General features: G+C 42.1%; 1 protein-coding gene across 2 annotated transcripts; it reads left to right on the top strand.

The window, feature by feature from the left end:
- The first annotated feature begins 63,671 nt into the window (after positions 1-63,671).
- ST3GAL1 (ST3 beta-galactoside alpha-2,3-sialyltransferase 1) lies at positions 63,672-134,385 on the top strand. 2 transcript variants are annotated; one of them, XM_052703600.1, is made up of 7 exons: positions 63,672-63,818; positions 110,254-110,983; positions 120,226-120,422; positions 123,379-123,558; positions 129,286-129,331; positions 131,414-131,533; positions 133,270-134,385. In XM_052703600.1, the coding sequence occupies exons 2-7, from the start codon at positions 110,672-110,674 to the stop codon at positions 133,441-133,443; spliced, it is 1,029 nt and encodes a 342-aa protein (XP_052559560.1). In that variant the 5' UTR covers positions 63,672-63,818; positions 110,254-110,671; the 3' UTR covers positions 133,444-134,385. The 2 variants fall into 2 exon arrangements, with proteins under 2 accessions (XP_052559560.1, XP_052559561.1); XM_052703601.1 differs by lacking the exon at positions 63,672-63,818 and adding an exon at positions 108,963-109,085.
- Positions 134,386-144,179: the final 9,794 nt, after the last annotated feature.

Below are 144,179 nucleotides of genomic sequence, written 5' to 3'. Positions count from 1 at the left end.
CATCTGACATGTGAGTGAGAGTGAGAAAATACCTGGAGGTTTCGGAAGGCAGCAATATTTATCAGGAGTCTGAAGTTATCAGTTCTGAGCAAAGCACTGGGAAAAGCAGAATTGCGTATAACACGTAAGCAGGAAGAAAGGCATACTTCAAACCAAGAGGGTTAATGCTCTCCTAATCCTGGCACTCATTATGGCATTTTGAAATATTGGCAACTTCAGGTGGTTGCATTTTCCCAAGAAGCAAAAAACCCTGACTACTTTCAGACAACATTAAGTAGGCCAGGAAGAATTGAAAAAATCAAATTAAGCCTTGGAATAAGTTATCTGACGCTAGCAGGACTGCCTGGAATTGAATGCAACTGCTGAAATCTCTCTGGTTCACACAGCCATAAAATGGTACATTGTTTTCTTTCTTAGTATGTTCCACCAACTTTAAGTCGTACGTTTTCTAGCAGCAAATGGAAGGTCTCAAAACTGTCAGAATACCCTTTAATTTAATTCCAGCAATGAAAGCAAACGAGAGACAATGAAAAAAGAAAGTGAAGAAACTGAAAAGAAATAAAGAGCAAAGGTACATAAAAAATGGAAATTAAGAGAAGAGAGAGAGAATATTTCCAAGATTAAAAGAAGCGGAAAAGCAGTTAATGGAATAGACTTAGGCAAGATGCAAAGACCATGACCCATCATTTCACAAATGAAAAGGTACTTGAAGCTGCAGTTTTTGCTGGTTGTAGGAAAAGACACTGTGCAATTATGAATGCAATTTGATTTTTAAATTAAAAACCTGATAAACAAATATGGAGGAAAACATTCCTATTTTAAATATTCACATTGAAGAGATCTATTTCACAAAAAGCAAGTGTTCACATATGGAGTGAATGAAGTATAGAGGTTTGGGCTGGCAAAAAAAGATCAGTAGAACCAGAAAAATGAAGCTGAGATGGAAAGCAAAGCAGAACTACATGGTTAGCTTTACCATCCACATATTATCAATGATGGTACATGGACAACACAGTAATGTGGTTTTCACTTTGTGTGGTCCCAAAGGAAACCAGATTCCCTGGGTGCAGATGCATGCTGTAGCGCACTCAGCTGGGCTCCACCTGTGCAGCCCTAGAGGTTCAATGGCTGCATTTAGTGGTGTTCTGATCATTAGATTGGAAGAGCAGCTACAATTTTTTTTTTTTTAAGTATTGCCAGATCTCAGATTGGGTAATTTCGGTGAATATGTTTTAATAATGGAATATTTTCATTTTGAAAACTTCCGATAAGCTCTTAATATGTAGTCATGGGACACTGGCAGTAAAGACAATTTCATACGAATACACTTTAAATTTGATTGAAAATCAGTATTTTTAAACCATGTAATCATTTTATTAACATCCTCAAAATGATAAGAATGTATCAATCCAGTAAGTGATATATACAATAGGTACCAAGATGATAACACATAAAACTGTTTCAATTACTAGCTCTAATGGGCTTTCCATCTCGCACCAGCTATTCTTAAAGACAGAAAGAATAGAAATTGATATGAAACATTGCAATGAAGGATAGGAGGGCCTGGATAGAGAGATACATAGAATGCATCTATGAGATGAAAGAATTCTGACTGCTTGGAGTTTGATGATTATCATAGAATGGCTCTTGTGAATACTCTCATATTCACCTAGACTGAAAAAAACAGTTTTACTAAGGAAACTAAACAAGATATGGAGCTACCCTGCACTCCTTCTTTAGACAAAGGAAAGAATAATGTGTTTCTTAAAGACAGTTCAGCAAACTGAAGTTCACAGTTGCCCTCTGGGTGTACCTATTCCTTTCTCACTGGGGAGACAGCTTGGAACAAAAGGACCGAAAAATACTGAATAAATCTGAACTTTGAGCGGGAAGAGACAAGCTCCTTTTCTACTGTTTCTTCAAATTCTGTGTGTTTCCTCAATGTTGGGTCATGTCAAGTGAGAAGTCTGACATATCGAATGAGTTGGCAATCAAGGTTTGCGTGGATAACTTTTTATCGTATATATGCTGTTATCATGTAACAGCAGGAATTCTCAAGATAAATAAGGACATATTTGTGGGCGGAAGAGCCCTGGAAAGGTATAGATTGACCCTTGGGCAACTTCTAATTGGGATGAACCTATTCCTCTTTTGTCTTGAAATAATTACTTTGTTTTTCTTCTCGAAGATCCCACACTTCTATGTTCTGTAATTAAACAATAATCCTTACTTTTGGGGGTTTTGCTATGTCATTATTTGGCCATGGCATAACTGGAATGCATAATCCACTACAGTCAATTATTTCTTCGTACAGCCCCAAAACAAAGGATGCTTTGTGGTCATGATAAAAAGGACAGACCTGGATACTTTCTGAGATCTGAGTCACTCAGCTCCCATATAAACTGACAGGATGTGCATGCTTAATGTTTTGAAAAGCTGGGGTAAGAGGTAGGAGTGAAAGCTGACCTATTCTCTATTCCATTTTGTCATTCCTATCTCTGTTTCTTCCTGTTTTGTTTGTAATTCCTCATGTTTTGCTCTAAGAGAATATGGTGAAACAAGTATTTTTCTTAGTCACTTAAAAAGGAATTTGTTTCCTTGACCAAAAAAAAATTCCACAAAACCTCAAAACCAACTCCAGCTGGAAAAATTCCAGGAAATTCTAATTATTGTTGGATTTCCAATTAACATTTTCAGATGTAGAGAAAGGATTAGAATAAACATGTGCTCTTCATTGCATATGATGAAAAAGATCGTTCCAACAGCTAGGATCATAGGAGGATTAACAAAATCTGTTTTTCAGACTACTGTTAGCTCTAACTAGTTAGATTTATATTCAGTGCAGTCTTGTGAGATACAGAAACATTATCATCCCTGCTTCACAGTTCAAGAAATGAGTTACAGCAGAGACTAAGTGAAGGATGGGGAAACTGTATTCAAAGATTAATTATCAATGGTGGCAAATTAAAATAAAGAATTGAATGAGTTTCTGCAAGAATCCATCCAGTCCTGTTAAAATACTGTATTTCATTACTTGGAAAAAGGAGAATAGAATTATCTTATTGAATTAATTGATTACATAAAACTGGGAAATGTTTTCCAGCATTTTGGAGATTAGAATAAGGATTCAAAAGATCTCAGAAAGTTGATAGGGAATGTGAAAGAATGGAACACAACACTGCAAAGACAAGAGCAAAGTTCCAAAGACAAGCACTCACATTCTGGATTTTCCATACTTCTGGAGCACAACAGTCCTTAGCCTGAAAAGAAATCTCTCCTTTATGTATTAAGAAATCTCCAAGGATCCCATAAGTTCTTATTCTACATTAAAGATGATTTTTTCAGATCTACCTGTCAGTACCTACCATGTACCTGTGTACCTATGTATTTACAAAGAGTGTATGGCCCCTAGATTTCTCCCTTAAGGAAGAGAGGCTGCACCTCATCACAGGGAGAGATGTGTTACAAACCTCTTCATGTCCATGTGGAAGCAGTAGCAATAGGGAAGCAGGACACTGAAATGCACAGTACAGACCTTTCTCTATGCTACTGGAATCTTCTGCTTCTTACCAAATGCTTTAAGAAAAGTTTCTAGCTACTGTGTTTTTCTTCAAAAGTCTCAGAAATGTAAGATGAGACAACAAGATGTGATAGTGGTGTCTAGAACAGCTGGTCTACTCAGCCCCAGTGACCTCCATGAAGAACTACCTTAGATGGCTTTTAACTGTCATAGAAATTACTAGCTTCAGTGTTGTTCTAGTTACCATTTAAAGACTAAATACATGAGGAAAACATGTTTTTTCTGTATTTATGTGATGGTATCCTTTTTTGAAATACTCCCTGCATTATATCCTATATTCAAAATGTTGCAAGTCCTCAGGCAGGGAAAGTCCGGTTCAGTGAATCCAAAGTCTCTCAGTAACTGTTCACAATTAAACTTTTCCACTGTACTAATGAAGAAGGTTTGGATGTGAATAGAAATGGGTGAGATACTACTTGTTAGAAGCAGGATACTGGCTGCAGAATGGAATACAATCCTCCATTCAAAGCAGACCTCATTTTGACAAAGTTGTTTTTCACTTTGTCATAATCATTTCTGTCTTTCAGCCTCCTTCACACCCCTGTTATTATGATGCATCTATTTAGACTATTGATGTCTTGGTGATATTGGCATACATTAAATTCTATGTGACTTTGTGTGGATGTGCAAGACAGAACTGCAGATCTAGCTGTCCCAAGCTCCCGTTATGGTTTATAGAAAATAAGTAAATCATAGGTATTATTTACCTCAGTTTCAGTTGGATGCATAGTGCAGATTTGCTAAATTATACCCTGGCAAGACCTCCTTCTCCACATCAACTAAGAATGATCCTAAAGAGCTGTGACGGTTGTATTTATATGTGTACCCACAATGTCTCGAAAACATCTAAGCTTTACTGCTGTTTCAAAAGTAAAATAATAGAATGGCTCAGGTTGGAAAAGACCTTCAAGATAATGTAGCTCCAACCCCCTGTTATAGGCAGAGATGCCTCGCTCTAGACCAGGTTGCTCAAAGCCTGGCCCTGAATCAGCTTCCAGAAAGGGGGCATTTACAACCTCGCTGGACAACATTTTCAAGGGTCTCACCACCCTCAGAGTAAAGAATTTCTTCCTAATATCTAGTCTAATTCTACCTTCCTCCAGTTTAAAGCCATTTCCCATTTTTCTTCCTCCCACGGGTCAATTAGAGAATAAAATTAGGGCCTGTTTACAATAGTTAGGCCTTTTAAATGTTTTGCAAATTGGGAACCCACAAGAGGTTCCTTAGTTGCTCTATTTCCTTTTTCTGACATGTGAACATTAAGAAAAGTCTTCCCAAGACCTTACCATGAGGTAGAGCAAGTTGTCCAGCAGTGTTACATTATCACAGAGTGCTGGGCAGTTGTCAGCACTTTGGAAGCTCTTCAGCAGTGTGTGTTTGGGGACGCCATTGACCACAAGTATTCCCCTTTGTGTACACTCCTGCCATTTGGTACATTGTAGAGCATCAAAAGACATGAAAAAGCTCCTCCAAAAATGCTGCTGTTCACTTTACTTCATCTTTTATATTGAATCCCAGTAGGGAAACTTGAAGAGGAAATATGAGGGTGGCGGGTTATTAAACTATATCATCTTTTAAAGCGTTTTTCCTCTTTTACAATTTGAGAATCCTGTCATAAAGCAGGTATTAAAATAATCAATCTGATTTCCCACAGGGTGCTATATTAATTATTCAGATTTAGCTCCTTGCAGAATAGACAAGGTCTGACAGCAGCAGGTAGAAGAGGAAAAGAAGCTAAACCTGCTCAGGTAATCTTTGGAAAGAAAATTTTACAGTGTTTCCAAAGGCAAAGAATGCAAATGGTGATGTCTGTGATAATAGAAGCAGGATATTATCCCCAAATCACATCTCTGCCATAGGCAAAGGCTATTTGATGGGCTTTCTCACTTGGCATCTTACTGTCCCTTGGCAGGTGACTTATAATACACCTTGGATTCCTGCTTTAGAGAGCAGTCCTATTAAATGTATGTGATACATGTCATTGACTCCAATAGGCAGAGGAAGCCAGGGCTCATTGTGTCCTATAAGTGCTCTTTACCTTTTCTACTTTTCCTTATGATGTTTCCTTCTAAAGTACATCAAATAGTCTATGAATTAAGCAAACTCATCTTATTAGAAGAGCCTCCAGGGTGTCTTCTGTACTATGACTTCTAACTTCTGACTTTGGACACAATCAATGAATGAATCAATAGTAATCAATGCACAGAGCATTTTAGCAGGATTAATGACGGTCTGGGAGGTGCTGATGGGCCGAAATTAAGTCAAGGACCGTTAATCCCAGCTGGCCATTTGTCTCTAGGCAGTGCTTTGTGCCGAGGTCATTACTGCTATTCTAAGAAAAAATAAAATGTAGCAGGCATTGGCACATGGATATTTTTAACCTGGCAGTTGCAGTCGATTTTTTCGTATGACTCTTTCTATCAGACGTTACCCATTTGCTCTTAGGTTTTTCTACTGCATAAAATGTCCCATCACTGTTTTCTCCATTTAGTGTATCAACAGATATTTTTCATCATCTAAGGCTACAGAGAGGTGTCCTGGGATCCATGGAGCTTACAGCCTCCCCCCACAGGCATTCCGTTGTGGGCAAAGGAGACAGACTTTCCTGCCAAGGTATTAGGAGCAGTAGCAGTCACACGTGTCTACCAAGTCCAAAAGAAATCCTATAAGCTCAAAGCACAGAGGAACCACAAAATAAGTACTTCCAATGATTTTTAGTACCACTTCTTGGAGAGTCCCCACTGTATATCTAGCACACCATTACAAACAGCTGGGGTGGTAGTAGAACTATAGATTTTCCCAAAGTATCCCAAAGAATTATTCATTAACTGTAATATAACATGACCAAACAAAACAATGTCTTTCACATCAGGATCCAGATATATTCTAATCCAAGACATGTAAAGTATACAACACTATGCAGACAACACTGTGCTTGGTAATTCAGTTTGAAGAAGGAGCTAGGCAGTACTAATCATGCTTGGTAGTTTGGTATAAGGAAGGAGCCAGAAGTCCTAATCATGTTAGGGAAGCTATAATGTACCAGGCACCTGAGAGCTGTCTTGTGCTACTTTTCACAGAGCACGCTTAAGTGCACCTCTAAACATCATTTGAAATTTATCCTAGTTTCCAATGAACTTCAGGTTTTCATGTAATGCAGACAAGAGACAGATGAAACTGCAGTGCTCCTCTGTTATATGAAGTAATTTTCTTACCTAAATAGAAACACGAGAGCCCTGAAAATGTTGCAAAGGGAGATGAATATTTTAAGGGGAAGATAACAGATGAAATACAAGATTCTTCTGAGAGAGAAGGTAAAAAAAACCTCCATTTTTACTTTTTTGCTTATTGGGTAAAAGTTTAACAGATGTGTTACTTATTGGGAGTTTTGGAAGACTTGTCTCCCAGGGTGTGCAACCAAGGCTTGTAACAAAAGGAAGAACAGACAGTTTAGATCAAAATAGGACAATGTGCAAATTCTCATGGAGGGAAGGAATTTTGCTTTGTCATATTTGGGCAGAAGAAAAAAGCATATGAAGCTCACATTCAATGCAAACATAATGCCATTAACAAGACAGATTTTTTCGCATACAAACACGCAGTGGCCTTGGCTGTAAGGGAAACCATCAGTTACAATATTCGGCTACAGAATGGAGTTCTTCAATGTAGATACACTTTGTGTTAAGTAATATTTATTTAGGCATGGCTTTACCCTGCATTTCCATAGTTTCATTTTTCCATATTGTTACTTTTTCAAAAAGAAGCAACAATGAACAAACTGATTCCTATTCTCTTACTGCAGGTCTTTCATGTTTTATACAGATGTTGCCTTACGCTTTATGCCTTAGGATTGGTGAGAGAAAGACCTATACACTTGGGTTTTTTTTAGAAAAATTCTAAAACAAAGTCAACATTGACAAGACAAACTAACTGTATGTTGCAAGAGAAGTCAACCAAGTGCTACCATAGTGCCTGAAAGAATTAGTGGTTAGCAAATGAAGCATTTCCTGTGTATGGTTTCTGTCATATTGCACAACTGTTAAACGAAACTAAGAGAAAGAATGAATGTTTCAATGACTTGAAATCCTGGAGAAGTCATGCATAACTAGATGGAAATCTCCTAAAGACAGCTGGGAACTGTAGCTCCTGTAGTACAGAAAAAGAGAAAATCTCTAGCAAAGTAATGTTGTGATTTTCTGATTATCCTCATCAATAACAGGATCATTCTGAGCCTATGGCCACAGCCATGCTAAAGACTGCTTCTGGTGTGATTTCAGAGTTGGTGTTGACATCATTTAATTAGGAAATTACTGCCTCACCTTGTATGACCCAGTTAAGTTACGAAAGTATACATTCTCAGAGTGCCCCTGAGTATTCTCACCATTTCACCAATGGTGCTTAAGCCCAACACAGACAGGCATATTCAATTAGAATGATGTACTTTCTGAGGGCTTTCTGAAGCGTAAGCTACACAAAGAATGACTGTAGTTTCCCCTCCTGTTGGTCCCATCAGCACACACAAACCCAGCAGTTATTGCACCCAGTATCCCATTTCTGAGAATATGAAGACAGAGAGTGAGAAAGAAGTCCCCAGGAACAAGGCTTGGGTAACATGACAGCTGCCATTCAGAAAGTCTCAATGGAGAAGGCTGTGACAAAGCTGTTACTAAATCCAGGATGTGCACACATGCCAAGCTACGGGCTGACATTTCTCTCATACCAATTACAAACTGCTTAGCTGTCTCTCATTGTCATTGTACTTTAACCTAGTACTCAGAAATCCTTTGGCACAAGATAGCAGCACTGCCATGCCCAAGCTCCCTCACCTCTGCTATGTTCAATCCTTGGGAACGGCTGCTATCACCAAGCTGCAGAGAGTGGAAGAAGTGGTGGCAAAGGGTCAAGCAGGACTTACTATTAAGGAAGAGAATGATGAAATAATGAGTCTGGAAGTGGACTCCAGTAGGCCTAGAACAATTTAAAAGATTAAAAAAAATAATTTCTCACTTGAAAAATGTTTGAGATTTTTTTCCTGGATCTGAAACATTTTATGTCGTTTCAGATGACAGAGAAATCTGTTCCTGGTTGAATAAACCGTATTTGCTAAGGGAGAGAGGAGACTTCTACATCCAAAGTAGTAATTAAATGAGCAGCTGTTCTAAGAGTATTCACATGGGTAAATATTATTGACATTTATTTTCTGCTTTTTCCAGGGGAAACGTCAGTCAAATTATTAATAACACATTGTTGCAATAATGACCTCTTGATAGACATGAAACTTATTTTTCCCCCTGATGGTTTGGTCCTGAGTCAGTTTTCACCAGTAACAAATGGAGCTCATTTTGCTTTAGTGCTACTGACAGCAGCAGAAAAAGAACACAACACAGGAACATCACAAAATGCACTGCAAGGCACTTCTAAAGTCAACAAATTCAGGGCATCGACGCGCTGGTTTGCCACCTACTGCCTCAGTCACTGGAAAGTGCTGATCTAGGTAAACTGCAGAAGCAGCAATCGAAATCCCAGACCCAAACCACTAATTAGACAGAGAGAAGCTTTCCAATTCCTTCAACTTCTCCATGTTCTTGGGAACATGCTAAAATGAATCTCCTGGTCCTACTGTTTGTACAAGGTTATTCTACAAGTATCAATTATATTTCTCATGAGTAATTACAGGCTTGCTTAATCCTTTACTTTAGAGTATTAGTTTGCATTGTTTTGTTGGGGTTTTTTAGGAATTTTCCAGGAACAGATCCTTCAGAATAAAACACTCTGGAACTCTACTAAAATATATAAGTTTTTATTGTTTTTTTGTTTGTTTGTTTGTTTGTTTTTTGTGCTATAAAATGACTCATTGCCAATCCAGGAAGTGGAAGAAATGGTGTGATAGTAAACTAAAATATTTCAAATAGAAAATAAGTAATTCAATATTTCGGTCTTAGTAGAACAAAGCATACTAAGGTTGAAATAGCTTTTCATTTGTTTATGTTGAAATGTATTTCATTTAATAGTGAAGAGAGATTTGTAGGAAGAAGTAGTATATTTTATTAAATGAGATGGTGCCTATGGAAAAAAAAAGAGAGAATTTCATAGGCATGCACTCATTCTTCTCTTAAAAACATTAATGTAAACTGAAAGAAATGTTATGTTCAAATCTGAACTTGCTCTATTTTTTAAAACATTTTAAATTGCCTGAGTTCCACTTTCTGATCCTAAATATTATTTTGTTGTAGTTTTGAAGTAGAAATAAGCTTTACGTGGAAAAACTGTTTTCAATGTGGCTATCACAGCATACTAAGAATTGGAAAAAAAAATACTCTTTTTCCAACAGACGTCAAATTCAGAACTAAATGGAACCCAAACAATGATTTATCTGTCAGCAGAGGAACTTCCTTGTGCTTTCAGTCCATGCATTTGGATAAAGGGAACTGAGGTTGTTCACTCTGGAGAAAAGAAGGCTGAGAAGAAGGAAACTTCATTATCCTCCTACTGCAAACACCTGAACAAGCTGTAGTGAAGTTGGATATTAGGCTGGATTTATTCTCAGAAATAATGGAAATGCATTGGACAGACTGCTCAGGGAGGTGGTAGAATCACCATCCCAGGAAGTATTCAAGAAAAAGGAACTGAGGGACATGGCTTAGTAGGCATGGTGGGGTGGGTTGTTATTTGTACTAGATGATCATATTGGCCACTTTCAACATTTATGATTCTATGAGGAGGCTGACAGCATCTTTTCTCAGTTGAGAACAGATAAAATATGAAGACAATGTCTCAGGTAGCACTTTGCTAGGTTCATATTGGATATAAGAAAGAATTTCTTCACAGAAACTGTGATCTGGCATTGGAATGGGCTACCCAGGGAACTGGTGGATTCTCTATCCCTGAAGGTAATCTGAATCACAGAATGGCCAGAGTTGGAAGGGACCTCATGGATCATGAATCTCCAACCCCCTGCTACATGCAGGGCCACCAACCTCCACATTTAATACTAGACCAGGCTGCCCAGGGCCCCATCCAACCTGGCCTTGAACACCTCCAGGGATGGGCCATCCACAACCTCTGTGGGCAGCCTGTTCCAGCACCTCAGCACTCTCTCTGTAAAGAACTTCCCCCTGACATCCAACCTAAATCTCTCCTCCCTCAACTTAAAACCATTTCCCCTCGTCCTGCTGTTATCTATCCTTTCAAAGAGTTGATTCCCCTCCTGTTTGTAGGCTCATTTTAGGTACTGAAAGGCTGCAATGAGGTCACCCCACAGCCTCCTTTTCTCCAGGCTGAACAAGCCCATCCCTCAGCCTGTCTTTATAAAGGAGGTGCTCCAGCCCCCTGATCATCTTTGTGGCTCTCCTCTCAACCTTCTCCAACAGCTCTCTATTTTTCTTGTACTGGGGGCTCCAGAACTGGACGCAGTACTCCAGATGGGGCCTCACAAGAGCAGAGTAGAGAGGGACAATCACCTCCCTGTCTTGTATTTAAGAGAAATGTGGATATGATCCTTAGGACATGGTTTAGTGGTGGATTTGGTAGTGTTAGGTGATGACTGGACTTGACAAACATAGGGGTTTTTCCAAAATGAATGATTCTGTGGTTCTGTGACTCAGTGATTTAGATGTTGGTAATAGTCAAATTATCTGACTTAAATGCAGAAGTACAGTCCAAGAACACCATTAATGAAGGTGCTGTGCAAATCCAGAGGTAGATGCACACAACAGTACTCTGTTCTTGTCACAGTCTAACAAAATAATCACAGAATCACAGAATCACAGAATCGTAGGGAATGGAAGGGACCTCCAGGGATCATCGAGTCCAACCCCCCTGCCAAAGCCAAACCCCCCCCCCCTACAGCAGGTCACACAGGTAGGCGTCCAGGCGGGTCTTGAACATCTCCAGAGAAGGAGACTCCACCACCTCCCTGGGCAGCCTGTTCCAGTGCTCCGTCACCTCACTGTAAAGAAGTTCTTGTGCACATTTGTGCGGAACTTCCTATGCTGCAGTTTCCATCTGTTTCCCCTTGTCCTGTCTCCACTCACCACTGAAAAGAGTCCGGCCTCGCCATTCTGCCCCCCACACCTTAGATATTTATAGACCTGGATCAGGTCCCCTCTCAGTCTTCTTAAGGCTAAACAGACCCAGTTCACTCAGCCTTTCTTCATAGGGGAGATGCTCCAGGCCCTTCATCAACTTTGTGGCCTTCCACTGGACTCTTTCCAAGAGATCTCTGTCCTTTTTGTGCTGGGAAGCCCAGAACTGGACGCAGTACTCCAGATGAGGCCTTACCAGAGCAGAGTAGAGGGGGAGGATCACCTCCCTCAACCTGTTGGCCACACTCCTTTTAATGCACCCCAGAATGCCATTGGCCTTTTAGGCCATGAGGGCACCCTGGTGGCTCATGGCAGTACCAGTGCATGCAATTATTCCTCCCCAGATGCAAGACTCTATACTTGCTTTTGTTAAACCTCATCTGGTTTCTTACTGCCCAGCTCTCTAGCCTGTCCAGGTCTCACTGAATGGCAGCACAGCCTTCAGGCGTGTCAGCCAATCCTCCCAACTTCGTATCATCAGCAAACTTGCTGAGGGTGGTCACTATTCCCTCATCAAGATCATTGATGAAGATATTGAACAAGACCGGACCCAGCACTGACCCCTGAGGAACACCGCTAGTTACAGGTCTCCAACCAGACACTGCACCGCCAACGATGACCCTCTGCGCTCTGCCAGTCAGCCACTTCTCAACCCACCTCACTGTCCACTCGTCTATCCCACACTTCTTCAGCTTTGTTCTGGAGACAGTATCAAAAGCCTTGCTGAAATCAAGGTAGACTACATCCACTGCTCTCCCCCCATCCACCCAGCCAGTGACAACATCATAGAAGGCTACCAGGTTGGTCAAGCACGACCTCCCCCTGGTGAACCCATGCTGACTACTCCTGATAACCTCCTTTTCTTCCAGTTGTCTGGAGATGGCATCCAGCACAAGCTGTTCCATCACCTTTCCAGGGACAGAGGTGAGTCTGACTGGGCTGTAATTACCTGGATCTTCCTTCTTGCCCTTTTTGAAGACCAGACTGGCTATCCTCCAGTCTTCAGGCACCTCTCCCATTCTCCAAGACCTCTCAAAGATTATAGAGTTCAGCAATCACCTCTGTCAGCTCCTGTGGATGCATCCCATCGGGTCCCATGGATTTATGAACATTGGTGTTGCCTAGACGTTCTCAGACCACCTCCTCCCTAACTAAAGGGAAGTCTTCCATTCCCCAAACCCTCTCACTAACCTCCAGGGTCTGGGATTCCTGAGGGAGAGCTTTTTCACTGAAGACAGAAGCAAAGAAGGCATTCTGTATCTCTGCCTTCTCAGCACCTCCTGTCACCGGAACACCCCCCTCACTTAGTATGGGAACCACATTCTCCCTAGTCTTCCTTTTACTGTTAACATACTTTTAAAAGGCCCTTTTTATTATCCTTTATCACCTTTGCCAGATTCAATTCCAGGCAGGCTTTATCCTTCCTCGTTGAATCCCTGCAGACCCTGACAACATTTCTATATTCTTCCCAAGTGGTCAGACCCTTTTTCCACATTTCATGGACCTTCTTCTTCCCTTTGATGGTGAAGGGCCTGGAGCATCTCTCCTATGAGGAAAGGCTGAGTGATCTGGGTCTGTTCAGCCTTGAGAAAAGGAGACTGAGAGGGGACCTGATCCAGGTCTATAAATATCTAAGGTGTGGAGGGCAGAATGGCGAGGCCAGGCTCTTTTCAGTGGTGAGTGGAGACAGGACAAGGGGAAACAGATGGAAACTGCAGTATAGGAAGTTCCGCGCAAACATGCGCAAGAACTTTACAGTGAGGTGACGGAGCACTGGAACAGGCTGCCCAGGGAGGTGGTGGAGTCTCCTTCTCTGGAGATGTTCAAGACCTGCCTGGATGCCTACCTGTGTGACCTGGTGTAGGGAACCTGCTTTGGCAGGGGGGTTGGACTCGATGATCTCTGGAGGTCCCTTCCAACCCCTACAATTCTGTGATTCTGTGATTCTGTGATTCTTTGAGTTTGTGCGCGAGCTCCTTGCTCATCCACACAGGTCTTCTGCCACCCGTTCCTGATTTTTTGCTCACAGGGTCGCGCTGATCCTGAGCTTGGAAGAAGAGCTGTTTAAATGCTGAGCAGCTCTCACAGGCCCCCTTATCTTCTAACACCCGAGCCCACAGGATAGCTCCAAGTAGGTCCCAGAAGAGATCAAAGGACTCTGACACCTGATCAGGTTGGCCACATTGCTATCTCCTTCATTCTGCCCTGGGGCACTGTGCCCTGCTTCATCTACTCTACAGTATTTACATCGCCCTTTGGACATCATAGTCTCTCAATATTGACCTACACAAACAGGAAAGAAGAAAAGCAAACAAAGCAAAAACATGTGAAGTCTTCTGTTCCTCTCTGCCTGATGGCTGCTGAGCATCTGCATGCAGCACAACTGAGAGCTGCTACTCCTGGCTGAGAACAGCAGCCCACAAAGCAAGGCCATCGAGCTATTTTAGGAGGAGTCACCCATATCACAGAACTACAAAGCTCTTCTGTGCATAATCTGTCACTGTAGCTGGCCCAGAAGAGCAGTGGGATGTGGATTTTGCTTGCACAGGACAATGTAGTGGTTTCTTTGATAACTGTCTGCATTGCATGCATTTTTTTTTGGTACATAAAAATCCCAAGGAGAAACCTATTGTTCATTTACACTACCTCTAAATAAAAGCCTCTTCAGAGAAAAAAAAAAAGCCTGGAAATATTTTTTTTCTGTGTGTTTGAGATCTGCTGGATGCACACAGGAACTGCTTCTCTCTTACTTCAAAGCTGTAGTTATTGACTTTCTTTAGTGCACCCTGGGATCAGCCAGGGCACCAGAACGTCTCTCAAGAGCTACACTTGATGAAAGAGGCTTGCTAGCCATACATTCTCCATAGTCACCCTTTACAGTGGAGATTTCTTTAGTCTTTTGGATAGTTTCACCTTTCTTTTCTGATGCCATAGGAACCAAAAGAAACATTAAAAAAAAAAAAAAAAAAAAATTGCATTAGCATGAGACTCTGGGATTGAAGGCAAATTGAAATAATCTTTGCTCTATAATTTCTTCCCTCTTCATCTCATACTTTCCTCGTTACCTTATATGTGCTTTAGAAGTTTTCCCAAGATATTCTGGCATTGAGAATATTTCGGGAACAGCTAGCTTTAAAGCACACTTTTTTTTTTACAATAAAAGGAGTGAGGCACTAGAACAGGTTGCCCAGGGAGGTGGTGGATGCCCCATCCTTAGAGACATTCAAGTTCAGTCTGGACTGGGCTCTGAGTGACCTGATGGAGCTGCAGGTGTCCCTGTTCATCACAGGGGATTTGGACTAGATGACCTTTAAGGATCCCTTCCAACACAAATGATTCTATTTAGGGACATGGTTTAGCAGGCAATATTGATAGTAGGTGGATAGCTGACTAGCTGATCTTAGAAGTCCTTTCCATCTTTAATGATTCTATGATTCTATGATTTTGGACATCAACGAGACAATATTGATTCTCTGTGTGCAGGCTTTGGGTAACACTTGTCATCCCATAACTTTTCTCCCAGAAGATGACAAAACATTGTGTGGAAAACCCGTCCTGCTCCCATGGGTCTGGTAAACCTTTCTATTATCAAAGAAAATCACTGAGAACAAAACTGAAAACAAAGCTGAATATGTTGTAGCTCTAGTTCAAATATCTGTAAACAACTGTGTAGAATGTCCTGTCATTCAGATGCCATTACATTTTAATGCAATCTGAGATGTTATTACCATGCAAAAATCTAACTGTGATTTTTTTAAGGCTATACTCTCTGATTCAGGGGATCCATGCATATCCTGCTTAAAGAGGCAGTGGATGCCCTGTCCCTGGAGGTGTTCAAGACCAGGTTGGATGGGGCCCTGGGCAGCTAGTCTAGTATTAAATGTGGAGGCTTGTGGCCCTGCCTGTAGCAGGGGGATTGGATCTTGATGATCCTTTAGGTCCTTTCCAACCCAAGCCATTCTACGATCTTATGATTCTATGATTACCTGTCCACTTGTTATTGAAGCAAGATAGGTAGATGCACTGAAAAAGTGTTTAACCTCACACAGATTTGATCAATTTTCCTCTCAGAAGAGGTAATGGGGAAGGAAATGACACTGATGGGGAGAAGAGAGGAGAGAAGACATGGGGGCAACATGGGTGGACTGTTTACACAGAGGAGAGATAGGAACTGTACTTGATGAAGAAGAAGGTACACAGAAGGAGAGGAAACTAGAATAATTTTGATAAATTAGAGGCATAATGGCCCTATTTACTGATTTATACTTAAGATTCTACTCTTAAACTAGCAATATGGTATAGTATGAAGGAGGATGCTACAGATCTGTTTGTACTGGTTTGTGGAGATGTATGTGTGGCTTCATGTTCTTTGGGAAAAAATGATGAGGGTTGTAGCCAGTAATCTCTTCTGCAAATCCAGCACAGCAGAAAGGGCACAGTCAGAAAACATCTCTATTTCCCTCTTAAGCTTCTATTCAGGAAACACCAGGGACCGTACGGGTGCAAGACGGCCTGTCATTTTAATAGATAACCTAAGGTGATGGAGAAAAATACTGGAAATATGCTTTACTGAAAACAAAGCAAAACTTAGCCTACTCCCCCCCCACACCCCATCCCCAAGACACTTTTAATATGTTGGTTTTGTTTCTGTTTGCCTAAAAGAATTAAAAAAAAACAACAGTGGTAATGGGAACTGCATGTCTGTGCAGATTATTTTGTGCGTAATTAATTTTATGGATGGACAAGAGCTGCTTTATCTACTAGATTAAGTATCAATTCCAAAGTAGTGTTTCTTGCTTGTAGTATGGGGCACAGGGCCCTATTTTATTAGCCATTTTATATTGCTTGTTGGATTTTTATACTTCAATAAAACATCTGGCACAGTTGTTATTTCCCCTTCTTAGAGATGAACAGAGAAGAATGTACAGTTTTAAAGTAAATCCCTGGGTGATTCATTGAGTTCCCAAAGACAAGTACAATCAGACCTGTCAGCAGCCATTCCATTTCTCCACCGTCTTGAATCTCTGCTGTACAGCAAAATCACATGTAGGATCTTCAGCAGCAAGGTGCTCGAAAGAAACATTGCTAAGCCACTGATGTGGCTTTGACTCATACCCATATACTGACTCCATCTCCTGCAAGGAGGCTTGGAACAAGAAATGAATAGTTTACTTTGTCCCTGAATGACTGATGATCATAAAGATCATAAAGGACAATATCAGCCAAAAACTTTTCCTTCTTCTGTGCCCATACCCTGGTGAGGATAGACCAAACCCTGCCACTTACTGCAAGAACTGAATAACTTGATTAGAGCTTTCTCAAACTGCAGTCCATGGGAATATATGCATGAGGGAAATCTAAAGGCCAACAACATGGAGCAGGAGGAGAAGAAACCTGGAGGGTTGAGAATGGTGGAAGGCAAGAGGAAGGTCTGCTCTTGTTCAAACTCAGTAATAACAACTTCAGAATCACACTGAAACTGCTTCATAAACTGATCAAGAAAGAAGCTTTGACATCAGTAGAACTCAAGGGCTTGGGCTGAAACAGTACTTCAAATACTCATGTGGAGCTGCTAGAATATCATGAGGAGCAACGTGAGCTTGAATATGCATTACCTCATAGCACAGACATAACCCAAGAAAACTAGCAGATCAACAGAACTCCCACTGTGTGCAAATTATCAGCTCTGTATGCTGAAGTATGATCTCCAGCTAGGATATAATAACCAGCTTTCATGAACAGCACTCATTATATTGTGTCCATTATAAAAGAGCAGCTACATGACAGTGCTGTAGGCTATAATGTTCTTACTCAGAAGAGTTTCAATTTTCTTCCAGGAGACAATATCTCCCTTTGGCAAACTCATTTCGTGCATCCTGTGGTCACTTCTACTTGATAGGATGGGTGGAGCTTTTTCTTGTTCTGTTCATCTGCTTTGTTTGATTGGCTTGATTTGATTGTTTGCTTTCCTCCTAAAACAAGAAAATAACAACAAAAAAGATTTCTGTACTGATCTGGGAGACAGAGCAGGGTAGATAATCAGCTAGCGTAAATCAGGATGACACACAACAGCTGAGGGCTTTTACAAGACCACTATAAACTTGCTGGATCAGAATGTTTGTTGATGACCAAAACGTCTACCAGAAATGGCTAAGGTGTCTCTCTGCTGATGCAACAGAAAGTATTGACAAGTCAGCAGAAAACTTGGTTTTATTATGTGATGATTCAACATTCAAACAGAAGAGCTGAGTGAGAAAACTTTAACAGTGAGAAAACACGGAGCAGAAGCAGATGAAACACCTACAGTTTTATGGAGAAACACCTGAATGGCACAGGCAGATCCAGCTAGAGTTCACTGTCTCTGACTGGTCCAAACTGTCAAGTTACCAACACAGGTTTCCAGGCCTGTCTTAAGAAATCTCTGTCATATAGAAAGTTATATCGGAGCAAGTCATCCCCAGCACCCTTTGTAAGACAAAGAGCTGCAGGATGCAACTCATCCAATCCTGCCTCAAAACACTGCAAAAAAAGTAAACCTCAAGTGCCCTTTCCATTCATATTAGTCATAAAGGAACTAGAAACAAATTCCCATGGTTTCAGTGGTTCAGCAAAAATCTGAGATGGCAGTCGCTTTCCCTAGAGAGAGACCAACCTGAGTGAATTTACAACTTATATTTTCACAGAGGTACAGGGAAACATACAGGAATGTCACACAGGAGTCAGCTTCTAAGAAAAACAAGACAAACAGGTTTCCATTCCAGGCGCAGTAGCTGTTATCTCTGTGATCACGGATATGTAAGTGTTTTGTGATATGCCAAATCACTATCTAAACACTTAACCCAAAGAGCACTTCTGAGAGCTCTCTCCAGGATACTGTTTTCCATTCAGCCAGGAAAGTTTATCTGAAGCAATCTTGCAAAATCCAAGGAACTGTTCTGATGGAGTTGTCTTTAATTTGATAGTAAGGACCTGGTGATTCTCACTGCCTTGATAGAAATGATATCTGGTTTCAGTCTGAGAAAATAATTTTCTTGTAGTAGTTAGATATGATGTAATCTGCAGCCTCCACTCAACCTCTGTGTTGGCATGGCCAACACAGGAAATTGTCCCAGTCACTGGTGCCAACATTACATGTGAACAAGAGCTGTTAAACCCAAGATGAGATGTCCAGTGGTAAATGAACCATATTCCAGCAAGGAACCAACACAGAAAGAAGAAGGAAGACCTAGAGAAAGTGTCACCTTCTCTATCTCATCATTAGTAAGAGCTATAAATGTAGACTTTGGGATCTTGATGGTTGGACTGGATGGTCTACGAGATCTTTTCCAAACTTTATGATTCTATGATCTTCTGGATCATTCCTGGTTGTATTGCTGCAGACATGCTTGTGGAGATGTCACATTATTGTCTTATCGTCACTGGGATGGGAGGTAGGTGGTCTTGCTGGCCTCTTCATGCTTGCCTTACAGGAGTTAGTCCCACATCAGATTTCTCCCTTCATCTTACTCTTGTAGTCTTTGTCAAAGGACCACAGCAACATCTGTACAGACTGTGAAGATGATGAAAAGATAACAGAAATTATCTCAGGTTCACTGACTAAGATTTGTTCTCTCTTTCAGTCCTAGTTTCCAGATAAACCCTTTTTTTACCCACCTCCCTCTTTATTTAAAGTCTAGTTTCACCAATGAAATTGGGTTTGTCCGACTAAGCTTTGTGTGCACCTATCCATACTAACAACCTCTGAACCTTCTGGCCAAAGGTATTGACAGATGTCAGAACTGTGAAGTTCTACCACTTTATGAAAACAAATAAATGCTGCCAGTTTTTCCACGTAGAAGAAAAAAAAGAAAAACAAAACAAAACAAAAAACTGACACGTGGATAAATTCTAGTGAGTAAATGCTTCACTATGGGACTGCAGGGTTCTTATTCCCTGGACGCCCTGTCTGTGTCTGTAGGGTGGCTCATGTTTTTGGTTTGCTTTGATTTAGTTATTTATTTTTTGTTTGTTTATTTTGATATGATTTTTCTTTCAGTCAGCTAATTCCCTGCTTGACCAAATAACCCTCTGCACACATTTAAGTTAGTCTCCTTGGCGGTGCTTTCCAGGACTGAGGATATCCCACAGATAGCTCACAACCTATAGAAGTGACCTTCTAAAGGCTGTTGAAGATGAAAGAGTCAGAGGCTTATGTTATCATTTTTACTCAGCATACCCACCTTGCTTCATGTAGGATCACTGTATTCACAGACTAGGTGGGATCACAGCCCTTTAGCATATGCCATCAGGATTCATGGTTGGAAGACAGTGGATTACGTTACAAAATATTGACAGAAATCCTGAGTTCCACTTACCCTGTATTTCCCATCTTGGTTTCTGCAGCACTACCCGCCCCAGTAAAAGAGCTTCAGTAGGGGATTTGCTAATAAGTTCTAGTGCCCAGGAGAAGTGTGGGAGGATGTGCCTGCTACAGTTATCTCCTGTCTCCCAGGGAAAACATACCAAGTGTATTTTAGAAAAGGTCTTTCCATGCATTAATGAGAGCAACACTGAGTCACCCATCTCATTACACTGCTGATAGAGCTCAGCAAATACTTCCTCCACGAGCTTTTGACATCTTTCAGGGGCTGCAAGTAACAGCACAAAGAGATAAACTACTTTATTTAGTGGAAAACCTGAGTGAACTGTTCTCTGATGGATTGAAATATTTACTAGCAGCTTGTGAAGAGATTAATAGTCTGAATCCTCTTCCCTATGCACAGAACAAAGCTTTTGGAGGTGGGAGCTAGATACATTCCCATCTAGCTTTATGGCAGAACTATCTCAGCACTGGTCATGATGATGCTTAATATCTGTTTCAAGCCCACGTGGCATAGTCAAGGACTCTCATTCTTCTCTCTGGCCTTCTTCTCCTTGTGTTTTTTCTTCCATGTCCCATACAGCATCAAGCAGTAGGGGAAGGCTGAAAGTGGCATTTCTGACAGGTAGAAAATGCTTTGGGCAGGGAAAGCGCACGGTCTCCTTACCTGAAATGCTCATATCAGGTTGGCTGTTCTCCTGTGCCAGCTGTGAGACTGTAAAACTGCTATTCTCAGTGGAATATCCATGACTTGGAAAAAGTGTTGTTTTTCAAAGGAAATGTTTTAATTTGATCATTTCCATCAGAACTTTGTTAAACAGTTCTACCAAACAAGAAGCCGGGGGCAGTGATTTCAATTAAAACACTACTAATATTTTTAAAGCAAGTTTTCATTCCTCTTAACTTAAAAAATGCATGAGGTCCCACTATGCAAAAACTGAGGATCGTGTTCAAAATTGACTTAGGATATGAATTACAATGTTAAAGATCCTGAAACAGGCAATAGAAGATTATTTGCATGGTGGGCAATACTTTGGAATGGAGTCTCATACACTACAGTTGCACCCCTCACATACGTATGTATTTTATTTTTTATAAGTCAAAGTGCAAGCCTACAACATATTTCAGAACATCACAAAACTGCCTTTGGTAGACAACTAAATCATCCTGAAAAAGAAACACTTTGCCAGGCTCAAAAATTAATTAAAAATACTTGGTGCAATTCTTGAAATCACCCACTGAATCTCTCTGATACATTTTTAATGAAAAAACCTCCTGAAATTCATTAAATTTTACAGATTTCTATCTTCCAAATAATTCAAAGCAGCATCTCCAGAACTAGGAGTGATCAAATTCCCCAAATTGATAATTATGTGGAATTACATAAATTAGACATTTAACATGCAGTAAATACTCCCAGATATTCTGTTTCACACACACACAAACTATTAAAACAAAGAAAAAATAAAGAAAAGAAAAACCAAGAAATTAGGAAAGGAAGTGTGTCATTTGATATAAATGAAAAACGACAGTTCACAAATGTGAACAGCGCTTTCATTATTAAACTTTATAGGTTCTGTAAGGCTTACAGTGTTGCTTCTTACTAAACAGTTCTACTCAAAAGGCAATTTGGGGTTATAACAGCTATGAAACTTCTATACCTATTTGGTGCAAGATGACAGCTGCTATACAGAAGCAGTAAAAGATCTGCAGAATGACTTGGGTTCCAAATTGAGCGCGTTTTTGATGAGTGTCTTGAGAGACCTTTGAGGGACCTGCTTTTTAAGAATTCAGTGTGCTCAGTCCTCTCTCAAGTGCTTCTCATACAAAAAGTTGTGTACCTGGAATTACTAATGATGCTTTGAAGATCTAGCATAGAAATGTGCATATTAATGCTAAAAAGCTCTCCTTTTTGAAGTCAGTCTTTGTTGGCTCCTTCTAGAGTAACATTCATTTCTTATCCTAAATCACAGCAGCTAGAAAACAGATCACTCGTGATCTTTGCAAAAGTACATTTAAAACCCAGTGTCACTGAGATGATGTAGCTGCATTCTAAGATGTTAATTCTTTAAAAAATTGGATCTTGGATAAGTCTTTACAGCCATGGAAGAAATGAGCATCTACAGGAATGAATAGCTCCACTGAGCTCCATGGGGATTTCTCCTATGAAACTCTGCTCTCCAGCACAAGGAAGAGATACAAAACCAAGACCTTACCACAGGAGAAGACTAATATTTTTAAAACCTGGACAAGATGCCAAGTCTAAAGAGTTATGTGCTGGCTATGAGTTACTTACTGGCATCACACTCAATATAGAAATGGTCTATTCTTGTCAAACAGAGTTTTGAAGCATCTAGTAGGTTTGCACCTACACATTCCTGAGCAAAGGAGAACAAAAAGGGACTTGAACATTTTATTTCCTCTGGCTGGCTTACTATAACCAGCTGTCTCATTTTTGCTGCCCACACAGTTTTATCCATGAGTCTTACACTCTGTCTAAAAAAAAAAAATTGGCAATTCAAGTGGAGAATGCAGAATTCTTGGGAATAGTTATATGATGCTTCTATTTCATGTGTCTTCTTCTCATTAACATGCTAATATCTAATTGACACCATATCTTATAGATACCTTGGTGCTTTTTGTGGTGCTATTAAAAAGAAATTTTTTTTCAGGTCCTGTAACAATTTTAAATACTTATGTGTAGAAGATGAACCACTAGATTTATTATATAGATCAAAATTGTTACGAATTTTGAAGCTGAGAGAAAGGGAGACAGATGCACATACACACTGTCTTGTAGCAAATGACTATGTTTGATGTTAGTCTGGAGAAGAGGAGGCTCAGGGGAGACCTTATCACCCTCTACAACTACCTGAAAGGAGGTTGCAGTGAAGTGGAGTTCGGCCTCTTTTCCCAGCTAACCAGTGAGAGGACAAGAGGGAAGGGTCTCAAGTTGCACCAGGGGAGGTTTAGGTTGAGTATTAGGAAAAATTTCTTATCAGAGATAGTGGTGAGGCAATGGAACAGGCTGCCTAAGGAGGTGGTAGAATCACTTTCCCTGGAGGTGTTTAAGAAAGTGTAGATGTGGCACTGAGGAACATTCTTTAGTGGGCATGGTGGTGACAGGTCGGCGGTTAGACCAGATGGTGGTCTTTGCCAACCTTAATGATTCTATGACTCTATGATTCCATGACATCCTGACCTTGCTGGTGTCAGTATAATTGACTTTGTCTGGTTCTGCTTGCCAGCTGCTCTCTCACTGTCCCTCCTCATCAGAACACATCCTCATCCCGCATCATCAGAAAGCGCAGAAAGTAAGGTGAAAGAGCTCTTGGGTTGAGATAAGGACAGGAGGATAATTTCCCAGTTACCATAGGGGAAAATTAATTTAATTTATTGCCAATTAAAAACAGTAGGATAGTGAAAGACAAAAGTGAAACTATAAACACCTTCCCCTCATCCCCATGTCTTCCAAAGCTCAGCTTCACTCTTTTGTTCCCCACCGAATACCTATAGAGCACTCCTGTAGCCTCAGTGCAATCAGAATCTTGACACAAAAATCCTATACATTTACTAAGAGGAGAGGGACAGGAAGCTTTTGGTGAAATTCCACCTTCCCCTGTAGAAAATACAGCAGATGTTGAAGAGAGTGTGATGATACACAGTGTGAATTAAGAGCTAATTTTTCCATTAAGATGGTGCAGTGAAAATCAAGTCATACAGGAGGGTGACAGAGGAGATGAGAGTCAAGAACATAAAAATAATATTCCCTTCCTTCTTCAAGTGATAAAGTCTGACCTTTCTTTAGAATTAAGAACAAAATCACCCTAATCTTTCCAAAATGGGGCAGAAGGACAACACTTAGCTTGATGTGCAGGGAGGCTGGAAAATGATCTCCAAGAAGCGATGAAAGTTTTTAGCCTCCCCAGGGATCGGAAGCAGCTGCAACCATCCAACCAGCCTCAGAATAAATCCAGGCAGAGTCCAACCTTCCCCCACAGCAACAACTGTTCATGTTAGCGATCCAGAAATACTGGAGTGTATAACTGCTTGAGATCCCCTCCCTAGCTGAAATATAGAGATTTTTTTAATGTCTCCTTTATTTGTATGCCTGTGGGTTTTCAAAACATGTCACCTGTTTAAAATATTTCTTTTTATGGTCAGTATTTTTTACTGAAACAAAAGTCAATTTTCATAATAGCAAAAACTGTGGTCACTCAGGTTTGCTAATACTTTCCACAAGCATTTTAGATAGTGGCTAAAGGAATGGAATTTGCTCTAAGTGCCAGCACCTGAGGAGAGCTGCTGGGATTTTTTTCACATTTTTTTTCATGAAACCCTTGAAAATAAGAAGTGAATTTGAAGAAAGATATTCTTTTTAGTATATTTTTTAAAATCTCTCTGCCTACAAATGAATAATATCAGTGTAAAACTCAAGGCAAACTGACAGATAGAACATAATTAGCCCAAAAGGTCACAATCTGTAATACGTTAATACTGTTTATTGTAATCTAACACAGACAGTGAAGGAAGGCTTGTTGCTGTGTCAATAAACAAATGTTGTTTCTAGAAAGCAATCTTTCTATTAAAAAACAAATAGATCTCAAGTGTAGATAGAGTGAGGCTGTGCATTGAGGAATATGAACACAGCTTAGGTCAGAGCAGAGGCAAGTGGCCAAGGTGACTCCCATGAAGGGTTCACCCATGGTATTTCCAGTATACTGAAGGTGTCAGGCAGTCAGGGTGGTGAGGCTTGATCTGACCTTGTAGCAACAGGGTTGTGTTGAGAGGGTATTTATGGGCAATGATAAGATGCCTCTCGAGCCTCCTGTTCTGCAGACAGTCCTGTCTTCCCACAGGAGGAAAAAAGAGACAAAGTGAACTGCCCAAGTGTAGGAATAAATGGGGCAATATCCAAGCAGTATCCATCTCCCTACTAAGGAACTGCTAAATACAAGAGTGTGGAGTGTAGAGGAAAAGATGTTGTTTCCCTGTCTTCCTGGCTCTTCGTCCACTCTGTTGGGATGTGCTGGGATGGCTTCAGCCAGCTTGCACACTCATTAGAAGAGGTTTGTCCTGTGACAAAAGGCTCCCTTTGGAGCTGATCTTAAGAAAATTATGACAATACAGCTCTCCTGACATGAAAATGCATTGATTTTTCCAATTAATATATTTCACAGTCAGTAGTTAAAAAGAAAAAAGAAAGAAAAATAGCAATTTTGAAGCTACTTTTAGGAGGAGAAAAAAATGAAATATTTAATCATTCTAGTTTTTATTCATTTTATGTTGACAGACTAGGTGAGTTCACATTGTATTTTCTTGTGCTTTGTACATTACAGCGATATTAATCTGGGCTACCAATCCTTTCCTCTATCTTACTCAACATCTTATGACTTCTGGGATTAGAGCTGTCGTTTCAGCCCAGTCCAGAACATTTCCAATATACCTCCATATATCCTGTGGGAATGTTAAATGGGGTCAGGTGAGAGGGAGAGGAAAGAACACAGAGCCAGGTATGAATGTAGAACATTCCGTTTTCTTTAACTGAGCTTTTACACAATGAATGATATCCTCTGAGCCTAGTTTGTTTTATACCAGGCTTGTATATTTCCACAGAGAATTTCTTTGCTTTTATTAAGACTAAAAGAAATTCATTTACAACTATGTTTAATTGGCTGCTGTCTTGACATAACCTTTGAGAAAAGTAGGGGTTGCTCTCACTATCCAACAGCAGCACATCCCCAGAGATCCTGCTACCACACATCCACTTTTCCCAGCCTTAGGGAAGCACTAAAAAATGAGAGTAAGCTTTACAGTTTTAACCTGTGCTGTGAACAAGGTGAAAGCTGAAGACAGATGAAGCTTTGAGAGAACATCACGTGTCTTTATCCTTAGGTCTGAAGGGCTAAAAAGATGTGTTTTGCTGAGTAGGCAGATGTGGCTCAATTGGAAAAGCCCAGGAATGTTCTGAGAAAGCTGAAATAATGGCAGTTTCATCAGTCACCTCTCAGTGTATCTCTTCTTTGACCTTCTGTGCATGTTGCACCTCCCAGTCTCCTTCAGAACTACCAAAAAGCTCCTTGCCTTCTGGGCAGCTTCTCCTCCAGGAAAAGCCTTGCTCAGGAAATACGTTTCCTAGGATGTTCACCACCTAGAGAAGCTCTCTGCCTTGCTCAATGTTCAAACCCTCTGCAATATGCTCCTTCCAGGTGAACATCTCCCCTGAGAACCAGGCTGATGGAAACTCCCTTCAGATATCTCCCTTGGCTCCTGGTGATGCTAGGTGAAAGGAAATGAGCTGCTTCCACCTGTAGTTCACAGGGGACTGATCCGAGAGGCATCAGGCTAAGAAACACCAAAGCCATAAATCAGAAAAAGAGAAGTGCTGTAGTTAAATTGACACCTCTGGTGGCAGATGAAATGACCCAGGAAGTCTCTAGAGGCAATTGAAGTTTCTGCTGTCACGAGTGAAAATATCTGAGTATTAAGATGTCTTTTACATCAAACTTTGATCCCTGGTTCCTGAACAGAGAGGTCAGCTGTGTTTCAAACTACCGGAGAAGCTGCAGCTGCAGAAAGTGCTCTGCACCAGGGGAGGCTGGGAACAGTGAAGCACGAGAAAAGAAGACATGGAGATTGTTCACAAGGCAAAGCTGATAAAGAATGGTGGAAAATCAAAGACGGAATCAGGATAGGGAGAAAGGAGGACTAAGAAGAGTGAGACAACAGGCAGACTAAGAGACAATGAGAGGAGGGTAAGGAGAGAGATTATGGGGCAGGAGAAAGGGGCAGGGAAATGGGATGGGAAAAAATTGAAGGAAGCAGTATGAAAAAAGTGATCTTTGAAAGCTTTTCTCCATTCTGAGGCTTTTCCTTCACCACAAGACTGCAGCAGTAGCACTTGAGCTGATCACACATAACATCATTTTCCTTCTTCAAGCAAAAGTACCAACTGCTTGACAGTTCATCCACTTATATCATCCAACCGAGTATAATTTATAGGAGAAAAATGGCAGACTGTCAGCCTAATTGAGGAAGAAATTAGATGTTGGATGATGGTTATAAATAGCAAGGATCACTTCCCAAAACATCCCCAGCAAACAAGGCAGAGCAGGACCTATGCCCTGGGAGGCCTAGGGTTTCTCTAAGGCCTAACACAGGAAATGCAGGATCTATAAATATATTGCAAGATATAATTTGGTAATAAATATTGCTATCTAGAAAAATGACCACATAGTGCAGGTACAAAAAAAAAGAGGTAATTTAAGGAAGAAGAATGGCCAACAGGGAACTGCTGTTTTCTGAGTCACTGTGTATGTTTGCTTAAAATAACAAAGCAGAGATACCTGCTTCCGTAAACACTCTGGACATCAAATTTCAGTTCTTTACTCTTTTTTTTTTTTTTCTTTTTCTTTTTTCCTAAGTTTAGTGGCAGACATTGTCAGTTTTTCAGCCTGTTTTTTGTTTTTCACCATCTACTATGATTATTCATGTTGTTACATTTAGACTACATATACCTTGTCTTGTACTTACTAAAATAATTAAACATACTTTCTTCTTTCTTACTCCCATCTTTTTATTCTTCTATGAAGGAACTGACATATAGAACCTTTTTGAGATTTAAACTTGCAACTAGTTTAGATTCAGAGGCTTCAAGATGAAAAATCTTTCAGAACTGGAAAAATATGTCTGACTTTCATTGCAGTTTCTGTCCTGCCATCTCTCTGGAAGGAGAGTTATGAGAAGTGTTTATGTATGGAGTGGAATCTGTAGCATCCTAGCCATAAAATGGCAATGGAAATCAAATTAAACTGTATCTCAATACATGTAAATCAGGAACTAGACATTATATATTTGGAAAAAATAAGTAAACAGACAAATAAATAAATAGTCATTTTTATTAAAACAGATGCAGATTCTAAATAAAATTCTTTGTCTGGATGCCAGGTCAGACCTTTTGAGTCCTGCTTGCTGAGCCATTTTCTATATGAGGAACATGTCAGATTTACAGTGCTTTGGGAACACATGCAGTAGACTTTTCATTACCCAGGCCTCAAAGGAGATATAATTGGTTTCAGAAATTATGTGCAATAAATCCTTCTGCTTGGTTATTAGTTAAACAACACTTCTGTTTATAGCACTTTTCAGTGCCTCCTGCCAGTGTTTTTGTAGTAGAAATCCATGTTTTGATGCATTCAATTCAGGGAAGGGAAGGGAAAGGGAAGGGGAAGGGAAGGGGAAGGGGAAGGGAAGGGGAAGGGAAAGGGGAAGGGGAAGGGGAAGGGGAAGGGGAAGGGGAAGGGGAAGGGGAAGGGGAAGGGGAAGGGGAAGGGGAAGGGGAAGGGGAAGGGGAAGGGGAAGGGAAAGGGGAAGGGGAAGGGGAATGAGAGGGGAGTTGCTAGTCAATAAATACCTTAGTGTCTTATATGTCAAAGTCCTCTTGGCAAGACCCAAGTGTACTCTAAGACCTGAAAGTACTCCTGGAGCATCTCACTCCAGGACAAACTGATCCGCAGGTGAACATACAGCAATGTTTACTTGCCCCTAGGGTTCCCACAGGGCCTGAACGGGGAGAACAGCTGAAAGAGTTAACTGTCTGCTCAGTAACGACTAGATGTAGCCACTATAACTCCCCCAAGCTCCCCCAAGGGTCTGTCTTGGCCCCCAAGGGTCTGTCTTGGGACCGGTGCTCTTTAACATCTTTATTAATGACATCGATGAAGGAATTGAGTGCACCCTCAGCAAGTTTGCTGACGACACCAAGCTGAGTGGTGCGGTTGATACGGTGGAAGGAAGGGATGCCATTCAGAGGGACCTCGACAGGCTTGAGGGCTGGGCTCGGGTGAACCTAATGAGGTTCAACACGGCAAAGTGCAAGGTTTTGCATTTGGGCCGGAAGAACCCCAGGCACCCGTACAGGCTGGGAGGAGTGGTCCTTGAGAGCAGCTCGGCAGAGAAGGACCTGGGGGTCCTGATGGACGAGAGACTGAACATGAGCCAGCAGTGCGCTCTGGCAGCTCGAAAGGCAAATGGGATCCTGGGCTCCAACAGGAGAGAAGTGGGCAGCAGGGACAGGGAGGTGATTGTCCCTCTCTACTCGGCTCTTGTGAGGCCCCATCTGGAGTACTGTGTCCAGGTGTGGAGCCCTCAGTACAAGAAAGACATAGAGATTTTGGAAAGGGTCCAGAGGAGGGCGACTAAGATGATCAGGGGGCTGGAGCACTTCCCCTATGAGGACAGGCTGAGGGAGTTGGGCTTGTTCAGCCTGGAGAAGAGAAGGCTGTGGGGTGACCTCATTGCAGCCTATCAATACCTGAAGGGAACCTACACCCAGGAGGGGAGTAAACTCTTCAGAAGGGCTGACAACAGCAGGACTAGGGGAAATGGATCCAAGTTGAGGGAGGGAAGATTTAGGTTGGATGTTAGGGGGAAGTTCTTTACAAGGAGAGTGGTTAGGCCCTGGAACGGGCTGCCCAGGGAGGTTGTGGATGCCCCGTCCTTGGATGTGTTCAAGTCCAGGTTGGACGGGGTCCTGGGCAACCTGATCTGAATGTGTATGTTTGGTGGCCCTGCTAGGCAGAGGGGTTGGAACTACATGATCCTTGAGGTCCCTTCCAACCCGAGTGATTTTGATTCTGTGATTCTGTGATAACAGAACAAAACCACAGCAGTCCCAGGTTGTCTTCAGGTAAAGAAAGTATGGTTTTGCTAGGGACATAGCCTTTTCCCCCATGACAAATAGTTTTCACCATCATCATTACGTCAGTAAAGAATTCCATCAGTGATTAGTCACAAGCAGTTCTTCACAATAGTTGACAAGGAAATGCCTTACCCAAACAGGTTTGGATTTAAAAAATTCAATGAAATGTAAAAGTCAGGCTCAAGAGTGTTTCTTCAAGAGCTGATTCCTCAAAGGGTTTGAGTAACCTGTGTTAATAAATCACTTTTTATTTGCAACTTTCTGTTGCACCTATTGGACACAATTCCTGAATTTAGACTAAGGGGGGGGGGGGGGTATATATTTTGGTATGGTATATATTTTATAAGAAGTTATGACAGGGCAGGCAACAATTGAATTTTGGAACTTGCAGTGAATTACACCCTAGGATGGTTTAAAAAACACCATAAGATAAATGGATGACACATGCCTACCATTGCACATCGATCACCATGACCCAGCTTTGGAAAAGGGTCTTGCTGCCCTTACGTCATTCTCTGCAGCTTTTTTTTCAAATGCTGCTTCTATGTGCAATAAGAACCATCCTTGATGATAAGACAAAAGGATTTGACTTTTATAAATCTAATTTATGGCTGCCTGTGCTGCTCTTTCACTAGTGACTCTTTTGTTTAACTTATGCTGGAAAAGAAAGAAATTGGTAGATTCCAATGGTACTAAGCATGTCTCTGAAAGACAGAAAAGAGGAGGGGAAGGGAAGAGAAGGGAAGGGGAAGGGGAAGGGGAAGGGGAAGGGGAAGGGGAAGGGGAAGGGAAGGGGAAGGGGAAGGGGAAGGGGAAGGGGAAGGGGAAGGGGAAGGGGAAGGGGAAGGGGAAGGGGAAGGGGAAGGGGAAGGGGAAGGGGAAGGGGAAGGGGAAAGGGAAGGGGAAGGGGCAAGGGAAGGGGAAGGGGAAGGGGAAGGGAAAGGGGAAGGGGAAGGGGCAAGGGAAGGGGAAGGGGAAGGGGAAGGGGAAGGGGAAGGGGAAGGGGAAGGGGAAGGGGAAGGGGAAGGGGAAGGGGAAGGGGAAGGGGAAGGGGAAGGGGAAGGGAAAGGGAAAGGGGAATGAGAGAGGGAAGGGGAAGGGATATTAAAGGAAACTTTGACTTCAGAGATGCTGTGATCCTGCAAAAGAAGGAGAGGGAAGAAGTTAAAATGGATCAGTTTTTGGTAAAGGAGTTGAGTGTTAAAAAAGAGGGGTTTTCTATGGATGATTGTCAAGTCCTGGCCCTTTATTTTCATCTACAGCATCAAAGGCACTGCCAAGTGGTATCAGATGCACCTGGAATCGCATCGACAGGCATCGCTCACCTCATGTGTCTGCAGCACCTGAAGCAAGCAGAGCTGTGGGAAGGTGACGTATAAGCCTCTGTCTAACGAGCCATAATCCAATTTCCACATTGAGAATAATCCACTTTGGCTTCAGATGGGTACTTTATGCATCAAGCTGAAGAGAGAGAAGCAGATTATTGTCTTAATGAATGAAGCAACACATTGCTCCTTGTAAAGGCCCTTTTACATGTACTGCTTTAACTCATGGCTATATGCAGGGAATGACTTTTTATCACTGCCACTCTCCTTTAATATATATGTATATTCGTCCTCTACCACAATGATATTGCTACCTATTTCCTAGCTACCCTTTTCATCATCTTGTTGGGAAAGAGACTTGACCACAAAACGGAATTTGTCTTCTTAATCAGGGGAAGTCAGGAAGTCACTTCATCAAGTTTTGCCCAAGACGAACAGCAGAACTTTATATATTAGCTAAGAGTCTCTGAAACACCCCAGATTTGTGAGGTTAAAGATGAAGTGAATCAGTGCTTACAATCTGAGATTATTTTGTTTTCTTGGGATGTGTTGTGTATCTGCTGTTCTTTGGTGCAGCCAGTGACAACACTGGATTGCTTTGTATCATGGAGTGTATCTGTGGCTGTTATATTCAATCTGTAGTGGCCACCAGTCAATTATTTATCATATAACACACACTGTTATTTATATACCCTCCCTGTGCATCGCAAGATGAATCACTATAATGTGGAGAGTGATCCAGGATATTCTTCACAGTTTCACAACAGTTTACAACTGCCAGGAATTATCCCGGAGAGGTTTTGCCATAATTGCTATAGCAATTAAGACAAGGGACTGTACTGCAGACAATTCCCGTTTTAGCAACAAACATGAACACAATTCTGGAATCTATTTTAAGTTGTCCAAGGGTAACTACACCTAGGCTACATTCAGTTTTGTTCCTAGTGATCTGGACATACAAAACGGCTTTGAGACCTATCATATTCTTTCCCCTTTGTATATAAAAGAAATTTAGGCAAGGTTTATAAATCAAAGGGAAAATAATCCGGATTAAATTTGCTCTTGGGTGTCTCAGTATAAGAGTACACCATATATTGTAGTTCAGGTTCAGGTTCTTACTCCAAGCCTCATCTATCTCCCCGGAAAGTGAAGTCTGTTGTTTTAGTTTCCATTAATTAAGATCTATCTTTTGAAAGAGGAGACACATAAATAAACACATTTTTGGACCTCTGAGTATTTAGTATGAAAAGTAGTAATATTGAAATAAACACAAATGTTACAGGAGATATATTGAATTATGAAGATATAAGATCTACACATGTATATACTACATGTTTTTATATATATCCACATTTATTGTCAATAATTCTCATTACTTTAGTATCAAAACATAAACTTAACAGTCATCAATTGTGTTATTGTGCAGGCTGAGAAAAAAGGGGAAGGAAGTGAGGAAGAAGAGGACGGATTTAAGTGAGTTGTTGGAGGACACTGGCAGCCCTCTGCTTCTTGCCCCTTCATAATGGGATGATCACCTTTCTCACAGAAGTAATACACACTGCAGTTTATATTAGTGAAATTACTTCGTTTGGTGTATCTTAATCCCACCCTCTCCTGGTTCAATGCTGGTAAGAGCAGTGAAACCCAACAAATTAAATAACAAGGAAGAATGTTCTTCCTCAATCCAAGTGGTCCATGCAGAATCAGATGGGCCCAGAGAAGCCATGGAGGCAGCCCTGGCAAGAGTTGTAAGTGGAAGATTAGATTAAGTTTAACAACATTCTGCCTTGTAAAGATTGCACAGATGGAGAGAGGCCTGTTTTTAAGGAAACCTGAAGGCCACGCATTGCTTAGGCAGAATTAAAATTTTTGTCCATTCTGCTAACTTAAAAAAAAAAAACCTGTTAAGAATGTAATAAAACTGGGCTTAGAAATGGAAGCATTTTAATTATTTTGAAATACTCATGCATGAGACATGTACAGGACCGTAGAAACAGGGAATTTATATAGTAATTAAAAACATGAACAAGAAGACTGTGAACTCTGCAAGGCAAACTGCACTGCTGTCCCAAAATTGTCTAGGACAATGATTCATTTTCCCCAAATTTAGGACTGGCACCTCCAAGCACCACGATAACAGCACAGTGGGTGTATGTGACAAAATTACTGAAATTGGTAAGGATTATAGCACATTATCCACTGACTTCAGGGACTCTGGAAAAACACTAGTTAGCCTATAAGTGATACTGTACCTTTTTTTGTTTGTTTGTTTTTCTGTTTAAGCTTTCTGGTAGATAAGATTTTGAATAAAGAAAGAAAGCACTTCTGTTCCCAAAGGAAAATTTACAACCTCATATCCACATCAGTTTCAATTAGTCTTTAAAGGAAAGGTGGGCCCTTTTGAAAAACTGACTCTGTAATGGATAACTGCCATGAAAGAAGTCAGAACTCACAAAATTGAAGCAGCTTTCTTTTTTTTTTTTTTTTTACAGAGAAGCATTTACAAAGACGCTGCAACTTGTTTTAGTAATTCATGCAAGGACTGATCTGATGGATGTCTCTGTTAAATGCGCCCACTCATCACGTATGCCTCCCTCTGAGCCTCAGGCCCCTCAGTTACCATAGGTGCAAATGGCACAGAATTTGTAGGAAGATCTACCTCAACTACTGGTACAGGTGTCATATAAGTGCCACCTGCCTATTTGCAAGATCTATAGGGGATGAAAGTGTAGGAGATATTGAAACAGCTATCACTGTCATAAAATACCAAGCAATCACCATGTGATGCATGATGCTTCCTTGAAGGTTATCAATTTAATACGATATTTTGACAAGACCACCTGCTACAGAAAGGCATACTAGATATATTATATTATCAGAACAAACTTCTACCCTAAGAGAGGCATACTGTTCTGAGCTGTTTGAGGAAAGGGTAGCCTGATTCCAAAATAAGAACTTAAAGGCTTATGTGAAATGGTGATTTCGATTTGGGCAACAGAAAGGAGGCCATCCCAAAGTACTTGTAAGTGCTAACAAAGATTCCAGAGAAGGAACTATACAGGGTCAGACTTTTCCCACAAGATGTGGCATGAAGTGGCTGAGAAAATGGATGGTGAGAACACTTCAGGCTTTTCCATCCTTTATCTTTGCTATATATAGCAGCAGAACTTATTGGAAGTCTTCCAGAGCAGAACTTCAATCCAGTTCTGCATAGGAACAAAGATCTCAGATCCCAGAGAGCTTTGTTGAAAATGTCTTGTGTTTGAGGAGAAACTTGCAGTAGTCAAAGAACATTTGCTCTGCATCCCTGCCACTCCCCACCACAAAGCTCCCTTTCTCTGCAGCTGATGTCTGCTGTGCATCTGTCAACAACATCAGCATGATATAAAACAAAAGTTTGCAGAGCTTCCAGATTCAGAAATAATGGTTTGAATCCAAGGTGCAACCAAACACAGTAAAAGAAAAACAAAGACAGCCAACAAGATTTCTGCTTTATTTATCAGCTCCTCCAGTTTGTAACCTAAATTTTTCCTCAGAATATAACGCTATTAATCATCTACCAAAAAAATTTGCAAAACAGGACAAAGGTATTTTATATATATATATTCTGCTTTATGGGTGTTACGTTTATTGATAAGGATTTGGTCCTTCTGGGAGACCTCAGAGTTCTAAACTTGTACAATGATTTTGACTGGGATAGAGTTAATTTTCCAACATAATGGCTTGTGTGGTGCTGTATTTTTAATGATGAAAACAGTATTGATAGCACAGTGATATTAAATTGCTGCTGAGCAGTGTTTAGAGTACCAAGTGGAAACGCTTCTCATACTGTCCTGCCAGTGAGGGGTTGAGGGTGCATGAGGGACAGAAGCAGGACAGCTAGCCCAGACTGACCGGAGGGATGTCCCATATGATGTGACAGTGTGCAACATCTGGATGAGAAATTTACCAGGTTTGCCATTGCTCCAGGAACGGCTGTGGATTCATCAGCTGGTGGTATGCAATTGCTTTTTACATCTATCCTTTTTCTTTGTGTGCTTTGTTTATTTGTTCATCTGTTTACTTTTTAAATTGTTTTTACCTCAGCCCATGAGCTTTATGACTTTCGCCTTTCCATTTTTCTCCCCCTCACCCTGCTAGAGGGGAGTAAACAAGAAATGAGCAAGTACCTCCCAACCAAGGTAAACCAGGACTATAAAATTCAGAGCTAAATTTGAGTTTATTCAAGGCTGAAGGTTTCTTATATAGTGTAATTGTATTAGGATCTGCATCTGTCTAGTTTAATACAATTCCCTTTGTTTTACAGCCCTCAGTGATGCTTTTTGCCCCACAAACACAGTAGTCTGTAAGGAAATCAGCTTCAGAAAGTGAATTCTTCAATCTGTTGGGAAGATGACAGTGCCTTTACTGATATACAGAAGAAGCCTAGAACAAAGAGACATTCCTGTCTGCACAACTCATTAGTGCCTCTTTGGTTGTACTAAAGTGTGAGATGAAGCAGTTCACTGTGAGAAGAAAGGAGTTCTTGAAACACTGAGCCATGTCCTTGCTGAGGATCCCCACATCTCTCTTCTTCTAGGGTTGTTGCTCAGGAGTGTGTTCTGCATACAGACATACTGACTAGCAATCTGTTTACACCCAGCTGGCCACTTTATCCCCAACTAGTTCTTCCCCAAACCAGATACACCCATCCCCTAAACATCACACGACCTTCCAAAACATTTTGCATCAGTTAAAGGGAAATCTCAGGAACAAAGCACTGGATGTGTCCCACTCCCTTCTGTGCCCTGCAAGTTATGAGTTATAGTCTCACTGCAGTTCTGAGAAAGTGTGTGCCATGTGAGAGCATGGATGGAGAAGGATGACTGCTCAACTTAGCTGAATTAATAAAGTGCATTTTGTTAAGGTTGATGTTATTGCTAAAGACTTGATTGAGAAAAGAAGGGAATTTTGAGTTAATATTAATGAACAAATGAAATGCGAGGGGTAAGAGTTCCTGACAGGATACTTTCTGAGACATTTCTTGGGACATTTAGATTCAGATCACTTGGAAAGGATCCATGGTTCCTGCATCATTGAATAAGCTTTCAGGACTATGAAAGAGCATAAGTCCAGAATCCTGAACTTGCTCCACCATGTATTATCACACACACTTTATCCCACAATTCACAATTTTCCATACCAGCCTGAGGGGAACATAGTCTGTCTTCCTCAGTTTGGGCAGTAAACCCAGGTATTGATCCTTCTTTCATCTTCTCCCTTGAGTCCAGGTGAAAGTACTATTGTACCTTCTGAATTCATCACAGTGTGCAAACAATATTTATATGACAGCAAATCCATATAACTTACAGCTAGCAAAAAAAGAGGAAGCCCATCAGGTCCTTGCTAGAGGGCAAAGTAGTTCACTCCTTTTCATATTTCAGAGCAGATTCTTTGCATTACATGAAACCACTCACCACAGAATTTTCCTTGTTTTTTCTTGGGGGACGAGTTGCTTGGTTGCTTGTTTCTTTCTTCTTAAGATGAAAAAAACCCAACACCCTGGATTCTAATGAGTTATTTATTTTTTTTCTTAACAGTAGTTCAGTTTTAAGTTGTTTGATTTACAGTTAGTCTGGTCCTACAGTATATTGCATACCTGCCATTATCCAAACGCATATACATAAACTAATCAAATCAAAAGAATGGAAATGAAATACAAATCCTAAGCACCGCTACTGATAAGGGAAGGAGGGAGGATCTTGGTCTGTCAATCATAAAATGATGGAATACACTACTGTGAAGTCTTTGAGCAATTCATTGGAAAGTTTGTATGGGGCTGGAAATAAGAATTGTCCCAGAACAGCAATCTAAGATAATCTGATAGCTCCAGATTGAAGATAAGACTAGTAGATCTCAGATTAGACACTGAAAGTGCTTTTATTTTTGGGAGACTCATAAATTCCTAGAAGACTTCTCTGTTATCTTTGCTCTTGGTCACCTTGGTCTCCGCATACCATAGTGCGGACTTCAGAGGTCTTACTGCTGTAACTTGAGAGCAGTTGGGAAACAAGGAAGTTTTTGATAATGTCAATTTGAAGTATTCATGGAAATGGGTCAAATGTAGTAATATTTCAGTAAACTGCAAACTTGGTCGGCTGCAATTGAACCCTGAGTCATCTTGGTGGGATGAGACTTTGGAAACCATAGGTTGTCTCAGGTCTCTTTTCTATACAAGTGGGTGCTAAAGATTTAAATCAGACATCAGTTTCCAAGTATTCCCAATTGCTTAAATAGTATGTTATAATTCTGGCATGTATCTCAAGTTCGTTATAAAAGTTTTGGAGATTTGAGACCTCTGGGTTAACATAGGATGTTCTTATCTTCTAAGGATAGAAGGATGGAGGAATATGGAGATTAAGAGACAGGCTTCCAATATTAGGGACCATGTAATTAACCCTAAGATATCAACAGATATCTTTGTATAAGAGGTATTAGTTTTTATGGTGTTTTCTAGCTTCAGACTGAGCCCTTTTGGGAACACAGAAGCCTAATGTCCCCCACAGCCTGGTGGGATTAACTACCCAAGGGTCACAGATGAACACGATGAACTAATATGATGGTCAGATCAGAGTGGGTGATCACAGAACAGCCTTTTTTCAAAACATCATCTGGTAGAGCTTTTGAAAATAAAAACTGAAAACACCAAACCAATCGCAAATTCAATTTCAGCCAGCAATATTTTTGATCTCTCTTGCATCCATTTTACAGATATTGAGAGAGTCATTCCTGACATGGGGACTGGAGAGTGATCAGCAAGGAAATTCAATTAGACTGGAGTTGATTAACCTGTGCATTACTCTGAAAATCACATTTATTATGTATCATGGATTTGCTGAACCCTTAGACTGAATTGCCAAATCCATCCTGTATACGTATTGGAGGAATCCGAAACAATCTATTTTCCCACAAGTTCAGTAACCATATCTGTACAATTTTTCTAGAATCACATCATGGAAGAAGAAGCTGGCAGGACAAGGTCTGGTTGTGCAGACGAAAACAACAGATTTAGTCTCTCTGGCCACTGATCCTTTTTCTGCCCCCTGTTCTCTTCCTCATATCTCACAGCTCAGCAAAGAAAACTCACACTGATGGGATGAAGTACAAGTCTGCTGATGGCCAGATCTCTTCCTATCCAATAATGCATTTTAGCATGAGTTTAGTATCTAAATATTAAAAAAAATCTGCCCTAAGTATTATTCAAATTATTGTGTCAAATCAGATTCAATGAATTCAAGCATCAATGTCGGTTCATGTCAGAAAAATGACATTCTCTATGAGCAACTGGAATGGGGCTGTGGCCTTGGTGGCTAGTGCAACCAGAGAGTAGAACTGGGGAAACTGGTATCCAGGGTCAGCTACTAGGCAGACTGAGTACCTGAGCCCAGATGAATCACATAGAATCACAGAATCACAGGATGGCCAGGGTTGGAAGGGACCTCATGGATCATGAATCTCCAACCCCCCTGCCACATGCATGGCCACCAACCTCCTCATTTAATAACAGACCAGGCTGCCCAGGGCCCCATCAAACCTGGCCTTGAACACCTCCTGAACCTGGCATCCACAACCTCTCTGGGCAGCCTGTTCCAGCACCTCACCACTCAGATGCTGGAGGGATGACACTGTGAATGTGTGTATGTGAGTGTGTATATATATATATACATACTCCTTTCTGCTCAGCCAGCCAGAAAGGGGATTGGGATGAAGTCGTTTGTGCTGTGTATGTTGTTCGTATGCGTACACTGTGGGTTTGCATGTGTTTTGTGTGTCCAGACATGTCTGTCTGTATGCATGTGCTGAATAGGTGTGCTGAGTGTTTGTGTCTGCCAGGAACCTGGGCTCAGCCTGGATGCTGCTGGGATCTGGGCATGGACCCACTCTAATGTCACTTCTGTCCGGTTGCTGGACTCATGGAATTCCAGAATGCCTGAGGTAACCAGAGACTTCTGGAGGTCCAACCCCTGCTCAAGCAGGGGCACCCGGAGCAGAGTGCTCAGGACCATGTCCAGGTGGCTTTTGAAGATCTCCAACAAGGAAACCCTACAACCTCTATGGGCAACCTGTTCCAGGGCTCCATCTTCTGTACAGTATCAAAGTGCCTCCTGATTTTAAGACAGAATTTCTTGTGATTCAGTTTGTGCCCGCTGCCTCTTGTTCTGACACTGGGTACCACTGAAAATAGCCTGTTTCTTCTATTTGCATCCTCCCTTCAGGTATTTATAGATGTTGATAGGAACTCCCCTTCCCCCCCCCAAATGCTGTCTTTACTCCAGGCTGAACATTTCCAGCTCTCTCAGCCTTTTCTGAGGAAATTCTCCTGTTCCTTGATCATTTAACTGGCCCTGCACGGGAGTCTTTCCAGCATGTCTGTTTTGCATTCTCCTAAGAGTAATTATCACCCCTGGCAGGACATCTCCACTAGGTACAGATGGAAGATGTGCGGTCTGTCTCTGGCAGACCAGTGTCACTGTCACAGAAAAAAAAGTCCAAGGAAAGAAAGTGTAAGCACAGCTACAAAATCCAGGCCACGATGGCAACAGCACCCAGTGTTGTGAGCCCATGTGACCTGTGTGTTTCAAAGCCTCAGCCCCTTTTCTTTTCCTTCCTTCACCACCAACATAGAAAGTTCCTATCTTCTTACAGGAAACCTAGCCAACACTTCTTCCCTCCCACCTTCCCTCTTTCTCAAACCTAATCTGTGATCAAATCCACCCACCAAAATCAGATGCCTTCCCAGGGATGAACTTTCACACAGTCTTAGAAGACATTTCCTAGTTCTGTGGTTGGAGAGAATGAAAAATTAATGCAGCTTGTTCTGTGTAGAAGCATCAGTCCCACTTTGCGCTTATGCCAGATTCACAGGGTTACAGAAATTAGAGATTAGAAAGCCCAGGGGAGACAGCTGCTCCAGCTAAGGGACTGAGCAAAAATATTGCCTGTACCACATTAAAGCAAGGAAGAGCTTTCATGAGATGCCATGTTGTCCTTGTTTTCTTGTCATCTTCTTCCTGAAAAATGGGCGTGGGTACTGTCTTTTCCAGAGAAAGTTGTTTATTAATTTTAATGAGCAATCCAAATGAGGAACTAGCTCAATATTATTATACAATGAACACAGGCCTTTCACAGTGACATTTAAAGAGTTGTGTCTTTATTTTTGGTTATAACTGCACTGAGCTGATGTGAGATCCATCAACCTACCTGTCTAAGGAGCTGACCTAGATTAGATATATTTGTTTCAACTCTGAAGCTATTATTTAATTGTGGTTTTCATCTTAATGCCAATTGAATGCTGTTGAAAAATCTCCAAATGGCTTTGGCTGAGTAGAACTAGGCTCTTCTCAGAGTACGTGCTTAAGGTCACTTGCTGCTCTCAGGTATAAACCCAGCAGAGGGCCACTGAAAGCAGTATTGCTGATATATGTAAATAACTCTGACAACAGCAGCTGACTCATTGCAAGAGTCTATCCATGGCCCCCATTTAGCATAGAGTTCCCGGATCCATTATGTGGTATCACCTGACTCTCATTTGAGTTCTATTTAGTTGAACTTTCTGATGACACCATAATGATGGGATGAAAATGCCACATTTGTTGTAAAATTGTTGCCCTATGTTTTCCTAGCCCTATGCAAGTGGCCAACATTGGAAAGAAAGTGACCTCCTTTACTTTTGTTTCCTAACCGAGAGTCAGCCAGTATTTCTTCATGAAAGCTAAGACCTTTGGTCAGGGGTATGGCTCACTGCCCAGCACCCTCATTTCATCTCTGCAGAGCCACAGGAGGTGTCTTCAGGTGCTTCTTCTCTTGCACAATGCCTCCTCCACACTTCACAGCATGGGGTGTGACATTGCTGTTCATTTTGTTCGTGTCCCAGATTCACTCTGCTTCATAGAATTAATAGTTCAGCAAAGGGGCAGTTCCACATGAGGATTTAGAGGGCTCCTAAGCCACTGCTGCAACAATCTTTTGCTCGCACTTAAAAGCAGCAGAGTGCTGGCCATGAGAAGAAATCCACAAGGAGCAGGGAAAACATATTCATTTGCAGTGACTTGCTGATGATGTGGTTTTGCTGTCAAAACCTATGACCTGAATTACTGCCTGTACTGCCAGAGGGATTATTGGAAAGAGGATAGCTTCGCTGGGAAAAGAAATCAGATTTCTAGGCAGAGCTTTTTTTAAGATAAAAGGAAAAATATTATCTCCAATAAGCAAAGAGGACACGGTCTGAACATCCCTGTTGCTAGACCAGGCTGAAGAGTGGAGCTGGTCCATGTGAACCACAAGTCAGGGACAGTGCAAATCGCCTTTATGCCCTCTTCAACTAAAGCACCCAAAACGTTGTTCACCAACCTACAGTTCTTTGGATGCTGTTCTAGTTTCCAGTAAACTGAAAAAATCACAGCCAAAGAAGAGACACGGCATAGGGTTGTTCTCAGATCATCTCCTATTCTACATGAACATTTTCCAAAAGGAATTCTGCAGGCCTTTAAGGCTGCTGGAAGCCTGGAGTTCTCTTTCAGATGACGTTTTGAGATATTGTCAAAATACTTGGGGGGGAGGAACTTCCAGAGCAGTTTTGAGCATGACAACCTGCACCACTGCTGGGGATGCATTGCCAGGAGAACAGCTGAAAGGTCCAGCCACACCATCCTTTGGGTAGTCCACAGGTCTGACTCGGATGCCTTGCTCATCCCATATTTATCATTGTGTAGTCTTATATACTTTGCTGCAGGATAAGGTCTCTTCCCATTACTTTTCCCTTGTTTTGAGACAGAAACAAAACAAAAATCTACAGTGATTGCCATAGACTCATAAAATCATTAAGGTTGGAAAAGACCACTAAGATCATCCAGTCCAACCATCAGCCCATCCCCACCATGCCCACTGAACCACGTCCCTCAGTGCCACATCCACCCTTTTCTTGAACACTTCCAGGGATGGTAACTCCATCACTCCCCTGGGCAGCCCATTCCAATGCCTCACCACTCCTTCTGGAAAAAAAAAAAATCCCTAAAATCCAACCTGAATAACAATATCTTGTTCATGCTGCCTTGAGCTATTCTCCCTGGAGTTCAAGGGACTCCTTGAGCAGATCGAGGTCTGCACCCTGAACAACCCTGATTGACCGAAAGGGAAAATCACATCATACTAAATACTTCTAACAAACTTGTCTTAGACAGGTGTCCTGGGGATGTCAAACACTGCAGCTTTTTTTGGTTTACTGACTTTTCAATTTTTAGCTTTAACTTTTAGTTTCCTTGCATGTAGCAGCACTTAATGAACTCCGAAGGGTAAAGTTTAGGATACAAACCATGGACAACAAAAACCTCAGCAAATAAGTTCAGGAAAGTCATTAACACTGGTGTTTATGCATCTTTATTTAGAAATCAACGTTCCCTATCTCAAAAATATTTTTAACTATATAAAAATTAAAAGATCTTTTCAGACCACTTTCTATTCTAGTGAATGGAGTCATTAAATATCAAAGGCTTCAGTGTATATCTATAGTAACACTTCTGCTATTGTGCTTCTGAAAATTGGATGCCAATAGACTCATGACTTCAGCAAGCTGCAAATCTTCCCTCATGATGTTGCCCTTTGTGGAGATATCAGTGTCTTTTTCGTTCTTGCTCATAGACACCCTTGTTGACTCTTTAAATATTTTGTCTGACTTTGGGGAGGAGTAATTTTTGAGGGATAAACAAAACACGTTTTTCTTTAGGTGAATTTGGCATATTTTGACACACTGCCCTGAAAACATGCTGATGGGCACTGACACTTTTTCCCTCTGGAGTTTCAGTTGTGATGGTAGTGTTCAGACTGAAGCTTTGTCTATAAAGGGGGATTAGCTTTGATCTCAAAAAGCCATCTTTCCCTGTCCTTTCAGACAAATCCCTTTTCTGGAGTGAATGCTGCTGGCATGATTGGAATCAATATGTTTGATCCTTCAAACACTACTGCTTTCCTAGTAAATACTGTGTACACTTCCCCCACACATATTGCAGACCCCTGCTCAAAATCCTGCTGTAAGCTGCATCCTGCATCATCAGGTTATGCTTACTCAGGGCATGTGGTAGTTTTCAATATGTAGGTTGGTAATGGCATCAACAAAAGTCCTTTGCCCTACCGAAACTTGCACTAACATGGAGTATAAACCACTGGTGACATCTTGAGTGGCATTTAGAGAACACTTTAAAGGCTTTAAATCCTTGTAGATGCTGACTTAACTCGTCTACGTGTAGAAATTGTTACTGCTGTGGCTATACACATAGGAACTTCTAAAAGTCCATTACTCAGTTGCTTTGAAATTCATGTGTTATCTCTAAAAATGAAAGGCACTGACATACCAAGCATAAGTGAAAGTCAGCAGGCTTTAAGTTTGTAAATTAAATAGCTGATTAGATAACTTGACCTAGGAATCAGAAAAGTGATTCACATGAATTTCCATTGCCACCCTGTGCATATCTTCTCTTCTTCTTTCACAACCTTCTTTCAAAAAATGTCACAGCTTATCCTCTCTATCAATTACTCCATTCCATCATGGCTCATCCTCTCCTCTGTCTCTTCTCATTAAAATCTATTTATTACATCCATGAAAACATTTTTGTCAAGATCCATCCACAAATGCAGAGAACAAAGTGCCAATATATTTCAATGGAAGTTAAAGTATAAGGATTTTTCTCTGACAGCCATGTGCTTATTTTCCAAAATGTTATGTTTTCATGTCAAACTGGGCAAAGTGTTCCCACTGAACGACATGTATATATGTATGTGTGTGTGTATCGTATATATGTATAGAATAATTTATTATCAATTTTCTTTTCTTGTCATCGTAGTTTATGGCAGCCTCACATTCTCTAGGATAACTAGGTTCAACTTATATCCTCCAGAATAACACCCCAATTGTAAAACTACAAAAATCTACATTTGCTCTTTTTCTGAAGTTGTTCTATTTTGCATAAAACATTTGAATTTTAACTAGCACAGCAATAGAAACCCAGATGGCTTACTGCCTAGGTGAATCTCTGAGAATCTGACACTGTTGCACTGTTGAACCCTCTCCTCCTATCCTTCCCCTGTTTTCTAGCTCAGGGAATAATTATTTAATCTGTGCAAAAGAAAATATTATTAAGAAAAACAATAAGAAGAAAACAAATTGCAGGTGCATCCACAGTACCCTGGGAGATGTAATTTAAGGAGTAGGTGAAAGCTAACCCTGTTTTTTTGTATAACTCTCTGTAGATTACATTATTATAAGTGATATTATTATATTAGCAATGTTTTTATATCACCTTTTGTAGATTGGTACACTTACACCAGAGTGCAGGGCTATCTGGAAATTCAAGCTATTCCATGGTGTCTTGACCACTTCGTGATGGACGTCATGGGCAGCTTTTCTACCCATGATTGGATACCAGCTATGCAGGTGGAAGGGAATATAAGGGCCTGGGATTCCCTCTCAGAAGGACATATTGAGGGGCTGAACAGGTACAGATGCTTGCCCTAGTTTATCTGACAGTTCCTTGTAATACTTATTGGTGCTTTCACCCAGTCTGAAAATGCAAGGCAAACAGAGACTCAGAAATAGGCTAGATTCATGCTAATAGTTTCCCTGAGATAAAAACATCCAGGAAATAAAGTGATTTTTGTCCACTGCTGGGTTGATGTCAGTTAAGCTTGCCGTGTCAACTGATGCCTTAATGGGCAAAAAGTGTTAATATGTTGTTCCACTCATCTGGAGAGATGAACAATGAGATAGCCTGTAAAACATTTAACAGCCGCAGTGCTGTTGCAGGTAATTCCCTCCTTATCCAAGTGTATCTCAGAGACTAAGCCAATATTTGGACAGCCTGAGCCCTTTCATTACTACCTTCAGTAAACCTCTAAACAGGATGTTAATACATCACCTTTTTCATTGGTGGCATGAGAAAATAGAGAACAGAAACATGAAGAGGTTTCTTTCACATGTTTGCTGCGTTTTAGACTTCAAGATGAAATTCTGTCCCCTGCTTCTGAAAAGCAGGATAACCTAGGCTGGAAAGCCTGACTATCTTATCCATGACTGCTGCAGTATCTTTATGTGCGATTGCACTGCTCTGTGTAGGTACCTTTTGACTTACAAGCTTCACTTCTTTCACTAAAATTAACGCACCAACATGCAGTTACTATGGTGATTTACACTACCTATTTTAGGCTACTCCCATACTCACGTGTGAGCCTGTTCTTGCTGTCCCTGAAGTTTGTTGGCACCTGACCATAACCAGATTGCAAGCCAAAATACGGGCATGGATGAATAATCAGGGAATGTGAATACAACTGAAATAGGGAATTGCGCTCTTCAGTAGTTTTGGACTTGTTTGGGTGTCCCCATGTACCTATATGCTCCATACACATACAGGGGACAATGAAAACGAGCTTTGGTCTTAACGAAGAAAACAGCAACACAATCAAGGTCTTCTGAACTTAATGCTTGTGGACCTGTGTATGCTGCTTTCATTTTGCCAGGCTCCTGCCTTAGCAGAGGAGGTAAAAGTGCTTCTGTGTTCTGTTCTCAACTATAAAAGGCCAGGCTTCAGAGTAGATGGAATTCACCCCAAGATAAGAACCCCAAAGTATCTGAAATATCTGGGATACTGAGGCACATCATATCTCCAGGATTTCATAACATTGAACAGATACTTACATTGGCCTCTGCATTAAAAGGCTCAAACTGTAAGTACCACAAGCAAGTAGAGGACTTCAAAAGGATCTGTTTGTGACTATGAAGAGGGTGAACTTAATGAAAACTATGATTTGCTGTTCGTCACCTCCTCAGCTACTGATAGTGTATGGCTTTACTCTGCTGCTTCACAATCCCTGGAGTCTCCATACCTGAACATTGCCATGGTGATTTTATTTCACTGAACTTTTTCTTTAGAAATAAATCTTTGTGTCCACTGATGGCTTAGTCAGCAGATTTGCTTCCCTGGTGCAGCTCACTCTGGCAGATGGTGCTGTTGCATATTCTGAAAAAGAACAGAGTTGCTCTGATTTACTATAATGATGTCAGCCTTCCTGCTATGGTGGCACAGAGATGTTTATTTTTTCCAAGATTAGGGGACATCTGTAGAGCTTCTACTGACAGGAATGTGCTGCTGTAGCAGGCTGTTTGCAGAAGCACCCTTTCATTGCTCAAATGGCTTTGTCTGCAGCTGCATGCTGCCAGAAGGAGGAAAACCTGTTTTCTGTTAAAAAAGAAAAGAAAAAATGGTGATAGGGAGGTGCTGAGTCTTCCCATCAGATCTGCTTCTTCACTTACCTGCAGCTTAGGGCATCATCCAATGTCTGACCAATAGAAATTGCCAGTCTGGAAAATTATGTAGGAGCAGATTTCGAAAAGTGTCTGTAGATGCAAAACTCTCACCAAAATGAGAAAAATAAATAAGTAATAAATAAATCTGTTGGACTCAAAAGAAATTGGATGCCTAAGCAGTCAGGGATTTTCAAATCCCACCTTCTGCATTTTCAGATAATGACTAGGTTTGAAAACCACTGCAGAGCTTATGAATGTTCTTGAGGGCTTTATCTACAGAGGTGCTTCGGATATCTTTCAATATTCTTCCAATTCCCAGCAGGTCTGAAGCACCTCAGTTGCTCTCCAGGACTGGAGGAGAATGCAAGTTGCAGTTCTCTGTGGAGATGTGTGACAGTGAAAAAGTTCTGCTTAAGAGTTCTGGGCAAGAAGAGCACTGAGTTTCTTAAAGAGCTTCCAAAGTGTTTCTAGGTGATGGGACTGGTGTGAGAAAGCACAAAGACTGAAAAGAGGGTAGACTTCAAAACAGTGAGTTCCCTCCACGAGCATCAAGCCAATGACTTCAGGATACATTTGTAGATTGTTTTAACCAGTCTAAGCATCACAGTGACCATGCAACAACAAGCCTGCTGGGGGATGCACTGATGTATCTGAGCCGTCAGCTCTGTCATATCTCTGCATTTCCAAATGAACTGTCTCCTGTGAAACCTTCTTTTTCACAGAATGGAGCAGCCCAGCTGGTTAACACACTGCATTCTCTCATACAGACCTTCCTCTTATGTTTCTTTGTTGTTGTTTTTTTTTGTTATTTTTTTCATTCAGTGAAAGAGTTTATTTTAATGCCATTTCAGCTGGAGAAATCCTCCGGCTTCTCCCATCTGCTGTAAATCTGCACTGAACAGCCCTCCCCACCAAAATACAAAAGAAACAGAGAAAGAAACTGAGAAGTGGAAATAAGATCTGAACTACTCTAAGAGATTATTATTTTAAGAAGCTTATCGTCCATTCTATCTTCTAGTACAGGCTACCTACCATTAAATCGGGAAAGGAATTTGTTCTTTTCTCTAACACACAGCAGTGATTTTTGTCTCACTGAAATATAATACAGGTAACTGCCCTGTTCAAGACATACCTGTGTGCTCCCAGTACAGCAGATCAGGAGTCACTGCTGTATTTAACTGCTTAGGCAAAGAAAAAGGAAAAAGTATTTCCCACTAAAATACAAGCAGAACAAACAAACTAACCAAACAAAGACATTGTGTGCAACTGCACAGTTCATCTTGCTTTTTCACTGTAGGTTGACATAGTCTCAGTTTGAATTGCACAATTACCTGTTCACCTCACCAGTATTATAAATTAGGTAACTCTGCCTCTTCACATTCATTGATGTGCAGTCCAACCTACCCACATGGGAGAAAAACAAAAGTAGAGATCTTGTCATTCAAAACACTTCACAGCTGTGAAAGCTTGTGCTGAAATGGAAATCCTCATTTTTGCAGTGCAGGAGCTAAACCACAACTAGAAAGCAAAAGGTCTGAGGAGTATTGAGTGAAATCTTAGTCGTTGAAAAGCATTAAATAGGACAAGAATAAGAGTAATAGTGGTAGTAATGCTGGAAGGGGTCGTGGTGGTCACCTCTGCTGACATTCTGCTTGAAACACACCGGTGTTTCACCCACATCAATCCCATGGCTCACGGCTTGACCATAAGCTAGTAGCACCCAGTCATGCCTGCTAGATGCCAAATGTGTGAGCCACTATGCACACGCAAGGTGGAGCAAAAGCTTCCTGGTGAGTGCTCTAACATTCTGGTAAGTTTTTGAACCATAGAATCATAGAATGACCTAGGTTGGAATGGAACTCAAATCCTGCTCTGTTCCAACCTCCTTCTATGCGCTGGTTGCCCCCCACCACCCACACATGGCCCCCTCCAAACTGGCCTCAAACACCTCCTGTGGTCCCCTCCTTTTTCTGAAAAACTCTCAGGTCCAACGATGGCATTGTGGAATGCTATAAACAACATCCCAAGATGTTCAAGCACTGAGTAACACATGAGTCAGGAACCATACGCTGTCCCAAGGGTAGGTCTAGCAGCATAGCTCACTGATCTGTCATTCTCACTAATTGGCTTCACTGTGAGAAACTTTCACTTCATTTATATTGCAAATATACTTAGATTCACCTCGCAGCTACCACTCCTTACAGGATACAGTAGATTGAGAAATATATAATCTGAGCTGTGCTTTCAAGACCTACGCTCATATCTGTATTTGGAGTGGTGCAAAGAGGGTAGTGTAAGGTGAGCTTAAAGATCTCTGACATCAAAATCTGGTTCAATTGGCAGGATGCATGAGCTACACAGAGCCTGATCTCCATCTCACATGGCGTCTGCTTCTTGGCTGCAAGCTGAGCAGCTGAAGCCTCTCCTGGTCCCTTTATGTGCTGTGAGCCATGGGCACTGCCTCTCCCTTTGAGTCTCTGCAGCACTTTGTAGAGCTACCAGACAGCTCAGAGGGCTGCAGTAAGCCCCACTGGGGACACATGCTGTGGGTGAGCTGGAAATCTTGCCATGCATTCATTGCACTCTGGAGATTCTCGCTGATTTTCACAAGAATGCCAAATGCAAAATCCATGAATTAGGCCATCCCCAAATCCCCAAACCAACATTAAAATATTTCTTTATTCAATGCTGTAATAAATGTTGCAAAGTTTTTATATGCCTTCTGCTTTCTGAACCTTCTGGGCACATTCAGTACACTCATCAAAGCTAGAAATATGCTTTTTCTTCTAACTTACTTGATCTTCCCCAAACCACCTATTTCCAGAAATGGGGAATTTCAGCAAAGCATCAGTGAGAAGCGCAGTGTCAGACAGCAGTGCTGATGCACAATAGTTGCTCGGGTAGTGGCAGTGATTTTTTCCCCTTCAGGTCTTGCTACAGATGAAGACATTGCACATACCTGTACTAAAGCAATCACATGAATACTGCACATTATATAAGTAATTTGAGTGCTTGACATTCAAAAATGATAATTTAGCTTTCTAGAGCCGTGCATTAAAAAAAAGCTATTTCCAAAGTCCAGTCATAACGTGCATCTGATCACATCCACAAAAACAACATCAGACTTTAAATTTGAACTCCATACTCTTCAGTTTGCAGAACGCACTCAGATTCTGCATATGCTACCTTGGGAGCTGAGGATCCATCTGAAAAAGCCTATAAATTTGAAAAATAACTCTCATAAAAACTAATGTGATTTATGTAAGCACATTAAGGGGAAAATACCCTGAACAGTTGGTTTAAGTGCTTAGGCATCCTAACCTTAATATTTCCATATGGTTACATTGTAATTTTAGATTTTTAGTGTCTTCATACCCTTCTCTGTTAAATTTGAGAAACAAATCAAGGTACCAGCACAGAGAAATTAAGATTAAGGAACAGAGATGCCTGCAATGAGTATTTGATTGCTCCCACACAAAGCTGTGATTCTTTCTACAAATTTCCTTAATCCTCTAGGAAGCACTGTTCCAATTGTCACAGGATTGTTTGTGAGATGTTGCAAACAAATGATTATAAAATTCTTTTGGTATAAATGGCATACTGAAAAACAAGGGGAGAAATGAACACCATACATTTGATTTTATATTTTTTAATGCAGGATCATATTAACTAAGTAAAGATTAGCTTTAAAATTCCAGACAAGGCTTGAATTCTTGCTGAATATTTCACACCTTTATCGCTCTCTTATTTTTCCCACACGATTTTCGCTTCTGCCTATCCCTTGGTGGCTTTGCAGTGAAAACACCACTAAAAACCTGTTTTATCTGTAGCACCAAAATTGGCTCAGGTTCCAGTTTGTAACTGAAGGCAACAAACATCTTAAAAATGATTATTTAAGCCAGCACAATCCATTGCGTGAACCTTCCCAAATCAATCGGAGCCCACGTTGTATCAACTTAGCCTATGCTGATCCCTACTGACTGCAACTAAATGGATATAAATCACCTTTACAACAATGCAGAGGGACGTGCAGGCAGGTTTTGTGGTCTCACCTGCATCACCTCGGCTCACTGACCACAACGGTGTGCAGCAGAAGTTAAGGAAAAACAATTCTTCACAAGGAGTCTCTGCTACGATCCATTTTGATTTCCCAAAAAGAAAGCCATGGTACAAGCACACTGAAAATAGGTAGTGCACTCTGCCTTCATGGTATGTATCAGACTATTTTACAGGTAAAGATGAAGTTGATGTGAAACAACGTAGTGAATGTAGGCTACAGCTTGGTTCTACAGCATGACCTGGGCATTTTCAAAGGACACAGCCATAGGTAAGAAAAAAATGGCAACACCACTTCACAAATGGTGTCCATTTTCCTAAAAGAGTCTGCCATCAGGGGCAGTAAATGTGTGAGAAAGGAGAAAGCAGGAATGGGGAGGTATCAGGCAAGGGGACAGGCAGAAGTAGGGCACACCTGAACTGTTCCTATGATCTGTGGTAGAAGACCTCCAACAGGAATAAGCAGGATGGGAAAAAAACAGTGCTTATTTCTCCTTGCCAGTTACACTTACATAAGTTCCTCCAGAGCAGTGGCTGCTGCCCAGGTGAGTGAGCAATACATAATCATGTAATAGTGATAATATTTATCACATAAGATCTTAAACAGGGATGCTGGTCAAGAGAAGTGATTTACATTACTTCTTTCCTGTAGACCTAATAAAACTCTATGAGAGTGATACATACAGGGGAACACACTGACACTTAAACAAATCTGATTTAAAATAAAGGGAACTTTTCCAGCCACAAAAATCCTTCGTCTTTTGTTGCAGAGATTGTGCAATTCTCTGGTTGTCTTCTTCAAATGGGAGAAGAAAAAAAAAAAAAAAAAGTTGGATTCATTGCTCTCTGCTTTACAACTTGACAGATGTTTGTATTCATTAAAAAAAAAAAAAAAAAGAAAAATCTGGCAGCTGGCTGGCTGGGCTAGTGGCTGAGCTTGGTGTGATTAGATACAGCTGAGCAGCTGATGCTAGAAAACCAAGTTGGATGAAAGGAGCTGTGGTGCTGCAGGGGATGTTTATATCAGAAAAAAAATGGAAAACACATAGAACAAAAATACTAAGATTAATAGTTACATAATACAGTCTTTTTTCCAGGAGGATCATAAATATTAAGGTGCTTTCTCATTCTTAACACATACTCCTCATTAAGAAAATACAATTAATGCAAAATACAGACTGTAGACAACATGCATATTGAAATCCAGCTACATCTCCCTCATCAAATTTTCAGTTTGCAGTCCCAGCACCTAAGAGTGAGGCATCCTCATACATGGATATTAAAGTCATGCTTCTGCTCAAGATGTTTCTAAGTCTCATTTGTGTGAGGTGCAGATGAAATGATTCAAAGCTGGAAAAATGACAGCTGGAAAGAAAGATCCATCTTGCCTAAATACGCTGGTCTACAATGCAGGCTTTGACACAAGAGGTAGTCACCACAGGCTTACTTGATTGTTGTTAGAAAGAAATAGAAATGCTGTGAGGGACATTCATCTACTCTGTTTCAAACATCCAGTTTAGGATGAGATGAATTTCACTCTGAAAGGACTCATTTCTCTGCACTGCCTTCAAAGGGAGATGATGGCGAGTAGTGCTGTACAGCCATCTGTTGGGTAGAAGATCACATCTGGTCAGAGGTATCCACCTGAGAGACAGGAAAAACTCAGTCTACTTAATTCATTAGAAGCAGATCATGGTGCTAACTTGGTTATAACACAGAAGACCTTCAGATGAAGACATTTGTTTCCAATGGATATTGTTATCCGAAAGAAATAAACAAGAATTAACAGCTGGAGGCTGAAACAATCAAGACACATGCAAAAATCCAGAAGGCTTTATTTGTAAAATGATTGAGAAAGCCCACTGTCAGGTGAAGATATCTTTCCAAAATACCTTTTCAGGCCAACACTCCTTTTTTGACCTAATAAGGGCTCCCTGGATAAATTCCTATTGCCTGGGTTGCTCCAGAAGATAAAGATGACTTGTCCAGATCATTTGGCTAATCTGTTTCAAATTTATTTTGAAGCTTGCATACTGAAAAGTCCACACTCATTTCCATTTTGCTGGAAAACTAATAAACACAGAGAAAAAAAACAAACAAAAAAAACCCCAAACCCCAAGCAATCAACCAACCAGCCAACCAAGCAAACAGAAACACATGAAAATGCAGCAAATTCTTTCATCTGCTAAAAAAGAGGCCTAATCTTTTTTGAACATAACTATACCTTATGTAGTTGTGAGAATGATCTCAAGGATTTGATCTGCCTCAGTGAAGAAGAACTTCACAAACCAAAAGGAACAAGTTGTCTGAGATGCCATCCCAGGGAAGAATGGTCCATTGTTCTTTTACCTCTTTTAAGAGACAGATGGAGATTTGAGAGACTGAGTGTGTTCAGCCAGAAAGAAATATCTGCACATATTTGCATGTCAGGCACAGTTCAGATCTTAGTAGAGGTTTGCATCTCTTCTCAAAGACATGAGAGCTTCCCAACAGGTCACTATCTCAGCTATTAATGCGTCAGGGAGGAGTAGCTGGGGTATAATCCAGCTTCATACTGGATAGGTTCTTGATCCATGGTGGGATCTGATAGGAATGATCACAGTGTAGGGAATACAGATACTGCTCAGTAATGGCAGCACGTGGGATTTAATACAGAACAAAGAAGAGAACAGAGAAACAGCATCTTACACGTGGCAGAATGGGTGGATTTCTGAAGTCAAGAGGGGAAGTGTTCGTCAGTGAGAAAACCTATGGAGATACAGTGGGAAAAAAAGACACTGTGATAGTCCAGCATTATTTCTTAGACAACTGTTTCCTTGTGTAAGATCCGCAGTCCTATGATGTGTAATTTACACCAGTTAAGGTTTACATAGAAATGTTAATGATGTGAATGGCAGAAGAAAGGAGAGATATAATGAGTGTCCTACCAAATAAAAGATGAAGGCAGATTGCTGCTTGATGTAAATCATCATAAATCCATGAGAGTTGCTAAAAAGCTTACTATGCTGAGGGCGCAGCCCTAATGTCTGCAGTTATTGACTGATCAAGTTTCAGTGTTCAGAGAAGAAAGTCCTCCAGCAGTAATGGGGAAAGAAAATGGCAAAGGCATTGCAGCCCTGTATGAGTTCATGAAGCTCACTTTGAAACACATCCTTTTTTAATTAACAGTGGTGAGACTGGAATGTCAGCCAGTACCACAGCAGGGTCTTTTTCCCCTCATATCTTGATCAAAACTTTTTTTGACTTCTCAGACTGCTCAAAGTACAACTGAAGGAAGAAAAAAGACAGTAAAGACAAAAAGTGTGTTCAGTGACACAAACTAGCAGTAAAACTAGGAAAATGAACAGTAGCACCTATTTTGCTGTATAACATTACCATTCAAACTAGCTTTGTTTTTTATTTTTATTTTTATTTTTTAATTGAAAATCATTCTTCTGCCAACACTACAATATTTAGAAACTATATTTTGGAACAACTTATCTGTGGGAAACTTTAATGTTGCACAGCGTGTGACTGATAATGTGAAAATACTAATAATATCTGATCTCAGTGGCATTTCCCACAACAAGCAGCGTCCTTGTGCGGCTTCCCTCCATCTCTCCACCTCAGACTCTCACAGGGGCAAAGCAGGCCACCCTTAGCCCCTTTGAGAGGTTGGAAAGGGTGCTGGATGGTGGCCCTGTTGGGAGCAGCAGAATTCCTGCCAGGTTGCATAACACCTTTTGTTTCTTACTCTTTTCAGTGCAATATAATGGATGCCACCTGTTATGCTGTATCTCCTTGAGCATACACAGAATCAAGCCACATTTGCTTGTATAAGGATATTAAAGTCAGATCCATTAAGATCAGTTGTTTACTCATACAGGAAACTGTATCATAAAATTTTTCCCATAAATGCATCAAGCCCTGTATGTAAACACCATGAGTTTGCTTTCCCTTCTCCAGTGGAGGCTTTTTTCTTGCATCATTTTATCTTGGTTTGTAGCATTATTTTAATTCACAATCTCAATGTATTCACCTGCAGCTAACACTCATTGTTCCTTTAGCTGCTATACATTTCCCCCTTCCCTGCCATTTACTTCCCGATTAATCGACAGCAATCGCATTCCCCCACAGCTTTCATTTCACTAGGCTGAGCAAATCTCATTTGCCCATTTCACGGCTCCATCCTGCTGGCGGCTTAGAGTCATCTCATATACCAGAATTTTTCCCCTCTTTAATTGGAAGCAAATGAAGAGCTGCTATCTCAAGGCAGATGGTTCTATTCATTCCTAAGGGTAGGTTTCACCTCATTTCACTTGGTCTAAAGTGCACATTGTCAGCTCCCTCAAATCTGCTGACTCCTTTCCAGCCACAAAGCAACCCCTAGCCCAAGCCTTTCTACAGATCCAAGGAGATAGTAGAAGTTTGGGAACAGTGCAAAGTCATGATAGCCTTGGATGAGGCTTATTTTGAGCCACAAGTGTATTTAATTAACAGCGGTGAATGTGGACTGTCAGCATATAACGCAGGATGGGCCTTCTTCCCCATATCTTCAGAAGAAGCTATTTTGAATCCACGCTTACATAAAGAACAAGTAGCTCAGCTCTGTCTGTAACTTCTGATAGCTCATCCTCAGCACACACACACTTTGACCCACCAGTCTCATTCACCCCTCGCTTCTAACACAACCACCAGTAATCCCAGTAGTACCAGTCCACCTGCTTCACAGAATCACAGAATGGCTTGGGTTGAAAGGCCTCAAGGATCATGAATCTCCAACCCCCCGTCACAAGCAGGGCCACCAACCTCCACATTTAATACTAGACCAGGCTGCCCAGAGTCCCATCCAATCTGGTCTTGAACACCTCCAGGGACGGGGCATCCACAGCCTCTCTGGGCAGCCTGTTCCAGCACCTCACCACTCTCTCTGTAAAGAACTTCCCCCTGACATCCAACCTAAATCTTCCTTCCCTCAACTTAAAAATAATTTCCCCATGTCCTGCTGTTATCTTTCAAAGAGTTGATTCCCCTCCTGTTTGTAGGCTCCCTTTAAGTACTGGAAGGGTGCAATTAGGTCACACCACAGCCCTCTTTTCTCCATGCAGAACAAACCCAGCTTCCTCAGCCTATCTTCATAAGCTTCATCAAAGACCAGGTGAATACAGTCTACTACATTAATCTTTCCTTGAGAACCACTCTATATCTCAAATACACTTTTTCTTGTTTAATCTTCTTCTGGAAAATATAGGTTGCCTTTTATCCAACTAGCAATGTATCTCATGTTTATCTCCAGATCTTAATGTTTCCTTCTGAATTTGTTCTACAATATGACACCATAAAAATCTTAGATTAACTGCCCTCTGTGTTTTAAAAGAAATTTCCTTCCAAATTCCTCAATGCAGGTTATAATCTATCTGCTTTACAGATCTATCTGCATCCATCTGCTTTACAGAAAGAGTATTTTCAAGTCTTTGAATTCTTTTGTCCAGCTCTCATTTCTGATCATTAAAGCAACTCCTTCGTTCACCCAACTTTGGCCTTCTGGAATCAGGTACTTGTACTTATAATCTTGGTTTTATCTAGACATACAATTTAAGTAGAAAAAGGTCACGATCAGTTACTTCACAGTCATCCGTTATGACAAGTCTTTCCATAGCAGCTGATTTGTTAACATCAGGTAGAAAACAGCACTGTGGATAACTTAATGCTGCCTTAGTAGGTCTGCAGAGAAATAATACAACCTAAATATTTTCCAGTCTACATCTGGGTGATTTAATTTTTCCAGACCATTTCAATTTCTAGACTCTTTTTTTTCCCCTCTAGTAGCATCTCAGATACTCTGTTCTACATGGAGCTCCAATCCTGTGGGTTAACATCAGCACTACCCCCAGCCCCACCGCTCAGCTGTATTCCCTGGAGCAATCCTGTCTACACCATTTATCCCTGCTCAGCTTGTCCCACCAGCTGAAGGGATTGGGCAATGTTATCTCAACACTTACATCTGGCAAGACAAAAATCTCCCTATTCTATGTAGCTTATTACGTTGCTTTTCTACCAATGAGCATAAATGTCGTTCCACAGTAAATTAAGCTGTGACTAACATCTGTCAGGTGTGGCTCACTGTTCTTCTCATTGTTTTCCCAGGGGATTACTTCCACACACAATTAGTGCTCTGTTTTCTTAGTGTGTTTAACTTAATATAGCATGTAGAGCCCTTGTAACACGTGCAGTGTCCTTTGAGGGAGAATATTTATCTCAGAAACTGCACAGTAGCAGAGTTTGTGTGCTTCTGTGACATTCAAGAGAGATGAAACAGTTAGCTGGTACTGATGAGACAAGCACACTAGCCTGACTTTGAAAAGGTTCTTCTGTGTTACTGTATTTATTTTGTTTGAGTCACAAAAAAGAAAAAAAAAAAAAAAAAAGCTAAAAAAAAGCACTCTTGTCAAAATGTTTCTTTAACAGGCCTTGCTTGCCATTCTTGTGTGCTGGAGACTCAAACACAGATCTACTAGACACTTCAACCTCACCAACATTTGTTTTCTGAGTCTAAATCTAATCTCACCTTCCAGTTTACTCCTGATTATCCTGGGGGTAGCTGCAATGAAATGAAATGAAATGATGCTAATAAATACGCAATCAGGTAATGCATCAGTTTTCAAGTCTTCAGCTGGGAACAGATGAAGATTTTGAGCTGAAGTGGCTGAAGCACAGTAGGCTCCTGATGCAGAAAGGTAAATCAGGTGAATTTTACTCCTGACCCTTTCTGTAGGTGACGTCTGAACTACCAAAAATGGTGCTTTATGTTGGGGAGATTGTGCATGCTACACGTGTATAAAACACTCCAAATTTTCCACATGAATTTAACCTCCTTTATTCTGACAGATGTATTACAGTTTTATCTAATTTATAATATCCTCGAAGTGTTTTATTCCCATCTTCTATTCATTATTTCTTTTGAGCTTTATATTGCTCTTGCAGAAAAACAACAAAAACCCACAATACTTATCTGAGAGTATAATAGCAAGGCAGTATTTCATAGCTAGGATTGTTTTTTACGTAAGTTTGCTGAGGGCTTGGCTTGAGATCCAGACTTGCTGCATATTTCTGCTAATCAAGCTTCTGGTATTTACTGTGCATATTTATGTGCTACAGCACTGAAACGTTTTTCTAACTTTCCTAGATATTCACTGAGAGCAAGTTGTGCCATATCACAAAATGCTTTCATATCCAGCACTAAGGAGTCCTAAAAGCTAAAAACATTCTCTGTACTATAATTTGATCTCAGAGGAAAACATGCTCTGATATGAAAGCCATCTCAGATGCAGTACTGTACACACATGCTGAAATCACCAGTCATGCATCAGTCCCACTCAACCCTTGCAGACTTCTTGCTATTTGAACTCCCACATCAATCAGAGAAAGGTGTTGCATGGTTTTTTATGTTCTTCCCTCTTTGTTTTTAAAGCCCTCCAATTCCAGAGTCTAATTTTGGGCATTTTGATGGCTGAGGACTTTATCTAAAACCTTGTTTCAAACCTCTGAGCAATTCTCAGGAACAGATAACCAGCTGCCATTTATATGTTTTGGATCAGAGGACAGGATCACAATTATGCAAAATCCAAAGCGAGATAGGACATAAGTCCCGTGCATTGCCTGCAAAAAGTAAGCCAACACCTGAACCGATTGTCATCAGATACTTCTAAAAAGTTTATAATCTTGTTTTTATTATGGACTTCTCCAAAAGTAATGCCTCCTATTTTACTATGCTGTCCAACAATGTTGGAGGCAGATGTTGGTGATATGGCAATAGAGGTTGAACCTTCCTACCAGTATCTCTTTAAATTTTGTTGCAGTGTGACAGACAGACAGCAGCAGAGGGGCAGAGGGTATGAATCCCAGAATCATAAAATCACTGAGATTGGAAAAGACCTCCAAGATCATCCAGTCCAACCATCCACCTATCACCAATACTTCCTACTAAACCACGTCCCTCAGTACAACATCCAAATGTTTGTTTCGCACTTCCAGGGGCAGTGACTTCACCACTTTTCTTCATGAAGGAAAACCGTGTCATTTAATTCCTCCACGAGGAAAATATGGCACCCATTGACATTCATGGATACTTGCTGAACGTCTACAGAGAACAAACAGTGGATGTGAGCATGGTGAGGCAGTGGTAGTGTATTTCAGCAGTGGCAACAGTGACAGTGACAATGGGTCACCTCCAAAGGAGCAGATTCTTATGAGTGCAGCATGCATGCTCTTGTTCATTACTGGCTGAATTGTAGAGCTAATGGTGGTGACTATGTTGAAAAATAGTGTTTTGTAACTGAGAATTTGTTCTATCAAGTGGTGTTATTATGATCTTTGTATCTGTTGTAGTTTCCATGGAAATAAGTAGCATTACTTTAGGAGTGACCCACATACTTACTGCACTTATGAAGCAATGTATGCAACATAATGGCAGTGCCTCTTCTACATTCAAATAAAGAATGCCATTTATTTCCTCAGTGGAAATAACATACATAGACCAACTGTCTCTCATATCAGTCAGAACAAACAAGTGGTGCAAAGTTCTGTCACGGTCAATAATCCTAATGTTTACAAAGTTTTGAAGTATTTAATCTCCTTCACAGCTAAACATAATAGACAATAGGTGTCTTTCTGTACAATACATTATAAACGCGTATGATTAGCTGCAATAAAAATATACAGATTTAACAGTAAAACCATCTGTGTGGAGTTGGCGTTGGACTGGAGACACCGTATTTCTCTGTGGCAGTTGTGACAGCAACCAGGCAGCATTTCAGTGTGTAAAATGGTTTGCATCAGCAGTAATAGTGGGGAAGCTGAGGATGGGGCATTTGTTGGCCATGCTCCCACTTACCCCCATTGGTAGCATGGTTTATTGGATCACAGAATCATAGAATCATTAAAGTTGGAAAAGATTTCTAAGATTGTTTAGTCCAATCATCAACCCATCACCATCATGACCACTAAAACATGTCCCTCATTGTCACATCTACACACTTATTGAACACCTCCAGGGATGGTAACTTCATCACCTCCCTGGGCAGTCTGTTCCAATAACTCATTACTCTTTCACAGAAGAAATTCTTCCTAATATCCAACCTGAACTTACCTTGGCACAACTTAAGGCCACTATCTCTTGTCCTATTACAGTTGCCTGCAAAAAGAGGCCAACTACCACCTCACCACAACTTCCTTTTAGGGAGCTGTAGAGAGCAATAAGGTCTCCCCTGAGCCTCCTCCAGACTGAACAATCCCAGTTTTCTCAGTCACTCCCCATAAAATTTGTGCTCCAAACCCTTTACAGCTTCATTGCCCTTCTCTGGACACTCTCCAGGGCCTCAATGTCTTTCTTGTAGTGAGGGACCCAAAACTGAACACAGTATTCAAGGCATGGCCTCACCAGTGCAAGCATAGGAGGATGATCATCTCCCTGCTCCTGCTGACTGCAATATTTCTGATACAAGCCAGGATGCCATTGGCTTCCTTGGCCACCTGGACTCACTACTGTCTCATGTTCATGCGGTTGTTGTTTAGTACCTCCAGATCCTTCTCTTCTGCACAGCTTTCCAGCCACTCTGACCCAAGCCCACAGCAATTGGTGTTGTTGTGACCAAAGTGTAGGACCTGGCACTTGGTTTTACTGAAGCTCGTAACTGGCCTTAGCCCATTGATCCAGCCCATAGCACTTAAGTTTCATTGCGAATATTTTGGAGCAAGCCAGCCATTCTGAATGACAATTTATTTACACAGGCAAGGAGAAATAGCTTCTTGGCAACTGTGTACAGACCAAATGCTGGTTTTCTATTTTAACTCCTTCTTCTTGGCCAAGACACAATGGCAATTGGCTTGTTTGAAAGATGGCAAGTTACCTACTGCAAAGAGCCCAAATGTGGAGAAAGCGAACACAAGTCCAAACTGCACTCTCAATTTACATCTCATTGAAATTTATAACATTGGTTCTGGTCCTGAAAAGCTTTTAAAATAATCAAAATAATTTATTTTAATTGCAAATCTGGATTTACTATAAAATAGACATGACGTGCTGGCCAGTCCAAGGAAATAAGGAAGTGCGTGGACATAGGTGTGTCAGACTGAAACCCGTTCTGACTTCAAGCATCTGCTGCATCATTGGTTGCAAGCAGCCAGGAAAGGACAAGAAACAAAGCCAATCAAATGTGAATCATTGGGTACTTACCAGCAATTAGCATCATTTTTAAAACTGCCAAGAGTGACTAAGCTGACGTTCTAAGCACTACATTGTTTAGGAAGTTAACAGGAGGTTGGCAAAAAAAAAAAGTCCAACCTTAAAAAAAAAAACCAACAAAGTCATCATACTGTGAATGTCAGCGTCTCTCAGCTCCTCCTCTGCCACCACTTCGGTCCAGCCCTCTTGTAGTGTGTCACTGAGCAAACTGCAGCTCCTCTGGGATGGGGTGTTTTGAGGTGAGTGAGCCCCAGCTCTGCCCACATGTGGTTCACCAGTGTGTAAGGGGAGAAAAGCAGTGAAATTGCTTCATTTCTCCTCTTTTCTGATCAGTGCCAGTGATAATGATTTCCCTGTTACAGCTTGTAGACATCAGCACACCACTGTGTCAATGCATAGGAGGGCTCAAATCTGAGTCTTAAATAAAAAGGGTTTTGGTTCCAGCACAGCATGTTTGTGAAACATGTACTGACAAGACAAAAAAAAAAAAAAAAAAACTGTTCTGCATGGCTTGTAAAACATATGTTAAAAATTCTGCATCATAGACCAGCTTTAAATTATTCATTTTTAATTCCTTCAGCCTTGAAGAGCCTTTAAACAATCCTGCCACTGAGGGAACAGCTATAAAATAAAATACTGGCTACTTAAAATTATAGAGAAAAATGCTTTACCTAGACAGGGTTTCTGAATTTTAAGATATGAACAAAGGGCTGGATCCCCACTTGGTGAAAGCTGATAGAGCTGCTTTGATGTCTGTATAGCAATCCCCCATCAGCAGCTGAAAGCCCTGGCCCTGAGTTTAGAATAGATTGCGTTTATCCACATAAGAAGACAAGCAAGATTTGCATGGTTAGTTCAAACTATTTCATATCCACTGAGCTGTTGAGGAAATGTTGTCTGTGAAACAAATCCTGGAGTCTTTCCCAAAAACATCTAAATGACACTTGGTAGGGAAACGCTGATATAAAGGGGAGCAGATCCAACCCTCCAGGCTGAATCCTGCTGTAATTACTCCTGCATTAACAGAGAGCATTTTGCTACCTGCACACACACTGGGGAGCATCAGAGAAGTTACAAGCATCCAGAGAAGTTAACTGATAGAACAAAGAGAAGTAGGTTCCATGCTCGCTGTTGCAGGGGGATGCGGTCTTGTTCTCTCTTGCTCAGATTCTCTGTGTTTGTGGTGGCAGTGGCTGAGACCTGACCTCCATGCCCCACAAATGTCCTCCTCCATGCCTCATCATGGCACTTCTCCACGCCCCAGCGAGGCCCTTCTCCATGCTACACCATGACACTTGTCCATGCCCCAGAAAGGCCCTTCTCCATGGTACACCATGGCACTTCTCCATGCCCCAGAAAGGCCCTTCTCCATGCCCCACCAAGGCCTTTCTCCATGCCTGACCACAGTGCTTCTCCATGCCCCACCAAGGCTCTTCATGCTCTGCCATGGCACAGATACAGGATATCATAGAATCAGAACGGCTTGGGCTGGAAAAGACTTCAAAGACCACCTAGTTCCATCTTTCCATCCTTAGGAGATCTCATCACTCTCTCCATAACCTCAATGTTTTTATAGGTGGGATCCCAAAGGCTGCTGTATAGTCTGAGAGCTGGCAAGCCGTTCCCAGAGACTTCCTCACAGACAGACCCACTTACCCACAGTCATCAGGAAGCAAATGAAGCAGAAAACTCAACCACTTTGCTTGAAGGTATAGGAGGGTTACAGAAGCTGTCATGGTTGATCACACAGAGTTCCCTCAGGAGCTATCCCACCTCCAGCAGCTCTTGGAGAAAGAGCTAATTAATACTGTTTTCCCCCCAACAGCAATTTTTTGTCTTAATACACTCTGTGTGAAATTTTGAACAAAGTATTTTTTTTTTTCACCCTCTTTACTTTTAACTTCTTCCACACCCCACTTAGGAAGGACACAACATGATGTTGCTCTATGGCACCCAGAGGCAGAGTTGGGATGTGGGAGTCCCCCTGTGGGTTTATGAGCTAGTTTATGGATCTGTGGGTAAATGGGTCCATGCTCAGCCTGTCACAGGTGCTCAAACCAAATGCAAATATCTGCAGAGTGGTAAGCAACGTGGCACCGGTCTGCAACCACACTTTATGCCTTTAACTAATGCAACCATGGAAATGAGCTCGGCAATGATTGATGACTTACAGCTCCTACATAGCACCTTACAGCTTCCAGTGGAAGTCAGTTGTGCTGGATGCAATAAACCAACAACGTGGGCAGTATGGATAAATAAATTAATAACTGTAAACTCATATGCTTCACACAGCTACTTATTTCCCAGCTGCCCAGCATCCTTCAGAGCTCACATACACTGTGGATATGTATCTTCTATAGCCCACAGTGGGATCGGGGAGAGGAGCAGAGCGGTATTTGCTTTTCTGGAGGTGCTATAAACTCTGCGCTTCTCGGCTCAGCTCCAACCCTCGCACACCAACACTAAAAAAGCCAGCATTATGTTGTTAAATAGTTAGAGCATACACTTTATCAGTTGAATGTATCTGTCTGGGGTTTTCTTTAATGATGCTTTTTAATTCAACAGCATTTTATAGCAGTCTTAAAAATGTCAGATGCGAGACACAAGGATGATATTATTTACGATGCACACTTTTTTATTATTATCATTAATGACACAAAACACACTTTCACCCCTGAGGAGCACTGAATTTCCTTCCACTGAATTTTCTTCCCGCTGCCATCACCTCTGGGATCCCTACGAGGACAATGTTGGTGTCCCAGCGATGGGGGTGGATGGAAGGCACTTCAGGGTGGTCATCTGGGGAGCGGGTAGAAAACGTCGAGTAGGGGAGAAGGCGGTCTCGGCACCCATCGGACAGGACAGCCCCGCGCACAGCACGCGGCAGGCCGGCTGCCCGGGTATTGCCCTGCCCAGCTCCGAGGAGGAGCCGCGGGGGCTCTGCGCCGTCCACGTGGCTGGCTGGGGGCGCGCTGTATGAGCGTGCGGGAGGCCGGGCGGGAGGGAAGGGGAGGGACGGGGCGCCCGGAGCGGCTCCGCGGGCAGCGGAGACAGCAGTAACAGGAGCAGCAGTAGCAGCAGCAGCAGCACCGCCGCCGCAGCGCCGATCGCCCATCGCCGGCCATGGGGTTTGGCCGCCCGCCGGCCTCTCGCGCCCCGCCGTGAGTACCGCGGGACCCCTCTACCTTCCTCCTCTTCCTCCTTCCCTCCCGCTTACCTGCAAATCCCGCTCACCCCGCTGCAAACGGCGCGGCGGGAGCCAACACCCCTCCCCACTCCTCATTAAGTTCTTTATTTGGGGGTTATTTCTCTTCTCGCCTAGAAGCAGAAAGAGCGGCTCCGGCGCCGCGCCGCTCCTTTGCGGGGAGGCAGCGGCCGCGCAGCCGGGAGCGCCCCGCGGGGAGCGGCCGCGGGGGCGGCGGGAGCGGCGCAACTTCAGGACATCCCCGGGGCCGCTCCGGGTCCCGGCTGCCGCCTCCGAGCCGCTCGCCTGCCTCAGTCCCGCACCCGCCTGTCTATTATGATCATTATTATTTGTTCTCTTTTTTTTTTTTTTTATTTTTTTTTTTACTCGCTCTGCCGGTGTTGCTCCGTTAGAGGAAGGAAGCGGACCTTAGGTACCCGCACATCTCCGCCGGCAGTATTAATTTCCAGCGCAGTGTAAATAACTAATCTTCGAGGTCAGCAGTTTGTCAGCTGTTCGTATGGCTCTTGGTGTCTCTCCTAGCCAACAGTTGGTGCTTGCCCTGGTGGATCTTAGCTTTGTTGAAAATGGACACAAAATGGTCAAAATTGCTTTGGTGTGCGTTGACTCATTTGAGATGTGTGGTTTTTGTACAACTCTTTATAAAGCTTGAGTTCCTCTGTGTTCAGTACTCCAAAATAACTCATTGATATATAACCTTAAGACAGAATTATATTTTTGCCTGCTAGGCATGCATGTAGAAGGGAGAACCTCCCTGGCTATGGATCATTTCGAGGAGATTGGAAGGGTGACAAAGCCCTTGTAATCTTCTGGGTCTGTTTTCATAAGCTCCTGAAGCTCTCTTGGAAAAGGAAATTAAATTTCAGCATGGAAAAGAAACAGGAAATGTGAGGATATGAAAAAGAAACTCCACCTTTTATTTCGATCCCATCCTTGTGCATTCCTCCTGAGCGTTGGTGCTCTTGGCTGACATAAGGCACAAAGAAGCATTGCCCCTTACTGGAGCCTTCCTGCCACTTGACAGCTGAGAGTGCACTCTCCTCCTGTTTGTTAGGCACATGGCTTTAGCTGGAGGGCTCGCTCTGTGCAGAGCATTCGCTTTGGAATAGTTGGGTTCCTACTTGGTCTCCACTTGGATCCCTGCTTAGTGTCCCATGTGATCTTTTGCCTGTATCTTCACCCATTCTCAATTTTTATGGCCTGACCTACAGCCTGTGGGACGCTGCCCGCTGTAATGCTTTGGCAGAGCTGCTCTTGTGTTAGAAGCTGGGGTTTGCCCCAGGCTACCTGTCCCACTTTTAGCTGTGCTTCAGGTCCCTTCTGGGAGCATAATGATTTTAAATGCTTTTGAATTTTCAAGCTTATGAATGGTTGGGTGTGAATTAAAAGAGTTTGTGAGTTGTTTTCTTGTTTTGCACTTACTTTCTTGGTTATCCTGGAGGCGGCAGATCCTCCGTGTAGGTCCGTGGGGAACTTGTTGCTGTATCCCCTTCCCACTTCCTCACTCTGTTTGCTTCATTTGGGTGCTGCTAGGAGGTAACATTTCAGCAGGTTTAAATCCTAAGCAGCGACAAAGCTGCACTCTGTAGCCCGACCCAAGCAGCTTGTGGTCTCTTCACCACCAGGTTTTTCAAGTACACTTCTGTCAGATATACTTCTGTTGCACTTTTCTGCTAGGAGCACGTGAGAGCACTGTCTGAAAGAGCAAAAAGAGGGAACAGTTCAGTTCCACATTCTTTGGGCTTGCTGTTTGTGTATGGTTTGCTTGTGCATGGGAACACTGAGTTGCTCTGTTTGTATCAATTTTTCACACATCCCAACCAGAAGAGAACTCTCAGCCTGGATTGCAGTTTTTCTTCCAAACTTGATATTACTAACAGTACAAGAATCGCAACTGCAAAGGTAACTTTTAACACTAAACATCATTTTGTTTAAGACTTCACCTAATCAGTTTGCTTTTCTGTTGCTAGAAAACTGGGAGTAATTTGAGAGGAAATCGTGGTCATGCAGATGGAAGTTTCATCCCCTTGGCTATCACAGCGTCCTTTATCTCAAATACATTGCAAATGCTGCTGTTAAATGATAGCAGTAATTCCTTTTTTTTTATTAAGGATGCCTTGCAGAAGTGTTTTCAGAAGTGTAGTGAAGCAGAAATGTGCTTCTAAGAGCAGATCCGGCTCCACAGCAAATTTAACATGCTGTTAATCCCACCACCTGGTGGAGCTTTTTATGGCGCCAGCTGAGGAACGCCGGATAAGCACACGTTTTTGTTTGGGTTTGCTGGCCAGATGCCGTGAGTAGAGTTGCTTTAACTTTTTCCTTCCTCGCACGAGGCTTACTTTTCTGTGCATTCTACTTATTCTATACTTTGCAGAAGGGAGCACGAGGCTGTGGGTGTCTCATCTGAAGCAACATTTCTGTGCAGGCAGTTAAATCAGTGACAGATTTCCTTCCTGCCTGCCCTTCTCCTTCCCTTACAGCACACTTTTTTTCCTTTCTCCTTTTTATTTCAGAAAGATGATGTTGGCATAGATCACAACTGTAAACTGGGCGTCCAGAAGCTGCTTGTTTTCACTTAAGGGGCAAAAACTACTTGGGGAAAGTATCTGATCAGGAAGAGAGAAGCAGCAATATCTTTTTGCTTATCTGAGATTACTGGCAAAGGTTAAAGCATGGGGGTGCATGTAGGAGAAGGGATTTCTTTGCCCCTGTCTGACTTATGTAGTCCTGCTTGATTAAATCAGAATATGTAATGTTTGTTATCTGCACATTGAAGATGCTGATAAGTCAGAGGTATGCAAATTGACAGCTCATACATTAGAGTGGAATTAGGGATCGCAGTGTGAAACTTTCTGTTAGCAGTCCCCAGAAAACATCTGTGTAGGACAAGGGAATGAAACATGCAGACAAACTACTATTGTGTGCGTTTATGTTGCTTTTATTGCCTTCATGTCTGTGTCTGAAGACTGACCAGGAAGTGGCAGCTCCTGTGTACCTCTCAAGTTCTGCTGTGATGCATCTGGTCCCATATCTGGGCCCATTTATCCCAAGGTGGATAAATGCCTTTGCAGTTCATCCATATTCATTTAGCCTTATAAGTATCTGCTCCAGTGTACTGTGCGAGCCATGTCCCAAGCTTCAGGATCTGCACGTTTGATCTCCACAGAGCATAGGGGGAGTGCAGTTGTCAACCTGTAGGAATCTGTCTTTCAGCATCTTGAACACAATGTGGTTTTTAAGTACCAAACTCAAATACTTAATGGAAAATACAACAAGCTCGTGTTGATTGGGTTTGTCCAACATACATTGCTGGGAAGTACAGAACATGAGGAGGAACGGATGTGATCAGCCCACAGGGACCAAACATGACCTTCCCCATATTTTGTTGCCTGCCATAGAGCTGCTGCTGCCATGGAGGTACCTGCATGTTCTCTGGGTGTCCCTAAAACTGCTCTGAGATGGAGCCATTGTTATCCATCCTCTCGGAGGATTTTTCTGTAGAGCAAAAGCCAGCACAGGGAAGTTTAAGTATTCAACTGAATGCTGGAAGCAAGATTAAAATGCCTCTGGACTGAATAAATTGTTACTGAATTTTTCCCAAGATTGGCGTATTTCTTTAAGTTATTACTTTCTAGCTGTTGATGCACTAAAACAAAGGTTGTTCCTTTTAAAGGACACAACATTATTTCTGGAAGCTGGATCTTCAATCAAGGACTGAAACTTACGTATCTGAAGTGCTGGATGTGCTGACACATCACAGTGCTGCACCAGCTCAACAGAGAAATCTAATTCTATCAAATCTGCCAGCTCAGTTAATATGACCCTGCTAGGGAAGTGTAAGGTGTCACCTCTTGATTTTTAGGTAAGAATCAGGTTCTCTATCTCCAGAGTCAGAGAGTGCTATGTGTGGCCAAAACTGGATTTATTTTTAAGGTACCTGCTTACAGCGTGGCATGCAAAACTGAAGATCAGGTTCGAAGATGTCGTCTGAGTATTAGGGTCTAAGTACACCAGTTGGAGTCCTACAGAAAGTCCCTGCTTGGGCTCAGTCTGGAAATAGAGTACTTTGGTCTTAGATTTCTACAGAATTGTATGGAAAGAGCATGGTGTTGAGCTACCTGCAACTCGAACTAGAGCTGACCTCTCTGTGTAAGTCTCTTGTATGGTGCCCTGCAGCTATCAGGGTGCAATAAGGACATTCATGCCTGTATCTTAAGTTCCTTTAATCTGATGGGTTATAGTGATGCTTTTCACATGATCTGCCCTTGGGCTGCATTAGTGTGAGCCTTTAGCTTTATTGCTCCATGCATGTCATGTTTTCTCTTACTAATTCTTGCTGAATAGGTTTGTGAAGGTGATCTGGCTTAGCTTTTGGTTTGGGGGGGGAAACATAAGCAGGTCAAGATAATCATCAAATCATAATTTTGGTTATGAAAAAAACAAGGCATTCATGCTTTTTGGTTCACTTGAACTTAATTCTGTGTCAATTTCAAACGCTTTGAGATAAAGCAAAGAATTTTGACGAGAAGAACCAAAAGGAAAGTTTGCCTTTAGAAATATCAGGATGATTCCCATGGCTTTGTCCACATTTCTCACTGTGTAGCTCTCCTGCTTGGCATCCAAGTGGTCCAAGGTTTGCCATTTGGGTTTCTAACACAAAATGTTAATATTAGCAAAAAAATAGTGACACTTTTGTGATAAAGAGTCAGGCAGTAGTGAAATTCCCATGTCAATTATGTTCAGATTTTTCAGGAAGCATGAACTGTGGACATGTGCCATTGTGCCCTGCCACAGTGACACACTGTGTGTTTGGATCAAAGTTAAATATATTGGGTGGAGTCGGTGTAGGTTTTTTTGGCTTTTTGGTTTGGTTTTTTTTTTTTTGTGTGTGCCATCTGCCATCAAAGCACTGGGTGTGTGAGAGGCTGAGAGCTTCCCTGAAGCTTTGGGGTGAGTCTTCCTTATTTTCTCTCCATTTATCTTCTTTATGATCACATACTGAAATGTTTTTCGGTCTTGCCTTTCCAGTACCCTTCCGCTTGTCATCCTTTCTTTTACATGTGTTCTTCCTCTCATCAGACCCTGTGCCACCATTGCTCCTTGTTAGGGGAGAACAGACTATTGCAGGCCATTTCTGTCTCTCTGCTACTCTTTCCTCTGCAGAGTTTTGTCCTTTAAGAGCCGTGGTCAGAGCAAACTGAGACATCAGGAAGGCTGAGGACACTTAAACTTTGCACCTCAGGTGATGTCCTGAGTTTGAATCGGAAAAGCCCGAGTAAATATGCAGCCCAATGGACAGGAGATCTTTAGGTCTGCAGTGATTCACTGTCAGCCACTCCACTGAATAATGCAGTCATTGGTGTTGTGCAAAAGCTTGGCAGCAAAAATCATTTGAGCTTCTGCTATGTCTGCTATAGTGGAATACTTGTATACTTGTGCTGCAAAGTTTGTGCAGTTTGGTATTTAGTCCAGATGGCTCCTGGGGCACCGCTATTGTGTGGAATTGGTGTGGATCAATCACTAAGGATAACTGATGTTTTCTTCGAGAAGAATGCTAAGGAGCTGGTGAGCTTTGCCCCTTGACTGCCTCGGATGGAAGCCGTCCCGCTGTGCTCCTGGCAATAGCTGAGCCCAAGGTGCACCCTGCACGGAGCGGCACGGCTGCCCCGGCCTCCTGGCCTGGGAATCGTCCCTGGCCTCCCGCCTCTCTCTCCCCCCTGTCTCTTCTAGGATCAGCCCTAGCTCCACGCTGCCCTGAGCACGTGGCGGTTGGTCACGCACCTTCATGGGGCTCTGTGACCTCACAGCTCATGGTGTGATCAGATTCCTGGATACACGGGAAGAGTGGTCAATAAGCACAGGTTTGATTTACACATATCATAGGTACGCTTTGTCCGTATCTGCAGGCACACACCCCACACGCAGGCACACACGTAAAGATGCTTAAATATCATAGGAAAGAGGGATGGCGCAAAGGAGAGGAACCAACCGATGGATTAATGAATGCAAACTTTATTGGGAGACAGAACGTGGAGACTGTCCCACAGGAGCAGCAAGGGCCGGTGGAGCGGAGCTCTCCTTACGGATTGAGGGCTGCAGGGTTGACACCAGGAGTTGCCACGCTCCGTCCTAGTCCCCGTCCTGGCCTAGAAGACAAAACAGCCCTCCGCCACCACCTGTGCCCAAAGGTTGCTCACACGTGGTGTCTCCGGACACAGGTGCATGACTGGGATGCAAGAGCCTGCCCCCCTGTCTCTTCTAATATCAGCCCTAGCTCCTGCCTTTCCCTTCTAATATCAGCCCCTGCCCCTCCCCGATCTCTTCTCACTTCAGCTCCTGCTCCGCTGCTGCCCGCTCTGCTCTGGGCTGCCGGCAGGGCCCTTTATATACCTGCTGGGGCGGGTTCCACTGTTCCAGCCTTTGTGACGCTGCTGCCGCATCGCATCGCCATGGTGAGTGAATAGCAGGCACTGGTGGAAGGCCCGCCGTCACCTGCCTGCATTGGAATAAGGCCTTCGCTTTTTGCAGTTTTAATGCAGGAGTCAAATAACCCAAGCATAACTTATTTTTCACTGATCGTAAAACACACTGTAGCTTCAACTCCAAAATGTTTAGTAGACGGTCCCATACACACAAAGCGTTTCAACAGTTATTTCTTGAAAACCTGGTACAAAACCACTTTGAAGAAGCATTGTTTTGCTAAAAAGTGTGGAAGGAAAAAAGATTTTGAGTGGACCCCACATTATTCTGGAAGCAAATCCTCTTCTAATTGTTCATCAGCAAAGTCATCTTCCTCAGTTCTTTTCCTTGCTGCAGTTTTAGGTCTTTCTGCTTGTGGGCCAAGTGGGTCTGTGTAGGAAGCGTCTGGGATTCAAACAAGTACATTTGAAACAGTTACCTGCAAATACCTTAGCTTGGTTTTAAACACTTCTAATCAAACAGGAGACTGCTTTCTAACATGACACATCTGTCAAGGTATCTTCTTTGAAATGCAGACTAGGAAGATCACTGAAGGAGGAGAAGATACCGCATTTGGATTTTTAAGATATTTTTTCCTGATCAAACCTTGCAGCAGAAAAATAGTATCATTGGGCCATGTTCTTTAATACCTACAGATCCTTTAAAGTGAGCTCTGAACAATGAAACTAACGTCATTCATCATGATTATTTCATGGGGAAAATGCTTTCCTAATTGTGTAATTATTATACTTGCTTTTCCAGTAACATCATCTTTCTCGTTCCCTTCTCTTTGAGGGTCTGGAAAATTGCATGGCATAAGATGCCCACTTGCCTATTTCTTTACTGCTGCTGCTTTCATAGGGTTCACTTGTTCCAGGCAAAGCTTTTAGTTCAGCACTCAGTCTTTCCCCTTTGCTACCACCAGCATCTGGAAGGCAAAAAAAATCAGTAAAAAGCAAGGAACTTGCTGTCATGTGCTGTGAAATCGCGATAGAAGAACAACATAACTTCAGCTTTCTTTCCAACAAGATTTAACGAGACCATCCTTTCATGATGGAGTAACAGTAATTATTAAAACACAACAGTCACTGTTTTTTTTTGTTTTGTTTTTTGTTTTTTACTTTGGAGTAAACATATTAAACTATTTCTGCTTCCAGTGTTGACATGTCAGTTGCTTACAACTAAAGTAATATGCTGGAGCTAAAATAATCATGATAAACATTAGCACAGTCACGCTGCATCCAGTTCCATTTATAAATATAAAACATTTGTTTAAGTGGTTGGTTTACATGGCAGAAAAATTAATAAAACAACATGCTGCAAAAGTAATCCTATCTTGGAATAATCCTATTTAAAGGAGTGATATCTCTAGCAAAAAAAACAAAATTAAATTGTTACGTTTCTGTTTGTCCAATTTAGGAAGATACCCATGTGTACAACAATCCAGGCTATTCAAGCCAATATATTTATGTTTATATTTTTTAAAAAATGCCATCGCCTTCAATTGCAATGATGATTTTAATGCATCAGAAATTGGGCATCACACAAAGGACATATATTAGAATTTTTAGTTTGGCACTCTGCCTTCCTAAAGTGTTTAAGTAATGAAGCACACAGTTAGCCAATGCTTTTTTTTTCTATTGCTGGCTTGATTCTTGAGATCCTGCTGGGCGACAGAGAGCATCACTCTTTGTGACTGCCACAAAGGATTTTATGTGAATATTGCAAAAATACTTATGCAAAAGTTAAAAAGGAAAAGCTTCAGACCAGAAAAGTTAGAGGAAACAGATGTAACCTGGTAGCAGGATGTGTGACCACGATAAAGTTTTACGGTTGCTAAAGCCATCTCCTCTTCATTAGGTTGCTAGGGCAGTAACATGCATGTGTCTTGAACATAGGAAGTTCCATACTAACATGAAGAAGAACTTCACAGTAAGGATGTCAGAGCACTGAAACAAGCTGCCCAGAGTGGCTGTGGAGTCTCCTTCTATGGAGATATCCAGGACCCAGCAGGACACCTACCTGTGCGATCCTGGTAGGAACCTGTAGGGGTCCTACTTCAGCAGAGAGGTTGGTCTTAGTGATCTCTTAAGGACCCTTCCAACGTCTGCCATTCTGTGGTTCTGTATGTATATTGGGAGATAACATAATCAAACTCTTTGAAGAGTGTGCTGATTACAGACTTTCTGCAAGCCAACATATTAAGTTTGATAAGATTTGTTTACATAATTGTGTGCAATATTCAGGTGCTCTTTGACCACTCTGAGGGACTGGAAGTGTTTCTTTCACCTGTAAGATTTGTGCACTATAAGATATTTAAGGACACTGGAGAACTGTGGTATGTAGTCCAGACAGAGGGAAACTTGGACTGATTCAGATCTCTCACAACTGGGAATTTCCCTCCAGTTACAGGAAAGAAAAGTGATTCAACCAGATACTTTCTTCTGTATTTCTCATGATCCTTGAAAACCATGGAAATTATGATCAATATATACAAGCTTTCCAAATGTTGCTGTGATTTAACATGTTCACAATTCAGACTAGGTGTTAGGAAACATATTTCCTTGTGGTGAGGGTCAAACACTGGAACAAGCTTCCTAGCAAAGTGATCCATTTCCCATGACTACTGCTGTTCAGTAGATAGTTGGGTAATGCCCTCAGTAATATGCTTTAAGTCTTGGTTAGCCTTGAAATGGTCATTCTTTTGAGCTTGATCTTTGTAGGCCCCCTCCAACTGAAATATTTCTACTCTATTCATAGTTAAACCACACCATCATGGGTTGAATGTAGATGTCCAATTGTGCCTGCCTGTAAAGGAGTAAAGGAGCAGGAGATCACAGAATCCCAGAATTGCAGGGGTTAGAAGGGACCTCTAGTGTTCACTGACTTGAGTCCCTCTGATAAAGGAGGTTTCCTATAGCAAGTTGCACAGGTAGGTGTCCAGATGAGTCCTGAAAATCTCCATAACCTCTCTGAACAGCCTGTTTCAGTGCTCTGTCACCCTTCCTTTGAAGAAGTTCGTATCTGTGTATTTGTGTGGAATGGTGTTCCAATTTTTGGCCCTTGATCCTTTTCCTGTCGCTGCACACTACTGGAAAGAATCTGGCCTCGTCCACTTGCTTCCCACACTTTAGATATTGATAAACACTGACCAGATCCCCTCTTAGTCTTCTCCAGGCTGAATGGACCTGTCATCCACCGGAATGCCCAGGTCCTCTGCAGACCTCTCCAGCAGGTCATCCTCTACCCTGTACTGATGTAGGACTCTATGCTTGCTTTTGTTGAACCTCGTCAGGTTCCTCTCCACCCAACTATTCATATGGATGCTGGCTGTTGAAAAATACAAGACAGTATACAGTTAACTGCAGGATTTTTTAAAGCATTGCTGGTAGAGTGGAAACAGAGCAGTTTTTGAATAAGTTACCTCTGTGCAACTCAGGAGTCTCATGTCAGTACTGGGTTGAGTGTAAATATTGGCTGAGTAAGCTACTATGTAAGTGTGATTCATTTTGGGATTTTTTAATAGGGAAAAAGTGGAGGTTTGGATGGAAAAGAATCGATAGGCTGCAATTACCATCTCAGCTTGTTTGGAAGGGGATGTTTGCCTCTGTTTTGCACAGACAGAGGAGAATAGAATGCTTTTTTTCTTCCTCTGTCCTATTAGAATAGAAGAGGGGCTCATTAGTTGTGTCTGCTTCAGCTTGCTCATAAGCAGTGCATGTTTATCCTTTACATATAGCCCTCAAAACAGTGGGTGAAGAATGCTTTGTTAGGCAAAAATATTCCCAGATGAAGCCAGAAATGCTCAGTGCGGTCACTGCCTCTGTTGTTTCTTGGCGAAGAGTTTCCCTTTCCCCCAGTCTAGACAGTAGACCTTTGTCCTACACGTGGGGACTGTCATTGCATTAACTGACCAACAGTCCTATCAAGCCTCATGCTTGCTCCATTTAAAGTTGCTATTTCTGGGAGAAGGACAGTCCTCTTGTGGGAGTGAGCCTGACCAAGAGTTAGAAGTTAGAGCAGCAGGGAGCAAACCTTGGATCCTCATTAGGCGAGCCATCAGGGACGTGAATGTCCCAGCTTTCTTCACTTGTGTATGTGTGAATTTCTTAATGAAGCTTTGCTCAAAATGTCAACTCCCTAATTTATCTTGCCACACTGAAACTAAGGATTTTTCTGCATTTTATGAAAAAAAAAAATAAAATGCGTCACAGCTTCTCTTTAGAAACCTGCATTTCATCGAGCTGTCAGTCTGCCCCAAGATTGTTCCTGTGGAGCCACTAACCATGCTTTCGGCATGTCTCTGAATGTGGAAATTAACACTGGGAGTCAGACTGTAATCTGCCAGCAAAGTTTTGTGCTGTTGCTGTCTTGCTTAGAAAAGTACAGGCTGTGATGCATACATGCAGGAGGCACTGGGGATGTATCCTCAGGGAACAGACCAGAGGCAGAATGCGAGACCCTGCCCCCCTTTCCTCCTTGAACTTTCTTATTCATGCTTGTTCATGCTTATTCATGCTTCACTTTTCATGCTTGAGATTTGATTGGCATAAATGCATGTATTAAGGGTTAAATTACCAGGGTAGGGTGGAAATCTTTTCACTATCAGAAGAAGGTAACAGGCTTTTCAGGACAGGGTGAGGTCTGCTACTTAAACTTGTACTGCCTATTCCTTTGCCGCTGACAGCTGTCTCATTTAAATTATGAGATTTTACGTTCAGGCATCAGTGCCTGAGGATCATATCAAGGGTACAAGCAGGTGAGACTTGCACATTTTTGAAAAGCATCGCTCTCTGACCTCCTCACCTCTACCAAAGGAGCTGCTTCAAATTCGTCAAAGCCAGGATCTCTTTTTTGTATTCTTGTGTCTAATCTGGTGTTATTTGACAAGTGTAGCTCTTAGAGATGGAAATTCTGTTATTAGGGCACTGATGCTTTCCTGAATATTAAAAACCCTCTTGGCTTTTTACGGCTATCAAAAATCAATCTTTCTGATGTGCCTTTGAGTTGCCGTGCTTTCTTCCAGGCTGACTGCTGCTCCTGGGCAGGTGCTTGGCAGCATCGCTTTGGCTGGCACTGACAATATTGACTTACAAGGAAATTAAGGTGTTTTTGCTTCTAGTACCAACTACTGCTTTTGGTTTTTAATCCTCTTTTCCATCAATAACAAATGCTGCATGACGATTTCACCTCTTTCTCCAAGAAAGAATAGGGTTGTGCAAAGTAACCTTGAATATAAACTTGTCATATCTAATGAGCTCATTAAGACTTGATCTGCTCATTACCTGGGGACTCTTTTGAGCCTGAAATGTGTTAAGGAGACAGAGTGGGTAGGATGCTTCTCTCTGAGTCAGCACAGGGCTATTGCTCAGCACATGTGTTAGAATCGATTGCTGAAAGTCTCATCTGCTTAATGAGACTTGCAAAGCATCTCAGTTCTCATAATCTCTGGAACACATGGCACTTTTTTAAACAAGCTCATTGATGCTGATTTCTTCATCCAGTTCCAATTGGACTGTTTTCAATGTGTCTAGCAGAGTTATTTTCCTAGACATATCTGCCATCACTGTCCAAGAGTGTGGTTAGAGGTAAGAAAAAACAAAATTTCCTTTCTTGCAAAGTAACCTCATCAGATTTCCTCCCCTTTCCAAAGGAAATTCTTTTGTTGAGGTGACAGTCCTTGGTACTCTGCTTATAGCTTCTATTGAAATTCAACTTCCTGTCCAAAGTAGTTGGGGTGTGAGATTGTTAAGTTTGCCTTGAAGGATGTTAAATCCTTGCAAACAGTGCATGGTAGAAGATTTCAAACATTAAGGCATGCCACAGGGACCTGCAGGAAGCAGCTTGTGTGTTGAAAGAGTTAGAGAGTAAAGAATTGGTTCTTCTTGACACACTTGGCATCCAAAATTGAAGGTGTCCGTCAGTTAGGCTGCTCAGCAGGCTGTTTTAGGAGGCATAAGCACAGTAAGCATCACAGCAGAGAGACTGAACTACTCCACATCAAATGAGAATAGTGTTAATGTAGGCTCATGCTGTCCTCAGCAGGTAACTTCACAACCCTCACAGGAAATGAGGAACTGTATCTTGATCTAAATAGGAAAGAGACTTATGTCTTAGTCTATTACACCAGGTTTTCCAGTGTGCACACTGTGGTGCATTAGCACAACCATGGATGGCAAAACTTGTATACTTCTGACATAGTGATACAGGGATGCATAGTTTTATCAAGACAGTGGGTTTTTTTTGTTGTCGTTGTTTGCCTGAAGCTTCAGAGGAGAAGACGAAAGGAGAATAAGTATCAGATAACCCTGCATTCCTCTGTAACTAGTGCATTCAGCACTGGAATACCTGTTGAGATGCTTTGTAAGGAAGTTACATGCATCTGGCTAAAAGTCCTCTTTTGTTTTCCTTTGATATATGCCTGGAACCAGGGACAGATACTGTAAGTCAAGGTAATTAAATGTGTTGGTTTCTTGTAAAAGATAGTTACTGTCATTCATTTCATGGTTCAGGGGTCAGGAGGGACTTTAAATAAAATGATGCTCTTCCTGTGTAATTTACCTTCTTAATTTTGTTTTTTGTTTTTTGGTTTTTTTTCAAATTGCAAGGCTTGCTTAATAAATTTGCAGGCAGAAGTATTTTGCAATAATGAATGTCTTCTGTTGGGTGTTATCAGTAGCACTTCTGAAACTCGGTTCACAGTGCTTTAGGCAGGATGGATGGGGACATGCAGAAGGAGAATTTCTTTGTGCATAGAAGAATTAGAATAAGCCCAGCACATGGTTTCTACTTAACTCTGCGAGCCTGAATCTGATCTTCCTTTTACTAATCTCTGAAGGGATAATTCCTGATTTACACCATTCTCAACAACATCAGAATCTGGCCTGAAAGCCTCCTTGTACTTCAGACATTGTCTCTAACAGCTGACCAGTGAGTAGGGAAGAAGCAGCTTGGCTTCCCACAAGTTAATTGTTTTAAACTTGTCAAGCTGAGTGGACTATAGCTTGTTTAGCAGGGTTTATTTTAAACTACAGTATCTTTATCCAGGAAACTATTGTAAAAACTCAGGCTAGAATCCATTTACTTCTATTGGACCAGCAAGAGATGGTAATCAGAGGACACTCTTTGGTACATCACAGTGCTCTTTATTTGCATACTTCTCTTCATCTGAGGATATTAAATTAATACTTCATTGCAATTCTAGAAGCTTCTCAGCTAGATAAGTCTTGTTAATGACCTGAAGTGACTGCAGTTGCTAGCAGTGAAGCAAAAATAAGCTATTGCACTAGGTCTGTGCTCACAAGTGACATCTGGAAAAAAAGGTCTTCAACCAAGAGGGGAAGGAAGCTGATAGCTAAAAATATGGGGATTGTGGAATAAAGATCATGGCATGCCTGTTTGCTTTGGAGAGAATTGGAGAGTGGCTGTGCTTATATCATACCTGTTTGTATTGTCATGAAAGGAAAGGGGAATACAACTTTTCCTAGGGACATTGATACCTCATGCAACCTTGCATATTTCCAAATGAACAAGTCACATTTGTTTTTGCTGTAAGGAACAATTTTATTGTAGTGATACACTTACACACTGTTTGAACTGTATAAATACAGCCATATAATGTCAGGAAACAAGGTGAGTGGCCTCGTGCAATGTCTCTGTTTCTTTTGAAAATTTTCTTGCATTCTGTTGCCAACTTTGTTTTCCTGGGAACTGTCTCATTGCCATGAGTATTTGATATGCTCCAAGCTTTAAACTACAGTAGTGCTACATAGCAATCAGGGTCATTAATATTTATAAACACTAAAAGCATGGGTGACCTAAGTGACTGAATCACATGTCCTGATTACTGTCTTTGCGACAAGGTGGTAAATGACTCTCACAAGATATGGAATTGCTTAGATGACCGTAGGGAGTCATGTGTTTATGGACCAGATGATATCTATAGCCTGTAATTCACCCAGCATAGTGAAAAACACAGACTTCTGGGTTACCTGTCCAAAGTGCACAGTGCAGGAGGATTTTGCTTATGTACAAACATATGCTACTGGCTGAAGGCATGTCTGTGTGAGGCTATGACATTAAGTATGTGCCACTATGTAATAAACTAAGTTTGATATGCACAGCCATTTGGCTGGAGAATACTCTTAATTTTCTTCGCAGTGAGTACAGAAGTCTGCTATTTTGTTGGTCATAATTTACCTTTGTTACCTGTTGTTCTGAACTGACAGCCAGGAGAAACTGGATTTTCTCTTGGAGGTCTAGCCATTTGATTGAATTAAGTTTCTGTGGACAACGGGGAATGGTTTTAAACTAAAAGAAGGGAGATTTAAGTTAGATATTAGGAAGAAATTCTTTATTCACAGGGTGCTGAGGCACTGGCACAGGCTGCCCTGAGAAGCTGTGTGTGCGTCATCCCTGGAGACATTCTAGGCCAGGTTTTATGGGGCCTTGGGCAGCCTGAGCTGGTGGGTGGCAGACAGCCCATGGCAAGGTGAACAGGATGGACATTAAGGTCCTTTCCATCCCAATCCATTCTGTGATTGTCTTCGCCTGTATCTCCTCTGTAGAGTAAGAGACATTTTTTCCCAGTTTCTCTGCTCTCAGATGGTCCTGCTAAGGCATTACAGCAGATGTAGGGGTGGAGAAACTTGCAAATGCAGCATGTGCCACATACGAACTCTGCTGCTTAACCCAACTGGGTAACGTTGCTCAGCTGACAATTTTATAACATAGAAAAAGCTGCATTTTATTGGCCAAGCACCTCGTAATTTTCTGGTATTTCTAAAATGGATGACAGCACTTGGAAATATTGAGTAATTTTTAATTGAAAGGATATGATCAGTAGGTGATTAGTTTGTAAAGTGCCTTGGATGCATGCTGTGTTGTAGAGACAAGCCATCTGGAGCAAGCCTGTGGTTTGGCTTCTGTAATGAGTACCCGCAGACCACGATGCCAAAAATGAACCAGCTTTATTACGTATATATGAAGATCTTGAGTAATTCAGTTCATTTTCATAGATATAAATGAACTAAAATAGGAACATAATTTGGCCCAAACTATTGATTTGCTGCTCTTAACCATTAAGTCAGAATCATCTTATGTATCTTCCAGTACCCTTAATAAAACCAGCCACAACAAATCAGACTATTGAGTTGCTGCTTCAGTCTCTAGCTTTACCAATTTTGCTATGATCAGGATTTCACTCTGTTTTTTTTTAGTTACAGAACTCATAACTTGCATTACTGTGAGATACCTGAGTTGTTACTGTTGTGGGTTACATGTGTGGAAATACAAGGATTCTACATTTAAAAAACGTTGACACTTCTTATCACAGAAGTAGTTCCAGAGCTGAAAAGAAATTGTTAGTGCTTTGGATTGATCTTAGAATCGTTCAGGTTGGAAAGACCTCGAAGTTCATCTAGTCCAACTGTTGACCCATCCCACCATGCCCACTGAACAGTGTCCTTCAATGCCACATCTACACATATGCTGAACACCTCCAGGGATGGTGATTTCACTTCTTCCTTGGGCAGCCTGTTCCAATGCCTCACCAGAGTGACATTGTCACTAACTTAGAGGGACATGTCTTGTGACCCAGAGACAGCGTGCATCTGCCATCCTCTCTTTGCTCTTTCTCTATCTCTTTCTGGACACCAGTGATGTCCATATGAGAGATATGGAATACATATGAGAGATATGGTGTCTCTTGGGTTCTATAGCTCTTAGTGAGTACCTGCAGCAGTGCTGGCTTTGTTGCAGCTCTTGAAGCAGCTGGAGTTAATTACTCTGAAATGGAGATTGATTTGTAGCATCACACCCAAATTAATCCTCCCTCTCTCTGAAATTATCATTACACAGTCGTTCTACTGAGGTCCAATTAATCATCCTGATGTACAGCATTAAGACTCAAACACAAAGGGCTGCCCTGTACCTGATCTGTTAGGTGGTGCAAGAAGGAGCAAGTGAAGGGAGAGATAGCAAAGAAGAAAAATCCTTAAGAAGGCTTCGGTCTGAAGTCGGATGTCTGTGCCCTGCTGTAGGAGAAGGGAAGCAGATGAATTCTATTTGATGTGTGAGATCAAGGCGTCGGAGCACTTAGCTGCTCATCTGGCCATCTTGCTCATTTTTCCTCTTAATTCCTCCCTAGTGTTTAGTAATTGTTTTTCCTTCTAGTTCTGTGAAGCATTCTAATGCAAAGCCCAATCTCCTGCAACTCAAACAAGCTGTTTGTAGCATAGGAAGGAGGTGCAGGACTTTTGGCTTTGTACAAAAACATTTTTTTTTAATCTCCTCAAACTTGTTATTGAGTGAGCAGTACTTTAATGAAGCATTTCATGGAGGAAAAAAATGCAATTTTTTTCATGTAGGTCTTTTCCAGGTCCACAAGGGAAAGATTATCTACAGATTAAAGTCCTCACTGTTTCCTGTGTCACTGCAAAGCAAATATTGAGCAGAACTTGAAAACCTCTGCTGTCTCCTGGCTTGGAGTGCCAGCCCCTCTCAGAACTTTAGAAATGCCAGCATGCTTTTGTGGTACCAGATGACTGTGTTTTATAGTGGGTTCTTTCCTGATTTAATGCTGCTGGTGATCGTGTGAGCTGGATTGAAAATGTATGTACACATTTAAAATCTCAGCTTTTGTATTTGAATGTAAGTCTTACAGGAAGAACCCATTTGAAACGGAAGCATAGGTTTAAAATCTCTTTCCTTTTTTTCTTTTTTTTTTTCTTTAATTGCGACTTCTTCAAAGCCATGCAATCCATGTAAGATTACAGATCAGGAATGAAGTTCTTGCTGTAAGCATGGATGTGTGGTGTGCTGGCACATGACAGACAGCCAGCAGTCTCTCCACAGAAGCTGAGTCACTTGGGTAATTGGGGATTTTCTTTTTTAAACAGCAGCAGTGAATTCATGCTTGAAGCAGCCTTATACAGGCAAAGAAGAGTAAACTTTAAGTTTAAATCTTCTGCTTTGTGTCATTACTTTCTCCTTCCTTTTTCCCGAGCAGTGACAATGTATCAGGTAACAAAGGAAAAGTGAACCCTGTCATAGGTGGGAATAATAAGAAGCAGCAAAATCTGTGGGATAAAGGTCGCGAACTAAAACAAGAAATGTAGAAGCATCTAACTTCTAACAAATAGGAAAGAAAAATAGACACAAGTTTATATCGAACATTTGGAGAAAACTGGTTGTCTTACAGAATGAAAGTGTTCGGAGCACAGGTGTAGCAGGGAGGTAACCGTGTTCCTTTTGGAACAGAGCGTTTTCCTGTCCTGTTCTGGGACTTTGCGTAGACTGTGATGCAGCTCACCAAGTGCATCTGCTATGATGAACAACATAGGTGAAAATGTACCCAGCCATTGTCTTTCCAATGCCTGACACGGCCCTGTAGATGGACTCTTAGACCAGAGAGGTCCAGGCTGAGGGAAGCCTTCAAGGATTCCCACATCAGAAATCAGCTTCCCTTAGTGTTGTAATATGTTAGTGTTGTTCTTGTGCTGTACTTAAAAAGATGCTTTCAGCACTCTGTCAGGGCACATGTGTTAGCTTTTTTTGTTTTTACTGGAGTGAAAGAATAACAGCATTTGAACTCTAGTGAGGTATTGCTGCTTTGGCAATGGCTGACCCTGAAACTTGACACTGCACTCCAGGTTTGAGTAAGCCAGAAAAGTACGAGGTGTGTCAGGCGCTGAATCTCATGCTCTGCTCTGTACTGCTGTCTCCTAAAGGAGGAGATCCTTTCTACTATCTTAAAGGGCTTTTCACAACTTTCTGCAGATTATCTGAAGCACCAATTGCTGCTGATAACCTGAGGAAGGAATATATTCTGCAAAAACATCTGATCATTTGTAATTTCTGTGGCAATCTCCCTTTGTTCACACCATCTAGAAGCTTTTTTGACATGCTTTGTAGCAGAGCATGCATGAGCTCTTTTCTCAGTGGGATGCTTCTGCGGTGTATGCAAGTCACCAGTGATACTATAACAGGTTAGCCTTTAATTTGGTATCCCCGTTGATCTTACACATGTTCACTGTCACTGCAAGAAAGCTTTTATTGGCTTTTCTCAGGAAGAGATAGGGGGATGCAGGAGGAAGATTTCTCTAGTAGTGAAACGTCAATTCTCCTCTCTGCTAATATCTAAATACATAAAAAAATAAGGCTAAAAATATTGATTGAGCTATAGAGAAGTAAAAGGACTACTTGCTTGCAAATGCAGCCATGGGATGTGAAAACATGATTCTCATTGAAATTTTGGATTCTGCATCACACTTTTGCTTTTCAGAGCTTCACTCAGTGTCCCTCTATGTGTTCAGCTTGTTTGGAGTGTTTGTGATGAGGTGGATAGCTACAGCCTTAGATATGATGTAATCTAAAATCATCTGAAATTCTGAAATACTTGGAGGAAATAGAAGACATGGCTGAAGAGTACATGAAGTAATTACATGAAGTAACTGGAAAGTCTGACCACAAAAAGCTCAAATGTCTGCGGAAGGCACTGTTTGCTTAATTACTTAATTTGGGTTGTTTAAAGCTGTGTGTAAAAATAATAATAAGTTGCAGGCAGTTCTTCTGAGGTCTAGAATGACTGGGATGGATGTATTCTTAGATTGTGGAAATACAGATGCATCCAGAAAAACAAACAAAATCTACTACTTTTTTTTTTTTTTTTTTTTTTTTTTTAATAAATTATTATTGCTATAGCTTTTACATCAAGTTCACTGTCATTTTGAATTGCTCTGAATGCTAAGTCTGCTTCAGAAGGATGCTTTCCTTATTCTTGAGGCTTGTGCCGAGCCATTGATGAGGATCTGGTTTCACTCATCCCTGAACTGCTCTCTGTGTGGCTTTGCACTTGACTTACTTGCTGTATGCTGGCTGCTGCCATACCTCAATGCCAGACCCCAGGGAGTGATGACTTCCCAGCACAGAGCACTTGGCCTTTAGCTGTGCTTTTACAATTGTCCTATACATTGTCTTTTTTCCCAGCCTGCTGCCAGTGACTGCGTTGAACCTGTGCCCTCACATGTAGCCTTCCCATCCTGAAATCTCGAGCACAGGAAGCATCTGGTAGTTCCATGCTGATTGGGAATTCTTTTAGCGGATTGTTTCCTTCTGGCACAAAGCCCTGAAAAAGTCATTTGATGAAGCCAGGCTCTGCACATCACCCATCTCTCTTTGCTCCTGCAAAAAAAAATTCTTCTGCACACTGCCTGGGTGAACAGCTGCTGCTTGGAGCTGGCTTCTCAGGAATCCCTCAGGTTTCCCCCCTTCTGGTTGCTTTATCATTTAGAAGAGAAACTGCAGGGCCCTAGGGAATAGCTGAATCAAAATAGATGAAACCACAGGAAGTGAAGTTTGGGACAAGGTGAAATTTTTTGAACATCTGCTTTCAGTATGGGTAAGGCAAGGAGTGGTATTCCCCTCAGCTCTGCATTTGCAAGTTTTCCATTAAGAGAAAAGGGAAGTTGGTTTCAGTTTTGCAGGTGTAAGAGAAAACAAGCGTCTATGGCTTCCTTCCGATTTTACAATGACTTTTTTTTGTTTGACGTAACCGTCCTGCACAGGCTTGGCAGCTCCTCAGCCGTCTGTGCTTTTTTCGTTGAGTTAACAACAAATCCAGCCAGAGGAGAACAGCTTAATGATCTGTAATAATCATCTAGCCAAAAAATTCCTCTCCCCACTGTATCGCTCCTGCTTTCATCCCATAGAGGATGGCACTTGTGTAGGTGGTGGGGTTTTGGGGTCCTTTTGCCCTGGGTTGGGCAGGCAATGCTAGTTTCGGACAAAGACCCCCAGCACCCCCATATTCCTGCTTAAGCCTTTTCTCTGGGTAATATATATTCTACTGCGTTCCAGATGAGCAGATTTCACTTTGACTTTGGAGCTGCAGGTTTTTGACTTGTGGATCGCTGCTGTACTGAGGAGATTCATGTTGTTGTCATGGCGTTTCAGTAAAACATCGCCTTTCTAGGTGGAGCAGGAAGATGGGGTGTTCTCACTTCACTTTTTAAAGTGAAAATGACTTTGTTACATCAGGAGAAGCTTTGAGGTGAAGTTCCTAATGCTGAGATCAGAAGCTCTATTCAAAGAATGAAACCTCATGATTTCCAAGGCCTGCCTGAAGTGTATTTAATGCCTGGGGCTGCTGACATGTACCAAACCCCTCTGAGTATGCCTGCAAAGAATAAAAGCCTGGGAGAGACACACTAATTCATTACTATGTATGCTCATACATTATAAAGCTTAATGTTTGGTTGAAGCCTGGGTGACAGGGACTCCATTTATGCTGTGTTTGGCTGTTAATCATTATGATAATTCATTATACATCATTTTTGAGGGTAGATTAAGTCCAAGCTTGACAAAACCTCCTCTTGGGTTGCTGCTGAGATCTATCTAATAAAACCGGTGTTGGGCTTTTCTTTAAAACAAGCAAAATTCTTATTTTCCCGTTACCAAACCATGCAATTACTTAAAGACATAGTTTTTCTGCTCAGTGAGGAAATCAGCCCGCCGGATATGTCAGTGGGGTTACCCCTCTACCTGCAAAGGAGGCCTAGCAGCTTAGCAGTGCTTTGCTGATCCGTTGCCCGGTGTGCAGCAGTCATTAGCAAGATGCTGTTGGCTACTGGCAGTCCCCTGGCTGGATGCTGCTGGCTGTGCTATGCTCAGCATTACGGAAGTCCTGAAGCATTGACACTCCTGCCATAGGCACAGGTTGAAAACAGAGACCACATCCTGACGGAAGCCAGGCAATGCTGTTCAGTTCACAGCATGGTCTTTCTTCAGTGCAAGAATTTATTTTCCCGTTCGAGGCCCCTGGGCTGGCTTTTGAAAACGAGAACCAGATTTTGAGCTTTTATTCCAGCAGAGTATCAACTCACTTGCTCCTGTGGAACCTCTCCTAGGGCTGTAGAAGTGCAAAAGAAAATCGCTCTTGCTCACATGTTGAAGTTTACTTTCCGTGTGTGCCTGGTGGGTGTTTTCAGCCGGCCCCATGCCCACAGTGCGGGCTGGCAGAACAGGAGAGGTCCCACGGTGTCAGTGCACACTATAGGTTTGCTCCCTGCCTGCAGCTGCCTCTGCTTTGTGTGAGATGTCTCTTCCTAGTGAGCAAATCCAGCTTTTGCGGCGAGCTCACGGCTCCCCACGAGGGCTCCTCCTCCTCCACGCTGCTGTTTTGCTGGCGGCAAATTAAACAGATCTATTCCTATCTGACTGAAGCCATCGAGTTACTTAAACAGATTGACTCGACTTAGGCTTATCAATTTCTTTAATGAGGTATCCTCTGCAGCTTCTGCTTGGCTTTTAGCCATCCTTCTCGTTAAAAAAAGTTTATTTTGAGATCACTTTGTTCCAGGTGGGTTCATTGCCAGCCAGTTGGCTGACCCTTATCCCCTAATAATGCTTTAATTTTAGATTTCAAATCATGAGAAATTGAAAGCAGATGCACTTAGAAATAACCTTATTTACAAATTAATGATTTAAAGGACATTTTAATTAATTGTAACCTATTTAACTCATTTTAACCCAAGAAACAAGAATGGAGAGAGGGCTTCCTACTGCCAGCTGCAGGGAAATAATCCTGCAAAACACAGTAGTTTCCAGATTAACATACTTCATCTTACAGCTTGGGTGAGATGGCTTCTCATGATAGTCTTTGAAAATGACAGAAATGATAGATTCCACCCATGCTGGAGGACAGCAACCTCCCACAGCAACTTCTTCATCAAGCAAACCTTCAGTATTCAGATCTGTGAAGGGCCCACCCTGTAGTGTAGGAAAAAAGTCATTGTTAATGTTTAGAGAAACTGATGCTTTTCTCTAGGATGAATATGCATGAAAAATGGCTGAATTCTCTAGATTTACTTGATAAAACTCTGTTCTGTCCTGGAGCCCCATTCCGTCTCACAGTCTTTCTTTTGGAAGCTGATGAAGCATCTCTTAAAGCTATTAAGGGAGCTAGTGGTTATCAAGCCTGTCCATGGCAGGGGGAGGGAAGTAGATGATCTTTAAGGTCCCCTCCAGCCTAAGCTGTTCTGTTATTTTTTTAAATAGGTTAATGTTAGGGGATACTTTTGCTTTTTTCCTTCCGCTGGTAGCTATCCTACATGTATGTCATACATCAGCCAGAGCCAGATCCTCTAAAGGTCTTCTGTGTGCATGAATTGATGCCTTTTTGAAGGCCTTATTGAGGGCTACACAGAAGCCACCTTCCCTGTGATCCAAATCTTTTGCCTTGAACCTTCACTCAGAGGTAGTTCTGAGAGTTACAACCCTGAGATGTAAAGCATTTACCTTACAAGCAGATCTGTTCCGTTTAGGAGCACAGTTATTAATCCAGGAAGTGAGGTATGGAGGTGGAAATCCTGCTGGGTGGAAGAGGACATTTAAGTTAGGAAAAATGTCATCTCAGAACGAGTAGTGAGGAATTGGAACAGGGAGGTGGTAGAGTCAGCCTTCTTAGAGGTGTTCAAGAAAATGTAGATGTGGTACTTAGGGACATGGTTTAGTGGGCATGGTGGGGATGAGTCGTGTTGGTTGGACTAAATGATCTTAGTGGTCGTTTCTAACCTTAACGATCCTATGATTCTAACTGCATCTCCTGCCTCAGCTGAGTGGTGGGAAGGAAAAAGTTCTCTCCATCTCCTTCTCAGGAAGACTGATGCCTGTGGTTGACTTTTCTGCCAAAGATATCTGTTTGTGTTAGTCACACCTGCAATTGCTAAGGCCCCAAGGAATCCCTGATTTTTGTGTCTATGCCATGTGCAGTCATGGCTAAACGCTCACTTGTTTTCAGATGCAGTGTGCAGAGACATCACTCTGGACACCTCTGGGAACCTGTTGTTATTATTTTAGGATTTACTGTATTCCTTTATGGCAAAATCCCTGCACAGCTTGGGGTACCAGTGTCAGAAGAGTGCTGCTAAGCAGAGAATGTTAGACATGCAAGTTTGCACTAAGGCGTCTGTCTTAGTCTCTTTTTGTTGGTTTTAACTCTGACCTTTTCCTGGAGCAGTCTTATCAGAGCTGGCCAGACTTACAGGGACCACCTTAAGCTTCCCCAGCATGCAGTATGTATAGCATTGGTAGAGGCAGGATGCCAGTTCCAGCATAGTATCGCTTACATTTATTTTGAGGTTTGCTCATTTATCCTGGTTGAAATAAAGCCAGTTTAATACAAAGTTGCTGGAGAAGAAAAGCCTTATGCTTTGGCAAACATGCTACTTCTGCTTCTGTCCCTCTCCAGCTTCAGGCACCCAGCTGATGCGCTGACACTATCTACATCTTGAATGCATGGTAGCAGGAAAACCCAAGATAAATCTTGCATAATAGATGCCTTCTATATCGAGACACATCTTATTCGCAGACAGGGAGAGGAGGAGGAGTGTGTGAGGCTCTCAGCCTGTCTCTGCACACCCAGGGAATTAAATGGTATTCAGGGAGCAGAGGCAGACCCACAGCACTGGCATGTTAGGGCACAGATTCATTCCATCCTTCTGGCTGCGGAGCAGAGATGACTCTTGTATGGCACAGCATTTATTACTGGCAGCTATTGGATTTTTATAGACCTGATTCAGCAGTGCATTTGCATCTGCATTATTTAAGTAAGTGGGAAACCCACTCTGTCTTTATAAAGTTGGATGTGTGCTTAAGTGTCTTGCTGAGCTCAGATTAATTTAGGGAAAATAAATAGCAAGCAGTCTGGGGCCAGCATTTGCAAGCTGACTGGATTTAGGATGTTTCGGTTCCAAGTACCCAACTTGAGATTCCTCAGTGCACAAGTTTATCAAAAATACAAGCATTGGTGAGAAAATCAGAGCCTTAGCTGCACTGAATCCCAAATGGCAGCTTGAACACCAATTTGCAGAGTGTTTTTTGAAGTCCAGACAGTTGGATAATGAATACAAAGCTGGCCACCGAGCTACGTATATTGGATCTGGAGGCAGTGTTATTGAATTGTGGTCAAAATGACCGCAGATAGACCTATTCTGACCCAAGTAACCCTGCATCAGTCTGTGTGTGATCCAGAATAGCTTGGAGAAGATGTTTTCTTGTCCTCGTGTGTGCTCAGCAGACCCAAGCCTTCATTGCTGTGCAGGGTCTAAGAGAGCTCCCATTGAAATTAAAGAGATTTTCTATGAATAGGGAGTTTAGGCTTTATCACTCTGTATTTGAATTCTTTCTGTTAATTTTCCTTTGATTATTGGTACAACACTTCAGTATAGTATACTTCACATAGTATAATAGTTTATTAAAGGCACATTTGTAGTTAATAATATTTATGAAGAGGTGGCTTTGACTGAAACTGCGTCTGTATGGCCCTTAAATAATGAATGGGAATGCCATATATTCATTAAAATTTGAACAATAATAACTGTATGTCTGTTAGAACCCCCTTTTTTGGTGGATGTGGCCAGCAGCCATCAAAATACAGTGGAAAACAAAATACGTTCCTGTTTGCAGGCTCACAATGGCTGATAATAACACTCTTGATAAGCAGTTGCAGCTCAAGACACTGAATTTACAAAAAGGATTTGTTGTAGCTAACAGCGGCTGTAAAGATGGAAATGTTACCATCACTCAGCTCAACTGCTTTGTTATTTTATAGTATGTTATATTGTATGTATAAAGAAAGGATTTCACTTCCTTGTCCGTCTGTAGAGTTCATTTTCTGCTGGTTCCTATGGGATGCCATGCAAGTTCCAAATGGGGTATTGGCCCATGTCCACAGTTAGCATGAACTGGACTCAGAGGGAGACATGGGATCTCAGTGCATGATGGCGTTTGGTGAAGATGTACACTTTGCCCAGGCTTTTCATAGCAAACCATGCACAGACAGAATAGGTGGCATGTAGGAAGCACTGGGATGTGGTTTCAAATGATTTGGCACCTGATCTCAAGCAGCTGTGACTACCAGGATCCTTAGTATAAATAAAACTGTCCAACAGACCTCTAAAACATGCCTGTCTCTATTCTGAGGACAAAGCAGCATTTAGCATCCTGTCCCCAATATGTTTCCTCCAAAGAGAACATACAGAACTACTCTCTCAGCTTACAATAGCGCATTTGTTTTATAGGAAAAAATCTACTTTTCAACCTGTTTTTAACACAAAGTTTGTGGAATTCAGAAGTGGAAGTGACTTGTGGGGTCATCTCACCCATTTTCTCCACTCCTCCACTCCTACTTCCAAAAGTTTGTGTTTGTGGACTTTTTACTGTTTACAAATACATTCCTATTGCTTCTGTTTCTCCAGCTGTATCATGTGTGGGTCTAATTTGGCTCTAACAAGAAGACCTACGCAGCACTTTGAAAATGGAAGTAAATATGGAAAAAGCAGCATCTGTCCCAGAAAGTGACTTTGCTTAGCTTACAATGATCACAACATTGTTTTAAAAATACATTAACTGCAGACTCGTGTAACTCTTTGCTTAGACCTCCGAAGCTGACCTGACAGAAGCAGTGTGCTGCAGTGGTTACGATGACTGACAGGCAGCTGACAGGCTTGTATGTTCACTTCGACCTTCAAAAAGTCACTTAATAGAGCTTTTCTTTTCCATGCTTGACCATTCTGCAGGGCAAGGTTTCTCTGAGCAAGAACCGTTTGCTAAGCATCAATACAGCATCTACAGGGCCAAGACCCTGAGCTTTATCTCTCAAGCCTGGTCAAATAAAAGTAAGTTGGACTTCTGAAGAAATAAGGCTTTGAGAGAATTTTGTAGGATTGGATTTTCAGCTGGCACAAAGGATTTGCCAAGGCATCTGAGTTTAGCATTTTCTCTTTCATCAAGGATATAGTCTGTTGACTTTGCTGATTCTTTCCCCCGTTCATGTGTTCAGTTCCAATCTGGCAGCAGGAACTGGAAGGCTCACATCCTTGTGCATTAAACAGGATGCAGTGCCTAATTATTATCTTGATTAAATTTTGTGATTAAGTGGTCTGTAATTGTCTGTAGGCTCAGACTTTCCAAGAGATTACTCAGAGCTGTGCTGACTGATCATCTGGTCAGGGCTGAGGTGGCCATGCATTGATTAAATCTTACTTGAAAAGGACATGGCACACTTGAGCTCTGTGGAATTTTGTTACATTTGTCTTTGGTGAGTAATATGTACAAGTATATCGAGTGCAAAGCTAGATAGGTAATAAGTGTTGAGGAAGAATGTGTGGAGAATCGCATGTGTGGTGTTTTAATGACTCCTTGTTTAATTTCAGAAGAGGAAGAAATAGCAGTTTACTGATGGAAAATGCGCACAGCAAAAACCCTGGAGAAATAAATAGATGGTAGCAACTTCCTCTTGATGATATAGCAACAGAATGTTGAAAACTAGGGAAGAAGCAATTGTAGGTGTGTTTAAATTGAAAGCACTGGTTTTGTATCCTTTCAGGATGAATTATTTAAAGTTTTGTTCCTTTAATATGCTATGGCATATTGGTTATTAATAAAAATAGTAACAGTGGTCTTTTTAACAAAGAATATGCAGTTTGGATATGCTTACACTTTTCAAGCTCCATCAGCTTGGACTTACAGGCTAAAATATCACCCAACAATAACAGTGTGGAGATGCAGTTCACTTGGATAAAAAGTACAGAGCAATGCAACTTGACAGGCTGAGTCCTAAAGGGCAGTAGTCTTGGATCTAGTAGTCTCTCTCATTTTGAATAATTGCTGTTCAACCTCAAATTCAACATCAATTGCTGAGTACAGGCACATTTGCTCTCCCTGGTGACCCTCTGTAAGCAAATGTGCAATACGGTTTTATTAGGAAGAGTGCATTTCACACAAGCTGTTTGCTTTACAGAATTAAATAAAGGCAGACAAAGGACAGTCAATACGATTGTTTTGCCTTCATGCATTTAAATGCTCTATCCTAGGTAGTTCAGTAGTACACCAGGAGAGAGTACTGCTCTGTCTAAATGGTTTGCACAGAGAAATTCACCTTTGAGGAAAAGCTCACAGGAGCACCTAAAACGAGGGGTTACTTCTCTGTTGGCCAGCAATGCATTCAGACTGGTGCCTTCATCTCAGCACCAGTGATTGATGGCTTTTGAGGATTAAGTTGACTGAGGAAATCTCAGCCAAAAAAAATTGTTTCCAAGCTGGAATGGCCAAGCAGTGGCCAAGCTTTGATTTTACTGCCAATGCAGAATTTGAAGAGTGAAACCATATTTGTGGCTGTGGCTGAAAGAGCTTCTGGGAGTCATTTTGAACCCGTGCCATGAATTTATGAACTGGAAACATATTTCAGTGCACAGAAAAGAGGATGTCTCAGATTAGTGTTTGCCTTGGGGAGGGGTTGATAATAATCTTGTCTTTGGGTAGAGCTTGCAGTGGGCAGGTGCCTCTTCAGAACAATTAAAAATAAAGGCATCTGGTGCCTCCCTTGTCACGATGACAGCACATTGCACTTTTGTGGATGGACATTAGGAGCCTCTTCAAATGCTAGCAAGTGCCTTATTGGTTGTGCTGACACATTCTTGCACTGCTAGGTCTTCCTGCTAGGAGCATATAAGGCTAAACGGGCAGAAAGGTTAATGTGTTCAGCTCCTGTCTTTGAAAGCTGTGAGCAAATAAGGGTTAAATCATCCCAAAGCATGGAGAAGAGGCTGTGATATTGTTACCATAAAATCTTGAGACCCTTGCTCAGATCTATAGATGCAGCAGAAGCCCCTAAGTTCTGAAGTCTTCTCATTGTTCGTAATCTAGTACACATTGATGTTGTTTCTCACCCACAGCCCTGCCCCACCTTGTTCTATATATATATGTGTGTGTGTGTATAAAAAAAATACAACTATACTTTGTACAATGATAAGGTGAAGTCAAACGGAGGCACTATAAAATGTGTTGTGTTTGTGATTGATAACACTGCAGGAAAAGTAGGGGTAAATTCTGAAATATTGATTTGGCATTCAGAGACCTGTAATTGGGCGTTTTGAGAGCCTTTAACTCAAGAATATGAACACTATACGACAGACATTCATACTGTACAACCACACTTTCCTTTTGCTGTTGCAGAGAATAGCAGAGAGAAGTCAGCAGTACTCTGCAAGAAACCCTTAGCTGCTGCAGGTCTGCTGGTGACGCAAAGATAAAAGTCCCAGGGGTCAAGTTCCCATGGTGTGCCTGATTCAGGGGCACAAGTTTGACCCCAGGTCTAGGCATAGCTTGAGCTGGCTTTGTCCTGAGCGAAGAAAGGAAAGGGTGATGTGTAACATCAGCACGTGGAGTGTGTGATCTGGCAGAGGAATGCTCTCTGCTGACATTGCTTGTAAACATTCATGAGATGAGTAAAAATGAAGCATTACCTACAGCTGAATGAAATGGAAGCTAATGCAAAGGTGGTTGGGGTAGTATAAATGGACTTTTCTCTCAGAAAAGTGGGTAATTGGTGACCCAGACTTTCAGGACACTATCTGATGCAATTTGATAACTGATTGTGGTCTGTAGAAATTCTCTTGTAGCTCAAAAGTTCCCAGTTCCTACTGTCTCAGTAATATGCTGTTGGGACAGGTAGAAAGGACTGCTTTCCAAAAATAAACGGATGTTATGCAATAAGCTTAGTTACGTTAATAACTAAAAGACAGATGTACTACTTACTATCAGCTTTAAAATCCAAGCAGGCAGTCATACTGATGATTATGGATTTTTTTTTTTCCCTGCTCTTACATAGGGAAACGTGCAGGGAATGAAAGAACTCAGAATTTAGCATTCTACTTTGGTTCTATATAGCAGCTTGATAATTGATGCCAGATCATGGTACATGCTGCTCTCAACTTTTCTGCTGACTTTGGGCTTTGAACCAGGTCTAGGAAGCCACATCAGGAATCATTCTCAGGTCCTCTGCTCTATACAGGGTGAGATTCTTGCAGGACCCACTTCTGGAATAGTCAGTGAAGTGAATGGAGTAGATCTGGATAGAAGGTGGTCTGTTTGGTCTGTTACTTTCTTCTGTCCTGATTATGTCAAATATAAGAAGTGTCCTCCACCTAATGGCCAGTATTATAACCATGAGACATCTTAAAATACGGCTGAGCTTTAAAAAGGGAACACCAGATTAAACAGCTGGTGGAAATAATTTACAAAGCTCATCCAGTTGTACTTGGTCTTGGAGCAGGCTCAAGATACAATCACAAATTCAATGGTGAAAAAATGTCTATGTTTTTAGTCGATAAATCTTTCCCCTGCAGTCTGGGTTATGCACACACTCTGCCTGCGTTAGGCAGTTAGTTTGATGCCTAACCTGGGAGGCTGGTAAATGAGAGGGCAAGGGGAGCCAGCGGAGGGAGAGCCTCAATATGAGAGTTGCCCAGCAGAAGAGTTTGACTTTGAAATTACAAGTGTGAGTTGAGCATTTGAGATGAATCATTGAATCATAGAATCATTTGAGTTGGTCACGTAAAGGTCATCTAGTCAAACTCTCCTTCAACAAACAGACACCTACAGCTAGATCAGGCTGCTCAGAGCCCCATCCAGCCAGACCTTGAACATCTCCAGAGGCAGAGCTATCAACTCTTCTCTGGGCAACCTGTTCTTCACTACAATTACTGTAATAAAATCATTTATTTATTTCAGTATTTCCTTGAAGCCAGTCTAAATCTCCCTTCTTCTAGTCTGAAACCCTTTCCCTTTTATTTATCACAAACAGACCCTGCTGGACATCTGTCCTTTCTAATCTGACACACCTTGACTGCAGTGGATATCTGATTTATATCAGCAGTGTATGCGTTTCATTGTATGTATATATGTAAAAAATCCACACAAACTGGGCTTCTCTGATAAGCCATGACTAAACTTTTGTAGGCAGCACAGACAAGGAAGCTGTGAAAGTCAAAGCCCACAGCCGGGCAGCACCAACCATACACAATACTGCTTCTAATACTCTTCTAGGCCATGTAGGCTTGGCTCTGGATGGCTTTGTTTCCAGTACAAACATTTTTTTCTCATTCTCTCTCTTTGCTTTTGAACAGATGGCACTGAAGGACTTTTACCTTTTTTACCTATTTTTTAGGCTCTCCCTGCCTTTCCAGCTTGCATCTTGTCATGGATAATGCCCCTGACCATTCAGTCCTACGCTAGCAAGCTTGCTTCTCCAGAAACCAATCTGTTACAAGGCTTCCGATAAATAACCCCTTTTCCTGCCCCATGCAGCCCCCCTTACCCTGCTTGTCCTGCAGGAGACACAGGGATGGAGCAGACGCACACTTTGCAGTTCTGTGGCACGTGCAGCCCAGGCTAAATGACTGATGGTAAAGCCAGCTGAAGCAACACAGCGTTCCCTTCATCGAGCTGTTCTCACCTGGCGTCTTGGAGCTGATCATATTGGCAGGGGCCATTGTGTTTTTTTCTCTCATCCTTGTCTTGTTTGTTTAATGGTAAATTAGAGCAGGCAAGCGTGCCATCTATTAGGCTATAAGTGCTGCTGAGTGTTTTAGCTTTGTGCTAAATAATTGAGCTTTTTATTGCTGTTTACACGTTCATTTTCCTGGGCAATAAAATGCAAGCTGCAGTCCCTGGTACTTTTTCTGTTTTCTGTATGTATCGTGATGGCCACATAGGCTTAAGCAGCATCATGCAGCCTGCTGCCATAAATTCCCTGTTATTTGAGAAGGTCTAACATTTATTTATAATTAAAGTCAGGGATCTTACATAGTAATGCCAATTATTGATTTTTTTTTTCTTTAAGGAAAAGAAATTACTTTTTTCCTTATTACTACCATAGCAACCCAGTCAAGTTGCAGTAGATAATCTTGTCCAGGGCCATGGGAGAAAAGGCTCTTGGAAGCTGGTGATAAAGTTACAAAAGCAACCTGTGAACCTTAGCTCTGGGGTCAGTGTAGGTTGGCAATATTGTACTGGGGAGGTAGTAACCAAAATGAGCATCTCTGATGGTAAATGTCAGTGCAGACAGGTGGCAATGGGAAGGTTCTGCTGCAGTCACTCAAACCACAAGCCTGTGCAAGTGGCAGTGGGTTTAGATGTCTCATGGCAGGATGTGTCCCAGGCTCCTGATAATTTACCATTTGCTAGGCTTTGCAGTCCCCTTGACTGCACAGGGGACTTTCTTTTGAGGGTTGAATGCAGCTCTCGCATGCACTGCAGTGAAATACAGTTGAAGTGGAGAGGAGCCATGCACGCATGCACAAAGCTGCATATTGGGAAATATGCAAAGAAACATTAAAATTATAGAATCACAGAATGGCCTGGGTTGAAAAGGACCACAACGATCATCTTGTTTCAATCCCTCTGCTACATGCAGGATCACCAACCACCAGACCAGGCTGCCCAGAGCCACATCCAGCCTGGCCTTGAATGCCTCCAAGGATAGGGCATCCACCGTCTCTCTGGGCAACCTTTCCAGTGTGTCACCACCCTCTGTGTGAATCATCTAGTCCAGCTTGTCAGCCCGCCCCCACCATTCCCACTAAGTCATGTCTCAGTGTCACATCAACACATTTCTTCAACACCTCCAAGGACAGTGACTCCACCACCTCTCTGAGCAGCCTCTTACAATGTTTGACCGCCCCTTCAGAGAGAAAATTTTTCCTGATATCCAACTTGAACCTCCCATGACGCAACTTAAAACCATTACCTCTTGCCCTATCATTAGTTACCTATCTGCCACAAACCTCAAGTGCATTAAATGGCTGCAGTTAGTGCAAAGGCCAGAGTTACTTATTGATCATCATGCAGCTGATTAATGCCACTTGGGTTTTGTGATCTTCTAGGTACATGGTTTCATTATGCTTTTGTTTTGACCAGGGATATTAGGGTTCTTCTCTTTTTGCTAGCTCGTCATGAAGACAGGTCTACTGTAATTTCTGAATTGGTTTGGTATTTCTGCACTCATTTAAAGATGCCTGGCCAACTTGAAGTAATGGGCATACCTGTCGAGTCACAGGCTTGGCACATCAGGGCAGGGCAGTTTGATGGGACTTTGTGTGCATTCAATCAGCCATGTATTATGGGCTCGAGGCAGGCATCACCCGTAGGAGCCTTACCCTCTTATATTACTGATGGGTGCCTGGGCAGCAAATTCCTCCCTGTGGGCTCAGTTGGGGCTGCAAAAACTTCTTCATCCCTTTTGCTGTGACAGTGACAAATGGGCGAGTTAACTCCAAATGGGCGAGTTTTCTTTTACAGCTGTCTGTAAAAGCTTTGCGGAGTGCAGGGTTGAAGAGAGTACCTGCAATAGCAGCCAAGGAGAGAAGAGAGCTGATTCTAATTCCTCACTCCTTTGTTCAGCATTTAGCTTTGAGGAGGGTTTTATTCTGGTTAGAGTTTGCTTTGGTTCAGCCCAGAAGGAATTTGGACTGTGGGTAGATGCGTGTGTAACTCCCTGCATCCTTGCAGGCAGCAGCACATACCACCTAAGGGTTAACTCCAGCTGTAAGCTGTCAGCATGGCTGTAAGCTCGCTCTCAGACCCTTCCTGCTCCCAGCTAATCCTAACAAATCCTCTTTCCTTATGCATTCTCCTCTTTCCTCCACAACCGTGGGGTAGAAAGAAGGTGGAGCTGAAGAAAACTTAAGGAAACACGCTTTAACTATTTTGTTTTGTGCATGAAAACAAAATCTCCCTCCATGTACAGCAGCCTCTGATATCCCTATGGGCTATGTATGTTTGGCTGTGTCCTTCCCAGCTGGCTGCCTGGCTCAGGCATCCCAGAACTTTTCCTACAGTTATCAAAATAATGTCATATCCTGTGAATGAGGCAAAGGATTCGAGGCTGAAGCTGTTTCCCAGAGGGGTGTTCTTACACCTTGCCCCTCTGCATCACTGTGGTGGCTACAGTGTAGCTTCAGCAGCAGATAGCTGCTCACCAGGACTGTAGAATGATAGAATCCTTCAAGTTCGAATGGACTTTTAAAAGTCACCTGGTCCAACTCCCCTGCGATGAACAGGAACACCTATAGCACCTGTCCAGCCTGACCTTGAATGTCTCCAGAGACAAAGCATCCATCACCTCTCTGGGCAACCTATGCCAGTGCTTCATCACCCTTATCATAAAAAATTGTTTACCTATATACAATCTAGTTCTCCCCTGTTTTATATTGAAATAATTTCTCCTTGTCCTGTCACAACTGACCCTCCTAAATAATCTGTCCCCTTCTTTCATGTTGCTCCCCTTTGATATTGAAAGGCTGCTCTAAGATGTCCCTGGAGCCTTCTCCAGACTGAAAAGCCCCAGCTCTCTCAGCCTGTCCTCATCCCTTGGATTGTTACCATCACTTTTGTGGCCCTCCTATAGGTGCACCCCAACAGGTCCTCATGTCTCCTGTATTGAGGACTCTGCATCTGGTCACTGTATCCCAGGTGAGGTCTCACCAGCGCAGAGCAAAGGGGCAGGGTCACCTCCCTTTGATCTGCTGGCCACGCTTCTTTTGCTGAGAAAAAAAAAAAAAAAACTTGGAATGGCAGAACAAGCTAGACAAACATCTCACAAAATGGCTATATGTCACTGGCTGGTTCCACCTTCATGCCTCGCCCAGCTGAGCCTCCTTCATTTCTATGAACAAATGTCCAGAACCAAAGCCAGACTGTCTGCGTTCCGCCCAAATCAAAGGGCCAGCCAGGAACTGCACCTCGCTGTGCAACTGTGAGGACTGAAGCATCCTCCTCTGCTGCTTTTCTGGGTGGTGGAAGTGACTGAATGTATTTGTAAAACTCAGGTGAGGTAATTTTGCCTTCATATTCCGTGTGCTGTCACTATGAGCCCTGGTGCTGCCTGTCTCCCACACTTTCTTCACTGTTTCTCATACAGATCAGCAATGCACCAAATCTGCCGTGCATGTAAATCGGAGCAGGGTTGATGAAATTAAGTAGGAAGCACAGAAGGCAAGAAAATGAGAAGAATTTCTGTCAGTTGCAAGTTTGGAAATGTCTGTGCAGTGATGATGCTGATCTCTAGGAAGGAGGTTTTTTAAACGAACAGCTGGGGCCTGTGGGTATTTACTGTTTGGATGAGAACAGCCTGGTAGCAATAACTGCCTGTTGCTGGATGAAGCTGTATGTTGTGAAACTGCTGGGCTGAGAGCTCTTGATCCCTGTTAGACCAGCTTGGAAACAGCAATGTCCCTGAGCCAATGCTGTGTTTCCTGCATAAATCATCATTCATCAGTTCTCCTCTGGGAATTTATTAGGATTGTTTCTGGGATCATTTATTCTGGAGACAAGGAGACTCTGAGGGTAACTTAACAATCTCTACAACTCCCTGAAAGGAGGTTGTATAGAGTTGGGACTTGGCCTCTTCTCCTGGGTGACAGCGATAGGGCAACAGGTGGTGGCCTCAAGTTGCAGGGACGTTCAGGTTGGCATTAGGAAGAATTTCTCCTCAGAAAGAGTGGTGAGGCATTGGCACAGGCTGCCCAGGGAGGTGGTGGTGTCACCCTGGATGTGCTCAAGAGACGTGTAGATGCATCACTGATGGACATGGTTTAGTGGGCATGGTGGGGATGGATAGGTGGTTGGACTGTATGATCTAAGTGGTTTTTTCCAACCTGAGTGATTCTATGAAATTCTGTTTGTAGTGATTTCCATCTCACATTTCAGTGAGAAAGACATCTTAAAAAAGAGGGATTAAAAACTTACCATACCTATTTAAAGCCAAGCCAAACAGAACAGTGTGTTTTCAGGAGTTCACAATATATACAATTCCTGGCAAATCCTTGAGACATTTTAATTAAAGGTGAAATGACTTCTCTTTTTCCTTTGCTAAATCAAGGTCACACAAATAAAGATCCTGTAGCTCCCACTTGCAAAGCAAACTTATTGACTTGAATTGATTGCTCATTTAAAAGCAAACCCAAAGCCCCAGGCCACGGCTGTGGTTGCAGAGACCCTTATTTTCCTTTGCTTTTTAGTGCTGTGCCCATTAAAGCATGCTCAAGCTTTAATGCTAGATCAAGTGGTGACATTTTTGTAAGTTCCATTTTCAATGACACTTTTCATGGGACTGAGAACAGGAGGCCTGAGACCCCACTTTGACTGTAGCCTTTCCTGGTCTGAAACAGCCGTCCTTCTCTGGGAGGACAAGATTGCTTTTTATTTCTGTTGGAAACCCTTGTGCACGGTAGCAATATTTGTGTGCATTGCTAAGTAGTTTCCGTGTTGCATCCCAGATGGAGCCTGCTTTTAAGCCTTTCTTTAGGTGATGCTCCTACATTCACAGCTCTTGGAAGCTGCTGAGAAGTTTTGACACTTAGAATCATAGAATCAAAGAATCATTGAGGTTGAGAAAGACCTCTAAGACTTTCTAGCCCAGCTGTCCACCTGCCACCAATGTTGCCCAGTAAACCATGTTCCTTAGTACCACATCTACATGCTTCTTGATACCTGTAGGGACAGTGACTTCACCACCTCCCTGAGCAGTGTTTCCCTTCCTCCCCACATCATTGACAAAAAGGGAAATTTCCAGCATCCAGCATCTACAGTTTCATTTCTGAGTAGGATCATAGAATCACAGAATGGTTTGGGGTGGAAGATCATTTAAGATCATTCAGTTCCAACCACCCTGTCTTAGGCAAGGACACCTCCCACTAGACCAGGTTGCTCAAAGCCCCATCCAACCTGGGATGTGGTTTGGAGCACTATGTGGCTGGCAGCTCTGCATAGGGTGAGACCAAGGTGCTGATGCCATATGTGCAAAATGGAATTAGTGACCATTGTCTTGTGCTAAAATTTCTGCTTTTTTTCTAACTCAGTCGACTCTAGTATGATATTCAAAGTTCAGAATTTCAGTACTAAATAAACAAAATTTTTCTCTGCTAATTATTTCTTCATGGGGCATACTTTGAATTTCTCTTTGAACCAGGAATCCCTTAAATATTCTAAGAGCACTGGCTACCTAGCTATCTTAGTACTCTTTCTTTTTATGTTTTAACCATCCAAGTAAGATAAGTGGAAATGATGCCATAGGTTTGTGCTCATCTGTGTGTATTTCTCCAGGATGCAATTATCAGCATCCACATAGTTCAGTATTAACATTTTTAATGCATTTCAGGATGCCCAATCAAGCTGCTGTATATGCAATTCTGATGTATGCAAATCCATTTTGCACGCAGCTCTTGACATATTTTCATATGCAGGATTATCGGAAGCCTGTTCTGTGCCACTCTGATGTATGCTAATCTTTGTTTCCCTACAAACACTTAAAAACTCCAGACAAAAAGACAGAATTTCTTTGCTGAAATACTGCTGTTTTCTCTAGCCAGGCTGGCACACAATCCAGAGCAAAGCTTCCACTCAAAGAACATCATAGGTGCTTATTCAGATTGCCTGCTCCGGGCATAAGCTTCTATCCAACAGGTATTAGAAACAGCCTGAGATCTGGCAGTCCTCTGGACAAAAGGCAGCCTGAGTCATTCATTTCTTTCCTGTCATTGTAGATGTAGGGCAGAAACTGGCCTGGGAAGATTATTGTGCACAGAGGCTGGGTGATGTGTGAGCACAGTGTGCTTGGATCCAAATAGGTCGAGTGCTCCTCTTAAGGGTGTACAAATGATCGATCAATTTAAAAGACCTGCATAATGGCTTTGCAATTCTGGCTCGTAGCATGGTGTATTAATTACCACGTGCATTACGTATCTCTGTTATGTATTTTCTCAGAGGCATGCACAGTAAATGGAAAACTGGACATTTTAATTTGTACGTTCTGTATCCTGCATAGGCTGACAAGTTCAGACTGCACAGATGCTAAAACCCCTCTAGATTTTGCTGTGGGCTGTCCAACACCTATGCCTTCACTAGGCTGAATTCAAATCCCACATTAATGAAGGAGCAAATCCCTGTGGTGCTATTAGACCTTCTCCAGCATGAGTGCAGCGTGTCTGATGAATAAATGTTTAACACAGAGCTGCACTGGTCGGTGTCATTGATTCTAAGAGATAGGCTGTTGGTTTGACAAGGAGCCCTCAGCGTGCATACAATGAGTTAATGAGCCTGCAGTGCCAAAAACTGTTCAGTAGTACTTCTAGACAGAAATTCCAGGGGAGACAGTGAGAGATGCTCACACGGGCCTGAAAACATGTTTCCTAGATTTGGGGGATTATTGACAATACTGTTATCATTATTATCTAACCTTTCTCTGGATTTAGAATTACAGTGCTCAGAGGCATTCTGCAGCATGTTAATCACACTATTCGTATCATGAAATGAAGATTCTTCACAATATATTCCTTGCAGCGTCTTCCATATGAACAACTGTATTTGGACTCACATCCATTTCCCTTGGTATAAATGAAGAAACAGCCTGCTGACTGTTTGGAGCTGGTGACTGTTTGGGGCTGGATGCACGTAGACAAATTAGCAAAGCACGTGCTGTCAATGTGATTGAATTCTACCTTTAGTTTAGAGTGTTCCGTAATCTGAAGTAATCCTATATCCTCTCCTGTAATCCTATAAAACTGAAACTAATGCATGTACAGGAATTCTCTTCTACAATATTTTTAACTTGCCTCTATTTCTATTACTGCTGTTGCCACCATTAATTTGTCTTTTTGTACTTGGATTACCTGACAGTAGCATTCTTACTGCCTATGGAGAACTGATGCAAGATTTTTAAATATGTATATATACATAGAGACAGAGAGAGAGAGAGAGAGAGAGAGAGAGAGAGTCAAATCAATATGTAGTGAAACCAAAATGAAAATGTGAAAATTTCTTCACTCTTCTCCTACCAGGAGTGAAAATAGAGCCTAGAGTTTTTCATTTCAAATGTCAAAGGTTCTTCTCTTTTTTTTTTGAAAGTTTCCTGAAACAGAAAATCAAGATGGAAAATTATTTTATCTCCAAAAAGTTTCAGTTTTGGCAAACTGATCAACTTCACCCCAGAAAGTAAGAAAGAAAGAAAGAAAAAAAAAAAAGAAAGTTAGGAAGGAAAGGAAGAGAAGAAAGGAAGAAAGAAAAAATGTAGGAAAGAAATGAAAAAAGAAATAAAGAAGGGAAGAGAGAAAGACAAGCAAACTATTCTTGAAAAGCTCCGTGAGTAGGACTGTTCCTATCATGAGCTATTGAAGAATTGCACTTGGTGGAAACACATGTGAATGTCCTGAAAATCCCTTTAACAGCTCCTGATCTCCAAAGCAAAAGCCAGCAAAGCTTGATCTCTGATTAAATACCACCTAATGGCATGGGAAAGATTTCAGAGTACAGAAGCTCTCTGTCCACCGTGGTCTTTCTGTCATCAAAGGGTGTCAAACAGCAATTTTTAATTGGTCCAGTCTTCTGGTTGGATGTTTTTAAGAACTGTTACTAGTTGAACAATTCAGAGACAGATGTTACGAAGGAATTTTAGGTTTTGATTTTCACTGTGGGGTTGTTGTATTTGTTGCTCCAGCTTTGGGCTCTTGGTGTGCCAGCCTGTATAAAGACAGCACCAAAGTCCCAGCCCAGCCCAGTGGTGTGTGTTGCCCCACTGCAGAATAGCCTTCCTAGTCCAGCAGTTTAATCCTGAGCCTGTCTAACATTGTAGACTGCAAGATGAGGAAGGAAAAGAATATTTTTAAGAGTTTCTAGTGATGCATTTTCTATTTAAAACATAAGATGTGTACGTGTGAAAGAAAATTTGGAATATATGAAAGAAAATGAGGTACCACAAGGGATGCAGAGGTCCTGTTTTTGAGTCATACTGTATGTGGAAAGAAGTAAGACTACTCATCCAAAAATCACTTTTTAGTGGGAGAATGTTGCTTCCTACAGCATGTTCTTCCCCCTCTGGTTTCCATCACAACCCAGGGGAGACCTGGAAGCCTCCCACCTCATCTTTGGCTGTAATCACTGCTGTTCACAGCATGGCTGAATGGCTTTTGCTTTGGTGCTCTCCTTTTGTTTTAAAGATGCTGAAACTGAGGGTTGAGTCAAAGAAATGTCTCAGCAGTGGAGTTGCCTGTAGGGTAGAATTAATCGCCCATGTCGGCGGTCTCTCCCAGTTTATCTGATGGAAAAGATACTCAGGGGCTAATTTGATCATGGTTTTATCTTCACAGTTGCAGTCACCTTTGTGTTTTCCAGTAGTAACTGGGACCCGAGGGGATGTCAGCCTTAGACAGCTGGCATGCTCCTTGCAGCTGTCCCTTTCACCCCAAACCCAGCTTCACTCCTCTCAAGGATGAAGACCAGAGGGTGCAGAGAGATGGTAGTAGGTGGTGTGTTGTTTATCAAAAAGGTGAGAAGTTGATGGAATCCTGGAATGATTTTGCAGCATCAGCATCTTTTTCTTTTATTGGGATCAGAGAAGAGAGCAAACACCTAGAGTCCAATCCAAGCTCTGCTGCTCAGAGCAGACTTTGTTTCAGACCCACTTCTGATTCACCAGCTTCCTGCTGTCCTTTATCCTTAAAAAGGTTTTATTTGAGCATCTGCCTTTCTCCACATCCAGTTCCCCATGTTGACTTCTGCCATAGACACAGCAGATAGGGAAGAGAGCAGAGATGTTGTTCAGCCCTTCCCTCAAGAACTGCAGTAAAGATTCCACTCCCAGGCACCTTAGTAACATTCCTGTTAAAAATTACTAAGATAAAGATTTATTTTGAGGTAACAGAGTACAACCACCCCACCCAAATTTCTGTTAATATTGTACACATCTTGCACAAAAAGCTGTTTGCTTATTCTGACCACACCTGTTGTGCATGTAGGCAGGGGGGGCTCTGTTAGTATCAAGGAGATCTCTTATCTGCTTGGACAGCCCAAGTGTGACAGATACGACAGAGGTAATAATTTTTTTCAGATCACTAGCACCTAAATGCCATGCACTTACATTCTATAAACCACCTCCAGTTTTTTTCCTATTCACTGTGATGGATGAAACAGTGCCCAAGGTCTGGCTTCAAATTCAAGAAATGTGGGGGAAATGCTGTCTTGAAATCTGAGTAAAGCAAATTTTTCTCGTAGCTTAAATGTTACCTAATGTGTAATTTTACTTTTTTTTCATTTGATTATTTTTTTTAATATTTTGTTTTGTTTTCATGTAGGCAGTGTTGATATGATTAGTTGGAGTTACTTGAGGTGAGCATTTTAACAAATGTGAGCAGTATTATCAACATGCTAGACCGACTTTGATATTGTGACCCTTTTTGACAGCAGTGATCAAACAGGCTTGTTCTTCACAGTACCAGTCAGAGACGTGGCACGGGAGTTACAGATTAAAACTTACTGATTAAAACACAGGTGCGACTTGGAGTTGCTGTTCAGTGCACACAGGACAGGAGAACCTGCGTCACCCCTACAAGGATGGGCAAGAGCTTCCAGTTAGCTCTGAGAAACAGAACACAGTTTGGTGTTAATTAACTTGTGGATAGAAAAGAATGAATTCATGGAATCATAAGAATAGTTTAGGTTGGAAGAGACTCTTCGTGAACATGTAATCCAACCCACTGTCATGGACAGGATCATCTCTCCCTACACCAGGTTGCCCAAGGCCCTCTCCAACCTGACCTTGAATACTTCCAGGGATGGGGCATCCACAACTTCTCTTGGTAGTCTTACCACCTGGTGCTTTTCCAAAATAGCATCCCTGGCGGCTTTTGGTGGCAGAGGCAGTGACACCTGTGTTGCTGGGGCATGGGCAGCATCCCCTGGTGTTTGTATCCTTTGTGTGGTCCTTGGTTCTTTCTGAGACTGATCATCTGGAGGTGGAGGATGTGGCCTAGAGGTCTTGCATGGGCTCCCAGCATTGTCTGTGTGAGGGAGGTTCGTGTTTAGCTCTGAGGAATTGTCAGGCTGTAATTGCTCAATCCATCTCACATAGCAAAAGCCTCATGCTCAGAGGTCTCTGGCAAGGTGTCAGACCAGTAAAGTGTTTCTAAATGTCAGCCAGCTGCTAGCAGTGGGAAGGAGCCAGCGATGAGCTGGGGCAGGGCAGACGAGCCTGTGCTTTGGAATAACAGTTCCATCCACTGTTCCTTTCCAGGATTTAGCACAAAACTGAGTTGAAAAATTACGCATTTTTCCAGGGACAAGCTTTCTGCTGCCCTGTGGTGATATCTTCCAAAACATTTGGGACCTTCATTTCTACAGATTTCATTTTGCATCCTCATGGTGCATCCGAGGACGGAGCTCTGAGACCCAAGGTTGGAAACATAGGTACTCAGGAGGAGTATGAATGGGAAAAAGTCCCAAAACAACAGGAAGCATACTTGAGGAAATACAGCTTGTGTTGCCAAAAGGCTTGATAACAATGTATTGTGAATGCAAAGCACCTCCGAACCTTTGAGCTGTTCAGAGTTTGCATGGAAAACTGGAAATGTCTTTATACAGGGATGTTGGTTCTTGTCGCTTTTGTGCTGTTCTGACAAATGTGCTGCATATGGAAAATTCTGATGACATCAAACCAGAGAAGTTTGTTTTACACCTAGGTTTTAATGTGGGCTGTGGACCAGGAGGCTGGATCCTGAACTGTCAGCATCAAATGAAGGCTGGCAAAGATGTCACTGATGTGCTGGCAGTTAGTACTTTTCTGCTAGCAAACAGGCATTAGGAAGTGGTCAAACTCAACCATAAAAAGCCATTTACTTGGGGAGATTATTATTTTCATTATGCATTTTTGGTTGTTTGTCTAAGACTAAGAAAAAAATCAAGAAAAGAAGCATTCTGCGAATTTTCACAGAGTCATTAAGGTTGGAAAAGGCCTCCAAGATCATTAAATCCAACTGTCAACCCATTACCACTATGAAATACTGTCTTTAACACACACTTGAATATTTCTACGCATTTCTTTCATTTCTAAAATAATTCAGAATAATTTTGAAAAAGAATTTGCAATTTTAGAAACAAAAGTCAGGAAGAAGTGATATTATTGTAAGCAACATTAAGCACACAGGTTTGACCTCAACAAAATGCCACTTGCATAGCTCAGATTATTTTCTGTCATTCATTCTTGAATGATATTTTCTGAAGATTTGTATTTCCAACGACATTACCTGTGGTGTGTGGCAAACTTGATTTGAAATGACAGAGTAATTCACACTGCTGTTCTGACTCTGTGTTGTTAGGGGACAGTTGGTCCAGATCCAGCAACTAGAAGGTGAGGCTGGGGCAGCACCATGCCTGGATTATAGAATCATTGAATGGCTTGGGTTGGAAGGGACCTCAAAGATCATCTAGTTCCCACCCCCCTGGCGTGGGCAGGGTTGCCAATCACTAGATTAAGCACCAGATCAGGCTCTACTGTCCCCCGATGCTTTTCCCTTGCATCCCATACTGTGCTCTGTGCCACCAGGCAGGCAGAAAGTGCTTTGGTGTTGGCTTATCTGCGTGAGTTTCACACCTGGACAGTGGGGCTGAGGCTGTCATGGGATAGCCACGGACTCAGACAGGGTAGATCTTTCTCTGAGTCATTATTTCACATTTTCATCTGCCCTCATGCCCCTGTGCTTGAGGAAATGGGCTCTGATGGGTTGATGGCTCCCTAAGATGAGCCAGGAAGCAGCCAGACAGCGTACTATTTGGACTTTCCCACCTGTCCATGTCTCTCTCTGCTCCTTTGTGGCGTACGGGTGAGCTTTCTTCACATTACCTGACAAATGCAATGAGAATACACTGCATTACAAGGTGGATTTATTAAAAAAAAAGTATTTCCTGAAGTTCTTAGGAGTTTCTTTTATTAGTCTATCACATAGATTTGATTTTATCCACATTCCAAGTTGGCTAGGACCAAAGTCTTTCTTCCGATTTTGGAATACAAATAAGATCTACCGCAGGAGGAAAACAAATGTATTGATTTTCCTTCTTTCCAGAATGCAAGAAAATAATGAACACAGTTAATTGCAGTGGATTAGTCCCAGGATATTTTATTTCAGTTCATACAACTTAGAGGACTAAGCTCTGCCCTTCCTTAATGACCATGGAGTCGCACTGGAACCACTCCTGCACTTAGAACCCAGCACGAAGGAACCGGCCTCACTTTTGATCTTGCCTGAGAAATGCAATTTTGCATTTTCTCTGCATTGTATGCCACTGTGTATTGCAAGTTCGCTGCAGAATTAAGTTATCTTAGCATGTCCAAGGGTATTTTACATGAGAACAAGGGTTTACATAGGAAGCAGGAGGAAGTAGGAAGGAAGCAGGAGAAATCCAGACTGCAGATAAGACCCAGTAGCTGAAGGTAGCTTAACCTGGTGACAACAGATAAAGGTAGGCACAGGCACAGTGAAGTTCAACCCCATTAAACTGTTGGTGCATCATAGCTGATCAGGGCTGGGCACTTAAACTCCACATCTTAAGTTCTCAGGAATTGTTCCTTGGTCCAATGCCAAAACGACCTGTTTGCAGATATGTGAATGGCAAGGTCACAGTGAGTTGTGTTGATAAAACCATGTCTGGTTGCACGTTGCTTCTCTGCAATAAGTTAAATTGACCAGTACAAATAGTATAGGGAGATGAAACAACTCCTCTAGAGTGGGGGTTGCAGGCACTTAGCCGAGGGCCAGGTCTCACGTCAGCAGCTAACATAGGGCCGCAGCTAACATAGGGCTGGCTGCTACTTTGGCACTGCCCCACTCTTCTTGCACGGTGCGTGGTCTCAGATGCAGTAGAAGCCTTAGTGCAAGGAAGAAAGAAAATCCTGATCTCCGGGTTGGATCTAATTTGGATCTAACAGAAAAAAATGGGCCTCATCCAAGTCACAGCAAAGCCAATGAAAACTTTTTCTATTCATTTCAGCATGCCTTTTCCTCAGGCCCTAAATCATATTTATAGTCCCGAGAGCCTTTCTGTCAGGATATATTTATATATATATTTTCCTATTCTGAGTGCCCATAGGAAACACGAGCATTCCTAAGTAAACGGAAATAGTCAGAATTAAAATAGAGTGTGCGGTGTGCGTTTCCACGCTGGAGAAGGGCCGTGGGAGTTCTGCTCTTTTCTCACCTTCACCCCGTGCTATAACGGCTGGTATGGTTACAGTTTGTCACTGCAGTTCACTGCATAAATACAGCATTTTATTTTTTTTTTTAATTCTAAATATAAGTTTAACCATAGATGAGTTAAAAAAAAACATTGTGAAATGGGTGTTTGTTTTTGTGGCTGCAATTGTATTCTTTTCTGAACAATACCCCATTTTACGGGCTTTTCCAAGAAAGTCCCCTCCCTCTTCCACTTAAAAATAACTGAAGAGCAGCAACTGTGTTGACAAACAGTGATTTGGCTCAACATTAACAGCAGGAGGAGTTCAGCCAGCCAACATTGCAGCTTTTGAATTATCCGGCCCATAAATGGAGAATCAGTTTGTTTCTGGGAGTTGGCACTTCCTGGGGAGGTTGGGGGCTGTGTTTTTGTTTAGACTAGCAACTGCATCCATACCAGTAAAGCAAACAGATTTGGGACCGCTCTCTGGCACAGAGACCAACTGGTGTGGACAGGGCTGTTAAAATCCCATTTCTACTCTCCAAGGCATGGTGACCTCATCCCCAGTGCCTTTTGGAATGTGAATCCCAAACTGTACCCAGGGAGGTCTCTGATTAGCACCAAAACTCACCACAGGTCCCTTCAAAATATTCATTTTAGTAACAGGCACACAGGATTGCTCTCTGCAGTGTAATTCACTGCCTGAGCAGCCTGGGTTAATAAAGCCTTTCGTTATCCAGGTTGACCTGCTTGTCAGCCTTGGTTGCATTTGTTTGGTCCAGGCAGCAAATAAATCTCAGGGCATTTGGCAAGCAGAGACTAACTAGGTGGCACGCACTGCCCATCACAGAGGAGAAACTTGGAGCAGAGCAGGGGTTCACAACCATGATCGAAGCTCCTGCTTTCAGGTTTGGCTTTACAGAACTCGGTAAATATTTAAACAACACCTCTGAAAAACTGTGCTGTATCTATGTCCAGCCCTTTGGAAAAGCAGTTTGGCCTTCAGGGTGTCCCTGCAGATCCCCAAGTGAAGAGGCAGCAACCTCTTTCCTTTATGTGTAGGAGCTTGTGGGGGGGAGGGGGGAAATGGGAGGGAGCCTACAAGGATTAGTTTAATATGGGAATTTCTGACAGATAACAGTTGCTGTTTTGCTCTTTGCTGGCTGGATGCCTGAAGCTAAGTCCACAAGACTTTGTTTGCTGGGCTTTTGCTTTTTCACAAACTGCCCGTATTCTAATGCAGACTCTTCTCCAATGTTTTTCCTTTTTTTTTTTCCTTTAGTTAAGAGAATGCTGATTAAGTGATGACACTTTAGAGGCCTTTTTTTTTTGCAAAGATCTAAATTTTAAAAAGCCACAAGACATCTTCTTCCCATGAAACAGTGGTGTTGTGGGAGGAAGGATCCATTATTCAGCTTTTAAAGACTTGGTGCTTGCTTAAATCCCCCATCCGGGCTGTTCAGCAGCCCCTACTCCCTGCCTCTCTGCCTGGCTGGGATCTCAGAGGAGCCTCAGAAATCAAAAGCTGGCTGTACCTAACCTACCTTGGCAGTAAGATGGAAAATAACAATAATCCATGCAAAACAAAGGCCATTTATCCTTTAACTTCCTCCGTCTGTCCCAGAATATATGAGCTATTCTTGCTTAGCTTTCTCCGAATTACAAATCCAGCCAGAATGCTTAGGAAATGAAGCCTGTTGGGGGAGAAAGAGAATGGAATGAACTCTTCTTCCTTCCTGTCCTTCCCTCCTCTGTCTGGCGCTTTTTGTTCAGCTGGATCATGTTATGCATACTTGGCTTATCTGGTGGCTATCAAGGTCAGCCTAAGGGAATAAGGTGTTTCATTGCTATTCAAATGACTGACCTGTAATTCAAACAGGGCCAGAGAGCTGTGGCTGACTCAATATAAAGGGGCTCAACGTCCACAGGTTGATGTTCTGCCCTTTTGGAAATTTCAGCCTGAAACTCCTTGGTATGCATTTAGGGCAGCTGAAGTCATAGCTGGTGCTGTGTTGAGGGCTCAAGTTTTGGGATGGGCAGTGAAAAGCATGGAAACTGACATTTGTTTTACTCTTTTTCTATGTGTGTGTCTCCAGGCTGCGAACTGCTCTATATGGCTTAAATGGACATCAAAGTATGTTTCTCAGCTGGAATATACATCCCCTAATGATCTGATCCTTGGTGAACTGTCTACAAGAAAAGAAAGAACACGGTCTGCTTTTTACAGTTTGGGTACTGCACAGAAGACCTGGAATGTGAAAGGATAAGGATCTGTCTTTGTTGAAGCCATAGTGGAAGAGATTTCCAAGCACCGTGAATAGGGAAAAGAAATACCCAGCTCTGCCTTTTTTTAAGTGTGTCTGGGAAAAACGAATCTTCTTCCCCTATGGACGGAGGTACTGCAGTTGTAGGTATAGCCTAGGCCCCAGGTGGTGAGCAGCCCCGAGAGGACTAGCAGCAGCCTGTCCGTGTTGCCTTAGCTTTCCCCCCACGTCGTGCTCCACCAGCACCAAGATGGTCACCGTCAGGAAAAGGAATGTGAAGGTCTTCACATTCGCCTTCGTGCTCATCACAGTGACGTCGTTCCTGCTGAACTACAAGCAGCAGGTGACCATGACCACTTGGGATCCTAGATACATCATCACTCAGTTTTCTGAGCAAGTCCGAAAACTCATCAAATTTCCTAGGAGGCCGTGTAGCTGTAGCACCTGTATTTCTGAGCTGGGACATTCCCTCTGGTTCGACCAGAGGTTTAACTCAACTATGCAACCTTTCCTGACCTCACAAAATGCCTTGATCCCAGAGGACAGCTACAGGTGGTGGCTGGTAAGTGGAAGGTGTGCTGGTGGGGAGGCGGCCTGCCCTTGGTGTGTTGAGATTTAGGACCTCGGGTGATGATGAACAGGTGGTGGGAGGGAATTCCTGCTGTAAATATTTGTGATCCCAGTTGATGAGGCAGTCAGAATAGGGAGAAAATGAGTGTTTTTGCTGATGTTTACCACACAGTTACTTGTTGCATATGTTCGTTGCCTGCAAGTTAAGAAAATCAGCCTCTCGGAACATGTTCAGAGGAGGGCCACAAAAATGGTCCAAGGGCTGGAATACCTTCCCTACGTGGACAGGCTGAGAGAGCTGGGGCTGTTCAGCCTGTAGAAAACAAGGTTCCAGGGAGACCTGAGAGCGGCTTTTTGATATCTGAAGCAAGGCAATAAGAGAGAAGGGGACAGATTCTTTAACAGGGTCTGTTGTGACAGGACAAGGAGAAACAGTGTCAAACTAAAAGAGGGGAGATTTTGACAGGATACAAGGAAAAATTTTTTATAATAAATGTCGTGAGCAGTGCAGCATGTTGCCCTGAGAGCTGGTGGATGCCCCATCCATGTAAACATCCGAGGTCAGGCTGGATAGGGCTCTGAGCAACCTGATCTAGCTGTAGGTGTCCCTGTTCAGTGCAGGAGAGTTGGATTAAATGACCTTTAAAGGTCCCTTCCAACTCAAATGATTCTATGAAATTCCCTGTGGGAGCTAGGGATTTGCGAATCTCAGTATTAACTCCCTTCTTGTTGGGAGGAAACTCCCTTCTTGTTGCAAGAAGAATTTGTAATGCAGCTTGTTTCACTTCGGGTGGTAAAAAAGGCCTTCTGCCTTTTTGTTGAGGCAGCAAAGCAAACTTATTGGGAAGTGTGTGAATCGTTTGGGGCTCTCCCAAGTGTAAGACTTGCAAATACTTAGCAGGATTAAACAGAAAATGATTCATTCCATGTGTATGAGCACAGGCTGCATTGTTGCTGGTGACATAAAACAGGTCTGCAAGGCACACAGGTACACTGGGTCACGGGAGGGAGCAGTTCATATGTATCCTTAGGACTGGGTGGTGCAAAGAGCTGGATCTCAACATCATGAAAGCCAGTAGATACCTTGTTCTAGAAGCATAGGAAAGAAGATGGTGTTTCCTGATGGTTTGTCTAATTGAATCCCCTTTTGTGTTTTCTTGAAATGAGATCTTGCATTAAATGAGTTGCTGATGGCCCCTGCTTCCCAGCTGCTAAAGCACAGGTTCTGGCTGGTTTCATAATGAGTTGCCTCCCTGTTTGTCACAAAAAAAATAGTTTCACAGAGCTTTTCTTGGAACACACAGCTGCCTACAACCTGGTCTCCCGTGCACAGCCCTTAATGTGGAATTAAAGTGCACATTCATATGCACGTTGGAGGGGTTCAGGTCTCGGAGGAGGTGTCAGGTACTGTAGAAACAAGGCTGAATCTGATTTATCACTTTTCACTCCATTGCCTGTTGCATTTTCTGGTGGAAAATAGCTGCCAGTAAACTGCAATATTCAACTGTTACATAAAATATATCCTCATTTTATGAAAAAGCCCACTTTGAGGCTATTAGTCTCATATTCCAACTCTTTCATCTTTTCACCTGCCCTTTTGCCATGACAGCGGTTTCCAGTCACCCGTGTGTTTTCTTGCTACCCTCATATGCTCTTCCTTCTGGTCCCCCTATTTCTCATGTGGGTTGTTCTCATCTGGGAAGATGACAGGCTGAAGTTCTGCACTCAGACCCATCTTTGATTTAAACACAAGGCTTGGATGCATTCTCTCTTTAAAATAAAAGTTGAAAAAAAGGAAGAAAACTTGGGACTTTCAGTACTAAGTTTCTGATTCTCCTTCTTGTAGTGAAACTGAAAGAGAAAAAGCACAAATATCTAACATCAGTTCAACTCGAAACAGACATTTGGAGAGGAGGGTTCTTTTTCAGCTAAATGAAGAGAGTCTTATCCCAAAGCTTTTTTTTTTTTTTTTTTCCCCTAAATTTTCAGATCTAACTCTATTTTTACTGTTTTCCTTCATTTTTTAAATTCAGGTCAAGTTCAAAGGGAATACACTATTTCAGAACACAAAATCAAAGCAACTTTTTCTTAGATGGAAGATTTCTACGCTTTTTCCACCATTGTTTTCCAGTCAGAACTTACCTTCAGCCAGAACATGTGAAATGTTTGGGTGACACGTAAAATTGCATTGTTCAGAGGAAATCAGCCACGCACCGAAAACACTTGTCCTAATCTAATGTTAAATGGTGGAGGAGCCCTGCAGCTCCTGTTTGCAACCAGTCTGAGTAGCCCTTTCTGAGACAGTTCCTTCTGCAGTTGATGTATCCCAGGTGCATCCTGGGTGAGCCCCATTTCTGCTGTTCAGTTTTAGTCTCATTTTTCAAGTTTATTCAGTGATTTCTGCCAGTCTTAAAGAAAACATTGCTTGTGGCCACATTTTATGGTTGCTTGGTTTGCTAAGTCAGTGATTGGTGACTTTTCACTATATCTGTACTTAAAAGATGAAGCACAAGGAGAAATTGCTTGTTGTTACTTCATTTCAAGACAGAAATCTTGCAGGACAGACTCCAGACAGTGCAATGCTTTCATTACCCTGTAACTGAAGGGAGGGTGATTCTGCTGGAACTCTTGTATAAGGCTGTGCCTCTGGTATAATGGGAAGACAAAGGTGATATGAGCTAAATACATGGAGAGCCCTTGCTGGACATGTTGCTCTGTCAAGCTTAGCCCACCCTCCCTTCTTATAAACCCTGTTTCTAAAGTTATGAATAGGGGTTATTCAGCCAAACGATGACATGGCACGAGTATCTCTCCACTTCTAGCAGAGCCACAACTGATTTCAGAGCCTAATTACAAAGATTTGAGGTGAAGTGACATGTGAGGCCAAAGGACACGGCGGTTTTGCTTGCTTGCAACTCTTTGCATGGTTATCAGTCTCCTTCATGGCGTATTTGTGGAATATACAGCCTGCTTGGTAGTATGTGGCCTTTTGGAGGAGAAATACTCTTGCTATGTGTGAAGGTCTAAAAATCTGCCTGGTTGTGTCTTTGTTCACAGAAACAAGAAGCTTCTTTGTACAGCTGTTACTTTTTGTTTGCTTAAATGCACCCAGGAGATAAACCTTCCCTTGATTTAGTCATCCTTCCTTCCATCCCTCCTTCCCTCCCTTTCTCCTCTCCTCTCCTCTCCTCTCCTCTCCTCTCCTCTCCTCTCCTCTCCTCTCCTCTCCTCTCCTCTCCTCTCCTCTCCTCTCCTCTCCTCTCCTCTCCTCTCCTCTCCCCTCCTCTCCTCTCTTATTCATGTGTCCCTCTGTCTTTCTGTCCATTTGCATTTACTCATCTTGTATTTCAGGGATTGTCAAAGTCTCTCTGGAAGTTGTCACCTTATACAACGTGCTGCATTTATCCCTATTATCTGTCCCATTGTCCTGAACAACAGGCTCACTTTCAAGTTTTCTGTTGATCTATGACAGTAGCCCATATATAAGGAACTGGGACAAAAAAAAAAAAAAAATACATGCTGTAACATGGCATAGCATTTATTTATAGTTCTCTTGTTTTGTCCTGAAAGTTTTTCTTCATTGTTTTTAATGATCAGAGAGTATAAAAAATGCAAGAATGAAACTTGCTATTCTAAATTCCAAATAACTCCACTCAAGCTGATGGATTAAAGTTTATAATAAAGTATTAAAGTTTAAACTTATTAAAGTTTATAATAAGTAAAATCAGGCTCAGAGTTCTCTGGCAATCTTATCTGCTGCACAGAGTTCATAAACTTTCACATTCTAACATGTTTTATCTTGAATTTTATGATGCTCAGCTCTTGGGGACATTTGATTAGCATATCTAAAAGAAAATGCCAGCTTTTAGGTCTTGTGGCTATAAGAAAAAGTGTAATGTATGGCTTAAAGATTTTCTCAGCAGACTGTGAATAAAAGGGCATCCCCACCACGTGCATGTGGAAGCTGCTCTTATTTTTAAGGCAGTATCAGAGATACCTGGCACCTGAGTCATGCATTTTGAATGCTCTTTGTAGAAAATTTATCCAAATACTTTGATCACAAGAAATCTTTAAAACTGGGACACCGTGATGCTTGAAATGCAGTACCAAGGGCTCAGCGCCTCGAAGGCAGCATGTTCCCTTCAGAAGGTAGAGCTAAATGCAGTCCCAGTGGCTGTACATACTCGGTGTGACCTCGTGTCATCCTGCTTGGGTGCAAGCCCAGTGTTCAGACCAGCCTTGGACATATTGAGAGAAAGAGCCTGACCTTGTGTTTCCCCTTGTCCCTGCCAGCAGTGTCTTGTATGTCCAGCTGGACAGCACCAGGTTCTCCTGCGACGAGGATAGATGGATTTGAAAGTGCTTTGAACCTGCAGTCCCTCTGAACAGCAGGCTCAGTTTTGCTGAGCTGCAGGCATCCCGCAGCCAGAAACACAAGCACACAGAGCTGGCAGAGGTAGGGTCTTTTTGCTCTTGTGGAGGTGGCTTGTACCAGCCGTGGAAGCTGGAAATCATACAATTTGGCATGCACACATTACTGAGTGCTATTTGCATAAAAAATGCACATTACGTTTATATTTGAAAATACATATTTTATGACAGACACAAATCATTACATAAAGCCAACCCAAACCCTTGAAAGGCCCTATATTCTTCCCCTAAATCTTTTTGATGCATAGTAATTGCAAGACATTAAGTATAACAATAATAATGTCATATTTTCCAGACCAAGGAGACATTTTTAAAATTGATGGTCTTCTTTTAACCTTTCCTTCGGTCTGCAAAATGGAGATTACCTGCATTTGCCCCATCAGGCTGTTGCTAGGATTAATCTTTGTACAATGTCTTATGACTGGAATGTGCTGCCTGAGTTTTAATGCCTCCAAACTGTTGCAGCAAGGCAATTAGTAGCTGTGCAAAAGAGGTTCTCATGGGGTTTAAGTCTCTATCTTTTAAAGACAGTTTGAAAAAAGGGAAAACACTGAAAAACAGTATTTCTGCACTTACTTTCCTAGGCTGCCTGTCAGTGTTCTTGCAAAAGGGCTGTCCCTGATGTGCTACCAGGCCCACACTTATGGCTTTCCACCACTTAGGTTGTATACTGACCCAGGCGTGACACATTTCCACCTACATTCAGGTTAAGCAGGATATTTTCTACATGCTAATATATTGGGATTTTGAAGGTGTGTCTAATATAATGCAGTGCCAAACTTAGAATCAGGAAATCATTAAGGTTGGAAAAGACCACACATCTAGTCCAACCATCAACCCATCCCTACCATGCCCACTAAACCATGTCACTCATTGGCACATCTACATGGTTCTTGAAGGCTTCCAGGGATGTAATTCCACCACGTCCCTGGGTGGTTTGTTCCAATTCATTACCACTCTTTTGGAGGATAAATTTTTCCTAGTATCCAACCTGAACTATCCAAATTGCCCATGGGTGCAGGGTGCACAAGCACCAGCAGGTTTTCCCTTCTAGACTCTTTGATTTCATTGCCACTGCTTCAAGCTATTAGCTCTGAGCATCCTCACATCCTCCCCTTGCATTCCCTTAGTTAGTTTTGAGTACTGCTTCTTAGCAATACTTGGTACCATTACTGGTGGCATGATGGTACCAGAGAGCCTAGGGAAGCCTTCCGAGATACAAAAACAGGAAATCCCAAGGTTTCTGGTCTCTTATTCTCAGAGGACTAGAGACTGAAGTGTTTTGAGATATTTGATATGTGGACACAAGTCAGGTAAAGATTCCTTTTGGAATTGGGCAAGAGATTAAACTGCACCGTTAGATAAGGCTGTTGATTGCAAAGACTTTGGAGAAGACCAGTGACTTCACCAAGGACTCACGGTTCAGGTATTTCAGTGTATTTAAGCCAGCAGCTACATTCATAGATATATCCCTGGCACACACCTACAGCACTTGGAGAGAACATCACATCTCAGCAGAGCTCCAAGCGGGCATTATGCTGCCATCTGCACTGCCAGGGTTTACATGGCTCTGCTTTGCATGATGGGGATGGACTTAGGTTCCTCACAGTTTTCATTTATGGGAAATGCCAAACTGGTGGTAGATTGTTAAAATGACAACACTACTCAAAAAAAAAACAAACCCCAAAAACAAATATTTGGCATGGGAAAGTGAACTATAATTGGCTTGTAATTATAAAGCTATCAAAGTAGACATTTTCAAGAAGTCAAATAATCATTGTGAAATAAGGAACTTGGCTGCATATTACGTCTAAGTTTTAAAAGAGATCTGCCTTGAAGTTAAACAACTGTATTTCCTGTTCTGCTTTGTACTGCTGAAAAGTCAAAGACTAGACAATTGAAGATTAGTCCTGGTCTTGAAAAACAGAGTTCGATCAGATTATCACTGAGGATATAAAAACAGCACCTTTAATGAGGGACTGGTGTTTTCCTGGATGGAGTTAAGCAAAAAGTCCTCCTTCTACTTACGGTCTTTGCAGTCTGTAAAGCCAGTCCTAATCTCAGCTGGAGAAATTCTGTATAACAGAGATTTTAGGACAGTGGTATCCTGCCTTCTGGCTGGGCTTGGTGAGCACATTTTAACATGATTGCAACGCAGGTAGTATAGACTGATAGCAGTGTAACAGAAAGACACTTCAGATCTCAATTCTGTGCCTGTCCATAATGCACCAAAAACGGAAGTGCTACTGCTCATTTCCTTTACTGATGCTATCATTCTGTCTGAAAAGGTAATTTAACATAAAAAGAAGGCTCAGCTGCTTAGGATTTTCTGAAAATTACCTTCTCTGTCTGAATTTTGTTGAGCAAAATCAGTTCAAGAAGAAATTTTTATTTTTCCTAGAGTGATTACGTTCTTTAAAATGTTTTGAAGCAATGTTTGCTGGTATTCTCTTTCATTTCTTAAAGGCATTTAAAGTCAGTTCAGTCTTTACAGAGAGAGGAGTCTGCAAATGGTGTGTGTGTATGTGTTCAAATAACTCAAAACAAGTTCCTTCTTAAAAAATGGGATTTTTCTGCATTATACCCCTGATGCTGCATTCTGTGACATCTATGAAACGCCCTCATTTATTTTGAAGGCTGTGCAGGATTAGGCTAACATTAAGTGGTTTGCTTATAGGCCAATTAGTTTTGAGAATTAGGTTAGACTGGGTTCATAAGAACATACAAGTTTAGGTATGTGAAGATATGTTGGTAACATCACACAAAAAAATTTAGGAGAAAATGACTATTTGTGCTTAAACTGCCTGCAGAATACATATGTATGTATATGTAGCAATAATAACTGTTCTTGTCTGTGCATCCTAATTACCTTTTAGCTGTAGGTGCAGCCATTTGATTACTTGGCCTGGCTTTTCTAATGTCCTGCCCTCAGAGTGGGTTGAAGGAATAACACGAAGGGGTGAGTTATTAATGCAGCCAGAAGAAGGCAGTGCCTATTTCAGTGATGCTGTGATTGATGTCATTTCTCAGCACTACCCAATGGACTCAGAGCTGTGGTAGTCCAAGCCCTTCCTCTTGTCTCTGCCAAAACTCAGCATCAGCTGCAAACCAAGACAATAATGGATGGTAACTTCAGCCCAGCAAGAGTTTTGTGCTGACTTCTTTTAATGAGGACCGCCCTGTGCAATTCATACGTGAGCGTGTAGGTTAGCAATGGTTAGCAGGAAGGTGAAGTTGTTGTCAGTGGGTAGTGGTAGAACAAGAGGGAATGTTTTAAACTATAAGGAGTCAGGGGGAAATTTTTCATTATGAAGTGGTGAGGTCCTGGCAGAGGTTGCCTGGAGAAGCTGTGGATACCTCATCCCTGGCAGTGATTCAAGGCCAGGCTGAATGCGGCCTTGGGCAGCCTTGTTCTATTGGGTGGCAGCCCTGTCCCTGGCAGGAGTTTGGAACTAGATGATCATTGAGATCCCTTGCGAGCCAAACCTTTTTATGATTCTATGAATTTGTTAGGTAAGATTTCTTTGGCTCCTTTGTTTTGAGTCCTTGGCCTTGTTTTCCTTTATCTCTGACCTCCATGGACTTGTCGTTCAATTCTGTGCAAATAAGGTTTCTTTACATAGATCTGTGAAGAGACAACACATAATTTTGATGATCAAACAAAATTTGCAGTCATAGTTCTTTATGTGTACGTAGAGAGAGTAGAACAGATTTACAGGTCCTGGTGCAGGTGAGAGAAAAGCGTCAAAACTAAAGCCAGATTACCCCAGGCTATTGCTGGGAGTCGTGGGAAAGGTATTTTTCTTCCCTCCCTCCCTCCCTGTATTTCCTTGCCCTGAGCTTGCAGAGCAGGGCAAAGCCTTTTGGCGGATGTTGTCTTAGATCCATTCTCCCTTAGAGAGCTTTCTGTCCTACGTGTGAGCAGGTGACACCATGGGTGTGGGCAGTGATTTGTGTCAGCATGCCAGCACTCCCAACCTTTTTAGCAGCCCTCAGAGAGCAGATTCCCAGAAAGGGAGTGAGTGTAACATCACCTGCCCTGCACCTTGCCACTGCCTTCACCGTCTGGCCATTGTTTGCACCACGCACCACAGGACTGATACAAAGAACTTCCCTCCATGGCAACAGGCACAGTGACCAAGGTCCGGGGTGGTTTTCTTCATCCTTGAGAATTTTTTGTATAGCTTTACATCTCCAGCTCTCAGGGTTAACTCTACTTTTCTGTACTGTATTGCCCTAGCGTCTGGCTAGTCCAGAATAACAGAAGTGAAAACTCACTGTCCCACTTCTGGCATATGCCAAAACTTGAGGGAAGGGTGTCCATGGCTACTCTTGCTGGCTTGGCCCTAATTCTGTACTCCGTCGGGTTCCTTAGACTGTTTTGTCCTTCCTAGGAGAGTTAAAAGTAATCTTATACGTGTCTTAACAGAAGATATCTGGTCCAAAGCAGTATGAGGCTTTTAGACTTCAGAAGGACTTTAATTGTGGTGGGGTCAGCCTTGAGGAGAATGTATGATCTGTTCCACTATGGCTAAATAGAGACTGGGGATGTGAGGCTGTTAATGGAAAAGGAGGAGAAAAGGGAAAGCAAGTTAAAAAATAATTGGGAAAGGATTTTCCATGTTTTTCCTTCACTTTTGAAGCTCCCACCTGAAGCCTTGTAGCGTACACTATGGGAAACAGTGTCTGCAGCAGCATGAGCTAAGGTGGTCTTTGAGAAGACATTTGAAGCCATGTCTCACTCACAGAGAAGCTGGCTATACTGGTACAGTGGTAACCTGGAGTGATTTTTTTCCCTCACAGAAACTGCAAGGAGAGAAATCTCCGAAGAATATTAATGATACTCTCAAGGAATTGTTTGGGATCATTCCTGGGGACGGGGACCCACTGCAGGAGCGGGGCACTTTCTCATGCAGACGGTGTGCCGTCGTGGGCAACTCCGGCAACCTTCGTCAGTCTCAGTATGGCCAAGATATTGACTCCCATGACTTTGTGCTCAGGTAAGCAGGCACCACTTCAGCTCCAGAGGTCTCTGTTGTTTGAAGATTCACTGCTATTTTCTGGGACAAGAGAGCAAAAAAGATTTCAAGGACTACCTAGTGAAATCGGGTGCTCAGGTTCTGTCTAAGCTACAGGAATATAAATTATGTGTGTTAAAGATATGACTTCTTGTTTCAGTCTAGAAGGAAAACATGACCTGTCCTGGATTTAGGTATGTGTTGATACTGTAACTTATTCTGCACTGTTCAAAACTGCTTGTGTTTTAAAAAAATGCCTGAAAAAATGATAATTTTGGGTAAACATTCTCTCTCTAGCTAGGGCTGACAAATGATATTTTGCACACATAACTGACTGTGTCAGATCTTTCTTTCTTGCACTTGTTCACTTCTAAGCAGTGGTAGGTTGAGAAGGCTCCTGTGCAGAGAGGAGACAGCTTAATGGCTAGAGCCACTTCATTAGGGGACGTATCAACTCTGTCTTTTGTAACAGTGAGCATTGTCTATTTTTTCCTGCTGAAAGACAAGGAGGCATAGAGAACCTCCCAGAAGGCAATCAAGATATCTGGGCTAAGTTCACTTTGCCAAGGTTTCAGGGGGAGCTCTCTTGACCACAGTAGTCCAACACATTCTCCAACTCTACACCACAGCTGGCTGTGCAGCACAATTCAGGGAGCCTTGGGGGCAGATCAGAAGGCCTTGAATGGAGAAACTACTACTGGAAATACAGTGTGTGAAATTACTCTCTCAGAATGCAATGTTTAGCTGGAAGCAGTTGAAAGTGAGTCAACAGAAGATCAGTGCTATTGAACTGCTAGGCCACCTTAAGCCTCTCTATTTTTGACGCAGTTTGGATACCTAGATGTGTTTGATAAATGATTTCAAGGATTGCTTCCTTCATTTGCGTGCAGCGAACAAATATCTTCCCAGAGGCAGTCAGCCAACCAGATCTTCTCATACGTGAAGGGAAGAGCCCCCCACCTTAATCCCATGGGTTGTAAATGCTTGGCAGTGGAAGTGCATTTATGCTTAACTCTTTGTTCCTTGCTTTGGAGACCACCCAATTCCTGTGTGGACTTTCTTACCTTGCCTGGCCTATGTTTCCAAAATTCTTATAGAAAAGCCTGGCAGGCTTTGCTGGAATGAAAATTGAATTTTTTTTTATAGTAATTAAGGGGATGTGTCCCCCCCTCTGTAGCTATGCATCCCTGGCAAAGGGGAAACTCTCTGTGATTTGGAATTTATCATGGCTGTCTCTGACTTTGAGAATAGAATAATATAACCCTTAGAGTTGGAAGGGACCTTCAAAGATCACGGTCCAGTCCCTTTGCCGTGAACAGGGACATCCACAGCTAGATCAGGTTGCCCAGAGCCTGATCCAGCCTCACCTTGAAAGTCTTCAGGGACAGGGCATCTGCCACTTTTTTGAGCAGCCTGTTCCAGTGCCTCACCCCCTCACTGAGAAAGAATTTTTTCTTACATGTGACTTCTAATTTAGCTGTCTCAAGCTGGATCTGAATGAATGGCACAAGGTTTTAGGATTTGTTGAAGAACCTTGTGCAGAGGAGGTGGCCCATCCATGTGCTAATCCAACAAATGAAATCTCTGATGATCTGGTAATTCACTTTCACATACTCTGGCAATAGATCCAAGTGTAGAAAAGAGCCTGAGGTGACACCCTCCTTTCCATACACTGTATGCCGGGTCACTTTTGCTTTGCTGTCAGTTTTTTTGACTAAGTGAAATCCCAGTCCTTTCTGTTGAGACTGTGTATGATTGCTGCCTTTGTATCCATAAGACACAATGCTTGGCTTTGTGTTCACAGAAAACATGCCATGTATAACGTACTTCAGATTGACTAATCTCAAGATAGAAGTGTAGGAATTCTTACTCTTTGTGTAGTATTTTTATGCATTACAGTGAGGATCCTTAAAGCTGGAAAGGAAGAGAATTCAGCAACAAGTCCACACAGGATTTTCTACCTATGTTAATAACTCCCTTAGAGGAAATTAGAAGAAATTTAACTGATTTACCTGAGGGAGCACTGCAAAATGCAACTTGGCTTAAATTTGTTAGAGTTTGCTTCCCTGTTAGCAGTGGCAACAGCAGTATGTTATCCAGCAATATATGATGCTGACCATCATTTCCTCAGCTACATCCTTCCTTGTCCTCCCGCCAGGAGATGAGCTTCTGTCTCTACAGGAGACTTCTCTGGGCAACAGACAAACTTATTTTGCTGAGAGCTGACTTGAGAGTTTCTGTTGGTATTGTACTGTACCATGGAGATATGCAAGGCCAGCCACACCGTAGGGTTCTCTGATCTGCAGACTGGATATGAAGCAGGTATTATCAGGCTTTGAAGCTGGTTTTGTAGTGCTCCTTGTTCCCTAGATAGATGATCAAAGTTGTGAAAACGAAGGGTTTGGCAGCAGATCCTGCATTTGCCACTGAGAATTTGGTGCTTTCTCATGAAAGGACCCCAAGGAGTATTTGCTGCTTTTCATCACAAATAGTGGTTTGTTACTTACACCCCAGACATCCAAATACACCTGTACGAAGGAGGCAAACTGTGTGAAGTTTAGTTGGGCAGTAATTTTCTCACCTGCAAGAGGTGTAATTAATACGTTGATTAGGATGAGAGGATATTTGTCCTTATTGGCCCACGGCTCTGTTGACCAGCTCTCTGCTGACCATAAAGGCGACCCAGCGACATGCGCAGAGAGACACCTTTGCAGACAAACCCAGCTGTACAGCAAAGCCTATCCTTTGTTTGCTTTTAATTTATCCACCATGAAGGTCACTTAAGCTGCCTGGGGATCCCTACACCTGAAAAGCCTATATGCAGCACTCTCTTTAGCCATGGGAACTTTTTCCTGCCACTTCAAGCTAGAAAAATCACATTTGCACCTCATTCATTTCCAACTTTCTCACTTGCTTACTTCTTATTTTTGGGCTGTAGAATGAACCGGGCACCCACCATTGGTTACGAATCAGATGTTGGGAGCAAGACCACCCACCACTTTGTTTATCCTGAGAGCTACAGAGAGCTGGCAGAAAACGTGAGCATGATCGTGATCCCCTTCAAAACCCTGGACCTGCGCTGGATTGTCACCGCTCTCACGACAGGCACTATCAACTTGTAAGTAAGGGCAGTACCAAGCAGACAGGCTGAAGGATGGGTGTCTATGAGGGTCTGTGAAGCTCCTCTGTAAGTTAATCAGAAGTGGGGATTTGACAGTGTGGTCTTTTCACTCTTATAGCAGCGTAAGTACAGAATCAGGCGTTTTATAGGTTAGTCATTTACCAGAGGTCTTAGCCACCCACACTATCCTGCTGTGACATTTTGCTGGCCAAATGATCCTCCAACATACATTATCCCACTTGCAGAAGAGGACAAGGAGACAGGGGGGAATCATAGAATCATTTGAGTTGGCAGGGATCACAGAAGGTCATCTAGTCCAACTCCCCTACACTTAACAGGGACACTTGCAGTTAGGTCAAGTTACTCAGAGCCCCACCCAGCTTGATATCCACCACATCTCTGGGCGACCTGTTCTTGTGCTTCACTATCCTTATTGTAAAAGACTTTTTTCCACATCCAGTCTAAATCACTCCTCTTTTAGTTTGAAACCGTTTCCCCCTGTCCTGTCACAACAAACTCTGCTAAAGAGCTGTTCCCTTCCTTTCTATAGCCCTCCTTTAGGTTTTGAAAGGCTGCTTTCAGGTCTCTCTGGAGCCTTCTCTCCTCTAGGATGAACAGCCCCAGCTCTCTCAGCCTGTCCTCATAGATTGCAGAGTGTGCAGAATGCTTGTGTAAGGAAGCAAGAGCAGACACAGACCATGGTGTTTAGACATCCATCCAGAACTTCTTCCCTTGGGCATGTTGATCAGAAGCTCTATGCATTTTACCTGGTCAGAAGACACCCACTTCTCCCCAGTCTTCCCAGGAAGGTCCTGAGGGTTAAACACTTGCAACATTTCTCTGAATAGAGCCATACCCATCTGTAGGAAAGCTGGATCCATGTGAGAGCATTATTTTGCTCTGAGACTTGCTCTCAGGCTGGAGAGCCCCTTCACATTCTCTTGTTTCCTCCGCTCGTTCTCATACTCTCACTCCTTCCCTTCTACCTGCTTCAGAGAGCAAAGCCACCATTTGAACTTTCTGTCTGGTGTTATTTTAATTTCCTGCTGGGAAATTGTCTCCAGTCCAGGTGCTCTGGGACAAATCCATATCAGATTTCAAATGTACAGTGGAGGTCAGACATGTCATGGGATCAGATCTATAGCTAATTGCAGGGCTGAGATCTTAGGGTGTCTTCAGGATGGGTTGCAGCAGAGAAGAGAGATGGAAAATGAAAACTTGGCTATACTTATCAGCTGTTACCTGAGCAGTTTTGGTCCTTTCTAGATTTTTCAGCAGAGGAAGAACAATCCTGCCTCCATTCTCAAGAAAATCAACTCTTCCTCCTTCACTCACAGCTACATGGCTAAGGAAAGATGAAGAGCTGGAAATGGCTCATCCTGCCCTGACTGCTCAATTCAGCTCCCCACTGGCTTGTTCGTGTCCTCCTTTGTCCTGGGATTCAGTGCCTGGGTCTGGCCAGAGATACAGAATCACAGAACCATGGAATGGTTTGGGTTGAAAGGGATCTTAAAGCCTACCCAGTTCCTACCCTCTGCCATGGTCAGGGTTGCCACTCATCACATCAGGCTGCCCAGGGCCCCATCCAACCTGACCTTCAACATCTCCTAGGGTGAGGCATTAACAGCTTCTCTGGGCAGCCTGTACCTCACTATATTGATAATGAAGAATTTCATTCTAACATCTACCCTCATTCAGTTTGAAACCCTTGTCTTGTCACTACATGCCCTTGTAAAATGTCCCTCTTCAGATGTCCTGTAAGCCCCAGTCATCCCCATGGCCACCTCTGGACCCACTCCAAGAGGCCCACGTCCTTCTTGTGCTGGTGGCTCCTGCAGCGCTCCAGATGGAGTCTCATGAGAGCAGAGGTGGGGCCTCACATCCACCCAGAATGGATTTTCAGAGAGAACAAACAAGTAATTGTGCCAAGTGAAGAAGAAGCAAATCTCTCTTCACCTATCTTGGGTCTTTCAGTGGGGAGTAGTGGTGATGCAAGAGGTAGTATTTGGGTTTGGTGTAGATGAAGACAGGGAGTTACCCTGTGCATCCTTGACTAGTTTTTTCCTTCTCCTTTTCCCATTCGTGCCCTGCTCCCCGAATTTGTCTCAGATAACCCTGCTGAACTTCTGCTCAGTTTTGCCACAACATCTTTGCTCTGTCAGTATGAAGGTGTCTCAGGATATCATGGCATGTGGTGACTGACAGCCATACAGAGGAGGCAACATTGTTTTGTGCAGCACTTGTGTGATGGCCTTAAATTAACGCATTTTATCTGGCAATAATGTGCCACAATGATGTTTGTTCTCTCTTTCTTCTTTATGAGTGCTTTCAGATTGAAGTGCATTTTTGGCAGCACTAGAAGTGTGAACAAATTGTATGTTTTTTTCTGGATGCTTGCTAGCAGATTCTCTATTCCGATAAAATGGCTTTTCTTAATCCAGAGAATGAAATATGTGATATTTGTATCAATATCACATGATTGAGGTTATCTGCTGGGTGTAAACTTTTCGATGGGACAAAAAATAGTTTTAATTCTTTTTTAAAATATTTTCCTCTTAGCAAATGCATTTTTTACTTTCTTCACTTTTCATTAGGATTCTCTTAATTAGTAACAAATGTGATTTTGTTTCTTTTTAGCTTTTTCTTGGTCACCAGCAGTTAGTGTGTCCAGTCATAAGTTGTCTCAAAAAAATCCATTTTCAACAGTCATACCTCAGATAAATCAACCCACTTACAGAATCAGCTAAGAAATATCACTGACCTTTTTTGCAAGGCTTAATTCTTTTATTTCGTAAGTTATATTGATTAAAACAAGATTGAAAAACTCTGGCCTGAAGCCTGGATCCAAATCCCATCAGGAAGCAACGGAAGGATTCCAGCTGCTTTCAGTGGCCTTTGAATGAAGCCCCTTGATACATCTTTGTCAAATACATGTCTGTGCTATGAAGAGGAGCTTGCTGGGGGCCAGTCTGTAGAGTCATTGAATCATTAAGATTGTAAAAGAACACTAAGATCATCTAGTCCAACCATCGACCATCATGCGTTGCTGCTAGCATCACCCATCCATGTTTCCATCACTGTCACTGTTCTGTGCCCAAACTGCAAAGCCATCCTATGTTCTGTAGAGTATTTACCTTTCAGAGGTCACAGTGAGTGGGTTGCAGTGAGAGGTAAAAGTTGAGTGAGTCCTAGCCTGGCTGGAACATATAATTGCTTAACTACTAGTCAATAACAGGAATTAGAAATCAGCACATTAAGGGAAAAATATCCCTGCTTAGTAAGTTGCAGGATATATATATTTATAATTAGATTGTATTAATAGGCTTGTAAGCAGCTGGTGTAAATCAGTATGTATTTATCACATGGAAGAAATAACAGTATTTTAAGATTTTTGCCATAGCAGGGCAATTGCATAATTAATTAGTTGGCACATGCTGCATAATAAAACCAGACAATCATAAGCACACAAATCATAACAATACATTAAACGGAATTTTAGACCAATGGTATAAACCTCTGAGGAGGCATTAATCATAATATCAGATATAGTGTGTAAGGAAACTGCTGAGAGTACATTGTGGAAGAGAGAGAGGATCAAATAGGAATAAAACCCATCTGAAATTTGATATTTTGAAAGAGAAGAAGTGTTCAACTCCTTACTGCATGTGTATGGCCGTTATGTGTCTCACACAGGCTGCATAGTGTCAACCAAACTCAGGTTAACAGCATTCATACTCAAAAGAAAAGGTAGGCATCACTGTTGGTTGGGCTTTTATGCAGTGATTTATTTTCTGTGTTCCATTCAAACGAAATAATAAACTCTTAAGGCTCAAATCTGTGAGTTAGCTTGCTCACCTCCCAGCAGCATTACCATAGAATCATGGAATGGCTTGTGTTGGAATGGACCCCCAAGGATCACTACAGGCAGGCAGGCAGGGCCACCAACATCCAGATTATATTATTAATTTACTATTATTATATTATTTTATAATATAATATTTAAATTGTTTATTTTATATTTTATACTTCTTTTCTTTTTACTGTCCAAAATAAAAGCCAGACAGCAGATATTCCTATAATTGATGGCTTACTGATTCTTTCAGATTTCTTCCACTTGATTGATGGACGTCCTATTACAGTGTAGGTCTCTAGGACTGATCTATTTGCTAAAAAATCACAAGCATTCTGGCTGCTCAGCAGCCCAGATTTTATGTAAGTTTAACAGTTGGGGTCTCCATTTGACTTCAAGCACTATGCCAGTACTCTATGCAGTTGTATGAGATTCTTCAGAACTTGGGTATTGCTTCTAAAAAAATGTATCTCATATCAGCAAGACTAACTTATCACATGACAAGAGCTACAGGAGTCTTGAGGGTGGATTAGAGATGTCTGCCAGTATTATCTTGAACACTTGTACTGGACCCGGCCACATGCCTATGAAATAGTCTCCTTGTTTCCTCTACATCACTGTCACCTTTCTGGAAAAGACTGACTGTTTATTCATGTAGTAGTGAGATTTTGTCAACAAGGAAGCCCTTTCTGTCCTCTTAAGCACAGAAAGGTTTGTCAAGCTTGCTTCTCACGATCAAGGTCAGACATGGGAAACAGGTGCAGGGGCAGATTTGCTAACGGCAGACTGAGAAGTCTGCATGGGTGTCCCTTTCTCCATTAGCACTGACAAACTCTGTGCATGTCTATTGTGTCACACCTGCAGGGACTGCAACCCACCTGTCCCCTCTCCTATTACATCGAGCCCAGAGTAGACATCTCAGGTCAGAGTGCCCAAAAGTAGTTCAGGAAAAGAGAACATTGCCATTTTCACCACTGGATTACCAAAAATCACACATAAAATGTTTAGATGATGCTAATGGAAGGCTCTCAACCTCTGTGCAATAAGTATACAGGACGTGTTTTGAGATACGCTCCAATTAAAAGGCCAGTTCAACAAATTTTCTCACTTGACACAACCTTGTTTCATTCAACCTTGGTTAGATTTTTTTTCAGCACTCGTGATGAGCTGTGCAGTCTCAGCATGTGCTGTTCATGGGACACAGAGCAGAAAAGACTTTTTTGTTTCAAGACATGACTCGTGATTACAAGCCAGTCATAAGCTATGATCTGAAAGGTTTACACTGGGGAACTTCTGGCAGCCATCTGCATCCCCCTGGGAGGCAGGGAATAGCCTGGTGGTGAGGGGCTGTGTATTGGGATGCCAGAGTTGCAAATAACTGCAGAAATGAGCTCTGCTACCACCTTCTCTGAAAATAATGCAGCAGCTACTAGTAATAGGAGGGGAAAGGTCTCCCCCTGATGGGGAATTTCTGCCATGAAATTACATGAAACCATGTTACCAGCGTGCAAAAGCTGCAAAAGTAATGGTCCAAGAATTAGAAGTCATGATCTCTGTGTCATAGTAACTGTGTAGTAATATGCTCCACCTTGATGTTCCAGTGTCAATAATTACCTTGAAAATTAAAAAAAAAGTAATGCCTTTCTATAAGCCTTGCTTCAATAAAAGCTCAGATTATTTTTTTTCATGCTCTATTACTTAATTGCGGCCTCATTTTCCAACCACTTTCTGAACTTGTTACTTTCAAATTATTTGAATGTATTACTTGATGTGAAGTACATTCATTCTCCCTTTGGAAATACATTTTTTTATGTTGTGCTGAGTTTTCACTAACGTTGGTTGTTGTTGCTTTTGGTTTTTTTTTCTTTTACCAGCACATATGTTCCTGTTCCACGGAAGATCAAAGTCAAAAAGGAAAAGGTGAGCAGTGCTCATTTGTTAATTTGTTCTGCTGGTCCATCTGTAGATCATTTGCCTCTTCAGGAGACTGCAAGAATCCAAGAAAGTCTTTAACATCCATGAAAGTAGTGACCAAAATACACTCTTTTTATAAGACTTAGATAAAAGTTTTAGTTCCTTCGTGCTGTTTAGGGATTATGCACTAAATAGTGATCAGCAAACTGACTTTTTTTCCCAAGTACGCTGTGATTTAACAGACCCTATTGCTGGGGGCAGGATTTCCAATGGAGCAAGATGACTGTTCCCATGCTGGACCTTTAGCCATCATGCACAGTCTGTTGTTGTAGCTGTATGATCTGAGGACATAAGCAAGGCAGGCTGTGTAAAGGGAAGTTAAAGACATTTCATCTTCCACAGACTTTCCAACAACATGGAAGTCTTGTTCCAGCAACTTTTGAAGAAGCTGGTTTTCAGAGAAGCTTAGAGCTCTCAGTCTCTCAAGGAGTGGCACAGTATGTTGTCAGTCCCAGAGGATTACGATCACAAATCAGAGTGCATCCTTCATTCACCAGATTGGGTTTTGCCAAGGATTTCAGATGAGGCCTTTAGCCACTATCAGTTTGTATCACTCTACTTCAACTGTGGACCTATGTGGGGTATTAAATAATCACTCAGCTCACTTCTACCTGTGGTGATGGACACATTAACTTCTGCAAAACCCTTGTGAGTTAGACTGTGGCAGGTTGTCAAAGCAGTGTCACAACTGTGTAGCACCAGCCTAGCCCTGGGCTGGGGATATTCAGGAGCTTCCCAAACGAGAGAGACAAGAAGTATGTATTTCCTATCACAATGTGTGAACCTAAGCACCATTTGAGAAGCAATTACACACAGATAAAATATCAGCAATTAACCCCTGACTTTGTAAAAGAAAAAGCCCTGCAGCTAACCAGATAGCAGTGAAACACTGTCACTCTAATTCCAAACGCAGCATGGAGGGAAAAGCCTCTCTTTTCCTGATTCAGTACAAGAAGGTTGAAAACAAGGGCTCCCACCAGTCTTTGGAGTCACTGTTTCTCCAGCAAATCATACATCAGACTGTTATCTCCTGGGGAAATTATGGGGTCATCTAATGGAAACAATCATTTAGAACTGATGTATGATTTGCTGGAGAAAAAAAAAGAAGAAAAAGAAATAGAAGAACATAGAAAAATAATTTGTTTGGGAAACAGGAGAAATGCAGCTGATGCTTCCTGATAGGATTCCTGATAGTTTATACCTACCCTTGGGTTTGCTTTGACCTATAAATATAGACACCAAGACACGGTTGCCATACATTGCAGAAGATATGGATGCTGATACTGCCCCCAAATACAGCATGTAATCTTACATTTTCTTTGAAAAGGCCTCAGACTCCCCAGAGCTCTCCTGCAGTATGGCAGGATGCTGCAGGGAGAGCTGAATGCCTGATTTTCTTGCACAGAATCACACCCATTGGTTTCAGGAGGAATTACTTGGGCTTTATGTTAGTGTGATCAAGTGGGATACTGAGTCTGACAAAGGAGTAGATATGCACAATTGCACATAGAAAATATGGATTATGCTTAACTATGGGACTTTATGTTTCCCTTTCACTTGTTGTATGGGAACTGCTGAATCACGGCCAGAACTTGTAATTGATCACCTGAGGCAAGCAATGAGTCAGCCCTGGGAGCACAGGTGAAGGCAGTTCACCTGTGCTGCTGGAAGGGGTGGAGCCTGGCTGCACCTCTCCTAGACCTATTTAAGAGCTGACTACCAGGGGAAGGATCTCTTCTGGAGATCCACTCCACTGGAATTTCCTAAGTGAGCCCAGGATATGGGTAAGCAACCTTATCTTTTCTGTTTTCTGCTTTGGTGTAATAACTATGTAGCCAAGCTCTCTACTATAATATAACATCTGTATATTCATTGATTGTATATTTGTCCTAAAAGATTACTTATTATCCTTTTCTTTCCTACCCTGGTGTCATTATAGGGATGAAATGCTACAGTTTGTTTTGTTGTTTTTTCCCCCCCTCCCCCAAGGTGTTTTAGTAATGAATCTCTCTCTCCAATTTTGCCTAGATCCTGATTTACAATCCATCTTTTATCAAATACGTCTATGAAAACTGGCTTCAGAATCATGGGAGATACCCTTCCACAGGCCTTCTTTCTGTGATATTTGCACTCCATGTATGCGATGAGGTAAAGTCTGGCTGCATGTGGATGTATAGGTTTTAAATAAGATGTACCACACTGAGGTGCCAAAATCATGCCCTGACCTTTATTTGCCACCTTCTGTGCCTTTTGCTTCTTCAGATAGATTCAAAGTCCTCAGTAACATTCAGATGTGCTTAGATGACCAGTTGCTGTTTCTTTTAATGGTAGAATCATAGAATCACAAGATTAGAAAGGACCTACAAGATCATCTAGTCCAACCATCTACCCATTACCATTGCTACCCCGAGCCACTGAACCATATCTTGTAGCTCCTCATCCAGACACCTCTTGAATACTGCTAGGGATGGCAACTCCACCACCTCCCTGGACAGCCATTCTATTGTCTGACCACTCTGAGAGAAACAGTTCTTCCTTATGCCTAAGACTGATAGGGTTTAAAATGCCTTTCAGAGAAATTTAACTGAGCATAAAAGATGGTAGTCCATTTGGAATTAAAAGATGTGTAAATATGGATTGTATCTACATCTACAATTAGTTGTGTATCCATCTCATCAGTGGAAGTCCAGAGTATATTGTCTGACTTCAGGCACCTGCAGATGTTGGCAGTGCCCTGAATATGCCCTGTACCTCCAGATGACAGTTCAGAAGAGTGGGAGTCTCTTGGTCCTGTGTGATATCTGCCCTTCTTGAGTAGATGTCAAGTACTCAAGAACATCTCAAGTAGCACTTATGTTTGGGCAATTGCACTGAGGTCTTAACTATTTAGTCCGTGGAGTCAAGAGGCAGACCAACCATTTAGTAATACATCTGGGGAGCAGGATTGCTCCCTGAGCTCAAGGATTGCTGCCTAGTTCTCCAAGTGCTCAAGCACACCCATTTAGATATCTGAATCTTAAACATAATCCCAGTGGAGTAATTTTATTTACCAACTCCTACATAATCAGTTTGGAAAATACAAATTACTTATTTTCAAATCCTTTTCTGTTCCCAGGCTTGTGAATTTGAACAGTAAATGCCTCTATTCCATGAGTATGAGGGAATTTCCTTGATTGGGTAATGTGAGGTGATGCAAGTATGAGCTTGGTAGCAAAAGGGGAAGAGAAGAAGAAGAAGAAGAAAAAAAACCACCAGTGCTGTCAAAATCATTGGTCTAGACACAGCTCTGCTGATCGAAGAGAGCTTGTGTCTCAGTCTTTATTGTTTGGAGGGATGTTGACAGTATGCTGACAATAATACTCCTAATGATACTGGCAGAAACTGTACCATGGCAAGGCAGATAGGATGGGCAGGTTGGGTGGATATTGGTTTCTGTCAAGTAGGCAATGAGCAAACTCATTTTAGATAAGATTTTAACTTATGACCAGAGGAGACATGCATAGCCACTGATGAGTGAGCAGCTGGGAGAGGAGAGGCCACAGGAGTATACACAAACAAAAAGCATAATGCCCATCTGACTCTGGATCAGAAGTGACTGCGGGGCAGACGCTTTGCAGAGGATTTTATTTGGAAGACAAGGACAAACTGAAGACTTTTCTACTCTTTTCTACTCTCAGCACAGCTTAGGGTGTAATGAGCATGGATTAGACCATGGGCCATTATCCTGTGGTGGCACCATCTCAGTCAGTAGAACAACTTGGTATAGCAAAGAGGTCCTCAGGTGGTGATGTCTATAGATGTACTGATAACCAAGAAAAAGCTTTCAATATTTCAGATGAACCAGTTGCTTTCCATGCCATATCACTAGTTCTTTTATTTCCTAGGTGAATGTGTATGGTTTTGGAGCAGACAGCAGAGGACACTGGCATCACTACTGGGAAAACAACGCTTCAGCTGGGGCTTTCCGACAGACAGGTGTCCATGATGGGGATTTTGAGTTCAATGTAACTTTGACTCTTGCCTCCATTGAAAAAATTAAATTTTTCAAGGGCAGATGACCCTAGCCACAGGGACAAGTAGGGGCTGCAATTTCCAACATGCAGCAGCACAAAGCTCAGTGAAGATGATCTGGATGTCAGCCAGGTTTGAAGGTGTGAATCTGGAATGGATTCGGAGTGTCACACTGCTGCAATGCTCACCACAGGGAGCTCAGCTGAGGACCAGCTTCAATGCTGCACTTGACTTGCTATCTATAGATAGTTGGGAACAACCAGCTGGGAATAAATGACATCCTGACTCACTCCTTAGGCTCTACAGATTGATTCCTGAATTACTGGTGAAAGATCTACCTGTTGCAATTTGGGGAAGCTTGGGCGCAGGAACTGCTGTTTGTATGTCCGTTCTTTCCTTGAGTAAAGCAAGAAATCCTTGAAGAACATGGGAAATGTGTTCTAGGATTTGACACCTACAGTAGCTCTGAACATCATAGTAAGAATTACCTCAAAGTAATGAATTCAGTTCTGCTGTTAATCTTTTCAAATTCTCTTCTGTTTCCTCTTTTACTTCTGGTTTTATGCACTATAAAGCAAAAACGTGATGAAGTTGCCTGGAGTAGTAACTGTTTCTACCATAGCCACATTTTGCATTGATGGCATCTAGGAAATGCAGATCAAATCACCTATGATCATATCTTATTTATTATTGCTTCCTATACAGCCATAGTAAGAAAGAAAAAAAAAAAAAAGAATATTGAAAGCTCCAGAAAAAAAGAATAAAAATAAAAGAAAATTAAGGCCTTTTTAGCCTGTTTAACTGTCTTGTTTAGTTACACATAACTTTTTAATTTTTTTGTGAAAATTACTCCAAAATGCTTATTTTTATTTAATCAGTTTAAGGTGGAAAGTGGACTGTTTTCTCTTTCAGTCGTTTACATGTGCCTTTTATATTGTGCAAAGATTTGATTTTTTTTTTAATGGTGACAAACGGTATTTTTTTTTCTTTTGTTTTTTTTTTTAATAAAGGGGAGGGAAATTAACCAAAGTGTAGCCTCCAAGTGGTATACTTTTGTAGTTGAAACTAAGAATAATATCTCCTATATTGTACTTAAGCATACACAAACAAGGCTAATTTTTAAAGGTAGCTTTTACCTTTTTTATGGGAAAATATCCAAATGTTCCAAGGAATCTTTTCCTCTTATTTTTTTACAAATTTAGAGAGTGCAGAAATGCAAGTGATAGCATGGGTTGGAATATAAGATAGTGACACAGTAGTGATGAATCCCTTGCACAGTGGCAACATCTATGAAGACATGATCTACGCAAACTGATCCTACGGTGTAAACCAGACTTCATGTGCGTTGCTCAGGAGTGAATGCATTATTGGCAGAGCTTAAGGAGAGGAGGGAAGTGACAGTGGTGATTTTACATCTGCAGATTTGTCTGGATTCAGAGAATGAAGTTCAGGTTCTCAAGAGTGGAGAACTGTGGGTTTTGCTTCCCAAAATAATGAAAATAGAACTTGCGGATTGTTGACCAATTTTCAGCTCTGCTGAAACCAATGGAGTTCTTGCCACAGACTTCAATGGACTTCAGATTGGGCCTGGAAAAAAAAAGTGTCTTTCATTTCTAATGGATTACAGTGTTTGGGATTTGAGGTAATTCAGAAATTGTATCTAAACGACCTGTCTTTCGTGCACCAGTTGCCACCGCATGTCCTAGTGGATAGGTGTTTTGGTGTGAGCTCAGTGAAAGCCTAGCCCTGCCACTGGTGATGTGCTTCAGTCCAAGATTTGTCCCCCCAGCCGGCTCTTAATAGTGTGCTCCCCTCCAAGGCAGCAGTTCATGGCATAATGACACAGTCAGATGGAATATACGTGTTTCACCAAGATGAACTCCTTTACCCACATGACTATTACTGGGCTTAAAGCATGAAAGGAGCCGTAGATGCCAAACAAGGAACTAAACTGTCTTTGTTGTACACATATAACTCTTCAGTTTAGCAATAGGGAAAGGGCTGGATTTTCAAATCTTCATTATGAGACCAGTTCATGATCCTTATGTCAAGAAGTCCTCTCCCAGCATGTTGGCCATCACAACTACTCAGCTGCGTGTCACAGGTGGAGCAAATTCAACATGCTTAATGTTTCTACCTGAATCTTGTTTATTTTAATAATTTCCACTATTTAAATTGTTAATATGCTTCTGGAAAGATGTCACACTAATATTAGTCAAGCAAAGAAACTTTAAGAGGAAAAAATTCCTATGGAAGACTCCAACATTATCTTTACCCTCTGACTGGATTCTGGAGATTATTTTTAAATCATCAGTTTGAAATATTACAATTTATTTTCACACTGTTTTCTTCTCTCAGATGTCAGTAATGGGAACATTTCATTACTATTCCAGTCATTTTCAGAAAGGTATGGAAGAGAGTTGTGGCTTGGTACTATTTCCCATTGATTATTTTACTACAAGTGGCAGCTTGCAGTCAAGAAAAGTGATATAAAAAAAAAAATCAGCTATCTTCTAGCCCGTATTATTTTAAAAAGTTTCCTGTTGCTGCTCAATTAAATTTCCAACTTTTCCCTGGATATTCTGCTTCTGACAGCACATACAAAGCTCTTGGCTCGTACTGTTCTGGATAGGTTTAAAGTCTTCATGTGACAACCTGCAATTTGCATTTTTCTTGCCAACTGCCGGTAGTAATATGTACCACTGAGGTCCATTTTTCAGAGCAGGAGGAGAGTAGAGGGTGGACCTTACAAGCTGTAGGATGAAGGACAATTCGCACCATTGCATTTCTGTTCCAGAGGAACTTTCTGTCAAATCCTGTATGTGACTGACTGCTCTTCAAATGCCTTTGGAATAAAGAGGTACCAACAGATGATGCTGGAAGAAGAATTCATTCCCACTGTCAATGGAAGACTGTCTGTCTTCCTGCTATAAATTTTCTAGTTTTATTTTGTTTAAAAGAAGAAGTTGCTAAATCAACATATGAAGACATCAAACTCTTGAACTGTGTTTACCACCCCTGAAAATTCTCTGAAGCACTCCTTGAGTGTGTTGTGTTCTTAACCAAAGCCAAATGTCTTGAGCACTTTGTTTCTCTCATGAACACATTTTCTTCCAACTTTTTCTGGCTACATAATTGAATCCGATAATCATTTTCTTGTTGTTTTGTTTCGTTTGCTGTGTTGGTGGGCAGTCTCAATCATTCTTTGATGTTCTATTTATTTAATTTTTCAGTATGATATGAATCAAAATAAATTTTTTACTGTTATCAAGTCAAAGGTGTTTTTCTCTGTCTGTACTTTTATCTTTTCCCCACAGTATTTCCATTAGTTCCTAGGACCTCCTCTGACCTGTAACAGTGCAAGATGGAAGCATTCCATCTTCTCATGATGCAGTTTTCTTCTCCCATGAAGAAAACTGCTACAGTCATGATGTTTGCAAATCATTTCTCACTCCCAGAGTAAAGTTGAAAACAGCAAAACTTCAAGGTTTTGAATTGAAGGTTCCCACATTCTTCAGCAAGTTTAGCATTCTGAATCCTAAATTCCCCTAAATGGCTTCCTAATGTGCAAGAAGCTGCATTTGGGTCTCCCACACTGACCTGTAGGTAAAGCTCACTTCTCAATCTCCTTTAGGTATCTCTAGGTCTTACATCCACCTGATCCCAGTCCTTCAGTAACTCAATAATTCCCTGATTCCTCCTCTCCATCTGTCCTCACAGTCACTCACAGAATAGGCTGTTCCTTAGCAGAAGGTCTTACAGCCATCAAATGATAACTAGGCTCCCAACCTGTGATAGCAAAATCCCTTGCCTGTGGCTCTTACTTAGCTTGGCCTCACACCATGCTAAAGGTTGATGCTGCTGAGGGAAGTTAATGAGATTAGAGGTTCTCTATTGGACAGCCTCTAAGCCCACACGAAACCTACCAACACCAGCATAAAGTTTCTGGAATTTTAACTCTAAATGCTTCTTTATGTCACCGTTACTCAAACTTTAAAGCTGTTGGGAGCTTTTAAGCAAAAAACTGCAATGGTAAAGCAGTTGTCAGTGTGGCTAGTCTTGTCTTTCAGGAGCATCTTGAAAATTAATGTATCTATCTAGCCTGCTGAAAAGGAGAACAGTCCCACCATTAACTAACCAAATGTGTGAGGTGGGGTCTCACAACCAGTGCAGACCTCTCTCCAAACACATAGGCATAGCATACCCGAACGTGTAGGGATGTGCCTTTGGTCTGTTGGAGTCCACAATTAGGTGGAAGGATCTGCTCGTGCATTTGGCACCATATTAATGCCTGCTTCTGAATACCACATTGTTCTTAACGGATTTCATTTGTGCTTGGGTTTTGCTGGCACCAAAATTACTCTGAAGGGTAGAAGGAGGTGCCATCAGAGAATGACAGAATTGTAAGGATTGATGAGATCCCTTCTTAGTCTTCTCCGGTCTGAACAGTCCCAGGTCTCAGCCTTCCTCCTCTGTCATACTTAGCAAGGCAAAATAAAATGAGGACAGCTTGCCATTCAAAACCATGCTTCATGTCCACTCACAAGAAGTACACTGAAATGCAGATTCCATGCCTAAAGTGATTTTGTCTTAAGTATATTTAAGTATATTTATCTTAAGTATATAATCTAAAGACTCCAGGGAACAGTAAGGTATGTAGCAGCAACAAGAGCAACATCTAGACAGATGGACCAACTACAGGAGTTGGACAAAGGCTTTTGTTTATACAATCAACTGAAAAAACAGCTACCCGCAAAGGCAAAATATGGCTTCAGTTCATGGCATGGATTTCTCTGATGGCTCCCACTGAGGACAGCAATTAAAGCAAACCAATAAAAAGAAGGAGGACTCTCTTGCCACCTTTAAAATCTGTTCTCACTTGTCTCTCCTGCACTTTCAGTGAGCAGATCTCATTGTTTTCTTATCTTCAGGCAGTGTGAAATAAAACACGTTTCCCTCAGTGGAAAGTTCTCCAAGGTTAGGTTATTTTATGAGGAGGTAAATGTCAATGGTTTAATTTTCTCCTATCGGAAATGTTGCACGTTGTTTTACTCCTTAGTTTCTAAGGCAACATTTGGCTGGCAGATTATAAATATATTCATATAGGAATTTGGCTGGACCTGTGACACTGACACTCCTACTAAGACGTAACATTTCCTAGACCTGTTACTTCTTCCACATGATCAAATATTCCAGTGTCACATAGCAGGCCCATAGCTGTGCTGTCAGCTGCCTCCCTGTCCACCCAGACACTAAATCAGCAAGAAAATCATCCTGCCCTATGCCACCAACGCTCACAGTGTTCCTCCTGTGAAGTCCAAGCCAAGTGCCAACATCAAGGAACACTTAAAGCAGCTTCTCCCCATCTATTTTCGTTGTGTTCTGATCCTGTTTCTCCTTTGGGTGCTGGAAGACTTGTTAGAATGCATCCTCGTGCTCAGGCATCAGAGGGTGTGTATGGGTGAGCAAGGGCCCCAGGAGGCTGATGAAGCACTGAGTTTCTGGCTGTGGAATCACAGTCATGGGAGTGGCTGATGACCAGTGGTTCATCATTGGGGATTTTGGAGAGTTGTCTGGCTGACAGACCATGTCATTGAGGGTTTAATTTGAATAGGTAGACAGGGAAATAGAAATAAACGGAAGGTCAATAAATAAAATCAGCAGAACCTCAGAAAACCTTCAGAAACAAAATGTTTTAACCATTTGTTTTGGTCAGTCAAAGTTGGTAGGCCAGGAGAGAATTAGACTGCTCATGGCTTTTGGGCAGTGCGTGTTGTTGGAGGTTGACCGTGGGTAGCAGCCAAGCATCCACACATCTGCTCCCTCCTACCAGTGAGATGCATGCGAGAACAGAAAGAGCAAAAGAGAGAAAACTCATGGGCTATGATTAAAGTTTAATTTGTTAAAAGAAGCAGAAATCCAAGCCATGCAAAGGTGGTCACTCAGCATCTCATGCCAGCAGACCAATACCCAGCCAGTGTCCAAGCAACAGCCACCTCAGAAGACAACCCTCCATCTCAGCTTATTGCTGAGGTTGATATTATATGGGATGGAATAACTACTGGCCTGCCCTGGCTGTGTCCCCTCCCAACTCAGCCTCCTCGCTGAGAGGCACAGCAAGAAACAGAAAAGGCTTTGATGCCATGCAAGCACTGTTCAGCAGCAGCCAAAACACTGGTGCTCTATCAACACTCATAGCCATGAATGCATAGCACAGCACTATATAAGCTGCTATGAACAAAGTTGACTCCAACCCAATCAAGCCTTAAGGTTAAAATGGACTCAAGGGTTGTAAAGACCTTTCCAGAAGCCTGAGAGAAGGTATTATTGATAACACGTGAGAGAAACCAAGTCAAAACTGCATCAAGCTAACTCAATTACAACTTATTCCTAATTACTTATCCCACAGATCACCCGCTGGAATCAGGTGAAATAACTGCTCATCACTAACAGGAATGACATGATCCAAACCGGAAAGAACTGGGAGTTTCATCAGGAGGAGTGCAACCAGGAGCACTTTGTATGCTCTTGCTGAAGTGCTTCTGAAGTTGCAGTGAAATCACTGGTGGCAATTTAATTCTTGTTGAGAGTTTGAGCTTGAGCTTGTGAGAACTGGAATAATTTTTAAACCATCATTTCCAAAAGCTATGGGCAAGAAGAAATCACTGTTCAATGTGACTGTGTGTGTGGTGTTTCCTTCCCTCCCTGCACTGGTGCAACCTCCTCCATAAAAGCATGTGCCACTGCAGCAGTGATAGCATACCCCACAGATGCAATTCCTCAAGAACCAAAGGAATTCACAGCTGGTTGCAAGCCTGGCCCATAGCTGCATGACTTCATAGAAGCGGGGAGACACAACGGCATAAGTTAATAAAGACAGAATGTTGTCTTTATTTCCTATCATAAACAAAGGAATGGGAAACATGAGCAAGCACTCATGCAGGTTAATGAGTTTCTGAGCAGTGAAATGTGATTAACTCATTTCAGTCAGAGACAGAGGTCTCAGCACCTCATTAGCTCTTTCATTAACAGTTACAGCTAATATCTGATTAGCATCTCAGTTTAGCCTGTAATGAGTTCTCCATCTTAATGAGGAAGGAGTTTTCCACTGGGTGATGGTGAAAGGAAAAGACAGGAAAGGAGCCCTCTCCTTGCTGTGCTAAGGAGACACCCTGACATCATCTTCACTAGTCCATCTGTTCTCCCTTTGCCCTTGTCACTGTCCATACACTGACAGAGACGTGTGTATGATGTGCCAAGAGCAAGCCCAAGGGAGAAGACCCAGTTCTGGCACCTGTAGAAGAAATCAGCCGAAGTCAGAACAGTCAGGACAGTTCAGGAGGTACTATCTTCCTCCTTGGCTAAATGGAGGCAGTAAGTGACCAGAGGTGTACAAAGAAGGCAGAAGAAAAATTGGGTAAAGATATGAAGCTACAGCTGCTTTCCTATGGAGAGTTCCACACCACGCAGCGATTTGTTTTCCAGTAAATTATTTTATTTCCCCACTAGAGAGTGCTATTTTTCCATTCCCAGGAGAAGTAGAGTGGCTTCTAGAGAGCTAAGCTCGTTCGTAGCATCGAGGCTGTGATTCATTTACTAGATCTTTCTTTTTAGTCTGCGGTGTCTCTGAGAACTGAATGCAGGAGCACGCTGGCAATGAAAGGGACTGGGGAATGCTACAGGCAGGAGTCCTGCAAGGCTCCACACTGTGAGGGTTCACATCAGTGCAGTTGTCTGTGCAGTTTTTCTTTTATGCTCTGAGAGGAGACAACGCACCCAATTATGCATTTGTTGTCTTTAGAAATGATCGTCACTGCAAAAAAAGGAAATTATTTTGCCTTTCAAATTTAATTTCCTGACCACAGGCAAATATTTGGCATTCCTGGTGTTGTAGCAATGCTCAAATCTTTTTAATTGGAGATCTAAAAGACTTTATTTATAGCAGATAACTGCAGACATAAGGGCAGCTTGCTTGTTTCTAACAAGGCTTGTATGCTATGCTACCAATATAATCAACTTGTGCGGTTTGGGATCTTTTTGTTCCCAGGCACAGTAGCCACATGTTAAATGAGAGGCAAATATATTGCAAAAAGCAATCAATGTCACAAATTAATTAGCTGGGTTCAGTGAAAGCAGAAATCCTATCTGGCCCTAGCTGTGCCCTAAAGCCAAGGGATCAGGGAGCACTGGGGGGAGCAGCATGGCCCACTTGGCAGAGCACCCACAAGGACCCGGCACTCCTGGCTCCTGCCTCGGGTTCACCGATGGCTCTGCTGGTGACCACACTAATTCCCATTGGTGTCTGTCTGTGCAGATGTAAAAGCATCTATCCTGGGATGGCACTTGTTGGGGCATGCTGGCATCACTCATTCTGCCCCTTGCTAGTGTATGGAGCTGTGTCCTATCCACCTTCTAGGAGGGGATAGTTGTGCCAATCCCAAGAGACCCACAGAACAGTAACTTACTGCAGCATTCAGAGACGCAGGTGCCTCATTTCCAGAAGTTTTCAAGGCCAGGTTGCGTGGGGCCGTGAGCAACCTGATGGACTGAGAGATGCCTGTGGCAGAGTTGGGCTAGATGATGTTTAAGGGTTCTTTCTAATGCAAACCACTCTCTGATTACAATGTGATACAAAGTTCACCAGCCTGACTTGCAGATGATCCGGTCACTGTTGCCTGTTGTTGGACATTAGGACATGAGAGTAAACTTCCTCACTAGGAGGATGAGAAGGATCAAACAGAAAATTGATGGGATATCTGTTGCTGGAAAGCTGGATAGACAAAACCATGACTGGTCTGATGCAGCACTGGGGCTTGCCATTGAGATTAGAGATCTTCAGGGAATGCTTCCAGTCTATGCTTCTAGGAAATTCTCGTGAGCATGCAGAATTTTTCTCTTAATTTGCAAGACTAAGTCTGTATTTGGATAGGTTGCCTGTCCAAGGATGGGATAGCTTTGTTGAACCAAAGATACCAAGAGTTTTGAACAGAAGATAAAAACTTTTCCCTAAACAAACCAAGCTCATCAGCTTTGCATACCTGTGTAGGGATGGATACCTATTAGTGTAAGGATGGATGCAATACATTATTAGCTGGTGATCTCAGCAGGTGGACAACAGCTCCTTTTCTCAGAGGTCAAAGCAATCACATCCATTTACACCATCCAAAAGCAATACATTACCTTTTTTTTTATTTTTTTTATTTTTATTTTTTGTCATTGTCTGAACTCTATAAATTTAACTTTCTGAATGTTAATTTGTGGATTAATGGAAATGCCATTTCTGGAAGTACCATGCCCTGGCATCCTCTCCATTCATCCCTTTGAGGTTGTCTTTTATCCTGCCTCTGTATATTGCTTAGCACGGGAGGAGATGGGGATGATCAGTTTTGATCTGTTCAAGCATCCAGCAAAGCCTGTCTGCCAGTTAAACATTTTGCTGACTCTTAACATGTTCCCAAAATTTGTATTGTTTACATGTTGTGCAGCAGGGCAACGGGTTGTCTATAATATGATAGATGAAAAAATTATTTTCCTTCTCATTGTTAAAGTAGGTGTGTCCTAGATTTTCTGTAATACAGACACGTGCAAAGACATATATATGCATTTATGCAATGTCTGATGTATACTTATCCTTCATTAGTTTTTTTTGTTTGTTTTTAATATGTTGTCCCAATCTTGGTTTTCACCCATAATTTTAGGATTTTGGAAGATTTTTTAAAGCTAGAAGAAAATATCAAATATCTGCTTTTACAACAGGATAAAATGCACTCAGGCAAAGAGAAAATTTTCCTTGGGAAAATTAATCATTTCTAAGGTCTTATTCCCTTTTGAATAAGGGAATTGAATCCTCATTTGTGAAGGAGAAGTGCAGAAGGCTGCTTTAAGCACAAGCTTCACAGATTTCACGCTACAATAAGTCACTCCTGCTCTGTAGAGCAGGCATTAAAAATTATCCAAAAGACATTTCTAAATCTTACCTTGGCTGGACTGTGTCCTTCTCACAGTTACAGATTCTTAGAGCTGATATAACATGTGAATACTTTGCCTTCAGGAAGCAATCACCCTGCAATTCAAGCCTTTCTATTGAAAATTCGTATCAACATCTCCAGTGACATCAGGCTAAAGCTGCTTATGTGAACTTGGCCTGATCCTGTGTTGGCCTGAATTAATTTTAGAACACGGCACGGAGACTGCTGCAGTCTCTTGGAAATCTTTGCATTTTCTGTAGTGTGTTTGGATTAGCACCGAAGGGTTTGTGCCAGCAAACAGAACAGTTCACAGAATTCCTCTGGCACTGGTACAGTCAGTGCCACACACCAATACTGCCTGGTGGGAACAGTCCCTGGGAAGTGCTATGATGGGACAAGGAGAAATGGTTTCAAACTGAAAGAGGGGAGATTTTAATTAGAGATGAGGAAAAGGTTTTTACAATAAAGGTGGTGAGGCACTGGAACAGCTTGCCCGGAGATGTGGTGGATGCCCCATCCCTGGGGATATTCAAGATCAGGCTGGTTGGAGCTGTGAGCAACCTGCTATAGCTGTAGGTGTTCCTGTTCATTGCAGGAGAGTTGGACTAGATGACCTTTTGTGATACCTTCCAACTCAAATGATTCTAAGATCTCATGATTCTATGCCTGGACACAGTGCTGGTTGTCCCCTGCCAGAACTGACTGAACAACAGGAGCAGATGTGGGACAGAGCCTTAGTGTATGCTTTGTTTTGTTTATAAGTATGGGCCCAACACAGTCAAACACTGAGCAATGGAAAAGGCTACTCTGTAGCA

This window comes from Tympanuchus pallidicinctus, unplaced genomic scaffold (assembly GCF_026119805.1).
Source record: "Tympanuchus pallidicinctus isolate F22 unplaced genomic scaffold, pur_lepc_1.0 scaffold5, whole genome shotgun sequence".
NCBI lineage: Eukaryota > Metazoa > Chordata > Aves > Galliformes > Phasianidae > Tympanuchus > Tympanuchus pallidicinctus.
Note: the sequence above shows the minus strand (reverse complement) of the source record. Positions and strands in the feature narration are given on the sequence as shown.

Excerpts from the sequence above, each read along its gene's own strand:
- ST3GAL1 (XM_052703600.1), top strand. The coding sequence starts at position 110,672 with ATGGTCACCGTCAGGAAAAGGAATGTGAAGGTCTTCACATTCGCCTTC. Across the intron at positions 129,332-131,413 it reads TCAAAGTCAAAAAGGAAAAG|ATCCTGATTTACAATCCATC; the intron begins GTGAGCAGTGCT and ends AATTTTGCCTAG. Across the intron at positions 131,534-133,269 it reads CACTCCATGTATGCGATGAG|GTGAATGTGTATGGTTTTGG; the intron begins GTAAAGTCTGGC and ends TTTATTTCCTAG.